This window comes from Mirounga leonina, unplaced genomic scaffold (genome assembly GCF_011800145.1).
Source record: "Mirounga leonina isolate KUSES-001 unplaced genomic scaffold, KU_Mleo_1.0 Mir_176, whole genome shotgun sequence".
Lineage (NCBI taxonomy): Eukaryota > Metazoa > Chordata > Mammalia > Carnivora > Phocidae > Mirounga > Mirounga leonina.
In genome coordinates, this window is record NW_023270454.1 from 2,380,258 (window position 1) to 2,521,426 (window position 141,169).

Genomic DNA, 141,169 nt, shown 5'->3' on the forward strand with positions numbered 1-141,169 from the left:
ACTTAGGGCATGGGCCTTGGCAGAGGATGGAGCCAGCAGCCTCAGAGGCCCGGGGCTAGGAATGTTCCCTGCCCCTTCCTTGTGACAGAGAGAGATCTGGAGCGGTTCCCCCTGTGGACACCTAAAGAGTGGACTATTTGTGGGGCAGATCCTGGGTCATCCATTACCAGGTACACATAAGCCTGGTGCTTGTTCAGACTGGAATTTGCCAACTTAATTCTGCTAAGAGGGTTTGCAGGACCCCTAAGTAGGGGTCAGGTTCCCAGGCTAAGTGGGGGCTCAGGATGAGCAAATGGGATTATTATTATTATTACTTACTGACTGTCCTTCGACCTATCATGGATAAACAAAGTGTGGTCTATACATACAACGGGGTATTATTGAGCCTTAAAAAGGAAGGACATTCTGACACATGCTCAACATGGATGAACCTTGAGGACATGATGCCGAGTGAAATAACGGAACTAATGCTCCAGTCACAGAAGGACAAATGCTGCGTGATCCCCCTCGCAGGAGCTACCGAGAGGAGTCAAAGTTACAGAGACACAAGTGAAATGGTGGTTGCCAGGGGCTGAAGTGAGGAGGAGAGCTGTCGTGCAGTGGGTGTAGAGTTTCAGTTTGGGAAGATGACAAAGTTCTGGAGATTGGTTGCACAACCACTGTGAACGTACTTAATACTACTGACCCATACGCTTAACTGGTTAAAACGGGAAACTTTGTGTTATGCATATTTTACCACAATTCAAAACAGCATGCTTGCCCCGAGCCCGAAAAGGAAGTGCATCCCTGTTCCGAAGCGGTGTTGGCAGCCCAACTAGCAGTGATGACGTCTGCCTCCCCCCCTCTCCATGTCAGACTGTGGGCTTGGCGGGGGGCGGGGGCGGATCTCATTGGGGTGCCTCCCTGATGGCCGAAGCATGGTGCCCGCGTTCAGCAGGTGCTCATAGCGTCTGCTGGGTTAAGACGCAGCCCCCTCCCGACCCTAACTAAGACCGATGTGTCAGGGCGCCTGGGTGGCTCAGTTGGTTAAGCGACTGCCTTCGGCTCGGGTCATGATCCTGGAGTCCCGGGATCGAGTCCCGCATCGGGCTCCCTGCTCAGCGGGGGGTCTGCTTCTCCCTCTGACCCTCTTCCCTCTCGTGCTCTCTGTCACTCATTCTCTCTCAAATAAATAAATAAAATCTTTAAAAAAAAATAAAAAGACCGATGTGTCAAAGCAGCGAGACAGCACGGCCTCACCCCCGGTGCAGAACTCCACCGTCTCGCTCCAGCCGGACACGAGGTACTCCCCGTCACTCTGCTTCACGGCCGTCTGCACAGCCACGCTGTACTCCGTGCGGGGGCTCAGGAACCAGTGGCCTCTTACTGTCATGGGCAGTGGCACGGCTTTGGCCACAAGCTTGGTGGGGACATCCTGAGAAATGGGATGCAGAAGAGCCGAGAGTCAAACTGGGGGTCGCGCCCAATCTTGGCATTCCTCCAGACCTCACGCTCCCCAGATGGCCCCTAGGCTGCCCGAGGAGGGCCAAAATCTCAGAGATTCAATGGCTCGGCGCCCTGGCCACCATTTTCCTGCGGAAGCAAGCAGTGGCCATTGGGAAGGCCATACAGATACCCCCCAGCCCTCCACCCCTCAGTAATGCCCCCTGATGCCCGTTCTCTTGGGAACTAAGGAGAAAGGCCACGGGGGTGGAGGCCGAAAAGTTGAGGGCGGCGAGACCTCCGTTTTTGAGGGAGACTTCGAGAGCTCTGCACACTGCAGTGCCGTCTCCACGGCAACGGCAAATGCTGAGAGCCAGGGAGGAAGGGAAAATATGCCTTATTCTTTGGGGGGGGAGGGTTAAGGGGGTGGTGTTGAACATTCACGTCACCGTGGCAACTGGCCTGCCAAAAGACACCCAGATCGAGAGAGCCAGTTCCAAAGAGAGAGAGGGTGAGTAACCCACATGATGCAGTCGTCGTGGGAACCAGCTCCTTCCCACCTCACTCTTCCCCCTTCCTCTCTGCCAGCTTGAGGAGATGGGAGCCTTCTTCCCACCCACCCCCATCCCGGCTTTAACCCAGGGAAAGGACACCCCAGCCAGCAGAGGACTCTCCCATGCTGCTTTCTTAAACCCAGCCACCAGTAGGCCGGAGGGCCAGGGGCAGAGAGGATCACGGCGGCCCAAGAGGGAGGGGTCAATGAGGACCAAGCAAAGGGCCCCAGCCCTCCCATGGCCTATGTTGCCCACACAGTCAACAACAAAGCTGCTTCCTGAGTCGGGGGCTTTGTCATACCCTGAGACTCCAGCCCCCGGTGTGATGTCTGTGGCCCCCCTCAGGTTTTCCTGCCCTGTCTGAAGCCCAAGTCGTGATGCTGATAATGGCGTTCACGGGGGCTGGGCCCCAAGCCAGACACCACGCAAACATTACCTCACTGAAGCCTCTCACAAGCCTGCGGGGGCTGGCATTATTATTCCCTTTTTACCAGTGAGGGAACTTGGGCTCAGTGAGGCTAAATAACTTTCCTAAGATTACACTGGGAGAAGAGCCTGGGTTTGAACCAGGCCTGTCGGACTCCCAACCATCACCCACCAGCAAGCGCTCCATTACCCTGCCTCCTTCAAGGAGGGGTATGAGCAAGAGGCCCTCTGCGCACCCTTCACTCACCCGGTGCTTGAACTTGTTGGAGTTCTTGTTCTCCTTCTTGTTAAGGTCAATGAAGTAATGGGTGACCCTCTCCAGGTCACTGTTCTCCATGGCCCAGGAGATGCGGAAGGAGTCACAGGTGATGTTGTTGACCTCGATGCTGTGGGGCGTGGACAGCAGCTCCATGCTCCCCTCTGGCTTGGCTCCTGTGGGGACTGAGGGGAGAGGAAGCAGTAGCCCCTTCCTCCCCACCAGAGTTTTCTGGAATGTCGTGTTCCCAGCATCCCTTGCAAATTGGAACCTTGGAAATCCACTGATTGCACCTGCCTCATCAAATCAGATGGGAAGAGTGCATGGGAAGATGGAGGGGTAGGACCAAGGGTGAGATGGGGTATCCCCCCTAGGGGGGCTCTTGGCTCTCCTCAGAGGGGTCTGCAGAGCAGACGGCACCTGACAGGTGGCAGAGGCAGTGGGAATGCTGCAAACACGGGGCAGGACAGATTCACAGCAGATGGAGCCGAGGAGGGGGGCCCTCAGCCAGCAGGCGTGAAAAGAGGAAGGGGTGGGGGTGGAGAGAACTGTATGAGGCTGGGTAGGAGAGATAGGAAGCGCCCACTGAGGAGACCCGTGTGAGGGTTGAGGCGGGCAGAGGGCCCTGGCAGCCAAGAGGCCAAGGGTGCCAGGTCGCTCAGGCTCAGGCCTCCCTTCTCCCTCGGGGTGACTCAGGGAGGGTCACCAAGACCAAGCTGGGAGTCCAAGCGCCACGGAGATGCACGTGGATACGCCAGTGGTGGGAGGAGGCAGCATGGGCCACAGCTCTTCTCCCGCCCCTAACTTTGCAACTATCACTCTTCCCTTTCAGCTGATCCTCTGTTGCTTGACTCGTTTGAATAATTCGTTTTGCCTTTGACATCTACGACAGGCTGATATGTGGCGATAATCGCCCAAGCATCATCTCATGCAAGCCTCGCCATAGGTAGGTACTTTTATTATCCCCATTTTACAGATGAGTTCACTGAGGTTGGGGCGATACCGAGATGCTAGAGGTCATGCAGCTATAAAGTGATTTGAACTCACATCTGACTCCAGAGCCCAAATTCTTTTTTTTTTTTTTTTCAGATCTTTTTTATTTATTTGACAGAAAGACACAGTGAGAGAGGGAACACAAGCAGGGAGAGCGGGAGAGGGAGAAGCAGGCTTCCCGCGGAGCCCGACGCGGGGCTCGATCCCAGCACCCCGGGATCCTGACCTGAGCCGAAGGCAGACGCTTAACGACCGAGCCACCCAGGGGCCCCCAGAGCCCAAACTCTCTATCATTAAGCAAAGGCTGTATGCGCACATGTGAGTGTGTGTGTGATACATGCCATGTGTATATGCGTAGCTACACATGGTTTCACTGTTATTTATCTTTCTTCCTTCTATCCTTCCCTTTCCAGTAGCTACATTTTCTCTCACCTTTCCTCTTTTCTCACCCCTTCGCTTCCACCTGGGCTGCTAGTCCACACCCTGGCACTCACCTGGGCTTTAGCTAGGAAGAGCCAACTCTGGCCCTGATTGTGGCCTGGCTCTGGAACAGGGTGGGAAGAGAGATGGGGAGGGAGCGGGGCGGGACTGTCTCTGGGACAAGAACACGAACGTGGGTTGGACTAGCTCCCGGGCGTTTGCTTAGTGCCCAGTGGAGCTCGTGGTTTCCCGGTTCATTCCCAAGCCCCGTCCCAGCACACCTCAGCTTTCTGGAATGTTGTTTCCTTTCCTCCCCTTTCTGCTTCTTCTCTCTTTGCCCAGGCGGGAGGGGTGAGGGTACCTTGTGCCTTCGAAAGCAGGGACTTCTATTTATAGCTTCCAGAAGATCCAACCCACACTTGCCTGTCAGTTAATCTGTTGTGGAGCCTGGTATCTCTAAATTCATCCGTGGGCTGCCTGAGTGGCAGGCATAGGGGGAAGGATATGGGTGATGCCTTTCACCCGTTCCAGGGTGCTCCCTGAGCCCATGTTTCCTTTTGGCTTCCTACCCTAAATTATGAGCCTGCCTGTCGTGAAATTTAGCCAAATGTCAGTGGCTTGTGCGCAGGGAATCCTGTGGTAAACAAGCATGGGGGTGCTACCAGGTCCATCCCCGAGAAAAGCAGAATAGGATTGGGAAACAGCTGTATGATAATAAACCAGTTTATAATTCATGGGGACAGATGTGGAGACTGGGGGAGTTGCCATCCTCTGGGCTCCCAGTGAGGAGCTCCCCAGGGAGATACACGCATGCACCCACATGCACACACACACACATGCACCAACACAACACACCAACGCAGACACACTCCCACCCCACAGAGGACCTGAGGGACCACCTCCCACCCACAGCAGATTCAATCTATGCCCACCCCACAGGTGGGCACCTATTTCTGCCTCAATACTCCTCTCCTCAGACTCTCCCCCAGAGACAGGGCCAGCCACGGGGCGGGGGGCTCCGCAGGACCTGGCTCATCCTTTCCTTTCTACAGTTCTAGAAGAGCTAAGATTACTCCCTCGTGCTAGCTTGGGAGAGTGGCCGTGAGTGACACTTGGGAGAACAGCAATGCCAGGGTGGACCAAGGGTGGGTGTGAGCCCCAGTTCTCCAAGCCCATGACTGGGGAAGGTCGGGGTGTGAGGGACAGGTTGAGACAGCACCTGAGGAACAGCCGCACTGCCAAGACAAGCATTACACACCCACACGCAGACGCACACACGCACACATGCACCAAGTGTGCCCACCCACACCTGCCACACAAGACCTGCGCACACCTCCTCGGACCTTCTCGGTCCCACGCACTCACCTACGCACTCAGGTGCCTCCACCCCCTTCCACATTCTAAGAATGTCCCACAGTTTGCCCTCTACAAGCTGTCACCTCCACACAGACCCACACGTGTTGAAGTCCAGAGGCTCACGCACACACATATACGCACACCTTCTCGCAAGCCATATTTGGGGGAAGAAAAAGAAAGCCACAGGCGCCAACATGCACGTGTGCTACCTCCACAGAAGGCATGCGCCCCGTATGCCGGCTTGCACACGCATGTACACTCACACGCACGTCAACCCCTCCCCAGATTCTGGTATTCTCTCTCCAATCTTCTCCAGGCTCGAAGACCCAGACTTTGAAAACGTGGTTTGTCCCTAGCCACACTCTGCCAGCCCTGATCCTCCACACGCCGACAGGTCTGCACACCTACGTGGGTCTGCGCACGGCCAGCGGCTTCTGCCCACGCTCTCCACCTACCTACCCCTTTCTGCTCTGGAGCTGCCCCTCCCCACACAGAAACCCTTGGGTTACATGCACTCCCTCCCTCAACATGTCCTCCCACACCCATGACAAGTGGTATGTCCACCCCATAAATATACTGCCTCACTCTGCCCCCACCCACACAACCCAGAGGCTACTCGGATAAGTGATCCCCCCACACACGTAGCTCACGTGTACAAGAAACATATGTCCCTAAACATGCCAGCCAGCAGTGGAAACCCACACAAGAGCCTAAGTGTGTGCATACAGAACTATCTACGCAAGCAAACCTCCAGTGGCCTCGCAAGCATGCATACATGCTGTACACACCGATACCCCTTGCCCATGCCCCTCCAGAAAAGCCACCCACAAGCCGGGGGGGAATCTTCCCCCACCCCACTCTCCCTGTTGGCATCGCTGACTGCAGCAGAATGGTCACGGGGTGACTAACTGTGGTGCCCCTGGGGACGGGACCCAGCTGTTAATCCCTTTGCCAAGGCCCTGGGGGACAGGGGACAAGGTCGTTGGCCCTGGCAATCCAGGTGGGCACCGTGGGCAGTGGCTGGCCCCTGGTGCCCCCAGCTCCTAGCCCCTTACCCCCTCAGTCCCTCTCAGAATTGACAGTGGGATGCTCTGGGAGGAAGGGCACTCACCTGGCTCCACGGGGCTCTGCAGAGGAAGACCTGGAAGGGAGGGAAGGGAGAGCCCTCTGTGCGGACGTGCTCTCCCCAGGGAGAGGGGCAGCGGCGATGCCGGGGTCACAGGCAGCGGCGCTCGCTCGCTCCTCCCGCTCCTCTCGAGGCTGCCAAAGAGGCTTCTTCCATGCCCCGCAGGCAGCTCCTGCCTGGCTCTGCAGCGCACGGCTACTGCCCCCAGACAGGCGATCTTCCCAGCCGAGCGCAAGGGGAGGCAAGAGCGAAATCACAGCAGCGTGGAGGAGAGTGAGAGGCAGAGAAGGCGAGAAAGAACGGGAGAGCCAGACCGAATCTGGCTCCACCAATGGGATCAGAGGCTGCCCAGCGTCAGGTGACAATAAGCAAGCTTGGTCCCTGCTCGCCTGGGCTGGTGGGAGGGGAAAGGGCAGAGGGTCTCCCAGGAAGCTCCGCTGATGTCCTCAGAGACAGCGGCGGTGGCTGCCACTTTTACCCCAGTTCTTCCAGAACAAGCTGCCCTCAGAAGTCCCTCCAACACACCTCGACTTGGAAATCTCTCGCTTGAATGCAGCCCCCGAACTTTAGGATGCTGGGAGAGGGGTGGGGCTGAGCCCAGAGGCTTGGGAGCCCCCAAACAAGGATTCTGACTGGGGGAAGGGAAGGTGAGCTGTGACGGGAAAGGAGTACGGGGGTTCGTCTTCAGTCCGGATTCTCTCTGCGGGGACTTTGGCTGATCCATGGCTCCATTTTCTTACCAACTCTATCAAAAGATATTACACCCGTAGAAGATCCCCGATCATCTAGGGAGAGTCCTCTGGCTGCTCAGGTGTCCCCAGGGAAAGGAATGAGAGAGAGAGAGAGAGAGAGAGAGAGAGAGAGAGAGGTTGTGGGGCAGCGAAGGGTGTGCAGAGGCAAGAAAGTGGGGGTGGGAAGAACACACAGGGAGCTTGGAGTGTTCTCATCCCAACCAACCATCTGGGCTACGGAGAATACTATCTGCTCTCTTATTGACAGGCGGCTTTTCTACCACCCGATGAAAACCTCAGAGACGCCACTGTGAAGAGCACTCAAGGAAATCTGAATCAAACAACCAACAGTGACAAGAGTATGCACAGTGTGGAAAAGCATGGGCTTTACAGTCAGACAGATTTGGTTAAAATTCCAGTTCTATCACTTTCTAGCTGGGTGATCTTGGACAAGTTACTCAACCTCTCAGAGCTTCGATTTCTTCATCTGTCAAATGAGACAATAAATACTGAATGAGAAATTATGTAAATCACTCAGCTGTGGGCCTGGTACACAAGAAGGGCCCAGTGACCCATCAGAACTGTTGTCATTGCCATCATTATTAATAGTGTCTGCCTGCAAGGAGCCCGTGGTCTTTTAGGGGGAGGAAAGGTGGACATAAAGAACAAGAAATATACAACCAAATTGCAGGGTACAGATAAGGATTCAGAGAAGGAGGAGTCAGAACCAGCTGGAGTCCAGCCAGAGCACAGCCAAGAGGGGACTGTGGAAGCAGGAACATGGTGGGGGGTGGGGAGGGCTTGGTGCAGGGGCAGCGGGCGGACCTGTCAGGTTCTGGCTGAGGGCTCAGAGTGCCATAGAAGGCATGAGCTGAGTGCAAGGGACACTCACCGAGAGGGACTTGGGGGCTGCAGACATCAGCAAGCAGCAAAGGTTAGAGGAGGTGACAGTGGAGCAAACGTGAATATTTTACAGAAAGCAAAGACAAGCAGAAGCCAATCCTTCCCTAAATGGGTGTGGAGAACCCAAGCAAGTTTGGTCAGATCCTGAACCACAGAATGCAGCATGGTGCATTACACTGAGACAGGATTAAGCACTCCCTTGGCCAAACATAAGTAGGTCCTGCCCCTCACACACCTACACTGAAATGTTGCAATTTTGAAGGGATGCAAAACGTAGTCTCATGGTTATGGCCAGCACCAGACATCTGGACCAAAACTTGGCCCTACAACTAACCTGAGGGTTGGTGTGAGCAAAAGTCAGGTTCTCTGAGACTCGGTTCCCCCCTTAAAAGGAAGACGTGTCCTAGCACAGCTCTGCCTCCCACCTTCCCAGGATGGCACGCGGAGTGCGCATGAGATCATGTGTCCCAAGGGTGAACAGTAGCCAACTGAATGCGCTTTTGTGGAGCTGTGTGATAGCCTCAGGGGAAGGCACAGACCCTATCAGGGCTTCTGCTGCTTCCTACCTCTGAGAACTGCTCTTCAAATCACATGAGAAAACACATGGGGAGAAGAGAGCTTAACAACTCAAATAGAACGAACGCTATGTGAAACCAGACAACCGTCCAGATGCCCTTCTGCTGCAGTTTTATTTTTAATAGCTTTTTATTACACAAGGAATACATGATCACAATAGAAAGATGAGAAATTTTGATTCTAAAATTGAAGAGAGAAAATCATTCATTTCCCCCACCATTCAGATATATATTTTATTAACAAAAATAGAAAGTGTAAATACTGTTTTATAACCTGCCTTTTTCACTTACCAATACCTTTTCTGTTCATTACATAGTCTTTCTACAGTATTGTTTTAAATTGCTGTGTATGGTTCTATTGTCAGGTCATACTCCAATCCCCTAATCTACAATGAATATTTTGCTTTTTCTCCATTCTAGACAACACTGCAATGGACAATCTTACAGCAAAACTCTGCCCACACCTTAATTATATCTCCAATAAGGGCGCCTGGGTGGCTCAGTTGGTTAAGCGACTGCCTTCGGCTCAGGTCATGATCCTGGAGTCCCGGGATCGAGTCCCGCATTGGGCTCCCTGCTCGGCAGGGAGTCTGCTTCTCCCTCTGACCCTCCTCCTTCTCATGCTCTCTGTCTCTCATTCTCTCTCTCGCAAATAAATACAATCTTGAAAAAAAAATTGTATCTCCAATAAAATATTCAAGGGTATAGACCTTATTTGGATACTGACCTAAACTGTTAAAAAAAGAAAACCCTATGTGACAATTGGGCAATTTGAATACTAAGGGGGTATTTGATAGTATTTAAGAATGATACTCTGATAATGATATTTTATGGTTATTTTTAAAAAGAATATCCTTCAGAGATACATACTATAATATTTATGAGTGAATGACATGATATCTGTGACCTATTTAAAAATAATCTGGAGGGGCGCCTGGGTGGCTCAGTCGTTAAGTGTCTGCCTTCGGCTCAGGTCATGATCCCAGGGTCCTGGGATCCAGCCCGGCATTGGGCTCCCTGCTCCGCGGGAAACCTGCTTCTCCCTCTCCCTCTCCCCCTGCTTGTGTTCCCTCTCTCTCTGTGTCTCTCTCTGTCAAATAAATAAATAAAATCTTTAGCATGGATAGGTGAAACAAGATTGGCATGGCCACAGATAACTGTTGAAGCTGGGTACTTGGAGATCCAATAAGCTAATCTCTGCACTTTTGTGCATGCCTGGAAGTTTCCATATTTAATATTATATCTAGAGTATGATTACAATAATAACAAAAGCAATTTTACCATTATTATTAATTTTATTATTTTATTGTTAAACACCAAGACCCTATGAATGGGATTCTCACCACAGCCTTGAGAGGTGGAACTATCAACCTTATCTTAAAAGAGTTGGCGGTGGGAAATGAGACTCAGCCCATAAGAGGCAAAACTATGTTCAAAATCATGTCTGAGTACAAGGGCTGGGTTCTTCATGGTAGAAGGACATAGAGCAAATAGAGTGTGAGGCAATAGATAGAAGCTGTAAGTGAAAAAGACCTACAGTCTTAATACTGTTTGTGAATTTTATAGACTCAAAATGTTTACCTGTATTTCCTCATGGTTGAGCTAAGTGCGGGGATTTCCAGGGCCAATGAATGCAGACACATCCAGACAGCTCATAAAAACCACTTTGTTCATTTACATGTGTTGGCAATGACAGGAGTGGGCAGTGATTGTGTATAAGAACTGTATGGATTTCTCAGTGCTTATTTGATTTATCGTTTTGAAATTATATTTAGACCTCTTACAACCCTCACTACTTTGAACTTTTTAAGTTTTTTTAGCTGTTTTTTACTTAAATATTTAACAAATTTAAGATGGGAAAAATGCTGAATTATATTTAAGCACACTGAAAAGCTATAGAAGAGACACTAATGAAATGTTGGAGGGGCAAAAAGAAACTTCAAGGGACAAAGACCAAGAACAATGAAGAAAGAATCACAAGCCCAATAAGAAGTGGAAGGACTGATAGGATGAATCCACGGTACTGGAATAGTCACCGAGCTATACCCAGAGGGGAAGAGCACAATGTAGAAGCTATGGAATACCACTGGGCACTTCTTGGCAAGATACCAGGGACAAGACTTAAACGTAACAGATACACAAACTGCCACCAGGACACAAAGCCTTCCCTCCACTCGCTCAGTATTTGCTTACTTATTTACTTACTGCATTAAGCAACCTGCATACAGAGAACCTATAGAGAAGACATATGGACATGTGCAATGCAAGGATGGCTTTTACATCAGTGGTGCTAAAGTTAAATCACTTGTACAATCCACCTGGAAACAATACACCCTTTTATTTCTCTAATGCACATCTGGATTTGCTACTTGGTCTCAACACAAACTGGAATTTATTTGTTCATTCAACAAAAATTTATTGGGTGCTTACTCTGTGTCGGGTATTGTTTCAGGCAGTGAGGATACTGTAGTGAAGGAGGAAAATAAGTCCCTGCTCCTTTGGGGCTTTCTTTCTGGTCAGGGGGAAGACGGAGAGACAAACAAATTCTAGAGTCTATTAGGTGATAGTGTCATAGAGAAAAAGAAGTCAGTAAATAGGAATACGGAATGTCATGGGGGAGGTTACAATTTTTAATAATGCCATCAAAGAAGGCCTCCTTGAAAAAGTGACTTTGGGATAAAGAAAAAAAAATTATTGAAGAGAGGAGGACAGCCACGCAGAATTACATGGGGGAAGGGCATTCCAGGTAGCAGGTGCAGAGGCCCTGAAGAGGGAGCATGCCAGATTGTTCTGGATAGAGCAAGGGACAGGTGCAGCTGGAGCAGAGTGAGTGAGGGGTGTGTGGTAGGAGTTAAGGACAGATAGATGGTGGGTGGAGGGACAGATTAGGTAGGGCTTGTATAGGCCAGTCTAAATTCTCTGGTTTCTACTCTGAAATGGGAAGCCTCTGGGAAGTCGAGAGCAGAGATGTCACCTGATGTGAAATATGTTAATTATGCTATGTTACAACTAAACTGACAGGACCCAGGTGGAAGCAGGGAGGTCAGTTAGGAGGCTATTAAAATAATCGTAGCAGCAGCAGCAGAAGAAGAAGAAGAAGAAGAAGAAGAAGAAGAAGAAGAAGAAGAAGAAGAAGAAGAAGAAGAAGAAGAAGAGGAAGAAGAGGAAGAAGAGGAAGAAGAAGAAGAAGAAGGAGAAGAAGAGGAAGAAGGAGAAGAAGGAGGAGAAAGAAGAAGAAGAAGAAGAAGGAGGAGGAGGAGGAGGAGGAGGAGGAGGAGGCAGAGAAAGAGGAGGAGAAGAAAAGAAGAAGAGATGATGGCCAGGCCCAGGGTGGCATGTCAGTGAATGTGGTGAGAAGTGGTAAGATTCTGGAAAAGCTGATGTACTGGATGTGTCACATGAGAAAAAGACAGGAGTGAAGAATAACTGCAAAATTTTGACTTGAATGGCTAGAAGGATGGGGTTGCCACGTACTGAGATGGGGAACATTTCGAAGTAGGTTGAGGAGGGAATCAAAAGTTTGAATGTGGATGTAGGTTTGAGATGCCTTGTAGAAATCCAAGTGGAAGGGTGGGATAGGCATTGGTGTTCAGAGAGGTCCATATTGAGATAAGCACTGAGGAGTCATCAGCATTCAGCACAGGGTTTGAAGCTGAGAAACTTGAAACAGAGCCAAAGGAGTAAGTATAAAGAAAAAAGGGAAGAGTTCTGAGGACTGAATCCTAGGGTTCTTCAGTGTTCCGAGGTCAAGGAGATGAGAAGGAACCAGCAAATAATGGCCTGCAAAATGATGCAAACAAATCAGGAGAAATTACTCATAGAGAACATGTAATGGCTTGAGCTTGGATAGCATTTTCATACCACACATTCCTTTTCTTCTACTGACACATATTCAAAACAGTTTCTTATTCATTTAGTATTCCCAATGCCCAACAAGATTTCACAGAAACAGTCTTGACAGAATCTGTTTACACCTTCTGAATTCTGCATTTAGAACAAAAAAACTATATTTGCTCTTAAGAGTTTAATTATTAATTTCATTAAGTTATCAGACAACAATAAGATTATCACCTTTACTATGAAATATGTAGAAATAAAATGTTATTAATAACAATTAAGATCTGCTAGAATCACAGATGCGATGACATGGGGTTCAGCTGGTAAGGATTTACTAGTTTCTTTTGAGGCTAGATAAAAGAATATACACCCTTTGGAAGAAAACAGAGGGGGAGGTGTTAGAGCAAATAAAGAAAGGAGAATGGTGTGGGGCATCTGGGTGGCTCAGTCGGATAAGCCTCTGACTCTTGATTTCAGCTCAGGTCATGATCTCAGGGTCGTGAGATTGAGCCCTGTGCCAAGCCTGCAGCTCTGCCCTTAGCAGGGAGTTTGCTGGAGATTCTCTCTCTCCCTCCCCCACCCCACCTCCCCACCCCCGTGTGGGTGCACACTCTCTCTCTCTTAAAAAAAAAAAGAGAGAGAGAGAGAGAGAAAAGAAAGGAGAATGGTGCCAAAAGTATATTAGCCTAATTAGAGGGAACACTGGAGAATATTCTTAATGGGAAATTATAGTAACTGTTGTTAGGAAGCAAGCCCCCAAATGTTAAAGATAGAAGTCTTGATTTTTAAGTCTTCTCTCCTCTTGTCTTGTTGGGGTGAAAAATTTTGCAGAAATCCAATCAGGATTGCAGGAAGGAAACTGCTTTCCTGGTTAACAGGAAACTGGTTAAAGGAATTATGGTGCAAGACAACAATGTGGAGTACTATTTAGGCATTAAAAATTATAATTTAGAAGTATATTCAATAACTCCAAAAATGTTTATAGGATATTAAGAGAAACAAAAGCAGATTATAGAACCATATGTAAAGCACCTCAATTTTTAAAAAGCCACATGCATAGAAAAACAACTTCAAGTATGTAATGGGTGACTTTCATTTCCTTCTGGGTGTTTATTAAATTTTTCCAAATTTTCTAGAGTGAATAAGTATCTTCGTAAAAAACAAAACTGGTACATGTGTGTTCATAGCAGCTTTATTCATAATAGCCAAAAACTGGAAACAACCCCAACTTCCTTCAAAGAACAAATGGTTAAACAAACCATGGATACTTAGTAATAAAAAGGAACGAACTAGTGATACATGCAACAATTTGGATTATCTCCAGGGAATTATGCTGAGTGAAAAAAGTCATCCCAAGAAGTCACATACTGTATGATTCCATTCTTGAATGAGTTCCACCTTTGAAATAACAGAAGTATGAAAGTGAAGAATAGATTAGTTGTTGCCAGGGGTGGGCCGAAGAGAGAGAGGTGTGGCTATTAAAAGGCAACTAAAAGGGGGGCACCTGGGTGGCTCAGTCGGTTAAGCAGCTGCCTTCGGCTCAGGTCATGATCCCAGGGTCCTGGGATCGAGCCCCACGTCAGGCTCCCTGCTTGGTGGAGAGTCTGCTTCTCCCTCTCCCTCTGCCTGGCTCTCTGCCTACTTGTGCTCTCTATCTCTCTGTCAAATAAATAAATAAAATCTTAAAAAAAAAAAAAGGCAACTAAAAGGGATCCTTGCATTGATGGAAATGTTTTATATTTCTACTGTATCAATGTCAATATTCTGGTTGTGATATTGTACCATAGTTTTAGGACATGTTTCTATTGGGGAAAACTTGAGATCTCTGTATTATTTCTTAAAACTACATGTGTATCTGGGGCACCTGGCTGGCTCAGTCTGTTAAGCATCTGACTCTTGGTTTCCGCTCAGGTCACGATCTCAGGATCAAGAGATAAAGCCCAGCGTGGGGGTCAATGGGCTCAGCGTGGAGTCTGCTTGTGATTCTCTCTCCCTCTGCCTCCCTGCTCATTCTCTCTCTCCCTCTCTTTCTCTCTTAAATAAATAAATAAATAAATAAATAAATAAATAAATAAATAAATCATCAATCAATCTTTAAAAAACCTGCATGTGTATCTATTATGTCAAAAATTTTACTTAAAAAACAAAGTACATCTTCTTTTGGCCCCTACACAAGTCTGAAAGGTTGTCCTAGGTATATAATCCAGAAGAAGAAAAAAATGTTAAATGCACCAGATGTTCACTACAGCGTTATTTACAGCAGCGGGGGCGGGGGGGGAGACAATCTAAGTGTCCAAATAGGAAAATAGGCAAATCATGACATAGACCCAAGAATTACACATTTGATACAGCAACAAAGAAATGTTATTTCAAAAGGGAGGATTCAAAATTGTGGTACAACGACAGCTCTACAAGGGGATGGCATTGCAAAAGTTTTAATAGTAGTGAGTGGCAGAAATGTTTTCCTCCCCTCAAACTTTCCGCAATGTTAAGTGGTTTTTAAATGGTTTGGGGGTGGGGAGAACAGTAAAGGCATTTTTTTATGTTAAATTACAAATGAAGGAATCACCATAAAAGTTCTTTAAATTCGTCCCTCCCAATCGAGCAAACTTCGTTTTTCGGTTCCGGGCTTGGAACGAGAGCGCACACAGGGGTCCGCAGTCAAGAACCCTGAGAGCGCACACGAGGGTCCGCAGCAAGGAGCCCAGGGCGGGTGCCCTTAGGCACCCCCAATTAGTCCGCTGTTGCTGCCCTAGCGCTGCGCCCACAGCCCCACCCCAGGATCCCACCAGCAGTCCAGGGAAGGGACCCCCAAGCGAGGACGAGGCCGCAGCCCAGAGTACAGTGACCACTCCAAGGTCATCACCGAGCCCACAGCCGCGGCTCGGCCCGGCCCAGGACTTCCCAACTCTGAGTCCGGGTCTCGCTCTCCGCCCCGCGCCCCTCGCCCCGTCCCGAGCCACGACCCCACCGCTCCCAGAGGCTCCACCACGGCGAATCCCCATGCTGGGTCGCGGCGGCCGCCACGGCCCCCGGACCCAGAGCTGGGCGCCTCTACCCCCTCGGCCCGGGCCAAGACCCCCGAACGCTGCAGCGCAGCGTAACCTAGACCAGACCCCTCTTCCATTTTCGCCCTCTCAACCCAGCTTTTCCCGACTCCGGGAAGAACCGGGAAGAGAAGGCGGAGGGGAGCGAGGCGCCGCCGCTTAAATACTGTGGCCCGGCCCCGCCCCCCGACCTCACTTCCGCCCCGCGGCAAGATGGCGGCCCCCGGGCCCTGCCACGCAGACTTCCGCCGGGCGCAGAGACCCGGGACAATCTGCGGGCCGCGGCGGAGGTGAAGTCGGGAGGCGCGTGGTGTGGAGCCACAGCCCGAGTACGCTGGGGTGCGTCTCTGCCTCGTGCCTGGCCGGGGGCCTGGGCAGAGAGCGAGCCAAGTGCTCTACCTGGGTGGTCCGGGGAGTCTTGCCACGTGGAAAGGAAGGGACGCACTGCCTGGGGGGCGGGAGGCCACGTGGGTGGTGTTCCGCCCAGGGTCCGTGTGTCCGCCCCCTCGAGTGACTTTGTTGCCCCTTTCCTTCTTTTCTGCCAGGCAAAATGTCGCAAGGAAACGCCGCGGGCGAGCCGAGTGCTCCGGGAGGTCCCCGCCCCCTCCTCTCTGGGGGACGGGGGCTTATCGGGCGGCGGCCGGCGCCTCCACTCACTCCAGGTCGCCTTCCCTCCATCCGCTCCAGGGATCTCACCCTCGGAGGAGTCAAGAAGGTACCAGACGGCACCTTTCTAAAGAAACCCTACTGCCTTGAATTCCAGGACCCCGGGGTTCAGCTGATGTTCACGTAGGGCCTACCGTGTGCCAGGCTTGGTATTGGGCCTAACAAAACTCGCCCCCAGACTTTGCTGACAAATTCTGGGGAGTCTGCCTACCTTCAGGTCTAGATACTGGTTACAAGATGTTGACTGGTTCTCAGAGATGGCTGAAGGGCAGAGAAGCCTAATTACTCCCCAAGCAACTTGAGCAGTGCTTATTTACCTTTTTTATGTGTTTTGGACACCTTTAAGAAACCCATGAAAGCCAGCAAGCATAAACTTTGCCTGCAGTTTTAGAGAGTTCTGTATTCGCCATGGATTAAAGTGGCAGGCTGTGATCTAGAGTATAATGAATTCTAGGCAGGACACTGGAGGCTCTGTGTCCTTTTCTGTTGTGTTTATGACTGTAGATGTAAGGACAGCCTTGAAATTTAGTGGGGGGAGGGGGGCCTGTAATAGAAGCATAAAACAGCCAGTTTTCAAGACTTGTTTGCCTTGGGAAATGCTGGTGGCAGCCTAGCTGTATCATCTGTTTGTGAGTGCTGGCCGACTTCCTACTTGAGCCTTGCTGCTAGAGCTCTTTCCTGTGATACTCATGGTTTCTATAGCAGTTTGATGACAGGAAGTGAGATTAGACAAATAAATTTTCAAACTTATTTGAAAAGGGCAGAAGCTGAGGCTGCTAGCTTAAATAGGTTTTGGTGCCCTGTTCTGTGTGTAAGTCCACTGCTATCATGACAGGATGTTTGTCCCTTTTAAGTACACGTCTGTCTCTGTAAATCATTGACAACAGTGGGTAATATAGAATGGTGGTCTTGGTCCATACAAGATGCCCTCTGAGAGTTTTCATTTTTCTCTGTACTTTGGGATCAGAACTTACCAAATCAGTGACTCCCATATTTTACTTTCAGAAAACCTTCACCCCAAATATCATCAGTCGGAAAATCAAGGAAGAGTAAGTAACTGGGCCTTCTAAAAACTTTCCCCTTATTGTTCTGAATTTGGGTCTTTTGGGAAATAACTGGGTATGTGGCTCAGAAATCTAAATTTGTGTATTAATTTTTTTCACTAGTGATTTTGGACCCTGGCTCCCAGGTGATTCTAATGTGCAAGGTAAAAAATACTGATGCCTGGAAGTCCATCTCTAGACAGTGGTGATTTAACTTTTTTGCAATGAAACAGAATGATTATCTTTTACAGCCGGAGTTGAGACCCACTAGGTTAGACAAAAACGTGTCAGATTTTCACTTACGTTCTTTTGTATTACAACCCTCTTGCTTTCAAGCAACACTAAAAGGTCCACATTTTGGGATAGTCTCTGTAATTCAACTTTTGAGTTGTAGTTCTAATATATACTCTCAAGAAGAAGGTAAAGTAAAGCAAACTGAAGGGACACTGCCCCATCAAGGAAATAGAAAAGGTGCTAGACTTAAGATTGGGTTCTGCTTCTTCTGATACAGTTATTGTCTCATTAATTCTCCACTCAGGTGGAGTAGCGTGGTATGGAAGAGTAAGACCAGTTCTCTGAGGCAGAGTGAGTGAGTGTTTCCCTTACTCCATTCTCTTTTCCAGGCCCAAGGAAGAAGTAACCATCAAGAAGGAGAAGCGTGACAGGGATAGAGACCGACAACGAGAGGGGCATGGACGGGGCCGGGGCCGCCCAGAAGTGATCCAGTCCCACTCCATCTTTGAGCAGGGTCCAGCTGAAATGATGAAGAAAAAGGGTACAAAGCTTCTGGGGTTCTGGGAGGAAGGAATCAGTGGATTTCAGTCCAGACTGCCCAAGAGAAGGGCAAGGGCAGTAAAATCCCCCTGCTCCCAGTTTAGTTTTCCTTGCTGTTGGCCTCTTCCGTACCTCTGGTGAACTGAGTGATTTCCCACAGGGAACTGGGATAAGACAGTGGATGTGTCAGACATGGGGCCTTCTCATATCATCAACATCAAAAAAGAGAAGAGGGAGACAGATGAAGAAACAAAACAGATCCTGCGCATGCTGGAGAAGGATGATGTAGGTACCACTAGGCCGGGAGGAATGGGCTTCTGGGGAGGCAGGCTTGGGGGGAAGAAGAGCTCTCTGATGTCCTGGAAGCCTGTAAACAGCAGGAATCTTCAGTTAGAAAAGGGTGAGGTGGGCTGCAGTCCAGGTATGTGTGCATGCTAGCCAGACCATGTGACCCGCTGACTCTTCCCTGGTAGTTCATCGATGACCCTGGGCTGAGGAATGACACTCGAAACATGCCTGTGCAGCTGCCGCTGGCTCACTCAGGGTGGCTTTTTAAGGAAGAGAATGAAGAGCCAGATGTTAAACCTTGGCTGGCTGGCCCCAAGGAAGAGGACATGGAGGTGGATGTACCTGTTGTGAAAGGTACTCTGTGTCCATTAACGTCTCCTCTCCTTCCCTGTGGCTGCCCTCCAGGAATCCTCCCTAGGAATGAGCCTCCCAGATTCAGAAGCAGGTCCTCCCCCATTCCAGCTGTAAAATACATGACCCGAACAGGGACACCGAACTCTCACTCTCAGGAGGTTCGTACTGACATGGATCCGTGGGCCTAGCCTTTTAGATAAGTCACACAACTCCTGGATCCTTCATAACCAGTGATTCCCTTCCACTTCGTGGCTGAGTGACAGTGAAGCAGAGGGGGATGAAGGGCTGCGTACAACGACATGGCCACTTCATAGCTCTTCCATTTGTGTTACCTTGGGCAGTGAAAGAGGAGCCCCGAGATGAGGAGGAGGAGGCCAAGATGAAGGCTCCTCCTAGGACAGCCAGAAAGACCCCGGGCCTCCCAAAGGACGTATCTGTGGCAGAGCTGCTCAGGGAGCTGAGCCTCATCCAGGAAGAAGAGCTGCTGTTCCTTCAGCTGCCAGACACGCTCCCTGGCCAGCCGCCTACTCAGGACATCAAGCCTATCAAGACAGAGGTGCAGAGCGAGGATGGACAGATGGTGGTTATAAAGCAGGAGAAAGACCGGGTATGCTTAGGAATGAGTTCTGTGAAAATGCCGGGGAGACCAGGAAGGGAAACGGTGAGCTGTTGGGGAAGCAGAGGTGTGCCACCCAAGCTGAATTGTCAGAGTAATACCCATTTGTTCTCTCTACCCACAAGGGACGTGGGGCTTTGTACTTCAGCCCCTATTACATTTTTCCAGTGAAATATTTTGAACATACACAAATGAGAGAACATAAATTCTCAGGTACCATCACTCATCTGCGGCCGTTAGCAGTATTTTATCCATTTGTTCATTCGTTTGCTTTGGGTTTTGTCGTTCAGCCAATAGCAGGGAGCCCTGGGGAAAGGCCCTCTGGAGGAGCGCATTCTAACCTCTGCTGCTGCTGCCTTCCTTTGGAAAAGGGTGTCATTCGTGAAGGATGGAGGAAGCAGCTCCTTACCCAGTTTCCATCTTCTGATTCTCTCCACAGGAAGCCAGGCTGGCAGAGAATGCTTGTACCCTGGCTGACCTGACAGAGGGTCAGGTTGGCAAGCTGCTCATCCGCAAGTCAGGAAAGGTGCAGCTCCTCCTGGGCAAGGTGACCCTAGATGTGACCATGGGAACCGCCTGTTCCTTTCTGCAGGTGAGAGCCTGTAGGGTCACAGTAGGGGCTCCTTAAGAGGTAAGGAGTGTTGAGGAGTCCGTGCTAACTAAGGGAGAAGCATTCTTGGGATTATCACGTGAAAATCATAGGACCGAGTAGTGGGCTGTGTGGTTTTGGTTCTCATCGCTGTCTCTGTTGATTGGCAGGAGCTGGTGTCCGTGGGCCTTGGGGACAGTCGGACCGGTGAGATGACCGTCCTGGGACATATAAAGCACAAACTTGTCTGTTCCCCCGATTTTGAGTCCCTCTTGGATCACAAACACCGGTAAAATGAGCAGATGGAGGATGATGGTGACTGTGCCCACGGCTGCTGCCTGCTCCAGACGTTTTGTTCTCAAATCTGTGCGACCCAGAAAGGGCCTGTTTAGCCCACCCACTCCAGCCTTTGGCAGCCATTGTCCCAGTTTTCCCCACAGGGCCCACGTGGCTGCCTCCCACGGCAGCTGGGAACGGCACAGTGGCCTACCCACGGCATGGATCCTGCACATCCTCGCTGCTGGGGGACTTGTCCCTTCTATTTATTTTTATATTTATGTCTTATCTCTTCAAGTGACTGTACCCTCCCCAGGTAGAGAGGGGAGGGTCTGTGGGAAAGTCCAGGCTCCTCCTCTTGCTGACTGTCTTGTTCTCAGGGTAGGAAGCATAAGGACGGTTGCTGCTTTTGCTCCCTTCTCCTTCCCAAGAAGCAGCGTTGGAGAGAGAGCAGGGAATTTTTCAGTCTGGGACTCAGTGCTCAATCCCAGCTTCGTCAGTTACTAGCTGTATGACCTTGGACAAACTACCTAACCTTTCTGAGCCTCATATTCCTCATGGGACAAAAATGAGGATAATACCTACCTCACAGGGTTGGTGTGAGGATGAAATGGAATGTTGTAGATGAAAACTCCTTGCACAAGGCCAGATAAACACGGTGGGCACTCAATAAATGTTAGTTCCCCTTCCCTTTGCCTGAGTCTGTTTTCAAACAAAATAGAGATGCCAAGAATCTCTCGGAAGACGTGACTGGAGCTGCTCTCTCCCTGCCTCCTGACTGCATGTGCCGTTCCCCGGGGCCGGAAGCTCTGAAGGTGCAGGTCTGGGCCCTTCTCTGCCCGTTTTCTCCTGAGTGCTGCTAGCCAAGTGCTGCCTGTTCGCTGCGGTGAGGCGCTGGCGGTAGGTTCTACCAGAGGGGAACTCAGAGACTCCTCCTAGCACCCTACACTTGCCTTTGGGTGATATCGGGGTCCCAGGACTCATCCCCCACCCCTAAGCCCTGCAATGACTAGCAGTACTCTTGGCTTCCATTTAAATATTTCCCGACAGAAGCCTGTGCGCGCTCAGAATTATAACCACACTCAAATACTGCTGAAAAGCAACCCTGTAGGACGGCAACTAAGGTTTTATTGCGCAGCGGCTTCTTTGACACTTGACGGATGACCTCCTCCTTCAAAAGCTTTGAATTTGAGAGGCCCCCCTGTACGTCCTGTCCTACCATCACCAGCTCTATATCCCAGTCCCTGCTGGCCACAGTGGCCTTTAGTCCATAGGTCTGTCACCTTGTTCCTTTTACCAGATCATCATGCTCTTGATCCTTCCAGTGTGTCATTCCTGGAGGAGCAGCTTCTCTTCCCTCATCCCCTGTCCACAGGGCTGGGTTTTTTCCCTGGTTTGGCGGTAGGGGACATCTTAGAGGTTAGGGAAGGCTGCCTGCAGCAGTGTCTGGTCGTTAGAGACCAATGTCACAGCCCCTTTTGCTGTGAGCTTAGCCAGCTGCCTGTGCACCAGCAGTGGACCACACAGGCTCAGTAAGAGTGCCTCCTCCTGACTTTGAGGTGGCCCCGGAGGTTTGGGATGGATATGCCTTCCTTTAGTCTCACCTTTCTGTCCCATGAGTCTGTTTTTCGTTCATGACGACTGGGGTTTTCCTATGCCGAGCCCCTCAAACTGCCTAGCCAGCAGCAGTGAGGGGGGCTTGAACATTGGCCTTTCTGAAGCTAAGAGCTCTCCTGAGCTCCATTGGTAGTGTTGTTCTGGTGTCTTCTTGTAAGAGACAGAAGGCTTCTGTGGAGACATGAACCATGGAAGTTCTATTTGGTCGAAGGCTGAGCTTTGTTCTCCGGGCTCCAGTGCTTTCTTCTTTTAGATAGCCGGTGCACTGCCACTGAGCCTCTATTGTAATCCTCTTTCTCTTCTGTGTCTTTGGTTCAGAAACAATCTTGGGCTTTTCTGGGCTAACTCAAAGGCTCTGCCTCGTTAGCTCTTGGGTATTTTGCGGTCTTCAGCTCTCCCAAGAAGCTCGAGGAAGAGCACATACCACCTTCACATTCTCCATTTCAGGTATCTTGGGGATTGACTATTAGGACCCTGCATCAGAGTCCCCATGACCGGTCTTTCTGTCCCTGATACACGGAATGGATGTCATCAGTGAAAGTGTGGAAAAAAGATGAAACAAGTCTGCTTTCTTGACCAAGCCTCTGAAGCATACATTTCTACCAACAAATAAACGCAAATAATGGGAGGAAAAAGCCTAAAGTCAAAATTCATTATGTGTGAGTGCAAATGTTTGCAAATTTATTACTACCTGCATCTACATGTAGGCATTTTGGTACGATTCTAAGAGAGAACTACAGACTTGTTCGTTTTTCTCACTGTGCGAGTGGAGTGACCCGTGTGGGTTCTAGAGCCAGGGTTGGGTTTGACTCCACCTCCACCAGTAACTTTGGGGAAAATTACTTACCCTCCCTAAGCTTGGTTTCATTTGTTTTCTATAAAAATGAGGTCATAGTAGCCATTTAATAGGGTGTTTGTAGATTAGAGTGAACATAAAGCATTCATTTGGTGCCAGACAGAAAAGTGCTTCTGCGGAGAGTGAGCAGCCGCACAAGGGAAACAGGAAGCTTGGCTGACCGTGGCATAAGCAGTAAGCATGTTTCGTTCTCCTGTAACAAGAAGTCTAGAGAGAAATGGCTCCGGAGTTGGGTGGCAGCCAAAACGTCATCAAGATTTCCTTAGGTTCGTTTGTTCTGCTGGCCTCCGTGTTGCAAGGTGGCTGCTTACAGCCCAGCATCATTTCTTCAAATGAGTGTCCAAAGCCACAGCAGGAAGCAAAGTAGACAGCGGTAAAGGAACTTTCTCCTCATTGTGCTCTTCGGAACCCTTCAGAAGCCCAAAGACACTTGCCCCCTACGTCTCTCTTGGACAGAGCTGGGTCACCCTTGGATGCGGTGCTGCCAAAGAGATGGGTGGAGCAGTTTGTCCCCCGGCCTTTGGCAACCTATTGCTACCTGAGACAGAGTTTTGTTAGTAGGGAAGAAGCAGGAATGACAAGAAAGTCGAGGTATATCTAGGTGGAATTTTTTTAAATCTTCAATTGCCTTTTCTTCTAAATACACCAGTTTTAACATTTTGGTACATATTCTTTTTCAGACTCTAAAATTGTATATATTGTACATGATGATATAAATATTATATTGTCTCATCATGTGCTTTATCTTAAAAACACATACAGTTCTTTGTTGATGAACATCTTGTACTTCAGATATGTCTGAGCTAGCTGAACGAATTAAAGACGGGGTCTTTTAATCCTAGACCTACCCCCATGGTCCAATTAAATTGACCACTTAACACTTGGCTCTTTAAAGGAAAAGAGGCTTATTTCTTAGGTATTATGTGAAAAATGACATCCACTGCGTGTTCGCCCTGTGTTCCCACCCCCAGCCTAGTGCAGGACATTCACAGCTGGGGCATTTCCCCTCTTCAGATGGCTGCAGCTAGTGACAGATGTGGTATTTACAGCTCCTCTTGGATATGGTTCAGCTGCCAAAGTTCTACCAATAGAGGGTAGGGACTGGAGTGTGGTTGGGTCTCAGGGGTATCCTCCGAAAAAAATGGAGAGAGAATGCCAACTCTAGTAACTCCCTCCCTGTGTAGCCAACTTCTGACTCAGTTCTTCTGAAACATTTCTTTTGTTCCCTTGTATTGGAGCGGTCACTGATCCAACTCCCCAAGGACTGAGGTAGGGGCTAGGCTTTCTTCTAGTTGGCTCATTTACATCTAAAACCCAGTCAGTCAGGAAAAAAATGCAGTCTTGATCACCATTGGCCCAACAACTATCTTGTGTATTCTTCAGGGTTCCGTGGAAAAATAAAAGCCATTCCAGTTATTCAAGCAGAAGAGTTTAATACAGGAAAATAAGTGTTAACAGACTCTTTGGAAAGCTGGAGGAGTAATAGGTTGAGCCTCCATGAATCAGAACGCCAGAGAACTCCCACCAGGGGTGCAACGACCTCTACCATAGTCGGGAGAGTGGAGAATCCGGCTACGGAGCTATTGAGTTACAGAACACCGCAAAGCTGCAGTCTGGTGATCACGAAATCCCCAGTCTCAGCTGCCTCTGGAGAACCACAGAGCTGAAGACTGGACGCTGGGACACCTGAAGAAAAAAACGCCCCAGACAGAGGGCCTCCTGGGGGCTAGGCCATTGCAGCGTAGGATAGATACATCAGTGACAAAAGAGGAAGATGTCTGTCCTGACAGCTTTCATTTTAGTGAGGGGGACAGACAATAAGCATAAATAAGTAAGTTTTGTGGTATTTAGAAGGCGACAAGCGCTTGGGAATTGTTTTTAAAGGGTAGGGGGAGTCTACAGGTGGTAGCTCAGCATGTCAGAGTTGAAGAAGTGAGCTGGCAGGATCCATAGGGGTGAAGACAGCCAGAATCAGGAGCAGCAGAGGAGACTGGCTGGAGCTGAAAGCAGGAAGGAGAAGGGCAGCAGAGGAGGTGTGGGGTGGGTGGTCCAGGTCAGCCAGGGCTTTAGGCCACTGAGAGGAGTTGGGCTGTCTTCTAAGTGAAATGGTTCACTGTCACAAGTGTTATCTGGGTTTTAAAAGGCTCACTTGAGCTGCCAGGTCGAGGCAAAGATAGAAGCAGAGATACCGGGTTAAAGGCTGCTGTAGTCATCCCGGCGACAGATGGCTGTGCTGTGGACCGGGGTGGGAAGAGCGGAGGTGATGGGAAGTGCATGGATCCTGAGTAGTTACTTCAAAGGTAGAGCCAGCGTGGTCTGCCGATAGAGTCGAGGTGGGCTGTGAGGGAAAGAGAAGAATCAGACTGCACAGCTTTAGCAGCAGAAAACAGCTAAAGTGGTAGGAAGACGGCCTGCCTTCCACCTTTCAGATCTCAACTGGTGGAACCTAATTCACATCCAAACCCTGACACAAGAGATTAGGGGAAATGTGGTATTCCCTTTCTTTTTTTAAATTTGTTTTATTATTTTTTATTTACTATTATTATTATCATTATTGTTGTTATATTATTGTTATTATTGTTATTATAATTATTATTTTGGTGGTATTCCCTTTCTAGCCTCAGTAATCAAGTGGCACTTGAGTGCCCATAAGCTGTATTAGCCACAGTCGGCTTAAGGATCCAAAATTTTTTTTTTTTTTAAAGATTTTATTTATTTATTTGACAGAGAGAGAGATAGCGAGAGCAGGAACACAAGCAGGGGGAGTGGGAGAGGGAGAAGCAGGCTTCCCCGCCGAGCAGGGAGCCTGATGTGGGACTCGATCCCAGGACCCTGGGATCATGACCTGAGTCGAAGACAGACGCTTAACGACTGAGCCACCCAGGCGCCCAAGGATCCAAAATTTTAATAAAAGCTTTCTGTGACCATGTCATGCTGCCAATCCAAAGTTAAAGTTCTCTCTGATTCATTCCTTCAAAACAGTATATTCCAAATGAAAACACAGTCAGTACGTAAAACTAGCCATACTCAATGGGGCTTTTAAACCTTTCCCCCAGGCAAGATAATCGTAGGAATTCTTTTGGAAATGTCTCAATTATTTTCTTAGGATTCTTTATTTAAAAAGGCTTTGCCAAGTCAGTTCTATGATGTTTTTAAGGCTTTGATAGATACTGTCCTCCAGAATGCTCATACCTATTCACACGCCCATCAGCAGTGTGCAAGAGTCGCTTGTGCATTTGTAAAGATCGTGGATCACCACATCAAAAACCAGTGATGTATTGCATGGTGACTAACATAATAAAATTTAAAAAAATAAAAAATAAATGTATAATCAAGATTCTTTTAAATTATATAAATGTAAAGAGATGCTGGGTAGCAGATCTGACCCGTACTCCAGTGGAGAGATAACTAATGTTCCCTCTCTCCTTCCGTCAAACATCAGAGAGGGTTGATGTGGGAAGAACGCGCTGCTTCCTCAGTTGGGTTATATATGCTTTCCAAAGGTCAGTGCTCATTTCTGCCAGTTGTCTTCACTGGTGTAATTGTGGAACTCAATTAAACATTGCATCAACTGGGGCGCCTGGGTGGCTCAGTCGTTAAGCGTCTGCCTTCGACTCAGGTCATGATCCCAGGTCCTGGGATCGAGCCCCGCATCGGGCTCCCTGCTCAGCAGGAAGCCTGCTTCTCCCTCTCCCACTCCCCCTGCTTGTGTTCCCTCTCTCACTGTGTCTCTCTCTGTCAAATAAATAAACTCTTAAAAAAAAAAAAAAAAACATTGCATCAACTAATAAAGTATGAGGCTAAGAGAAAGTATTTCTGATGAAAATAAGGTAAATATGTAATTAAATATTACATAAATTGATGAACAGTAAGTGCTAAAACAAAGTTCTCCTAAACCAAAGCAAATGCTGTGGAAAGACTTGATAAAAGTGAGTCAATAAAAAATACTGTTGAATTAAGTGTAGGCAAGGAAGACTTTGTAAAGATTGGGGTAATTGTAAACATCCAGGGTATTGCATTCACATGGCTTCACAACTTCCCTAAGGCTTTGCCTTTGCATTCTGCTTTTGAAGAAATCGAAACTGGTGATCTTGGTGCATTATGGGCATGTGTAGTTTCCGTGGAATGCTAATTAGTGGAACCCCACTCAAAGAATAGGACTTGTCCCTACACGAAAAGACCAGTGGATCAATGTCCATTAATAAGTGTCAAGTTAAAATATTTAAAATAGCTATGTTTCTTTCATTAAAAATGTTCCCCAAAATATGAGTTAAAATTAGATTCAGCTGTGAACAATGGAGCCCTCCAAAAACAGTGGTTTAAACAAATAGAATTTTATTTCTCTCTTGTAAAACTCTAAAGATGCACGGTCTGAGTTGGTGTGGCAGCTCTGCACCACAAAGACCCAAGGGCCTCAGGTTCCTCCAGCTTATCTCCCTATGGTATCTAGGGAATGGACCTCATCCTCGTGTTCTAAGTGGAAGACCAGAGCTCTGGTCATTTCATCCCCACCTCAGGCAGCCAGATAAATGAAAGGTTCATAGCCCTCCCCCTTGCCAAAGGACAGGGTGTGTATCATATCTCCTTTTAGGGAGGTTCCTGGGAGCTGTCTCATAATATTGATTATATATCTTTGTTCAGAGAGTAGAGACATAGTCACCCCTGGCCTTGAAGGAGGCCGAGAAATGTGGTCTTTGTCTTGAATGAACATATACCTTCCTAAGAGTCAAGGTTCATGACCATGGAAGAAGGAAACAGGATATTGTGGAACAATGAGCAGCCTCTGTCACATCTATTCAACTTACTTTAACAATAACTGAACAGGAGCGCCTGGGTGGCTTGGTCTGTTAGGCACTGATTCTTGATCTCAGCTCAGGTCTTGATCTCATGGTTGTGAGTTCAAGCCCTGCACTAGGTTCCATGCTGGGGGTGGGGAGCCTACTTAAAAAAATAAAAAAATAACTGAACAACTGCTGGTCCCAGTCGTGACAGGGAAGAGTTTCCAAGGCACATCACTTACCTGAGCAAACCCACAATTTCCTCTATAGATACCATGCGTGGTCATTATAACCACTTCCTGCACACACTCTCAGCACCCTTGCCCTTCTCTCCTGCGTTATTTATTGGAAAAACTCCCACTTTTAGGTAAATCTAAATCTCTGCTAACTCTGCATTTCCTCTGAGAGCTTAAACTTGGCTGAAGAAACACCCGGCCAAGGTGATGGTCTCACTTTAAGACCAATAATCCACATTTTCTTTGTCTATTTGTTTTCCTCACTCCCCAGAGAGTACAGCTAACCCCTATTCCTGTGTCCTCAAACCTCCAGCACCTCTCCACTTCTCAGTCCTAGGTGACAACCCTGCTTCTCACTAAGAAAACAGAAGCACTTAGAACACGTGTTCCCTCCATGACATCGACGGGTCGGTTTGCATCTGTGTCCAGGTACGCAGCCTCACCTCCCATTACCGTGGATGAACTGACTTGCTCCGCCCTGAGACCAGACCCTTCCCTGGGGCACTAGATTCCATCCCCTCTTCCCTATTCCAAGGATATTACTCCCAACAACTCCCTATACAATACCCCAATTTCCCCCTCTATTAGATCAGTTTCACAGGTTACAAATAGGCTCTTATGGACCCATCCGGAAAACAACAAATTTTCCTTCAAGGTTGAGTTGGCCTCCAGTTAACCTTTTTCCTCTGCTTCCCTTTGCAGTAAAACTTCTTGAAAGAGTTGTCTTTACATGTCTCCATGTGCTCTCATTCATTCCCTCTTGAGCCCATTCCAAACAGCTCTTCTCAAGGTCACCCGTGACGTCTTTACCGAACAATAGAAATTTGCAATCCTTACTTGATGGAATCTGTTACCACATTTGACACAGTTGAGCACTCATTCCTTCTTTAAGTACCTTCTTTTATTGGCTTCGGGGTCACTGCCCTCACATTGGATGTGCTCCTCATCCTTCCTGGTATCGCCCCATCTCCACACCTCTAAACTCTTAGAGGGTTTCTCTTGTCCTCTCATTCCCTCAGCAATCACATCTGGAATTGGCTTTAAACTCTCTATGCCCATGACTTCCAATTTATTGTTGCCAGTTGGATTTCTCCTGTCTCCCATCCTTATATCCAACTGCCTATCCTCCCATCTCTTTTTGTATGTCTACTAGGCAATTTGACCCTAAGTACCAATTTGGGGGAAATATAGGGACCAAGAAACATGTTAAAATAAGCCATGAGAGTCCAGTCAGCAAAATCTTGATTTTGTCTGCAGGACAAATGACTCCATTTCTTCAACAAACAAGTTGTAAGGGATAAAAATGAAGAATCAGGAGGACCCTATGTTAAAAGAAATTTAAGACAGAATGTCAATCAGTTACAATATATGGACCTTACATGATATAGATTCTGAGAACTGCAAAAACTTCTCAACATGAAGACTCCCTTCAAACCCCTGCCCTAAGAAGCTTGACCAAACTTCAACATGGCTTCTAGCAGCTTACGGCCCTGTCCCTGGGACAACCCAGCCCCTTTTGAGTTCCTGTTTGGAAAAGCTCAGAGGTGTCAAAAAAAAAAGTTGCTGTTTGTTGTAACAGGTCTCTGACATCGGCCCCATCTCGTTTTCTTTTCTTTTTTTTAAGATTTTATTTATTTGACAGAGAGAGATACAGCGAGAGAGGGAACACAAGCAGGGGGAGTGGGAGAGGGAGAAGCAGGCTTCCCGTGGAGCAGGGAGCCCGATGCGGGGCTCGATCCCAGGACCCTGAGATCATGACCTGAGCCGAAGGCAGACGCTTAACGACTGAGCCACCCAGGCGCCCCCCCATCTCGTTTTCTTAGAGCACTCACTAAAAAGGGCTTGCGATGGTGAATCCTTCCTCTGTTCCTTGAGATGTATGTGTATCTTCTGTAACTCCGAATGTCTGTCTCAAGGACCTGAAAGCCATTCCTCTGAAGTATAATCAGAAAGGAGAGGTCTTTGGTCTCCCTGTCTCTGGGAGGATAGATTCCTAACTTCCCATAATTGCCAGCTAGCAGACATTGCTGGCCTAATCACATTTACAGTGACCAACCCTTTATAATTTTTAGCATGAGGCCCTGCTCTTCATTCTCCGTTTAAAATGCTCTGTTGCCTCTTCACAAATCCGAATGGAGCTCAGCTCTTTTCCCTACTGGCAGTGGTTACTGAATAAAATCTGTTTTCACTGCTTTAACTAATATCCAGCTTTATCTTTGACATTTCTAACAAATTAAAAAAAAAACTCATGAGGTAATCTTGTATATCTGTATATTGACTAGATATTTGATAATATTAAATATTTATTGTTAGTTTTTTTTAAGTAATGGTGTTGTTCTATTTTTCAAAATCATAATTAAAAAGTATTTATCTGGAATGCTGTCACTTCTCACCACACTTTCAGCATTATCACTCTTGACCAAACCAGCATCCTCTCTTGTGGGACTTATGACTGCCTATTAAACAATCTGCCTGCCTCTGTGATGCCAACCCCCAACCCCCCCACCTCCCCCCACCCGGCCACCAGTCTGTTCTCAACACACAGCCAGAGAGATCTTGGTGAAATGTGCCATATCATGCCACTTACCACCTCACTCAGAGTAAAAGCCAAGTCTGTTCAATCTACCAAGACCTCATGGATCCTCACGTGTCCTCTGTGATCTCATGTCCTACCCTCCTGGGTCACTCAACTCCAGCCACACAGGCCTTGCTACTTTTGAAACAAAACAGGCAGATGCCAGCTTTAGGGTCTCGGCATTATTTCCCCCCTACCTAGAATCCACTTCCCCAGGGGCTCCCCCTTGCCTAGAATCGACTTCACGTCTTGTTTCCTCACTCCTTCAGGTTTCTGAGACTACAGAACCTGACCGCACTACATAAATTAGTGAGGCCCCATCCCCCACACTCCTAGTGCCCCTTTTCCTGCTCCCTTTTTTCCATAGCATCTACCACCATCTGACATATTTTTATTTCCTTTTTTTTTTTTTTTTTGCCTGATATTCCCCTTAGAACATAAGCTATGTGACAGTAGGGACTGTTTTGTTCGTTACTGTTTCCCCAGAACTTGAAATAGTTCCTTGCACATAATAGGCACCAAATGAATATTTGTTGAAAGAATGAAGGAATGGCTATTCTTACGTAGGTTGTAGGTGTGTGCTAAAGAATTGTTCCACATTTCTGAGCAATTGCAAAAAAGGACTTTGCAAGTCTCCTCGCTTCCTCCCAAGGGAAGACTGTCCCTCACTTTTCCAGAGAGAAGAAAGGATCTCATTGACCTTGTGAGCAGGGCTTTGGGCCAAGTCAATGTACTGTTCTAGTGGCTTTCATTGCTGAGTATGTAATTGGCATTGGTGTTTTCCATGAACGCACTGTGAATGCTCATAAATGCCTGAAGAGATTAGATCAATCTGGAATTCTGCATCAGGAAAGTGCTAGTGATTTGGGGACTGTGCAACCTTATGACCCCTTGAAGCTAAAAATCTCTCTGATTCATCATTTTCCTGATTGATCATTTTCCAGGGAGGCTGCCTCCACCAGGAGGCACCCCTTTTTGTGGGGGGGGGGGAGGGGGGGTTGCCTCCCTCATGTGGCTGAGGTATACCTCTTTTGAAAAGCAGCTTTTAGGGGTGCCTGGGTGGCTCTGTTGTTAAGCATCTGCCTTCGGCTCAGGTCATGATCCCAGGGTCCTGGGATTGAGCCCTGCATCGGGCTCCCTGCTCAGCGGGAGGCCTGCTTCTCCCTCTCCCACTCCCCCTGCTTGTGTTCCTGCTGTCGCTGTGTCTCTCTCTGTCAAATAAATAAAATCTTTTAAAAAAAAGAAAAGCAACTTTTAGCTTCTATTGGGTTCTTGTCAAAGCTGAACACCTGATGGGGCTGAAAAACATGCCCGTAGAGACCCTGTGACGGTTATCTTGGGGGCGGGCGGGGGGTAGGTTAATTCAGACCCAACAACACATAATGTGGGAAAGGGCCTGAGAAGCCTCACTTATCTGATGGAGATGGTATATTTAAGTCTACAGCTACCTGGCCTCGGTGGCATTTTCAGCTTTACGTGAAGAAAAGGCAGCTTTCCCTTTGGGGGAAAGGTTATCCTCCACTGCAGAGCTGAAGCAAAGCCACTTGCTCAGTGGGATTCTCGATCCACACAGGTTGCCCTAAATGCCTGGGCCGGGCTCTCTGACGGTCTGGCTCTGCTGAAACCCCTGATGTCCCCCGGGGCCTCTGTGGCTGGTCAGCGTTGGTGCCAGCTACGTGGAATGGAAAACAGATGTGCTCACTCCTCTCAGTGGGCAGAACTCAAAGCCATCCTCACAGCTCCAGCCAGTACTCCCTGATGAAGCTTGTTACATTTTTACTGCTTCTTGGGCTGTTGACAATGGCCTAGCTGTTTCGTCTGCCACTTGGAAAACTACAGACTGGCAGATTCTTCCCTCTTTGGGGTCATGAACCATGGAAACAAATCACGGCTGCTGACGGAGCTATTTGGGTCTCTCGGGTAGGTGCTCATGGTGAGGGTCCATCCTCTGAGACTGACCAGGACCAAGCTGCAGATGAAGCTTGCACTGTCCACACAGCCACATCCGCTGCCTGGACCCGTGACTGAAGCAGACACGCAGCACAGCCCCCAGCATAGACTGGGCCCTGAGTAAAGACTCTGTATTTCAGATGCACCAGCCGTTACTGCATGCCAGGCCAGCGACTCATAATAAAAGTTGAACTGTTTGTCTCTTGGAGAGGGAGGCCCATTGCACAGGGCGAGGCAGTTGAGTCCATCGAACATTTGATCCCCTCCTGGGGCTACTGGTGGTGGCTCACCACTGTTGATCATTTTTCGGGTTGCAATCTTGCTGCAGTGTTGACTCTGGCTAGCTCCTTGTAGCCCTTGAAACTGATATTTGTTATATTTCTGGCTTTTCAGACATTTGCAGTCTGACCACGATGCACCTTTGATCGCAGTGGGCTCTCAAGCTACTCAAGGTGTTTGACGGCCCTCTGTATTATCCACATCCACAGGCGTCTGGGATTGTGGAGCATTGGAATTGATTCTTCAAAAATCAACTCAAAATGATTTCTGATCCTACCTCCATCACCTCCTCCTGGTTGGGGCATATTAGTAAGGCAGTGTGGTCACTAAATTTGACTGTTTTAGAAAGCAATCATTTCTTCTTGGCCACTCCCTGGTACTAATCAGGTGAAAGGTGGGATGTTCTACAGACCTATTTTAAGAATTTGAGATTCCCTGATGCACATGATGTTTCTTTCTTCTGAAGGCAATCCCAGCAGACCTGGTAGCTTCACCCTCTGGTGGCTGCCCAGCCAAAACAGGCCCAGGGGAAGGGGATTCAAGTTTAATGCTGATAATCAAGATTTTGGAATATTGTTATACAGTTTGTTAACATTCACACTATAAAGGAATATCAAGTGTGACAATCTGATTTTGAATTCCCCTCCAAGAATTTTTGCCCCAAACTAAACAATTTTGTGTGAGACCCCCAGTTCCCAAACCGTACCATGCACGCCAGGGTGCTGCAGCAGTAAGCCCATGGACCACCAGAGAATATTTTAAATGTTCAAGGGAGGGGCGCCTGAGTGGCTCAGTCAGTTAAGCAACTGCCTTTGGCTCCTATCATGATCCCAGGGTCCTGGGATCGAGTCCCACATCAGGCTCCCTGCTTACTGGGGAGCCTGCTTCTTCTTCTGCCTGCCGCTCCCCCTGTTTGTGTGCACGCACATACACACTCTCTCTCTCTCGACAAATAAATAAATAAAATCTTTTTTAAAAATTTATAAAAATAAATGTTCAAGGGAAGCACAGTGATACTCAACATCCGTGGGAAACTGTGTGAACCACTAGTATAAGGTAGATCGTGGTTCCAACATTGGATTATTATCCAATTAACAATGTCATATCTTTGCACAGTTGGGTTTCCTACAGTTGCTGTGATAAAAAGCACGTATTGTGTGAATATCAGTGTGGAACAGGCAATGAGCATCCAATCTGATGCCAAGGTTTGAAAACTCGTACAGCTCCCAGCACATCCCATTAGCACGTAATTATGGTTACTTAAAAATAGAATAAAAGTATTATTTTTCTTTCAATTTATATGTATTATTTTTTCAAATGGCTACAAAGTGGTGACAACATAAATATATATTAAGATATATGCCTGGGTGGCTCAGTCAGTTAAGCGTCTGCCTTCAGCTCAGGTCATGATCCCAGGGTCCTGGGATCAAGCCCCACATCGGGCTCCCTGCTCCGCGGGAAGCCTGCTTCTCCCTCTCCCACTCCTCCTGCTTGTGTTCCCTCTCTCACTGTGTCTCTATCTGTCAAATAAATAAATAAATAAATCTTAAAAAAAAAAAAAAGATATATGGACCTGGGGCGCCTGGGTGGCTCAGTCATTAAGCGTCTGCCTTCGGCTCAGGTCATGATCCCACGGTCCTGGGATCGAGCCCCGCATCGAGCTCCTTGCTCGGTGGGAAGCCTGCTTCTCCCTCTCCCGCTCCCCTTGCTTGTGTTCCTGCTCTTGCTCTCTCTCTCTCTGTCAAATAAATAAATAAAATCTTTAAAAAAAAAAGATATTTGGACCTGACAAATTAATAATGGGATTTTTAGGTGTTTCTTTTGTCCTGAGTTGCTGTGAAAGAAATTACTCAGACACTAGGAACACAACTGATTAAATTTTATAAAAATACCCTTGTCCCTCTTGTATCTGATCCTTCTGGACAAATGGTCTGGGTGTGACAAATAGTAAGTTTGTAGTTACTGGAATGGAACACAGTGGGAGGAGAATAATGAATTAGGCACCAGGGAGGAACCACTTCGGTCCCCTGGAAGGGGTGGGAGAGGGTAGGACGTTAATAAGTCTTCCAGAACTGCCTCTAGAGCTTCCCCACAAAGGAAAGCACCCTGCTCCTCTCCACCTGTTGCAAGCCCTTGACACTGAACTGACTGCTCACCTGGCCTTCTGTTCGATCACCATTCTCTTTAATCTTAGCCAGGGTCTATCAGAAAAAGCAGAAGCCAGTCCTATCTCTGCCCCTTCCACACAAAACACCCATCAGCACCTCTGGATCTCATCATCACTCCCCTATCCATTGATCAGTCATTCCATGGGTGGATGGATGAATGCCACTTGGCTGGTAGTATGGACAGGTAGAGGACAGTGAACTGACTGCCCCCTAGCAGTCCCTCAAAAAAAAAAAGGGCTAAGCTCTTTGAACACCACTAAGAACCCTAAGGATTACAATCCTTCTGGGAGGCCACATTGGAGATGTTGTCAGGCTGTACCCCTGACTGATGTAGGGTCCTACTTGGGGGACCCAGCAGTTGTAAATCTTCTTTTTTTTTTTTTTCCAGGAGCACCGTGAACACCTTTGGTACATGGAAGCCAAGTGTTAACTTGTCTGCTTCCCCAAATCATGGTGACTTGCACTTAATGGTGAGTAATGAGAGACCATAAGAACACCACCAATAGGGGTGCCTGGGTGGCTCAGTCATTAAGCATCTGTCTTTGGCTCAGGTCATGATCCCAGGGTCCTGGGATCGAGCCCCACATCGGGCTCCCTGCTCAGGCAGGAAGCCTGCTTCTCCCTCTCCCACTCCCCCTGCTTGTGTTCCTGCTCTTGCTATCTCTCTCTCTGTCAAATAAATAAATAAAATCTTAAAAAAAAAAAAAAAAGAGCACCATCGGTAGATCACATAGCTCTTAGACAACTGCAGAGATCTCTTCAAAATGAGGCTGTCCTTTATGACTTGGAGATAACTAGCTTGTTATTCATGTGCAGTCTGTGGGGAGTTCTCTTCATGATAGGAGTTGTCCTATTAGAAAAAGTACTATGAAATTTGTCCCTGAATTTAGCTGAAGTGATCAATGACAGCACCTTGACTCTGGAAGGTATTCAGATCAGAACCCTTTCTTTCCAGTTCTTGACAAAAATTCTTTTAGAAGAGCACATGCTACATAATAAACTCTATATGAATATTTGTTAAACAACAAGCACATAAAACCAATAAAGCCTGTGATCTGTGTTATTCAAATCTTCCCTAACCTTACTGATTTTTTTGGTTTGCTTGATTAATCAATTACTAGGAGGTGTATGTTGTCAACTTCCAGTTTGTCAGTGGATTTTTCCATTTCTCTTTGTATTCATCATTTTTTGTTTTACATATCTTGATGCTATGTTATTAGATGCATATAACTTTAGAATGGTTAAAATTTCTTGAATCCTCCATTATTTTTTTTTGCCCATAATCAAAACTTTATTGAAAAAATGACAGCAAAATAGATCACTGTTGTAAACCATACAAAATTAAACATAATTACATTATCTTGGTAGATTAACTGGAATTACTAAACTCATAAGGCTTTCTGTGATATAACACAAATTCAAGAGGTCGTGTGGATCATTAGCGTTGCTTTCTTCTAAATAAACACCCCTCTGTGAGTCTGGCCTTTCCTCCTGTTGGCTGGCACAACACTGTTGAACAGCCTACACAAAGAACCGCCGTCTGAGCATGGCTGAAAACCGTGGTAACCTTGTAACAACCTGGACATTTTACATCCAAAAAATAGGAATTTGGGCTCTGAACTAGCTGTTTCTTTTTGTGTTTTTTCTTTTCCTCTTCCAAGGATGGGTGTAGTAAATCTCTAGCCAAAGGCATATTGATCCTTTCGCAATCCCAGCCAGTCCCGATCTCTGAATCCTCCATCATTATTAATTGACCCATTTTTTCCTTAATAATACTTTTACTTTAAAGTTATTTTGTCAGGGCGCCTGGGTGGCTCAGTTGGTTAAGCGACTGCCTTCGGCTCAGGTCATGATCCTGGAGTCCCGGGATCGAGTCCCGCATCAGGCTCCCTGCTCGGCAGGGGGTCTGCTTCTCCCTCTGACCCTCCCCCCTCTCATGTGCTCTCTCTCATTCTCTCTCTCTCAAATAAATATAAATAAATAAATAAATAAAGTTATTTTGTCAGAAATTGATACAGCAGCACGAGCTTCTTTTTTCTTTTCTTTTCTTAGCATTTGACTTTCAACCTTTCTCTATTATTATGTTTTACGTCTATCTCTATCTAATTAAATGTCATATCATTGGATTTTGTTTTTAAAATCTAGTCTGACAATTCTTGCCTTTTACTTGGAAAGTTTGGTCCATTTATATTTATCATAATTACTAATACTGTTCGATTTATTTCTACCACTTAATTCGTGCTTTCTCTTTGTCCAGATTTTTCTGTGATTTATTGTTCTTCTTTCTTGACTTTTTGTTTGGATTGATTGACTTTTTTCTAATTTTTCCTCGTACTGATTGAAAATATATGCATTTTATTTCTTTAAATGTTTCTTAAAATAGGACTACCACATGATCCATATGATCCAGCAATTCCATATACATACATATATATGATTCAGCCATAAAAAAGAAGTAAGTCCTGCCATTTGCGACGACATGGATGGAACTGGAAGGTATTATGCTAAGTGAAATAAGTCAGACAGAGAAAGACAAATACCATATGATCTCACTTACATGTATAATCTAAAAAACAAACAAAGGGTGCCTGGGTGGCTCAGTTGGTTAAGTGTCTGCCTTCAGGTCATGGCTCAGGTCATGATACCAGGGTCCTGGATCCCACGTTGGGCTCCCCACTCAGTGGGAAGGCTGCTTCTCCTTCTGCCTGCTGCTACCCCTGCTTGTGTTCAGTCTCTCTCTCTCTCTCTCTCTCAAATAAATAAATAAAATCTTTTTTTTTAAAGATCTTATTTATTTATTTGATAGAGAGAAACACAGCGAGAGAGGGAACACAAGCAGGGGGAGTGGGAGAGGGAGAAGCAAAGCAGGCTCCCCACTGAGCAGGGATCCCGATGTGGGGCTTGATCCCAGGACCCTGGGATTCTGACCTGAGCTGAAGGCAGACACTTAATGACTGAGCCACCCAGGCGTCCCTAAATAAATAAAATCTTATTAAAAAAAAAAAGGGCTCATAGATATAGAGAACAGACTGGTGATTGCCAGAGGCGGGGAAGGTGGTGGTGGTTGGGAGAAATGGATGAAGGGCATCAAAATGTACAAACTTCCAATTATCAAATAAATAAGTCATGGGATATAATGTACAGCATGCTGATTATAGTTAATAATACTGTATTGCGTATTTGAAAGTTGCTGAGAGAGTAAATTTAAGTTCTCATCACAAGAAAAAGAAATTATTTTTTGTGACTATGTAAGGTGACAAATGTTAACTAGACATATTGTGTGATCATTTCACAATGTATACAAATATCAAATCATTACATTGTACACCTGAAACTAATATAAAGTTTTATTTCAATTATACCTTAGTTTTTAATTAAAAATTTAAATTGTATGTTAATTATACTTCGATAAAAAATATTATTGTATCTTTTTAGAGAGAGGGAAAGAGCATGAGCCAGGGTGGGAGGGGGGCAGAAGGAAGAGAGAGAATCTTTTTTTTTTTCTTTTTTTAAGATTTTATTTATTTATTTGACTGAGAGAGAGAGCATAAGCAGGGGAGTGGCAGGCAGAGGGAGAGGGAGAAGTAGGCTCCCCGCTGAGCAGGGAGCCCAATGCAGGGCTCAATCCCAGGAGCCTGGGATCATGACCTGAGCCAAAGGCAGGTGCTTAACCAGCTGAGCCACCCAGGAGCCCCAGAGAGAGTGAATCTTAAGTAGGCTCCATGCAAGGCTCAGTCTCACGACCCTGAGGTCATGACCTGAGCCAAAATCAAGAGTCAGTTGCTTAACTGACTGAGTCACCCAGGCACCCCCAATACAAATTATTATTATTTTTTAAAAAATATATTTATTTATTTGAGAGAGAGAGAGCACAGAGGGAGAGGTAGAGGGAGAGAAAGAATTTTCAGCAGACTCCCCACTGAGCATAGAGCCCTACACAGGGCTCGATCTCATGACCCTGAGCCGAAATCAAGAGTCAGGCACTTAACTGACTGAACCACCCAGGCACACCCCCCATAAAAATTATTTTTAAAAATTTTAATATGCAAACTTTATAATGTTTTAATTCTAATTACTCTAATTACTAATTAAAATGTTATTTTTCTTTTTTAAAAAAATATTTTATTTATTTATTTACTTATTTATTTATTTGAGAGAGAGAGCAGGGGGTGGGCAGAGGGAGAAGCAAACTCCCCACTGAGAAAGGAGCCTGATGCGCACGGCTCAATCCCAGGACCCTGGGAACATGACCTGAGCCAAAGGCTTAACCAACTGAGTCACCCAGGCACCCTTAAATGTTATTTTTCTTAACCTTCTGGCTCTACCTTTTTTTTTTTAACTTCACTGTGTTGGATACCTCTATGCCTCATTACAGATCCTCTCAGCCTTACCTTTCTTTATATAGCCAGCTCTGTGGTGAACATCTCTGTGGGCACTCACCAGGTCTACACAGGTAGAATCTGATAATGCCTAGCCTCAGACTTGCCCTGTGCATCTCCTGCCTTCTATCCTGAGGCATCTATGTTCATGTCAATGCATAGAAGAGCACTGGGAAACCATGGTGCACCTAGAAAATATAAGGAGTTAACACACCTTGAGGTGAGCCTTTGACCAAGGGAAAGGAGAGAATCAATGGATACACTCATCCCACTTACTCTCACTGGGAACATCCCCCAGGATGAGTAGTCTTGATATGTGCTTCATATGGTTTCTCAAATGATCCTGAGTGATGGAGCAACCAGACCTTTGTAGCAGTGGCCAAATTAATCATGTATCCTTGAATGAGCACTCCTGCCCTCCATCATTCCTCCATCCCTCACTCTTGTTCCCTGGCATCACACACAGACCAATAAAATCCTTGCACTTAAACTTCTATCTCAGACTCTGCCTTCTGAGGAATCCCTGCTAAGCTACCCACCTATCAGACATTATTATTACTACTTTATTCAGCAAACTACTTTCTTTTTTTTTTAATTTTATTTTATTTTTTTAAATTTTTAAAAGATTTTATTTATTTATTTGACAGATAGAGACACAGCGAGAGAGGGAACACAAGCAGGGAGAGTGGGAGAGGGAGAAGCAGGCTTCCCGCGGAGCAAGGAGTCCAATGTGGGGCTTGATCCCAGGACCCCGGGATCATGACCTGAGCCGAAGGCAGACGCTTAATGACTGAGCCACCCAGGCACCCCAGCAAACTACTTTCTTATGACTCCTTTTTTCATCTCAGATTTTTCATTTTTCTTCATTTTAGTGTTTAGAAATTCTTTTAGACAGGGTTTGTTGGAGGTAAATTTCTCTTTTGTGATCTCTCTTTCTCTCAAAATGTTTTATTTTTCTCTTGTTGAAAGAAAATTTCACTAGATATGCAATCTCTAGGTTCACAGCAATTTGTTGTTGTTTTTTCCTTAACCTTTCAGGTCTGTGGATATATTATACCACGGTCTTCCAGGCTTTTTCTATTGAGCCAATTTTCTTTCATTTGTAGAGAATGTGTTTCTTCTTAGATCTTCTCTTTGGCTTTGATATTCTGTAGTACAACTATGATGCTAAGTGTAGATTTATTTTTACTTTTCTGTTTGAGATTCCTTGGGCTTTCTGATTCTAGAGATTTGTATCCTTCATCAATTCTGAAGAATTCTCAGCCATTAACTCTTTCAAATATTGTCTTTTCTCTTTTCTCTATATTATCTCCTTCTCAAACTCTGTTGGATCTTCTGTTTTAACTTTGTTCTCCATGTGTTTCAACCTTTCATATTTTCCATTGATGCTACATTCTGGGTAATTACTTCAGATTACTCTCGTAATTCATGATGGGCCCCCCTCAGCCATGTCTGCTCTGTTGTGTAATTTTTTCCCCTAGGTATTTCATTTCAATTTTTATATTCTTCATTTTTAGAAGCTCTATTTTGGTTCTTTTCAAGTCTGCCTAGTCAATTTTGGTAGCCTTTGCTCTTTACTCATGATTTTAATTGCCATTTTTATTTTTTAAAACATATTATGGATTCATTTACATTGTGTTCAGTGATCCTTGTTTTGAGATGTTTGTGGGTCTGATTCTGTTCATTGCAGTTTCTGTTTGTTTCCTAATGTGTATTTTAAAATAGCTTTATTAAGGTCTATGTTACAAATCATAAAATTGACCCTATTCAAGTGTTTAATAATTTTTTGTAAATTTATCGAGTGGTACAGACATCGCCATAAATCAATTTTAGAACATTTTCATCACCTTAATAAGATCCTTTTAGGTTCATTAATAGTTCATCCTCATTATTCCTCCCAGCCCCCAGCAACTGCTCTTCTACACTCTGTTTCTACCCATTTGTCTTTTCTAGACTTTTCATATAAGTGGAATCATATAACATGTGGTCTGTGCCTGGCTTCATTCACTTAACATAATGTTTTTGAAGTTCATCCATGGCATGTGGCATAGTTTGTTCCTTTTTACTGCTGAATTTATCCATTGTTTAGATATACCACATTTTGTTTATCCATTCACCAGTTAATGGACAGTTAGGTTGTTTTTAAGCTCTGGCTCTAATCAGTAATACTGCTATAAACATTTGCATGCATGCTTTGTGTGGACGAATGTTTTCATTTCTCTTAGGTAGTTACCAAAAAGTGGAATTTTTGGTTCCTACAGTAATTTTTTGTAAACTTTTTGAGAAACTGCCAAATGTTTTCCAAACTGGCTGCACCATTTTACATTCCCAGCAGCAATGTATTAAGGTTCTGGTTTTGCCACATCTGTTTTGTGTCAGTCTTAGCCTATTGATAGTGATGCTATCAGCTAGGAATGCCTGGGGGCACTCACCTGACATTCACATACTTCTTGTGGCAAGCCCCCACAGGTATTCCCCTGACCAGAGCCAATGTTGTGCTGGACCAACCCTTGTGGTTCTTAGGATTCCAAGACCCATCTCAGCACCAACCATTAGGGGACTTTGGAAAAAAACCAAAGTTTATTACCCACAAGTCCTGGAGGGTACACAGTATGCCTGAGGGCCACACAACAAGGTCTAGGGGAGAGAGAGGAAGAAGAGAGATGGAGTGTGTGGGGGGGGACCTGGGGTTCTGCCTTTATTAGGATCAAGGGTGGGGTTTTTGTGGGTTTACTCTTTATCTGGTGAATTTAAAACACAAGAGCATGGGGTGCCTGACTGGCTCAGATGGTGGAGCATGTGACTCTTGATCTCAGGGTTTTGAGTATGAGCCTCACATTGGATGTAGAGATTACTTAAAAATAAAATCTTAGAGGGACGCCTGGGTGGCTCAATTGGTTAAGCGACTGCCTTCAGCTCAGGTCATGATCTCGGGGTCCTGGGATCGAGTCCCACATGGGGATCCCCCTGCTCAGTGGGGAGTCTGCTTCTCCCTTTCCCTCTCCCTCTGTGCGTGCGCTCTCTCTCTCTCTCTTTCATTGAGAGAGCGAGAGAGACCACGCGCGTGCACACGCATGAGTTGGGGGAGGGGCAGAGGGAGAGGGAGAATCTCCAGCAGCCTCCCTGTTGAGTGCAGAGCTGGCTCAGGGCTCAATCCCAGAACCCTGAAATCATGACCTGAGCAGAAATCAAGGGCCAGCTGCTTAACCAACTGAGCCACCCAGGCGCCCCTTGATCGCAGACTTCTCTGCCTCCAAAACTGTGAGAAATAAATGTCAGTTGTTTAAGCCCAACATGGGGCTTGATCCCAGGACTCCAATATCACAACCTGACCTGAAGGCAGATGCTTAACAGACTGAGCCACCCAGGTGCCCCTCAAATAAATAAATCTTAAAAAAAGAAGAAGAAGAAGAAGTCCATGATCAAGGTGCTGGCAAAGACCCTTCCTTGGCTTGTAGACAGCCACTTTCTTTCTGTGTCCTCAAAGGCCCTTTCCTCTTTGCTCACCTGGAGAGGAAAAGAGATCTCTGGTGTCTCTTCTTCTTCTTAATCCTATCAGAATAGGGCCCCTACACTTACGACTTCATTTAACCTTAAGTACCTCTGTCCTGTCTCCAAATGCAGTGACATTGGGAGTCAGGCTTCAACATATGAATTTAGGGAGGGCAAAATTCAGTCCATAACTTCCTGCCCTATGGCTTCCCAAAATTCATGTCCTTCTCACATGCAAAACACATTCACCCCATCCCAATACCCCCCCCAAAGTTTTAACCCACTCCAGCATTAACCCCAGTACAAAGTCTCATCTGGATATTATCTAAATCGGGTATGGATGACAACTGAGGTTCAGATTCATCCTGAGCTAATATTCCTCTCTGGCTGCAAACCTGTGCAGAAGAAACAGCTTTGCCTCCCAGGCTCGGGGTGGGAGTGCCAGCCCTGATGATCTCTGAGTCACCTTTGGGGTTATTCTTCCGTCTTAAAGGATAAAACATGCTGAATAGTTCTATTGTCCTGTCCTCGAGAGTCCCAGAAGTCCAAAAGCCTTCCTTTCTTTCATCCGGTCTCTGCTTCTTTTGGTCCAAACTGGCAGTGTCTCTGCCAGCATAATCCCGTCTTTACTCCTTGTTCTGCTGAGATAGCTGATTATCTCCACAATTAATCATGGATAATCTCCTAATGGGGTGGATTGTCTAGCCATACCCTTGGTGTTCTCTCCAGAACAATTTTTCTCATTTTTGCAATATGGATGGGTTGAGAACTTTTCAAATCTTCAAGTTCCTTTTTGCTTAATTTTTCCTTCAATTTACTCTCTCTCCTCTCACATTTTACTAGAAGCAGGAAGGAGAAGCCAGGTCTCACTTTCAACATTTTGCTTAGAAAACTAAATATCCAAGTTCATAGCTTATGAGTTCAACCTTCTACAAAACACTAGACCACAATTTAGCCAGGTTCTTTGCCACTTTCTAACAAGGATCACTTTTCCTCCAGTTTCCAATAACATCCTCATTTCAGGCTGAGATCTCACCAGAAGCACCTTTAACATCCATAATTCTACCAGTAGTTTTTTCAGGACAATCTAGGTTTTTTCTAGCATGCACCTCAAAACTCTTCCAGTCTATATCAACCACCCAGTTCCAAAACCACTTAAATACATTTTTATGTATTTGTTACATCAGCATCCCACTTCGTGTTTCCAAAATCTGTTATTAGGGTTCTCTAGAGAAACAGAACCATTAAGATACATATATAGTGTTGTTCCAGTCTGAAGGCTAACAGGCTCAAGACCCTGAAAGAATCAATGTCTTAGTTTGAGTCTGAAGGTGGGGGAAAAGCAGCTGTCTCAGTTCAAAAGCAGTCAGGTAAGAGGAATTTTCTTTTTTTCTTTTCTTTTCTTTTTTTAAGGTTTTATTTATTTGACAGAGAGAGACACAGTGAGAGAGGGAACACAAGCAGGGGGAGTGGGAGAGGGAGAAGCAGGCTTCCTGCGGAGCAGAGAGCCCGATGCGGGGCTTGATCCCAGGACCCTGGGATCATGACCTGAGCCGAAGGCAGACGCTTAACGACTGAGCCACCCAGGCGCCCCAAGAGGAATTTTCTTATTCCAGAGAGAATCAGCCTTCTTGTCCTAATCAGGCCCTCACCTGATTGGATGAGGCCCACTTATATTACAGAGGGCAGTCTGCCTTATTCAGTACCTCAGTTCAAATGTTAAGCCCATCCAAAACACAGAATAATGTTTGATCAAATCTTTAGGCACTCCAGAGATGGCGCAGTCAAATTGATTCATAAAATTAACCATGACAGGGGGCGCCTGGGTGGCTCAGATGGTTAAGCCTCTGCCTTCGGCTCAGGTCATGATCCCGGGGTCCTGGGATCGAGCCCCGCATCGGGCTCCCTGTTCCGCGGGAAGCCTGCTTCTCCCCCTCCTTCCTGCTCGAGCTCTCTCTCACTGTCTCTGTCTCTCTCAAATAAATAAATAAAATATTAAAAAAAAAATTAACCATGACAGGTATTATCTGTTTTACTTATTATAGCTATTCTAGTGGGTATGAAAAGATACCTCATTGTGGTTTTAGTTTGCATATCCCTAATGACTAATGATATTGAGCATATTTTCATGTGCTTATTAGCCATTTATATATCTTCTTTGGTGAAAGATCAATTCAATCACTTACCCCCACCACTTTTTTTTTTTTTAAAGATTTTATTTATTTGAGCGAGAGAGAGCAGAAGCTGGGGGTGGGGCAGAGGGAGAAGCAGACTCCCCGCTGAGCCTGGGATCATGACACTTAACTGACTGAGCCACCCAGGCACCCCACCCCCCACTTTTTTATTGGGGTGTTTTGTCTCCTAATTGAGCCTAGTGTATGTGTATTTAAATGTGCACTCGTGTGTATTTTACATTTAAATTACAAATAACAAAAGAACAGTTCACCCATTTTATTGATCCTACTGTGTTTTGTGATTTATTTACTTTTCTTGTGAGCTTGTATCTATTGACACTTTTTATGGGAGCTTTGGGGCCAGGTTGAAGCTGCATTTCTCCTAATGTATTTACTTCTACCTGGAACCCAGAGGTACTACAGACATGGGTCTATCTCCAATTAAATCCTCCTTGTAGTTCCTAGGCCAAACAGGCAATGTAATTTTCTGCCCTTGATCTTACTGTGGCTGTGGTGACTTTATTTTCTGAATCAAAATAATCTGGAAATGTGGTCAGAATGGAAGTAGTGATGGGACAAAGGGCCAGAGTGTTTGAAGTCATGATTGCCTGGGAAAATCCAGATTGCATACAGAGGGTCACCCTCACCCTGAGTTTTAGAGCCTGGCAGGGCCAAGTGGACAAAATTTTGCATTATGAAAATATCATCGGTAATTTAATTTTAAATACTTAAAACAGTATGATGTATGTGTGCTGTTTTTAATCAATATCCTAGGGATGGTTAATTAACAATTGAAGTACACTGGTGGGGAATATAAACTCCAGGAGAGGTTGATTAGTTTTTGAAACATTCTAAGCAGATGTCCACACTTTAGAGAACTTCAACCATCTTTATCTCCACTCAACAATGAGACCATATGGATTTTTCTTTGGTGAAATAAATAGTATTTATAATGTATGGATTGGCTAGAAACACTGTACAGAGGCCACCTACTCTTGCATGACAAGATATAGAAAACTAGGGAACCCTAGATATTCCTTTTGTACTGCATATTACCATTACTCTTTGTAATGGTGCTCTTGATTTATATTCCAAAACTGACAGCTTCAGAATATTATCTGAGAATTACTGTTGTGAAGATCTTTTAAATCCTCCCCCTAAGATGTTGTTTCCTGGGCATGGAATGAATCATTCATGCAAAGTTGGTCAAAGTACCTAAAGGACAGGAAGCTGGGACTTTACCAAGGTTACAAAACGATTTGTTTTATTGTTTTTGAGCCCACTTGCTACTAATATTTGCATGGGCAACAAAATTCTGCCTACTATATATGTTAATAGAACATAACATTATAACATTGAAAGGTAGGAAGGTTGTAGAGTAGAAGAACTTAAAATGTTACAATGTTAAACAAATAACATCTACAAAGAGTAAAGGAGTATCCTGCCAATTAGATCCCTGCTTTGTAAATCCTCTTGCTCCAATACTTTTCAAATTCTATTCTGATTTGAGTAGAGGAGAGTCCTTGAACGTATGGATTAAAACAAGGTATGAGATACCTGAGGTTTGGAAAAGCCTCTAGTGCTATTCCATGCAGAGCATTTGCCTGTCTCTATAGCATCAGCCAAGGTTTCTTGAAGCCTGACCCCAACCACCTCCTAAAACCTGGGGTTGGCAAGGGGTGTAGTTATTTGCCAAAATGTTTGGAGAAGGTGAGAAATCTGTATTTCTTTGGGTGAAAATATTCTGTAATTACAAAATTAACCACCAATATTTTTATATAGTTTGGAGGAAGTTTTTCTTGGCTTACAGATTCAGACATCAAATAATAACAGTAGGCAACATTAATTGCAGGCAATCTTCTCATTGTGCTAAGTAATTTATATACATCATCTCATTAATGTATGTACATTTCCATACATTTCCATACACCCTATGAATGGATGCTTTTATTTCTATCTTATAAAGAAAGTGAGGTGCAGAGATCACATAATTAGGTGTTTTAATGTAAACTCAAGCTTACCCTTGCCTATATCCCTATATCCTCTAACTGGGAAGGATGGGGCACATCAACTTCATTATGAGCAATTTTTTTTTTTTTTTTTTTTTTTAAGATTGAGGGTTGTTGGAGTGGTAGGGGGTGGGAGGGATGGGTTGGCTGGGTGATACACACTGGGGAGGGTATGTGCTATGGCGAGTGCTGTCAATTGTGTAAGACTATTGAATCACAGACCTGTACCTCTGAAACAAATAATACATTATATGTTAAAAAAAAAAAAAAAGAAGAAGATAGCAGGAAGGGAAGAATGAAGGGGGGTGGAAATCGGAGGAGGCGACAAACCATGAGAGACTATGGACTCAGAAACAAACAGGGTTCTAGAGGGGAGGGGGAGGGGTTAGCCCGGTGATGGGTATTAAAGAGGGCACATATTGAATGGAGCACTGGGTGTTATACCCAAACAATGGATCATGGAACACTACATCAAAAACTAATGATGTAGGGACGCCTGGGTGGCTCAGTCGTTAAGTGTCTGCCTTCGGCTCAGGTCAAGATCTCAGGGTCCTGGGATCAAGTCCTGCATCGGGCTCCCTGCTCAGTGGGGAGCCTGCTTCTCCCTCTCCCTCTACTTGTGCTCTGTCAAATAAGTAAAATCTTAAAAACAAAAAAAAACCCCAAACAAACAAAAAAACAAATGATGTCATGTATGGTGATTAACATAATAAAATAAAACTAAAAAAAAATTTTATTTATTTGTCAGAGAGACAGACAGAGAGCACACAGAAGTAGGAGGAGCAGCAGGCAGAGAGAGAAGCGGACTCCCTGCTGAGCAAGGAGCCCGATAGGGGACTCGATCCCAGGGTCCCGGAATCATGACCTGAGCAGAAGGCAAACACTTAACGGACTGAGCCACACGGGCATCCCTGAGCAAATTTTTTTATGGGAGTTGCCCACAGAACAGAGTCCAGATCTTAAAAACATAATACATTTAATGCTTAGGCTTACTCCTAACTTCCGGATGCCCATTTCAAACACCCTTTTGGGGATGAATCTTCTGTAGAACGAAGCTGCTAGAAAGGGAGAGGTTCTTTTCACAGACGAGCCAATGAGATGGATGCATCTGTGAGTGGCGTATCGTTTGGCCAATGGGGCCAGCCCCTGAGGCCCCGCGAGAGGACCGGAAATTGGACTGGAGCATATGGGCCTTTCGGCGTGTCGGTGCGTCGAGTGCGGTATTCTGCTGACGCTCAGCGGAACCTGGCGACGGCTTGAGCCTCCTGTGTGGACAGAACGGAGGTTTGGAAGGCCAGGGAGGCCCAAGTAGCCCCCGTGCAGGCCGGGTGGGCTCTCGCTCAAGCCTGCGATAGCGAGCGGGGATCCTTCCGGCCCAGCGCGGACCCTCCGCCCTCCACCCCCCCACCCCAGCCTCCACCCCCCCCAGCCCCCCCCACCCCCACCCCAGGCACGAGAGACTGTGGGCCCTGGGTGGGGCCGGGCCAGGGGCGGGAAGTCGTTATTTGACGCCGGGTGTGTAGGAGGAACGCAGGACCTGGAGAAGGTATAAAGGTTGTGGCCTAAGGAGAGAGGGGACTCCTGCTGGGTCTGAGTGTTATTTGGATGGCAACAGTGGGTGGGAACCCCAGCAAAGCTATTGGTTTTCGGACTTTCCTTTGGGATGGAGGGGGGTAGGATTTGCCCTCCGGGGCTTTCCTTCTGGTTAGGCCCCCAGTCATAGTGCCTCAGCCCAGAGCTGGCACCTGGAGAAGTGGGGAAGGCAGGCCTGGCCTAGCAGAGAGTCAGCCAGCTCTCTGCTAACTAATCAAAGGAGGAAGTCCACATTAAGGGAGGGCCTTCTGGAAGAGGGGCCAGAATCCATAGCAGTGATGATGGAGGTGAGGGAGGAGTGGAGAAGGGAGGATGCCAGAGATCTTGTAATTGGTAGGTGTCACAGCGCCCCTCAGTGTGTACCAGTTAGGCAACTGATTCTTTGGGTGGTGCTGGGAAGATGTGAGCAAAGAGGCCAGGCTAACTGAAAAGGAGTTTAAGCACTAGAGTTACTGTAGCCTTTAGGGAAGGGTGGCATATCCTGCCATTTTTGTGTAAAAGAGGATGGTCTAGTTAAAAATTGAAAAAATTTTTTTGCCAGATCCTGAACTACTTCCACCTGTAGTATTGACTTAGGATTTCTGTCAGTCCTGTCTTTACATAGATGGCCTGATTTTTTGTAGCTAATGCTTAAGGCAGGTTTGCAAAAGTTAAGAAGAGGTTTATTTGTCAGTTAAGGATTCTTTGGGGACCACGAGTGGGTCAGGGCAATGAAGGGAGCTCTTTAAAGAAGGACTCCTGAATTCTATAGGTTATAAAGTGATTTTGAAGAGGCTTAGTGGTCCTGAGATTTGAGGAGCAGGAAGAGCCTCATCCCTAGTTACCTGGGTGCGCAAAGGGTGTTAAATGTCACCCGTGAGACTCAGCAGGTATTGCAAGCTCAAAGCGTAAGGGTCTACATCCTAGAGACCTCAGTTCTGATAGAGTTTGAAAGAAGTGTTTTATAGAGAGGAATTGGATAAAGATTCAGAGAAGCAACTACGGAGATCAAGGGGAAGATGGAATAGTGTAAATTGAAAATAGATTAGGAAAAAAAAATTAGGACTCTAGTAGAGGAAAGATGGGCCAAAAACAAAGCAAAATCCATAAATATTTACTGACAGAATAATTTTGTAATACGGCTATGGTAACTGTGAACTTGCTCATAAACCAAAATCATGTTCATACATAAAAAGTGTTTACTGTACAACAGGCAGTTAACTTACAGGACCAAGTTCTCTGAGAGGCTGTTTGGGTAGAAAATATAAGTAACTTTGATGAGAGCTTGGCTTTTAAGGGCTTGCTGATGGAGAGTATTTAGAATATTCCAGGCTAAGTAGAGCTTTAGAAGTGAATATGATATAGGAGGTTGGTCGTATTACTGGTCTGACCTAAGGAAACTATGTTTTTAATGCTTTGTGAGTCTGTCTTGAAGGAAAAGGAAAACAATTAGGAATCTTTAATCTTTATAAAATGCCGGCAGGTAATTGATCAGAACAGGATCGACACCCGTATCCCCTGCAGCCTTTCAATGGATCCTATCCGACCACCCTTCAGGGGCTCTTCTGTGCACCTGTCTCAGTGTGTACGAATGCCAGGCTCTTGGCCGCAAGCTCCTAAACCTTTGGACTCAGCTCTGGGCAGGGCAGGACCTGCAAGCAGAGGCCATGTGTTTGGAAAGCCAGGGGAACCAAGCCCACGGAGTGGGCCAGCACAAAGGGTAAGACCATGTCTGGATGCACAGTAGCAGCATTCAGCTTATCATCAGAGAAAATAACAGATTTCAAATAACTGTGAAGCCCTATATGAAAAAAAAAAAGATTTGGGCTTTTTTGGTTGGTTGATTGGTTGGGTTTTGTTTTTGTTTTTCTTAGTTGCATTCTGGGCATATGTTTCAAATCCTAGAGTTGTGAGTTTAGAAAAAATGCCTCATAACGAATGCTAGATAGACTTGGGTATAGACCTCAGTCCTCTAGCTTCTATAGATATAAATAAACATACATACATAAATGGCAGGTTTGAAGATACGGCTTTTAAGTGTTTAGATTTTTGCATTGGGTTTGGCTCTATGGTATTAGCAGCCACTCCTGCTTCTGAGGTAATAATTCTTAAGAAGTTTCCTTTTAGAGGGCTCTTTGCCCAAATCTTAAAGAAAAAGATCCTCAGCTATTGCTTCTAATGTGTGTACAATTGCATGTATGTGCATTCTTAATCTTCTAATTATGTAGTAATTTTAAGAATCGTATTTGTCTATAATTAAGAAATCTCAAAGAATAAAGAGTTAACAAATATAGGAAGAACTGGATAATGCAGTTATGGCAATTTTAAGTAGAGTAGACAGTGTCAAATGTAATGTTATGTAGGCAGAAGAAAAGATGACATTATGTTGTATTTTTTCTCCGATGACTTGCTTGAGTCTATATGTGACAGCCCTAATTGGTGTAATAACATTAAACTTTCAAGACTGCCATAGGAAAACAGTAGCCAGTTTTGTTGGAGGTTATTTTAAAAAACCCAACCTCAGGTACTTTTAAATGGTCCGTTTTTTTTTTTCTGAAAATTTATTAACTGGTACAGTGTTCCCTCTTACCTTGGATGTATAGGAAACAAACTAGAAAAATTGCACTTTGTTATTCTGTACATCAAATCATGGACTGTACCTGTATTTACCTGTATTTACGCTTAAAAACCTAAGATGACATTGTTATAAGTATTAAGAGTGTTTATTGAAAGTGTTTATGAAAACTACTTAAGGGGGCACCTGGGTGGCTCAGTTGGTTAAGCTCCAACTCTTGATTTCGGCTCAGGTCATGATCTCAGGGTTGTGAGATGGAGCCCAGTGTTGGGCTCTATGCTGGGTGTGGAATCTGCTTGAGATTCTCATTCTCTCTCCCTCTCTCCATCTGCCCCTCCCCCCTCTAAAAAAACTGCTTAAATAATTTTTATGAGGTATTTTTGTCCTTTATTCTTATAACATGTGTAGAATTCAGATGATTTTTATCACTCACAAAGACTTTAAGAAAACCATCAGTGTTTCTGGGTGTCTTGTTAGAAACATTGTTCTTATGTCTTCTTAAACACTTCACTACGTGTGTTACAGAATGTGTGTCACTTGCAGTCATTGAAATAACACTGTTATTTCATCTTAGAAATGAAAAGCATTCTACATCTTAGAATAACTGTCGAAATATTTTTTTAATAACTCTACTCATTAACTTTCCATAGGAATCTGTAGGTTTGGTCTCTATGTTCCGAGGACTGGGCCTTGAGACAGTGTCCCAGACCCCTTTGAAACGGGAAGTGCCTCCATTAGGTATGTGGAAAACTAATTTGTAAAAAGGTGTGGGAGTATGTATGTATGATTTCTTTGTTCTTAAATTCATACAATTTATCTTCATAAAAATAACTACTTTACAACACCTTCAACTCACAGTTACAGTTGGGTTTTGGCCCTTCCATTCAGGTAGAGGCATTTTAGGTCGAGGCTTGTCTACCAGTATGGTGCGCAAGGACAAAGAAGAACCCCATCCCGCATTTCCGGATCCTTCCATGTTGGCAGCTGGGGATAGCAAGATAGCAGAGGCCTGCGTTGGTTGGAATAGGTGGGTAAAGTTGCCTTCAAGGGTAAGTGTCAAATTCAGATGAAATATCTCTATAAGCCCAAACGGAAACTCGGAAAAGGGTCGTATTATCTTATAAACAATACATGGTTTTATATTAAAGAATGGCTGTTTTCTAAGAATAATCAGCAGCCACTGCTCCCGTCAGTCATTGGAAAAGGGTAAAAAGTAGTTCTCTGCTGGGCAGTTTACAAGTCCATTTGCCCTGTTAAGTTAACCTGATTGTGGTGGTTCTTTAACCTGGCTGATTCACTCTTCCATCTCAATTCTGCCATGGAAATTGGCCTTGAGAGTCAGTATGAATAGCAATTAGCAAGTGAGTCGTGTAGGCATATTTGGATCTGAAGAGAATCCCAAGGTTTGGGTCCCTTTTTCCTTCAGGAAAAGAATGTAGACTTGGAGGAATCATTTAGATAGGAACATGGTTGAAAAAGTCCTGATTTGCTTTTCTTTTCAATATTTCAGAATGCTTGGAAGAGGGAATTTGGATACATCTTTATTACCTTTGGGAAGAGCAACTGGCGGTATAGGCAGAGGAGTATACAAGGCTCCTCGTGCTCTCGGCCTAACTTCTCGGGATCCTACCCAGCTATCATCACCACCACCTCGACCCCCATCCTCACGTCACCCTCTGGATCACCCTCTACTTGGGACTGTAGAACACAAGGACAAGTAAGTCTGGAGCACTGCCTTCTCTGCTTGATAATGATGTGGGAGGAGGCCTTATAATATTGTAAACACTGTTTCTGTTGTGTCTAAAAGCCTTTGTGGGTGATAGGTACTGCAGGGTTGTTTATTTTGTTTTTTGGGTTTTTGCCAGTGGGGAGAATGACAAAGAGGTGGGACAATTCCTAACGAAGTGAAATGGGGTTGATGGTTTAGATAGTATGTACCAGAGAGTAGACTCAAATGATTTTTCATTTCATTTTTCATTTCCTTCTCAATTCAGACATAGCCAGTTTTTTGTCACATCGAAGATTAGGAAATTATCTAGGAAAGATATTGCAGCAGTTCATCTTTCTTGGTGGAACTAATTTTTGTGTTCTTAGTTAGCTGGCCTCAATTATTCCATTGATATTACCAGGGCAAAGAGGGTGATCTTACTTCTCCAATTAGAGATTGCTAAGAACTTAGCTTCTAGCTTTCAAAGCTTGCTTTTGTGTAACTTGTGAAAGCTAAGTGTAAAATATTACTTCTCTCAGTGTGCTTTTTCTCTTAATTTTTTTGTGGCGTGAGTTGTTTGCATTTTTGTTTTTGGTATATATGCGTGCTTTTGTTTATTTTCCAGAGAGCTTTTTGTAAAGCAAGGCTCAAAAGGAACACCTCAGTCTTTGGGATTGAACCTTATCAAAATACAGTGTCATAATGAAGCAGTTTATCAGTATCATGTGACTTTCAGGTATTCACAACTTTTTTTCTCTGTATTCACTTCTTAGAGAACAGTAATGAAATCGTTTCCCTGGAATAACTGGGTATTTTTCTGTGTGATTCCTGATGAACGTCCCTCCACAATAATGCACAAACTCAGATCCTTGTGATAAATTTAAGGTTAGCATTATTTGTGTTTAGCTATATTACCATTTCCAATTTTAACTTAATAGGTGCCATTTTATACACCTGTAAGGTGGATTTACTGTGAAGTTGATGAAGCTTAAGGTCAGGGCCTTTTACTTGCATAGACCCCTTCCATAACCTTTTAACTTATTTTGTATCTGTAATTTTGTATTTTTCTTCTTAAAGAGAGACCCCCACACACACTGGTATAAGACCCACATCCCACAAAACCTGGATCCTCCTTGCATAAGTCTCATACCATGATGGCTCTCGAGTGACCGTCTAGGGTGAAATTTAAGGGTGAGAAAATCAGAGAGAATAACTGTAATCTTATATCAATAATTTCAGGGTTTCTCATACGTCTTAAAAATTAAGAATTCATGTTAGTTTGTGTTCTCTTTTCAAATCTCAGGAAGGGAGCACTTGGGTGGCTCAGCTGGTTAAGTGTCCAACTCTAGATCTCAGCTTAGGTCGTGATCTCAGGGTTGTGGGTTCAAGCCCTGCGTTGGGCTCCATGCCTGCTTAAAATCTCAGGAGAGTCATTAGCTGGAGGATATTAGCTGGAAGTGTGAAAATGAATGAGTGATTTGGAGTATCTGTGGAGAGAAAATAGGAAGATGGAAGACTGAATTTTTGAAGCACAGATGCATAAGAGGAGTGAGAGGAGTGAAAGAGAAAAGAAGGAACAGTTAGGGGGAAATACCTTGAAAACAGATGATAAAGACCAAAGGAAGGGCTCCTTTGAATGAGGAAGAGGTGGTTGACTTTGGCCACAGGAAAAAAAGTTACTGAATTTACCCTGAAGAACACCCTTGTTGATTTTCCACTAGATTTGTTAGCGTTAGGGAGAAAAAAACTAGACTAAAAGGAGAGCACAGGCGATTGGAAATACCCAGTGAACTGGCCACTTATTTAAAAAGTATGTAAGAGAAATGAGAAATGGAACGATAAAGAGAGTAATTGCTTTAAAGCTGAGCACATGTGACAGGTGAAGAGAAGGAGCTAAAAAAGAGGGTGAAATTGAACCCCTGAGAAGGGAGCGTAGTGGAAATGAGCCTGCTCTGGAATGTAAAGGAAACAGATAAGCATTAGTGAGAGGGAAGAACCCTTTCTCTGGAAATGGACTGACAAATGTTAATGAGGCAGAAAGGAGTGTGAGTCTTTACAGGCCTCTGCATTGACTGGACAGTGGAGAAGACATGGATTCTGTAAGTTTCAAGATGGTAGATCTGGACCGTTGAAGCCACAATGTAAAGAGCATGCCAGACCATTGCGAGGATACTGAGAAGATGTATTAGAGTGGACTGGTTATCCTGTGGCTTCCTTGTATCATGTGAAGGAAGTCCAGAGAGACACTTTTAAATACTGTGTTCAGGGCATAGTGCCATTCGTGTAGATGAATTTTTGGAGAAGCATTTTGAAATGTTATACTAGCATATGAGTGTTTAGTTTTGGGGACAGCTGTATTGGATTACCACTTGATTTTTTAATCTTTCATCATGTACTTGAACATACTTAACCCTTTTTAGCCTTAGATTTGTTTAAACTTTCCAGTTGTACAACAGGGGTGTGTGTTACTGATATGTAATGGGACAGCCATTGTACCAAGTAGCTACTGGGGCTTTTTAAAGCTGTAAGATTTGTGACAATCAATAAAAAGTAGAAATTGCCACAAGTGAAAAATATTTGGAGTAAAATCCTGTTTTTAAGAAGTTATTTTTAAAATATGTATTTTTGCAGACTCTAGATCAGGGATTGGCGAAATATGGCTGGCCTGCAGGGCAAATCTGCCTGTTCTGTAATAAAACTTTACTGGAACATAACCAGGTTCATTGGTTTACATATTGTCCATGATGCTTTCGTGAATGTTGGCCAAGTTGAGTGGAGACTCTATGGCCTATAAAGCCTAAAATACTTGCTATCAGGCCCTTTACTGAGAAAGTTTTCTGATCTCTTGTCTAAAATCGGGAAGAACATACGCTGAAATGTTAAGGCAGTTGTCTTTGGGTGGTGGAATTATGGTTCCTTTTTTTTTTTGCTTGTGGGCAGGTATTCTTGGGTTGAAATTCCTTTTGTAGTCAGATATATTTGAATTTTAATATGACCACTAGATGGGGCAGTAGTTACAAGTGACTGGTTCTCTACCAAACCTATTAAACAGGGGTAATAAAGACTGCCTGCCATTTGAGCAAATTGAAGTAAAATTCTCTTTATTGTTTTCTAGCCCTAATGTGGAGTGCAAAAGCATGAGATTTGGCATGTTGAAGGACCATCAAGCTGTCACTGGAAACGTTACTGCTTTTGATGGATCCATTCTCTATCTGCCTATTAAGCTTCAACAAGTAAGACTAAATAGGAAATATATTTTGGAATGAAACCTAAGAGCGTTCTGGTGCTTTGAGTGGTAGGAAATCATAGGCATCCTGATATTTGAGTTGTACTTTCCTATTCCTTAAAGAAAGACAGGCTTTTCCATAACAAAGAAATGTCAGACTAAGAAACTTTTTCATTTGAATTCTTCAAGAAGTTCCTTCTCACATAAGAGGAGTGGTTGGAAGCCTTTGACCTCAGTGACAGAGAATGGTTTAAGATTTCAAATGGGAAGGGATCTATTGCTAGTCAGTCCTCTTACTAAATCTTTTCTTAAATCCTAGTTGTCATGCTATGATTTGGCCCAGTGTGAACAGCAAAATGAGGGGAAAGTAGAAAATATATGTAAGACATTTTAGTGTTTTCTAGAACACAGTTGGATTAGATTAGGGCTTGGTAGTTTTGTCATTTTTTTTTTACCTGCATATATTTATTTGTTAGGTTCTTGAGCTAAAAAGTCAAAGGAAAACTGATGGCACAGATATCAGCATTAAGATTCAGTTGACAAAGATCCTGGAGCCCTGTTCTGACTTGTGCATTCCCTTCTACAATGTTGTTTTCCGTCGGTGAGAAAACAGCTTTTCTTTAATCTCAGTCTTATATTAGTAACAGTGCTCTTCAAGAAGCTTGGATGGTATTATACCACGCACATATAAATAGGAGTTTAGAAACATTTAATAAATAAATAGATGGTATTGAGGCTAACTTATGGAAAAATTATGTCAAGTGATTAGCCAGATTTGGGGATAATGAAGGTAGATTTGAGGTGGCTGGTTGGGTTCCTTTGGAATCATTCGGATTCCATCAAGCAGATGTTTATATTGCATAATTTCATGGTGTTACTGATGGGGCTACTCAAAGTGGTAGGGTGCAAAAATTTATGCTGGAAGGATTTTTTTCCACATCCCTTGATTTTTGGATTCAGACAGCTCATAATTTTTTTTTACTTTTTATAAGACCCAAATTTTCATAAAACTTATTCCTACACCACCTCTTTTTAAATGAAACACAGAACGTAATTTCTACCTAGTAAGTTGAACTGCCAGGAACGAACACAGCTTCTTATGTCAGACTGATCTTTACAAACAGAAATTGACTCTCTTGCATTCTTTTTAGTTAATGGTGAAAAATACTGTAAATTGAACCTGGGAAATCAGCTCGGTTTTTGGTCACCTGGTACGTAGGACAAGCTATTGTCAGTTGTATATACCTCAAGATAAATGATAATTTTTCTTTTTCTTCTGGCAATGGTGTTCTCAGCATAAAAGCTATATTGTGCAAAGGGCACCAATAATTTTGACCCTAGGCTTCAAAAGGAAAATATAGTTAAGAGTAGTAGAGCTTGAATTTTTTTAATTATTCTCTAGAAGACCCATTTTTGCTCTTCATTTCAGGGTAATGAAACTTTTAGATATGAAGCTTGTGGGGAGAAACTTTTATGACCCTACAAGTGCTATGGTACTACAGCAACACAGGTCAGTGGTGTTCTTCTTTTCCTCACTTTGGAATGTTCTGGAAAGAAATTTTTCATTGTGATTACCATATGTAGTACAGAAATCTCAACAGTTATTTTATGATTGTGAATATAATTTATCAGTTAAATCTGTTCCATAGTTTAGTTTTTTAGTAAGTTCACAATGATGTTTATTTACTTTGTTTCATGGTGCTTTCTCACTATTACTGGGGAGGGGGGTGGTATTAGCTCAGCTGTTTCAAATGGGGGCATGGAAGTATCTGTGGGTTTTTTAGAACCCTGAGGTAAAGCTCACTTGTCTCTTCAGGTTGCAGATCTGGCCAGGCTATGCAGCTAGCATCCGAAGGACAGATGGAGGTCTTTTTCTCCTAGCTGATGTCTCGCATAAAGTCGTTCGGAATGATTCGGTACTGGATGTCATGTGAGTGAATGGTGGGATTTACTTTTAACAAGCTAACAATTTTCTGAAAGTTCAGTAATAGCTGAATACAGATTGGCCATTGTTCTGTTTAGGTTTTAAATTGTAGAACAGGGACACCTGGGTGGCTCCGTCATTGAGCGTCTGCCTTCGGCTCAGGTCATGATCCCAGGGTTCTGGGATCGAGCCCCGCATCAGGCTCCCTGCTCCGCGGGAATCCTGCTTCTCCCTCTCCCACTGCCCCTGCTTGTGTTCCTGCTCTCACTATCTCTCTCTCTGTCAAATAAATAAATATTTTTTAAAAATTGTAGAACAGATTAAGGGTACTAAATGTATGTAAGTCTTGCAGAGATAGGCATTTGAATAGAGACCTGTTATATTTGAGGAGGAATTGTATTTTTTTTTAAGATTTATTTATTTCGCTGAAAGAGTGAGCTTACAAGCAGGAGGGGCAGAGGGTGAGGGAGAGAGAGAAATCCTCAAGCAGACTCCACAATGAGCGTGAAGACCAACTCGGGGCTCAATCTCACGACCCTGAGATCACAACCTGAGCTGAAACCAACAGTCAGACGTTTAACGAACTGTACCACCAAGGTGCCCTAAGGAGGAATTGTATTTAACTCTCTGGTTCAGAAGGCTTGGTTTAATACACACACACCCTGAATTTTTGTTTAAATGCGTTACTATAGGGGCACCTGGGTGACTCAGTCGGTTAAGCATCCAACTCTTGGTTTCAGCTCAGGTCATGATCTCAGGGTTGTGGACTTGAGCCCCATTTCAGGCTTTGTGCTCAGAGGGGAGTCTGCTTGAGGATTTCTCTCCCTCCCTCTCTCTCTGGAATAAATAAATAAATGTAAAAAAAAGTGTTATTTTAGTAAATCACTTACTATAGTAAATATAGATGTGATTAATTTGTAATGGCTTCATGAAATCCCATTTTATAGATAAATCTGTGTCCCATCACTGATTCTTTTTTTAAGGCTATGTACTTAGAAGTGGAATTACTTAATGAAAAGGCTTAACATTTTAAAGACTTCAAGAAAATATTTGCTTTAATAAGATACTTAAATAAAAGGGTGCCTGGGTGTTTCAGTCAGTTAAGCGTTAGGTGTCTGCTTTTGGCTCAGATCATGGTCCCGGGATCTTGGGATCGAGCCCCACATTGGGCTCCCTGCTCAGTGGGGAATCTGTGTCTCCCTCTTCCTGTGCCCCTCCCCCTGCTCGTGCACTCTCTCTGTCTCACATGCTCTGTCTCTCGAATAAAGTCTTTTTAAAAAAAGATACTTAAATATACATTGACAGATTACCCTCTAGAACACTTACTTAGTTCATTTTTCCACCAGCTGTGTACAACTACTAGGTGTTATCAGGCTTATAAATCTTTGCTTATCTGATGAATTGATTCATTCCTTCAAATGCATTTATTGAGCTCCCGTTGTATACCAGAGTCTTGGGACATATCAGTTAACATAACAAAGATCTCTCTCCTCATGGAGTTTACGTTGTAGTCGGGTACATAAACAATAAATAATAAACAAGATAAGTGAATTGTATAGTATACTAGAAGTGTTGAGAGCTTTGGAAGGAAGAAAAAGTGGAACACAGAGTAGGAGAGATCAGGAGTACCAGGAGTGGGGTGGGGGAGGGTGGAGAGCTGTAATTTTAAGTAGAGTGACCAAGTTCATTCGAGCCAACACTTGAAGAAGTTGAGTTAGCCAGGTGAATACATGGGCGAAGGAAGTTTTTGACAGAGGGACAGCCGGAGTAAAGGCCTTTAAAAGACAGAAATATGCCTGGCTCATTCAAGGAGTGGCAGGGAAGCCAGGGTGACTAGGCAAGAGCAGTGGAAGTATGGAGAAGGTGGAGGAGATGACAGTATCGAGCTTTGAAAGGCTATTGTAAGGATTTTAGCTTTTACTTTGAGTGAAGCATAGGATTTATGGCCAAGGAGTAACATGATGTGGCTTAAATTGTAAAAGGATCCCTCCCATTGCTGCATGGGGGAGAGAGTTGGAAGGGTGGGAATAGAAGTGGGGAGACCTACCAGGAATCCAGGGGAGGCATGAAGATGGCAGCAGTGGAGGTGGCGAGAAGTGGTTGGCTCCTGGATAAATTGTGAAAGTAGTGCTCAGTCAGTGTCCTGGCTGGATATGGGGTGTGAGATAAAGAGAGAGGTTGAGAATAGCTCACATTTTTTGAGTGAATTTGTAATTATTCTATCTTTCCTAGAGTGTCTCTCCTTGATGGTGGGGGCCATGTCTCTTTTTCTCACAGTACATCCAGCTCTAGTTGATTCCTAGCATCTAGTAAGTGTTCAAGAATATTTGCTAAATAAGAGTAGATGTCTTCAAATGCACTATTTCTTTCTTTATGGTCTCTGCTTTGCTTTTCTTCTTAGATAGATCTAACTTATTTTATGTTTTATTTTTTCCGATGTTTTACATCTTCTGGAATTTATCTTGATGTGATGTTGGGATCATCATGATTGCCTTGGGACTATCTCACAGTTTATTGGAAAACATTTTTTTTTAGATTTAAATCACTATCTTTATCATTTGTTAAAGTACTTTGATTTACTTCTGAATATTTCATTTTGATCCAGTGGTTAAAATCAATGTGATGCTGTGTTTTAGTTATTGTAATTTTATTAGCTTTTAATATTTATCAAGGAATCCTGTTTTCAGAATTTTCATAGTAAATGCCACCCATGTATTCTTGCATGTGATTCTTTGAATAATTTAATGAAAACAAGAAAAAAAGTCAATTGGCATCAATTGGGGAGACTGTTCAGTGAATCTTCCTATTCACAAATATGGCATATTTTTCCATTTATTGAAATTTATTTTTATTAAAGTTTTACTTTCATGAAAGTTATTGTCATATTTTATTATAACTACACAAAAGCTATTTATGGGTGAGTTATGTAGTATATGTAGGATTGGTTTTGTTTTCTGCACAGTTGCTTATTTTGGATATAAAATTATCTTTTCATTTTCTAAGTACATAATTTTATATGTACTTACCACTAATTCAACAGTGTTTTGTAGATTTCAGAGTATAAGTTTTGCAATTATTCCTAAGTATTTTATTCTTTTGATGCATTTGTAAATGGATTTTTTTTAAATTTCATTTTTGGTTTGTCGCAAGTATAGAGAAAAACAACTGATTTTTTTTTATATCAATCTTGTATCCCATAACCCCTTTGAAGTCATTTATTAGTTAAAACAGTTTATTCATGGATTCTGTGGGATTTTCTATATGGGAGATCATGTCATCTGCAAATAAAGATATTTTTTACTTCTTCTTTTCCAATTTGGATCTCTTTTATTTCTTTTTCTTGCTGAATTATTCTGCTAGGACCTCTAGTACAATGTTGAATGGGCATGGTGAAAGTGAGGGGAAAAAAAAAGCCTTGACCCCGCCGTTCCTCAGTGTAGTGGCCTTGGATATTCCCTTTGTTAATAAAGACAATTCAAGGGGGGGTCGTGGGGAGTGGTGAGAGTGCACATCCTTGTCCTTTTCCTGATCTTAGGGAAAAAATACCCATCCAATCTTTCACCATTAAGTATATTAGCTGTGAGTTTTCTGTAGATGCCCTTTTTCAGATTGAGGAAATTCCGTTTTATTCCTAGTTTATTGAGTGTTCTTATCATGAAAGGAAATTGGGTTTTGATCATTAAAAAAAAAATCCTGCTTTTTAAATTGATTTTTCAATATTGAATCAACCTTGCATTCCTGGGATAAATCCCACTTGTTTGTGGCGTATAATTTTTTTCTATATGTTGCTGGTTTGGGTTTGCTTATATTTTGTTGAGGATTTTTTTCTATATTCCTAAGTGATATCTGTATTTTTCTTGTGATACCTTTGTCTCGTGTTGATATCTGGGTAATATTGGCTTTATAGAAAGAGTTGGGAAGTATTCCCTTCTTCTTCTGTTTTTTTGAGAGAGTTTATGAAGGATTGGAATTCATTTTCCTTCGGATGCCTGGTAGAGAAATTTGACAGAGAAGCCATCTGGGTTTTGGTTTTTCTTTGTGTACAGTTTTTAAATTACTAATTTAATTTTTGTATTGTTAGATATTTATTCTGATTTTCTATTTATTTTTGGGTCAGTTTTGGTGATCTGTGTTTTTCTAGGAGTTTGTCCAGTTCATTTAGGTTATCTAATTTGTTGGCATACTAACGTTCAAAGGGTTCCTCTACAGTTCTTTTTATTTCGTGAGCCCACCCCCTCTTTCATCCCAGATTTTAGAAATCTGAGTCTCCTTTTATCATAGATGGTCTAGCTAAAGGTTTATCAGTGTTGGACCTTTTCAAAAAGTCACTGTTTGGTTTTGTTGACTGTATTTTCCTGTTTTCTATTAATTCCCACTCTTATACTCATTATTTCCTTCCTTTTGCATACTTAAGGTTTAGTTTGCTCTTCTTCTCTTTCCAGTGTCATAAGGTGAAAGGTTAGTTTATTTGGGATATTTTTTCTTTTTAATATAGGCTTTTACAGCTATAAATTTCCCTGTAAGTAATGCTGTAGCTGTATCCCATATGTTCTGGTATGTTGTGTTTTCATTTACATCTAACTCGGAGTATTTTCTAATTTCCCTTGTGATTTCTTATTTGACCCCTTGATGATTTAAGGGAGTGTGTTGTTTACTTTCCACATGTATGTGATGAGTTTCCTGAATTTCTTCTGTTGTGAACAGAGAACTTACTTTGTATTATTCTATCCTTTTATATTCATTGAGGTTTGTTTAATGATCCAACATATGGTCTCTACTGGAGAATGTTCTGTGTGCACTTTGGATGTTGTAATTTTAACTTAAAATATTTTTTGCCTTTTACTAAGGAAAGTGCCAGAATTAGGACTATGGTACACCTTTATATTGGAAGTAGAAATTCTCCCAGGGAGTTTGAGAGCTTGGCATAGGCAAACATATGACAAACAAGAAGGAGAAGCACTAAAGTTGTCTAAGGATGTGTGTTTGTGAACTGTATTTCAGGTTCCAAACACAGATAGGAAGGGCCATGAGATCAGTGACCCAACTATCCCTGACCCTGGAATTTGAACTAAATAAACACAGTGATCTTCTTTCACAAATTGAAAAGACAAGAAGAGCCTTCCTAACGTTTGACCACTTGCTTTTTTACCAATTGGTCTCTGATCAAATGGACCTTCAACTATGATGTGTTAGGAATAGATTGGCTTGGTTTGGAGGCTTATCTGGCTTATGCCTCCATGCATTCCCTATAGAACACTCTTTTGTACATTTAACAGAAAGAAGGAAATGCAGGGCAAAACAAAAACACATGAAAAAATCTTATGAATATAGACAAATAACCGCAAAAGCAAAGTAAGCCGATGGAGAGAAATCAAGTTAAGGGCAAAAATAATTTTCAAGTGGTATTCCTTCAAAACAAAAAGCCCAGAGACCTCATACAAAGACCTAGGTCCAAACAATGACTTCTAACCTGAAAGCTCATTAGATAAGCAGCTAAAGCCTAATGAAACTAGTTTGAGCTCAACTAGTTGTTGGGATTGACTCACTGGCAGCAGATCTGAAGGACAAATGGGGTTAAGCACAAGGGGCCCAGTGAGTGCATCTGTGGGTCTGAAACTCCTGGAGTGTTGCCAAGGAAGAGCTTCCACAGTTACCGTGGTGAGACCTCCAGAATTGTCAAAGGATGATGAGACCTCTGTTCTCTCTGAAATAAAGAGAAGGCTGCTGATTTAAAGCTTCCTGCAGTGAGAAGAGACTGCTGATCTTATAGAGAATACTGGAGAGGTATGGAGTTCAGGACAGCAGTCTTGCAGCGGGGCAAGCAGCACAAACACGGTTGCTCAGGTAGTCTGTTGTTGATTGAGTAGTACTCCTCTCTGGGATGCTTGTTGGATTAAGTTCTTCCCTGATTGGCCAATTTACAGAAACAAGGGGACAACTCTGGTTGGATAGCTTACAAAGGTTTGCTGAGGTGAGTTGATACAGACATATTAAGCAGGTTTAAAACTGGATTTTAGGGGCGCCTGGGTGGCTCAGTCGTTAAGCATCTGCCTTCGGCTCAGGTCATGGTCCCAGTGTCTTGGGATCGAGCCCCACATCAGGCTCCCTGCTTTGCGGGAAGCCTGCTTCTCCCTCTCCTACTCCCCCTGCTTGTGTTCCCTCTCTCACTGTCCCTCTCTGTCAAATAAATAAATAATCTTTAAAAAAATAAATAAATAGGGCGCCTGGGTGGCTCAGTCGTTGGGCGTCTGCCTTCGGCTCAGGTCATGATCCCAGGGTCCTGGGATCGAGTCCCACATCGGGCTCTCCCTGCTCAGCGGGAAGCCTGCTTCTCCCTCTCCCACTCCCCCTGCTTGTGTTCCTGTTCTCGCTGTCTCTGTCATATAAATAAATAAAATCTTTAAAAATAAATAAATAAGTAAGTAAATAAATAAATAAATAAATAAATAAATAAATAAATAAATAAAACTGGATTTTATGGGGGCGCCTGGGTGGCTCAGTCGGTTAAGCATCTGCCTTTGGCTCAGGTCTTGTGCCCGGGCTCCTGGGATGGAGCCCCGTGTTGGGCTCCCTGCTCAGCAGGGAGTCTGCTTCTTCCTCTCCCCCTGAACCTCCCCCTGCTTGCTCTCTCTCTCAAATGAATAATAAAATCTTAAGAAAAACCTCTGGATTTTATGGCTACTTGTTACCATGGCTACAAAACAATATATCTTTTACAAAGTTTGTCATTTTTTAATTGCCAGGAACACATGAATGTTTATATTTTCACCTGATTTTATTGTTTAATTTCTTACACGTATATGTTAAATTGATGAAGAATTTATTTTTTATTTTTAAAAAAATTTTTAAGAGGTTTTATTTATTTATTTGTCAGAGAGAGAGAGACAGAGCACAAGCAGGGAGAGTGGCAGGCAGAGGGAGGAGAAGCAGGCTCCCCGCTGAGCAAGGAGCCCGATGTGGGACTCAATCCCAGGACCCTGGGATCATGACCTGAGCTGAAGGCAGCTGCTTAACCGACTGAGCCACCCAGGCGTCCCCCAAGAATTTTTTTTTTTTTTTAAAGATTGTATTTATTTGAGAGAGAGAGAGAGCACATGAGAGGGGGGAGGGTCAGAGGGAGAAGCAGACTCCCTGCTGAGCAGGGAGCCCGATGCGGGACTCGATCCCGGGATTCCAGGATCATGACCTGAGCCGAAGGCAGTTGCTCAACCAACTGAGCCACCCAGGCGCCCCAAGAATTTATTTTTTAAATGGATAGCAAGTTTTCTTACCCATTTTTTAAAACTTTTTTTTTTTTAAGATTTTATTTATTTGAGAGAACATGAGCAGGGTGAGGAGCAGTGGGAGAAGTAGACTCCCCGCTGAGCAGGGAGCTCGACGCGGGGCTCGATCCCGGGACTCCAGGATCATGACCTGAGCCAAAGGCAGACATTTTACCGACTGAGCCACCCAAGCACCCCTAAACATGTGGGTTTTTTTAAAGATTTATTTATTTGAGAGAGAGAGCATGCGAGCGCATGTGAAGGGGGGTAAGGGCAGAGGGAGAGAGAATCTTAAGGAGACTGTGCACTGAGCACAGAGCCTGATGCAGTGCTCAATCCCATGACCCTGAGATCACAACCTGAGCTGAAACCAAGAGTTGGACACTTACCTGACTATGCCACCTGGGTGCCCCAATTCTTATACTTTTTTTTTTTAAGATTATTTATTTATTTATTTGACAGAGAGATAGAGCCAGAGAGCACAAGTTGGGGGGAATGGCAGAGGGAGAGGGAGAAGCAGGCTCCCTGGTGAGCAGGGGGCTCAATGTGAAACTTGATCCCAGGACCCTCATATCATGACCTGAGCCTAAGGCAGATGCTTAACCGACTGAGCCACCCAGACACCCCTCTTACCCGGTTTTTAATGATCCTTTTCCCCCACTAACTTGAAATGCCACTAGTAATTATTGGACACTCAATCTAATCTGTCTTTCAGTCTCACTGAGATCTTTTATTCCATTAATTTCTTTTCTTTTTTCAGATTTAGTAAGGCACAATTGACAAAATAAACCTCATACATTTAAAGTATACAATTTGACGAGTTTTAACTTACTTGTATACCAACGTAACATCACAGTGAAGATAATGAGCATATCCATTGCCCATGTAAAATTTACTCATGTCTCTTTCAGACCTCTTTCTTTGTTCTCCTCTGTCCACCATAGGCAGCAAACACTGTTCCGCTTTCTGCCACTAGAGATTAGTGTCCATCTTTTAGAATTTTCTATATGTGGAATCATATGGTATATACTCATTTTTTTGTTTTTTTGTTGTTCAGTCTGGCTTTTTTCAGCATGAGTTTTTTTAATTTTAATTTTTTATTTCAATCCCAGTATAGAAGTCAAAGTAAGGGGCACCTGAGTGGCTCAGTCGGTTGAGCGTCTGCCTTTGGCTCAGGTCATGATCCCGGGGTCCTGGGATCGAGTTCCACGTCGCTCCCCGCTCAGCAGCGAGTCTGCTTCTCCCTCTCCCTCTGCTCCCACTGGTTCTCTCTCTCTCTCTCTCTCAAGTAAATAAATTAAAATCTTTTTTAAAAAAGTAAAGTGAAATAAATGCAGTTAAAAATCATTGATTTTTATCTTCTTTTCAATGTTGAATATTGGAGTAACAAGACATAGGCCTATATTGTTTATCTCCTGTGTCCCTCAGTCAGTTTTTAGCTTTTTTCTTGATTGTGCCTTCCTCCTCCATGTCAACCTCCTACCTTTTCTGATGCAAGACAGTGATTTAGGGGGAAAGGATTTGATGAGAGAATATTAAAAACTGTCATTAAGAGTTCTGAAAATAAATTACAAGTTAAAAGGTGTTTGAATATGGATTTTATACTAGTGGTTGCTTTTGACTTCCACAACTACATATATATAGTTATCCTACATTTTTTTGAGACAGAGAGAGAGCGCACAAGTGACAGGGGCAGAGGGAGAGGGAGAGAGAGAATCTTAAGCAGGGTCCATGCCCAGCACAGAGCCTGACACCAGGCTCGATCTCACGACCCTGAGATCATGACCTGAGCCAAAATCAAGAGTCAGAGTCTTAACCAACTGAGCCACCGAGGCGCCCTTGTAGTGAACTATCTTTATAGCCATCTCTCTGTATTTAACCTGCCGACAGAGTAAAGTGCCACACACACACACTACATCTGGCATGTAGCAGGCACTGATGACAGTGATGGAGGTGATGTTTGCAAACACACAGTTCTGTTCTCTGCGCTAGGGACAGTTCTCAGTGCTTCATGTATATAAAGTCATTGCGTTCTCTCAACACTAAGTTAGGTGCTTCCCTGACCCCACTGTGACGTGAGGAAACCAAAGCACAAAGAGCCGTAACTCAAAGTCTCACAGGCTAGTAAGTGGAAGACACAAGATTTGAACCCAGGCATTGGCTCTGTCGTCAGTGTTGAACTGCTTAAACTCTCTGATGGTTTTTCACCACTTACTGCAGTCTTTCTTAAGACAAGTTCTGCAGGATACTAATTGCCCAGGATGGCAATAAATGTTCATTCAGTGAGGTTAAAAGGAGAAGAGTGGGAGGAATCCGTGGTTAAATACATGGGAGGTAAATAAAGGTAAATATGTTTCTTCAGCAGCCTGAGGTGCTCAGGTATGTTGTGAGTCTCTAAACAGGGTTATAATTTGCAGAATGGACTCCACTTTTTTGATTGTGGAACCTTTTTCACACCTTCTCACAACCTCTCAAGGGACCACCAGTGTTCCTGAAGAATCTACCCTGGGTGACACTGACCTGCAGAAAAAAGTCCAAGCTCTGATCCTTGACTTAACAAGGACATTCACATCTGTCCCTGCTTACCTGCAGCCTGTACCTCTTCAACCTCCTTGCCCTCCCCATCCCCAGATCCCTGCTTATCCCCTGCATACTGCTGCCTCTGCCTGGAATGTCACTAATTCCTCTGCCCTGGCGTTTCTGCTTGGCAGATTGCTCCTTGAAGCATCATTCTGTAAACGTTCCTTGACTCTCTGGGCATATTCAGACATGCTTTCTGCAAGTTTCCTGTGTTGGCTTGTTCACAGCACTGTTTAGAGGTTACCGCGAGGGTACATTTATCTATGGTGAGTCTGTCATCTGCATCTTTAGCATCTTCACCAGCGCTGTCTAATGATAGGTATTTGTAATCCCTTCCATTAGCTAAAAAGGGCAAATATAGTTTAAAGAATGTTTTGTTGTCCCTCCGTAGACTCTCCTAATAATGATACAAGATAATTGTTTTGATGATTAAAGTACCTAATTCGAAGGCAAACTGTGAATGTTATTAATTTGTAGTTGCTGTTTTTAATTTCCCTTTTATTTTTTCCACAATTTTTAAAAAAGATTTTATTTATTTATGGGAGAGAGAGAGAGCAGGGGAGAGGCAGAGAGGGGGACAGGGAGAATCAGACTCCCTGTTGAGCGGGGACCCCGGCACGGGGCTCAATCCCAGGACCCTGGAATCATAACCTGAGCTGAAGACAGATGCTTAACCAACTGAGCCACTCAGGCGCCCCTCTTTTCACTATTTTTAGTGATTTTGGTTTTTTTGGTTTTTTTTTTTGGTAATGTCAAAAAGAAAAGAGATGAGAGTCCTAACTCTTTTTTTTTTTTTAAGATTTTATTTATTTATTTGAGAGAGAGAATGAGAGAGAGAGAGCATGAGAGGGGGGAGGGTCAGAGAGAGAAGCAGACTCCCTACTGAGGGCAGGGAGCCCAATGTGGGATTCGATCCTGAGACTCCAGATCATGACCTGATTCAAAGGCAGTCGCTTAACCTGCTGAGCCACCCAGGTGCCCCGAGAGTCCTAACTCTTAAAAGAGACAGTTGGAGCCTTCTGGTGCTGTATAGCTGTGATCATACCCCTGAAGTACTTTTTTTTTTAAAGATTTTATTTATTTGACAGAGAGATAGAGAGAGCACAAGTAGGCAGAGTGGCAGGCAGAGGGAGAGGGAGAAGCAGACTCCCCACTGAGCGGGGAGTCGAATGCAGGACTCGATCCCAGGACCCTGGGATCATGACCTGAGCGGAAGGCAGACGCTTAACGACTGAGCCACCCAGGCGCCCCCTGAAGTACTTATTTGCATCCCCCACCCTTTTCAGTGTGCTCTCTGTATACAGATATGATTCAGAAGTCTTTTGTCTCTTTCCAAAGGCATGCCATGTATCAGCAGAACAAAGAAAACTTCCAGGATGAGTGCACTAAGCTTCTGGTTGGCAATATTGTTATAACCCGATACAACAATCGTACCTATCGTATTGATGATGTGGATTGGAATAAGACACCAAAAGATAGCTTCACAATGTCTGATGGGAAGGAGATCACATTCTTGGAATACTACAGGTGGAAAGAAGAGACTGGGCTTGGGTCTTTGGGTGGCTGTGGGATATAGGCTACCATTCTGTAGTGGGAGATTGAGTTCCATAGTAGCATGCTTTTAAAATAATTGGATTGGTAACTCACCTAAGATTGAATGAGCTTGTTTGTGGGATTTGACCTGAATATGCTACCATTACAGTTTCATTTCTTTTAGTAATTTTGGAAGTTACTTTATAAATTAATACCAGGATTTTGAATTATATTTCTTTTGTTGGTTTAGGTAGAAGTCTGGCTGGAGGGGTGAAATTCAGGTCTTTAATCATTTGACTGTCATTTTGTCTTTCCAGTTGCCCAAGGCTTTCAACCTGATGGAGTTTTTTTTTTTTTTAAGATTTATTTATTTGAGGCTGGGGGGAGTGCACACGGGCAGGGGGAGGGGCAGAGAGAGAGGGAGAGCGAGAGAATCCCAAGCAGAGTCTGTGTGGAACCTGACATGGGTGGGGCTTGATTCCACACCCCAAGATCATGACTCAAGCCAAAACCAAGAATTGGATGCTTAACTGACTGAACCACTCAGGCACCCCCAACCTGATGCAGATTTAAGCATATTTTTCCCTGGACGTTAGACTCTTTCTCCTCCATTTAATTGCGGTGTTAACTTGAGGCTGCCTTTTCCAGTTATAAATATGCTATAATGAGTTTCTGGTGGATCCTTGACAAAGGTATTATGCAAATTATGTACCCCAGTACTGGTTAAGACACCCAGACTATGTTGCCATACAGTAGTGATGCTGCTTCTGAAATGTTTTCCTGCCTCTGCCCTGCTCTAGCAAAAACTATGGGATCACAATTAAGGAAGAGGACCAGCCACTGCTGATCCACAGGCCCAGTGAGAGACAGAATAACCAAGGGATGGTGAGTGGGGGGGTGTCAGATTTGCACTTCTAGCTTAAGCTCTTCATCCATGGTGCTGAGAGCCGTGGAGCAGGGTTACAGTGTGGTTGGGGAAGACTCTGTAGGGCTGTCTCATCTAGCCAGTGGTGTCACTTCATGCGGTAGGATTTGCTTTTGAAGTCCCCATAATGAGGAGCTAAGTATCCATATGAGCAAGTTAGGTTAAGGAATAAGGAGAATTTTCTGCTAAAGATTAAAACACTGGATCCATTAGGGAAGTTGTAGACATTTAACAGGGACTGGAACCAGGGAAAGTACCTTGACACTGACTGTTCTGTCTTAAGTGAGAAGGCTGAAGATCAACCAGCTAAGATAAGAGCTGGAGGCCCCAGCTGGATGGGATGTATCACCTTAGCTTGTCTGGAGGCCCAAGAGGGACAGTTTTGGGGGGGGGGGGTTCTAGTTTTTCCACTTTTTTTGACCATTTCAACATTTTTCTCTTTACCTAATACAGCAGGCTATAAGTATTATCACTAAGGGGAAAAGGGTAAAATACTTGCAGTGTTTCACTGCCCTCTTTTCTGGGGTTTTATGTTCCTTATTGTGCCAGTTATGTCCCTGCAGGCCCAGCCCTGGGCATGGCATGTCCTGTGAGGTCAGAGGAACAAGACCGTCTTTACTGCCTTATTTTTCCTCTCCATTCTCTCCTCAAAGCTGCTAAAAGGCGAAATCCTGCTGCTACCTGAGCTTTCGTTCATGACTGGAATCCCTGAGAAGATGAAGAAGGACTTCAGAGCCATGAAGGTGAGAAATGCCCGTGTTGATTGGAAGGCCTTTTTGAGAACAGCTTGAGCTAGATCTGGGCAGGCCTGTGTCATCACCTGGGCAGGTCTGTTCTTCCAGGCTCCAGTTCTCTCTGTAAAACATGCTCCATGTCCCTTCCCACACACTAAGATAGCTGACCGGAGCTCCTTTTTGAAGATTGTTGAAAACAAAACAGTGGAGTGACTGGATTATCAGGTAGAAGGAAAGAAGTAATTATGTCTTCACCCCCACCAATCAGATGACTGTAAACTGGTCATATGATCATAAGTGAGGTTCTTTGATAGCACTGCGTTTTTCTAGTGCTACAAGCCTTCCTACAAGCCTTCCGTTTATTTAAAGGGGTGGGGGAGATAATGTAGCAAAAAGTAATCAACAAGTCAGAGGCTGAGGTAAAAGGATAGAAGTTTATCTTGTGGGGTGTAGAGTGTCCAGGAGGTGTTGGGCTGAATCTCCATATGAAGTAGCTGAGAAGCACAGACGTGGGCAGCAGCATGAGTCTAGAGCCCAAGCACTTCACCTCCACTCTGTCTGCAGCGCCTGGGGCTTTCCACACCCCAGCTCCTGTGCTGCCTCACTCTCCCAGCGCTTGTCTGTTACCCTTGGACCCATGTCTGTCTCCGATGCCACAGACTATTTTCAATAACATCATAAAGAGCCCGAAGTGAAGCTTAGCATATCTTTAAGAGATTTCTTTCATGTCTACCTTCGTTCCTTCTCTGTTTAGCATGTAGGTCAAGGCTCCTTCCTTACAACACTCAGTCACCTAATGACTTTATGATCACAGAGCTATCTGTGCCGCCCCGCAGACTGGCAGTAATGACTGCCTCATAGGGAACAACAACTGGACAGTTCTTTGGTCCCAGAAGAGTAAAGAACTCACATATGTGATTCAGAATCTTTATGTGTACCTTTGGGTCTTCATTTAACAATAACATTTAGTGGGGCGCCTGGGTGGCTCAGTCATTGAGCGTCTGCCTTCGGCTCAGGTCATGGTCCCAGGGTCCTGGGATCGAGCCCCGCGTCGGGCTCCCTGCTCGGCGGGGAACCTGCTTCTCCCTCTCCCTCTCCCCCTGCTTGTGTTCCCTCTCTCGCTGTGTCTCTCTCTGTCAAATAAATGAATAAAATCTTTAAAAAAACCCAACATTTAGAAAACACGAATTATGGACCAAACACTGGACCAAAAACTTGTCTTATGATGACATTAAATACAGTAGTAGTATGACATGAAGTATAAAACTGGATCTGGTTTTCCGTTCTGTTATGTTTGGCTCTGCCTGGCACAGGACATTTTTCCCCCTATTTTTCCCAAATATTAAATAGGTGTAATCAAGCCCCTTTTGCTCCTGTTTCATAGAATTTCTAAGTAAGATTTTAATTATTCATTTGAGAGAGAGTGCACAAACTGGGGGGGCAGAGGAAGAGGGAGAAGGTGAAGCAAACTCCCCACTGAATAGGGAGCCCCGATGCAGGGCTGGATCCCAGGATCCTGGGATCACGACCTGAGCCGAAGGCAGATGCTTAACTGACTGAGTCACCCAGGCGTCCCTGAATTTCTTAGGAATTTTAAATTCAGAACATGGTTTTGAGAAAGAGGTAAGATTTAGCTGTCATGTGGGAGAAAGAAACAATAACATTTCAAATTCTTACTTTTATGATTAAAATTTTAACCGTATACTTCATTTACATTCCTGAGAGATGTTTATTAAAATTTTTGGAGTATTTAAAAATGTCTACAGATTTCAGTGGAAAGGAGGTTTTCTTTTGGAAAGGTTTTAGACATATTGGGGTTTAACTTCATATTGGAGAAACTAATACTCATAACTTATTATCTCCATTTTAAATCTATTTAGGATTTGACCCAGCAGATCAACCTGAGCCCCAAACAGCACCATAATGCTTTGGAATGCTTGCTCCAGAGAATTTCAAAGAATGAGACAGCCAGCAATGAATTGGCACGCTGGGGACTCTGTCTGCAGAAGGATGTACATAAGGTAAAGTGAATGTAGCCAAGTAGGAAACAGCATTGAACAGTGATTTTAAGAGCTTAGTGAAGTAGGTGATAGCTTCCTCTCTTATCTTTATTTTGGAGTTTTGCTCTATTATTACACTTTTTTGGGGGGGTCCTAGTCATAATATTTGAATTTTCTTCTCTTAATTTGTTAGTATCTCTTAGAGATTTTTCTTCTGTATTTCACAGAGATCTGAGCTGTTAATTTTCAGTCAAACAGATAGTAAAAGGAATATTGACTTAAATTTTATCTCATTTTTGGGGTGCCTGGGTCGCTCATTTGGTTAAGCGTCTGACTCTTGATTTTGGCTCAGGTCATGATCTCAGGGTTGTGAGATCATGCTGCATTGTTGGGCTCTGCGCTCAGCAGGAATTCTGCTTGACATTCTCTTTCTCCCTCTCCCCACCCCCCTAAAAAAAATAAGTCTTTATAAAAAAAATGACCTCATTTTCAGTTTTCTAATCTAGATAATTCTTAAGGTTCTATATGTCCTTTTTTTTTCCAAGTTTTTTTTTTCTTTCCCAGTAATTAACTTGTGATTCTTGAATATACTATTGTCATTCTTTCAGTAGGCATAGAGAGTTTTGGATTTACACCATCTGATTCTTATGGCCCTTTCTGCCTGCATCTTGCCTGCGTCTGCTATGTTGTATTTTGTGCGGCATGATCCATACATAGGGCAGAGGCAGTGTGAGATAGTGTGCAGTCCTTGCCCTTCTCTATCCATTTATTTGGCTTTGAATCTCAGTTTTACCACTTGCCATCGTAGTTACTTTGAGCAAATTGCCTAGTATCTCTTAGTATTTTTATCTGTAAAATGAGGATAATGATTGACTTATAAGAATTTAAATGGTAACATCTTCAGCATAATATGTGACACATAGCAAGTGCTAAATAAACATTAGCTATTATTACTTTTCACCTTTCTTTTGAGGTTATACCAAAATAATTAATTCTACCTTTTCTCTAGTTCTCTTGTACTCTGAATTGACTCCTTGTTAAAAAAAATTTTTTTAAATAAAAGTAATGGATAGTCAATAAGGAAAATGTCGAAACCTCACAAAAAGTAAAGAAAGAGGTAAAAACATCAGTAATTTCATCATCCAAAGATGATATCTCAGTGATTTATTTTATTTTTTTTTTAAGATTTTATTTGTCAGAGAAAGAAAGGACAAGCAGGGGGAGTGGCAGGCAGAGGGAGAGGGAGAAGCAGGCTCCCTGCTGAGCAAGGAGCCTGATGTGGGACTTGATCCCAGGACTCTGGGATCATGACCTGAGCTGAAGGCAGACGCTTAACCCACTGAGCCACCCAGGCATCCCTCAGTGTTTTATTTTAGATATGTACAAAAGATACTTCAGTGTATATCCTTCCTCCACATTTTTCTGTGAAAATAAATCTTTTTTTTTTTCACAAAGCTGTAATTATATTGTATATGGTTTTACATTTTCTTTTTCATTTAATATTATATTTTGAACATGTTTTCGTGTTATTAAATATTAATTTGAAAATGTAGAAAATATAAGCCAAAGAAGAAAAAAGTTCATCTTTCTATTTGAGAATAACCACTGTTAACATTTTTGTACATACCCTTCAGTGGATTTTTGTGTGTGTGTACATGTGCATGCTTGCGTGCTTATGCATACTCACACACGGCATGTGTTCATATAGTTTCTTTTCTTCCCCTCAGTATATTTAGAATGTTTTTCCATGTCATTTAATATTTTTCTAAACATTTTAATTGCTGCTAGATAGTTTATTAACAATTTTCTATTCTTTTACATTCAAATTGAATTTAATATTTCTAAATTAGAAATAGTTATTCAGGGGTGCCTGGGTGGCTCAGTCATTAAGCATCTGCCTTTGGCTCAGGTCATGATCCTGCATCGGGCTCCCTGCTCAGTGGGGAGCCTGTTTATCCCTTTGCATGCTGCTCCCCCTGTGCGTGCGCTTGCTGTCTCACTCGCTCTCTCTTTCTGCCAAATAAATAAATAAAATCTTAAAAAAGAAATAGTTACTCAGTAAACAGCCTTGTAACTAAGTCTTTGTAATGTTGTTTATTTTCATAGATTTATGGAAGTGGAATTATTAGGTCAGGGGACATTTATGTTTTTAGTACGTATTACATATTGCCAATTGCCTTCTAGAAAAGTTCAAAAGTTTTTTACTTTCACATCATGAGTTTGATTCCTTACTCTTGCTATTGTTATTTATGTTAATAAACTCATTAATTTTTTTTTGGTTATAGATAAAGTAAGTATTTTTCTAAAGATTGATTTTTTGAGAGAGCAAGAGCGAGAGAGAAAGAGAGCGCACATGAGAGTGCCTGTGCAAGAGCATGGGGAGAGGACGAAGGGAGAGGGAGAGAATCTCAAGCAGACCACCCGCTGAGCACAGAACCTGACATAGGGCTCCATCTCACAACCCCAAGATCATGACCTGAGCCAAAATCAAGAGTTGGGGACTTAACCGACTGAGCCACCCAGGAGCCCCCAGTATTTGTTATTTTTAAATAAGCAAATGGTAGAGATCATAGTAAAAAATACGCATCCCCAGAGATAATCACCACTAAGTATAGACTCATCCAGTTTTTATTATGCGTACATTACAATTTTTTTTTAAAACAAGATCATATTCATTAGAGAGTAGTTTTAATGATTGCAGAATAGTCCATCATGTTGTTATATCATCAGCTTAATTATCTTCTTATTTTTGGATATTTAGATTTGATTGACTTATTCCTAACTTTAATTTGTTCTTTTATTATATTTATATCTTTCCTTCCTGTTTTTCTTTTTAAAGTGTAGTAGTTTATGTTCAGCCTTATTAAGAAATTTTACTTTTAATTTTCTTTCAATTTGTCCCTTAAAATATTTTTAAAAATTATTTTCCTATTTATCTTGAAATTATAGTTCTTTTACATGCATTCTCTACTTCTGAAGAGGCAATGCTTTCTAATCCCTTTCTTGGGAGACCATGTTAGAAGCTTCAATAATTGAAGAGCCATGTCTATAAAAATTTTACCTGTATTTGTCCAGAGTTTTTTTGGCCTAGACTCACTCACTGCTAGCAGTTTCATTTTTGTGCCGTTCTTGGAAGTTATTACAGGGACAGGTTTACACAGTGGAGTTGACCAGGCCTGAGAGAGAACAGTATCAGTAGTGTTTGCAGATGGCTCATGTCATGGGTGCTTTGTTTTGTATTTAGATTGAAGGACGTGTTCTGCCAATGGAAAGAATTAACTTAAGAAATACTTCATTTATCACATCTCAGGAACTAAACTGGATTAAGGAAGTAACCAGAGACCTTTCCATCTTGACTGTAAGTGACTTTTGAGGTGGTGAAGAGAGGACCTGTATTCCTATAAGTATGGAAATTAAGAAGCAGGAATGATTCAGTGTCTTCTTTTTGAGGGAGAGTACCAACTGAATTCCCATCCTGAATTATCTATTAAACTGGGGTCCTCCAAATAGAGCAAATTGATGAGTTGTTAGAGATAAGCACTTTGGTTGGCCATAAACTTAGGAAAAGGAAATAGATTGCTATGGTAATTCATATAGTGCCAGCCTCTTAGCCACTCTCCCTTTTATCTTCCCCCACTTTTCCCTGGGGGTTCCTGAAAGATGTTCTTATCCATGAAAGAAGTATAATTAAAACAGCCCCCACCAAAGGAACTAAAGGACAAAATGGTATATAATTATTTTTAAATGTTTTTGGCTAACCTGGTCTTTTTGGCCATGCATAAAGTACTCACATCTGTTTCTAAAACTTTTTATTGAAGTATGTTTAAAGAAAAAGTATACTTACAATTTTAAGTTTGATGAATTTTCAAAGGTTCAAAAATCTATGTAATCCACACCAAGGGTTAAGAAAGAGAACTTTATCAGTGCCCCAGCCATCCCTCCAGTTCCTCGTTACTACCTACCTCTCCCTTACAAACTATAAGAGTAGTCACTATCCTGACTTTTAACAGCACAGATTCATTTCAGTTGGTTTTTGTACTTGATGTATACATGAAACCATATGGTATATATTCTTTTATGTCTGGCTTAATTTCTTCAGCCTTGCATTGGTGGGTTTCATCCATATTGTTAGATATGGTTGTAGGTCTTTCATTCTCATTGCTGCATAGTATTCCACTGTGAAAGTATCCCCCAATTTACTTACCACGTATATCTGTTAGTTACAGGAATTAGATCAGAAAGGACTCAAGCAGAGTTATAAGCAATTTGTTCTCTAGAGTAATAACCTCCTGGGTGTGACTTCAGAGTGTCTAAGTTGTGGGAAGTGCTAAAAATAGCTTGTGGTTATTCCTAGATCCCCATGCATTTCTGGGCACTGTTTTACCCAAAGAGAGCAATGGATCAGGCCCGAGAACTGGTTAACATGTTGGAGAAGATAGCTGGCCCCATTGGTATGCGTATGAGCCCACCAGCCTGGGTTGAACTAAAGGATGATCGAATAGAAACCTATGTCAGAACCATTCAATCCATGCTAGGAGTTGAGGTAATAAATTAATTTGAGTATATTTATAGGATGCCTGTTTTAAAATACTTGAATACTTGATCTTAAATTATCTTGGTCATCAGTCTGCTGTTTATGATGCCCAGAAACTTGTGTGTGACTCATGTACACATGAAATACTGAACTAAGTGTAAGTAATCTTTATGCTCTTTGGTTAATTCTGCTTCTCTCATTATGTGTTGGCAGCCTCACTCTTATGTTCTTTTTTCACATAATTGACAGAATAGCTGACTTAACTTTAGTTCCTTATCTATATAGAACATGTTGTGCTCCTAAAGCAACTTTTTGGGCCCGGTGCCATTTTGCACAGTTCTGTACTGAGCTGTCACAGTCTGGTCTGGCTTAAGATTTGAATTGCTCTGGCGATGAACTTGGCACCTGGCCCATCGGCTCGGTCCTGACAGCCAGTCAGGACCATTGGAGGTGAGCAGGTCATAGCACTCGTAACTCAGTAGTACAGGCCTGCAGTTCTTATCTGTTCGTACACAAAACAGGAAGAAGCTTAAGGAGGGAACAAAAGCAGAGGAAAAGTTTTTGGAAGTAACTAGTCTTTGACTTGAAGAGTCCTTTCTTGTGAGAGCAGTACTAGAATGAGATTATCTTGGGATCTCTCTGATCCCCGACTCTGGGTTATCACCCACAACAGCACCCTTGTGTTCTTTCTTTGTAATTTCTTCCTGGTTTCCCAGGCTTGTAGTCTGCGGTGGCCTCCCCCTAGGCCTGATCATGGATAATTCTGCTCTGCTTTCAAAAGAATAACCCAGTGTAGTACATCAGCTCCTGCATCTCACCACTTGCCACATTCTCTTTAGGAGGGTGTACTGCTATTAGTTCTCATGCAGCGTGGATATGAGGTTCATTCATCATGTTTACCAAACTTAACTCATATTGGTCTTGTCTCTGTCATCTTTGGGGCATGCTGTTTTATTATTTGTTAGGGGTCAAACTCAGAATATCTGCAGGAGCCAGATGAATAACACAAACAAGTGAAGTGGGCTAGGAGGGGGCTATAGTGAACTAAAGAGAGTAAACCCTATAACTGCAGATAGAAGCACAGCATTATCAAATTAATTTTTAATTTATTTATTTCTTAGTAGAAGCAAAAGATCTGGATTTGTGTGTATGTTCCCCTCCTTATGTTTAAATGTTAATTAAAAAAGGCGGGTACCTGGCTGGCTCAGTCTCTTGATCTCAGGGTCATGAGTTCAGGCCCCATGTTGGGCATGGAGCCTACTTAAAAATAATAATAATAATAATAAAAATTAAAAAGTGTTAATAAAAACAACAACAACACATGTAAGTTACTATAGGGACTAAAAAGCTACATGTGTTTGATAGGTCCAGCCCATAGGCTCCCAATGTGCAGCCTGTGTTCTCCATGACTTTGGAAGTTCTTTGATGTGATAACTAGAATGTGTGTTCTCAGCTCTTCTTTTTTTTTTTTTTTTTTTTTTTAAGACTTTATTTATTTGTCAGAGAGAGAGAGAAGAGCGCATGCAAGCACAAGCAGGGGGAGTGGCAGGCAGAGGGAGAAGCAGGCTCCCCACTGAGCAGGGAGCTAGATGTGGGACTTGATCCCAGGACCCTAAGATCATGACCTGAGCCAAAGCAGACGCTTAACCGACTGAGCCACCCAGGCGTCCCTCGGAGAGATCTTAATCTAACACTAATCTTGATTTGGAATAATATACTATTGATTTACCATTAATATCTGTTTCTGGCATAAAGAATTGGCACCTTCATTTCAGTTGAGTGCTACTTTTCTTTATTCAGACTTTGAAAGACCCTATGTTTCCAATGTTGGAACTCTTAATTAAACAGTGAGGGGTCAAGGATGCTTATATGAGATACTCTGCAGGCAATATCATTCTATCTCCTAACCAGAGAGTTAGGAAGAGCCACTTACGGATTTGACAATAGCTTCATTTATTTGTGTTTGGCTCTGAATGCTTTCTTGTGGTATCGTATTCCATGTTTCCTCAGTTTTGTGGTATGAATGTAATAAGGTACTTAGTTTACTGAAGAGAGTGGTAAAAAGCATTATAAGGAATTGAAAGCAGCAACTAAGTAACCCTTGCAAATTTTCAAGCCTGCCTTTTCCAGGCATCTTAAGTCTCCTAAGAAAGATGTCAGGTAGTCAGGACCAGCTCTAGATAATTTACAGTATCATATTCCGTATCTGTGCAAAGAAGCCCTGAACCCAACAAAGGTTCAAAGACCTATTTGGTGTTGGAATGCCTACCCTCTTTGTTTCAATCCCCCTCTGCCTTAAGGGTCCCATGACTTTGCAGGCTTTTAGACTGCCCCCAACTGGAGCCCCATCAGGGTCCCCTGAGAGTTCCAAAGCCTGATTTATATGTACTTTATCTCCTCAAGGGGAAGATACAGATGGTTGTTTGCATCATCGTGGGCACACGTGACGATCTCTATGGGGCCATTAAAAAGCTGTGCTGTGTGCAAGCTCCTGTGCCCTCACAGGTGAGTGGGAGCTGGGCAGGAAGCACAGATGGAAACTATAGCCTCCCTTGAGGCTTTGAAAAGAGGTATACAGGTGTTCAAAAAGACTGCGGTAACTATTAGAAGCCGGCACGTGTAATCTTTCTGGTGGAACAGTCCCCTTATTAGAGTAACCTGGTTAAAAGCAGATGCTCTTTGTAAATGCTGCCTTCATGTTCTCAAATGACTTTCTTTTGCTGGTTCAGTGGGTGAGCTGCTGGGTGTTTTCACATGACTGGGTTCTGAGAGGATAGGCTTCACTCTGAAAGGGAAAGCTGTTTTTCCTAAGTAGGTTTAAAAAAAAAAAATTCTCTATGAGATTCCTTTGAAAGTTTTTGTTTTTTGGTGGTTTGTTTTGTTTTGTTTTGATTTGTGTGTGTGGGGGGGGGTATGTATGTGTGTGTGCATGCCTGCCTAGAAATCCTAGAATTAGAACTAGTCAGGCAAAGTATATTATCTGCTAACTGGGGTTTCTTAATAAACAAATGTAGTGTTTACTTCAGGCTTGTTTACATCGTCTGACAGGCTGATAAGTGTCCTCTTTCCCCATGCCCCTTTGTTATAGGTCATCAATGTCCGAACCATTGGTCAGCCGACCAGGCTTCGGAGTGTGGCCCAGAAAATTTTACTTCAGATTAATTGTAAATTGGGTGGTGAGCTCTGGGGAGTGGATATTCCTCTGGTGAGTGATGCTGAGATGTGTCTTCATTCAATTTAGCTCTCCAGAGACTCCTACCTAGTTGTTTTCCTGGTTTTCCTCATAGAGTTATCTTTATTGTCCATGCTTAGTGGTCTAAATGGTTCATAGCGTGATTTTGTATAGCCCAAGTGCTAAGAATGGTTTTTATAACTTTAAATAGTTGAAACCAATCAAAATAAGACTAGTATTTCCTGACACATGAAAATTATATGAAATTCCATTTTCCATGTCTTTAAATGAAGTTTTATTGGAATACAGCCATACTTCTTTACAGACTAGCTATGGCTGTTCTTGTGCTATAATTGAATAGTTCCTGCAGATACTGCGTGGCTCATAGAGCCCAACGTTATTTACTGTTTAGTCCTTTACAGAAGTGTGCTGGTCCTGTTCTAGATCTCAGACTTGTTCATAGTGTTTAAAAAAATGTCAAGTTGATGTCAGTCTTTCTCTTCCTTTCCCAGAACTTATTTTCATATGTTGCTTTTGGGGTGCAGATAACAAAAAGATGGGGTGATGGATTGCTTGTTGTTTTGGGTTTTTTGTTTTTTGTTTTCTAACCCAGAAACAATTAATGGTGATTGGGATGGATGTTTACCATGATCCTAGCCGAGGCATGCGCTCTGTGGTTGGCTTCGTTGCGAGCATCAATCTGTAAGTACTACTCATAGTGCCGTTTTGTTTGGTTATCTCATTTTGATGCCTAATCTTACTGTAAATCCAGCAAATACTTTTTTAATATTTTGTATTATGGTAAAAGTGTACTTTACAAAAGTATACTAAACTTTTTCCTCCTTTATCTTCCTATTATTCAGTCTATTTACCAGACTTGTCAGATCTATAAATTTGTTCCCCTGGCTGTGGTGTAATCTTCTTCAGAATGGGGGCTGTGTCTTAAGTAGTTTTTCCCCCTCCAGGAATGAGGGATTTTTTTGTTTGTTCTGATTGTAAAAACAAGGCATGCTCATGCAGATACCTGCAGAAATTTAGAAAGTGAAACTTCCTCATGGGCAGTCTTTTATTAACTACCACCAAAGGTTTGATTTTAGATCAGACTTTTAGATTCTCATTTATGCACATAGTAACACGTATATAGGTGGTGTATATATGTAAACAAAATGGCATATTACTATGTATACTATTCCTTAGTTTGTTTTATGTACTTAAATTGTATATTGCTGATATTTTTTCATATCCATACAAATAAATCTCAACCAATTCTTCTCAACTGCTGCATGGAATTTATTGTATGATAGAGCACTATTTAGCTTTCTGTTGGATATCTAGGTGGTTAAATTTTTTCAGTTGGAAGCAGTTTTGTAGCAAATACCACAATTATGCCTTTATTTTTACATTCTATGTGTGGCGCATATATATGTCTTTCTCCATATATATGTATATCTTTCCCCATATCGCCATGTGTTTTTACCTGTAAGATAAATGCATTTACTAGGTACTTGTTGTATTGGTGCATAGAGGAGCCTGTGTGTAATGACATTCAGACCGTGGGCCTTCCTCTGTGAGTGTGTCTTCATCTTTCTGTCTTTTCTCTCTCTTACTCCCTCCTCCCCAGCACTCTCACAAAATGGTATTCACGAGTGGTATTCCAGATGCCTCATCAGGAGATTGTGGATAGCCTGAAGCTGTGCCTGGTGGGCTCCTTAAAAAAGTTTTATGAGGTGAGGAGAACAGAAATTTTATTTTATTTATTTTTTTTGAAGATTTTATTTATTTATTAGAGAGAGCGTGCAAGCACAAGCAAGGGGAGTGATAGGCAGAGGGAGAGGGAGAAGCAGGTCCCTCGCTGAGCAGGACCCTGGGATCATGACCTGAGCCAAAGGCAGATGTTTACCGACTGAGCCACACAGGCACCCCAGAACAGAAATTTTAAAGTTTCAGGGTGTTTAAGGACTGCCTATCTGACCACTTTAGGAGGAACTCTGATTTAGTGGGAGGGGTCCCAAATTGAAGGTGTCTCCTAAACAGATCGAAAAGTTAGTCATTGCTGAACAGGCAGCTCAGAGGGACTGCTTTCAGGCTTCTACTTGTACAAGAGATAAATACTTTGATTTTGTTTGTTAAGTAATGATTATTCCCAGGTTGTCAGCCTGATACCTGTAGACATAATCTTCATGCCCTTATCAGGGAAGTGGGGGTAAATTTCAGCAATTAAAGAAGCTTATGAATTTACTCAGCTTTTTATGGCTATTATTAAGCACTTTTCATTTTGGTTCAAGACAAAGACCTCCCTGTAAATCACCCCTAGAACTCCCAGGAATGCTAACCATGGAGAACTGCTGTCATTAAACTGATACTGGGTCTGGCACAATGAGCAAGCAAAGTATTGGGTTTTACCTTGGCCAGTACATCAAAGAAAGTGCTGATAAGTGGCTTTCATTTCTCAGGGTTAGAGTTAGCCCTTCACATAGAGATTAACAGCAAAAAATTTAATAATTTCATATGATTACAGTTAGTCACTAGAACTCCACCTTATTTCTTTTTAGATTAATGTTTCCTACACTGTCCTTCAATTAGTTTAATATTCTTTCAGTATTTGAGGTCATGTAAAAAAAAAAAAGTTGAATTTTGTCTAAGGAGACCTATATATATGCTCTTTTGTCACCAAGTCCTACCACACCTTCCTTTTTCTTGTTGATGCTATTTTTTCCCTTCAAGCTCTTCTGTAGGCCCTACCTTTTCAAAGATTGCTTCTTTGAAGCCTTTTCCGTTTTCCCCCCACTGCTCCATTCCCTTAGACTTATTTATGTTCCTTCCTCTCCCAAGGCCCCTTGTTTATTTATTAATTTTTTCCAAGGCCCCTTGTTTATATTCTGTGTAGTGGCTATTACATTTTGCCTTGTATTAGTTAGTTGTATACTTATTTATCTTTCTATGGGTTGTGAATTACTTGAGCACTGCTTGGTTCTTGATGGCCGTGTAACAAATTTACCCTAAAACTTTGTGACATGCAGTGAGCATTTATGATTCTGAAGTCAAGGAGTCAAGAAGTTGAGCAGGGTGCAGTGGGCTCTGGTGCCTCTTCATGTGGTCTTTCCGCATGAGCTAGTTTGGGCTTCCTCACAGCATGGTGGCACACGGTTCAAGGTGTGAGCATTCCAAGAAACTAGAGCCAGGTGGAAATCATGTTGCCTTTATACCATAGTCTTGAAAGTCATGCAGTATCACTTTCACTGCATTCCATTTGTACAGTAGTCTCATTATGAATATGCCTAATATTTGGAGGAGCCAGTGTGGGGATGGGATAGATTTAAATAATGGATCTGCTCTATAAAGCCGTTACATACATTTTCATATGTTTGTATTAATTTAATTATATTTCCCCCCTCAATTTGCCACTGTTTGTTCCTTACAATAAATTTGTGCAGAACTCTTGAGTGTAGAATTTAGCTGGTGGTTAACTAATCCAGTTCTTTCTCAGGCCATTCATTCTTCCATCAGTATTATATCCTGAAGAAGCATTAACCCAATTTCCCAGTATATTTGACTGTCAACATCAGTATTATTAGAAGACTTGTTAAAGTAATATAACTGATTTTTAACCAACGAGGTTAGTGTCCCATCACATTGCAGTATGGTGGTAAATATAATCTGAAATGTGAGTCAAAGGATACTGAGGCATTACTAGAGTTCAACTCAGTTATGAGTAATTACTCCAGTTCATTGTCATATTACATGACCAAAATATCTCCCAGAGCTTTGCCACTTACGTTTGCAGGCTTTCATTTGACATTGTCAGGTTCTAAAAGCAAGAATAGTCTCAGCAACATGGCTCTACTTTTTCAGGCATGGGGTACACTTAAGCTACAGGCAATGATATTATCTCTTGTTCTAAGCCTGTTTTGAGATACCGATGAATGTAATACTGGATTTCCCTCATTGCATAACCATTGATTCATTCCTTTATCCTCAGCTACCATTCTTCCTTCCCTCCATTCATACCCTAACTTTTCTACCTTTGGAAGGAATGTTAGGTTTGGCTCCTATGCTGGTGTAGGTTGCTGATAGCAATGCTGGTCTGGCAGGTGCTTCCACCTTAGTCCACTCCCATTCATATAGGGAAGGGCTACACAGGTACAGAATTAGTGAGCTCTCTTGCCCACTAGGCGGTTTAGCTGCATTTCCTGTGAACCTCAATTTTGCTAGAGGGGTGAACGCACGATCTATCCCATCAGGCCGTTAGGAATTTCATCATAAAGGTTTAAAAATACAGTTACAGTTTTTTGCTTAGAGATTGTTATAGATTGAATTATATACCCCCCCACACACACACACACAAAAAGGTATTGACATCCTAACCCTCAGTACTAGTGAATGTGACTATATTTGGAAATAGGGCCTTTGCAGATGATGGAGTTAAGATGAGGTCATGAGAGTGTGCCCTAATCCAGCATGACTGTGTCCTTATGAAAGGAGGAGATTTGAACACAGAGGCAGATACACTTAGAGGAAAGACGATGTGAAGACACAAGGAGATCACCAGCTACAAGCCAAGGAACACCTGAGGCCACCAGAGGCTAGGAGGGAGTCATGGAACAGATTATCCCTCATACCCTCAGGAGGAACCAACCCTGCCAACACCCTGATCTCAGACTTCTAGCCTCCAGCCCTGTGAAACAATACATATCTGCTGTTGAAGCCACTCAGTTAGTGGTTCTTTGTTATGGCAGCCCTAGTGAATGGATACACAGTTCATCCCAGCTCTGGCACCTGCAGTTGCAGCTCTGGTCTGAGATCCAGTAGGAAAAAAGAGTGTTGAGGTCACATGGGAAAAACAAAAAAACGTATTGTTATACCAGCATCTTTCTCCACCCCCTCTTCTCTGGATCCCCCACAGAAGGGTCTGAGAGACATCCTCTGGGCCCTGCTCATGTTGACTGTCAGTACATATTCATGAAAGCATGCAAGTCAATCCTTCACGCCTTTATTCCCTCCATTTTAGACAAAAAAGTGTTTCAATTTTCCATTCTATTCTCTGTCAAACTGTTACTTTGAGGATGAAAATGTGTTCCTTGGGCGCCTGGGTGGCTCAGTTGGTTAAGCGACTGCCTTCGGCTCAGGTCATGATCCTGGAGTCCCTGGATCGAGTCCCACATCAGGCTCCCTGCTTGGCGGGGAGTCTGCTTCTCCCTCTGACCCTCCCAACCCTCCCCCCTCTCATGTGCTCTCTCTCTTAGTCTCTCTCTCTCAAATAAATAAATAAAATCTTTAAAAAAAAAAAAAAAAGAAAGAAAATGTGTTCCTTGGTCACAAGGAAATGTGAGTTGTCCAAATTGGTGCAGTATCTTCTGTTTTAGACCTTTTTTTTTTAGTATTTTGAGCATTTATGTATACCAGCAGGTATGCATAGCCCAGTCCACAATAGATGTCTCTTTATGTCAGGAACTATTTCTTGCCTCCTGGAGCTACCAGGGTCAGTCTAACTTGCCACCTATGTGCAGGGCTTTCCCCTCAGGGAATCTACCCCAGAACCATCTGCATTCTCTGTATCTCCTCTTGTCAGAACAATTCTTGTAGGCATTTTGCACTTCAGAGGGTGCAAGAGAAATGTCTAGATTCAACCCATTGCTGCAGCCTCCAATGTCCATTCATTTCATGGACCCAGGTGTCACCTCAAGCAAGCACACCAAAATATCTGCTTGCTAGTTCCAACCTCTTTTTGATTCTGGAAGGAGATAATTATTCCCCATTCACCCTTCACTCTACTTACTGGTAATGTCTACTCTGCTTTTCTGTCTCTGGATTTACTGATTTGGGATGCATTATATAGAAGTAATCATTTTTGTGACCTTTTGTGTCTGGCTTCTTTTGTTGAGCATGTTTTTAGGGTTCATGCAAGTTGTAGCATATATCACTACTTTGTTCTTTTTTATGGATGAGTAATATTCCATTGTGTGTTTATCCATCCATTATTGATAGACATTTGCACTTGTTCCTACCTTTTAACTATTGTGAATGCTGCTGTAAATATGCCTGTGTATTCATTTGAGTACCCATTTGCATTTCTTTTGGGTATATACCTAGGAGAAATTGATGGGCCATAAGGTAATTCTCTGTTTAACTTTTTGAGGAACTAGCAAACTTTTCCACAGTGGCTACACCATTTTCATTCCTACCAGCAATGTACAGAGGTTCCAATTTCCCCAATCCTTGCCAACGCTTTGTTTTCCATTTTTAATTATAGCCACTGTGAAGTGGTATTTCATTGTTGTTTTAACTTGCATTTCCTTAATAACCAACAACGTTGAACATCTTTTCATGTGCTTATTGTCCATATTTTCTTTGAAGAAGTCCTTTCAGATCTTTTCCCCTTTTTTTAACTGAGTTATGTGTCTTTTTGTTGTTGAATTGTAAAGTTTTTCTTACATATTTTGGATACAGAATGCTTGTCTGATAAATGATTTGCAAATATTTTGTCCCATTCTGTAGAATGTCTTCACTTTTTTGATAATGTTAATTTGATGCATAAAAATTTAAAATTTTTATGAAGTCTGGCTATCGTTTTCCTTTTGTCCATATATGTTTGTTATTCTTAATGTCAGTACAAGACTGTTTTGATTACTGTTTCTTTTTAGTTTTGAAATCTGAAAGTGTGAGTCTTCCAGGTTTGTTTTCTTTTTCGAGTATTATTTTAGCTGTTCAGGGCCCCTTAGAATTTCATATGAAATTTCCATTTCTAAAAGAAAAAAGCCATTGGAATTTTGATAAGGATTGCACTGAATTTGTAGATTGCTTTGCAGGTGTTGCCATCTTAATAATATTTAGTCGTGTAATGTATAGACAGGATATTTTTTCTATTTATTTAGGTCTTCTTTAATTGCTTTCAGCAACATTTTATAGTTTCCATGTACAAATATTTTACCTCCCTGATTAAATTTATTCCTAGGAATTTTATTGTTTTAGATACTATTGTAAATGTAATTCTCTTAATTTCATTTTTTAATTGTCCATTGCTGGTGTACAGAAACATAGCTGGTTTTTATGTATTAATCTTTAACCTTAACCACTTTTTTGAATTTATTAGGTTTAGGGCTTTTTCTTTTTTCAAAAATTCTTGGAATTTTCTATTTATGGAATCAGGTCATCTCCAAATAGAGATAGTTATAATTCTTTCTTTCCAATTTGGATACAAAGATTTTATTTATTTATTTATTTATTTATTTATTTATTTATTTATTTATTAGAGAGAGAGAGAGACCACCTACGTGAGCAGGGGGAGGGACAGAGGGGGGAGAGGGAGCAAAAGGGGGAGAATCCCAAGCAGACTCCAAGCCGAGCACAGAGCTCAGTGCAGGGCTCCATTCCACGACCCTGAGATCATGACCTGAGCCAAAACCAAGAGTCACATGCTTAACTAACTGAGCCACTCAGGCGCCCCTCCAATCTGGATGTCTTTTATTTCTTTTTCTCGCACAGTTGCTCTGGTTGGAATTTCCAGTACAGCGTTGATAGCAATGGTGAAAACAGGCATCCTATTTTATTCCTGATGTTTGTAGGGGAATAATTTCAAGTTTTTCACTATTGAGTATGGTAGCTCTCAGTTTTCCATAAGCTTGCTTTCTCATGTAAAGGAAGTTTTCTTCTATTCCTAATTTAATGAGCATTTTTCTTTCTTTTTTTTTTTTTTCTGACAGGTAATGAGCATTTTTATGTTGAAAGGTGTTGGATTTTATCAAATGTATTTTCTGCATATTAATTTATAAAAATCTTATTCACAGTAATACCAAATTAATTTCAGTAATGTACAAAAACTTTGTCCTCATATAGTTATATTCTCTTCCTCTTTTTGTATGCTAATTCCATATTAGGGTTCTCTAGAGAAATAGAATCAGGAGTGTTTGGTGTGTGTACACGCAGAGAGAGATTTATTTAAGGAATTGGCTCACATAATTTATGGAGCCTGGCAAGTCCAAAATCTTCAGAGTGGGCCAGCAGGCTGAAGACCCAGAAAATAGCTGATGTTGCAGATCAAATTTGAGTTTATCCTACTTTGTATTCCTTAGGCTTCTTGGATGTTCAGTTGAATTTTTCACCAGGTTTGGTAATTTGGGGTCCACTATTTCTTCAGATAGTCTTTTTGACCCTTTCTCTCTCACCTGTCAGTACTACTGAGATACTGAGACTCCAATTATTTGTGTTTGGTATGTTTGATGGCATCTTACTGTCTCAGAGGCTCCATTCATTTTTCTCCTTTTTTCTTCCTCTTTCTCATACTGGATAATCTCAGTGGGCCTATCTCCTAGTTCATGGATTATTTCTTCTGCCTGATCTGATCTGCTGTTGAGCCCATCTAGTGGAATTTGTTGTTTCAGTTATTATACTTTCTAACTCCAAAATTTCTCTTTGGTTCTTGCTTATAACTTGTCTCTTTATTGATGGTCTTTTTGGTGAGACATTTCCTATACTTAAGGTCTTTAGATAGGGTTTTCTTTACTTCTTTGAACAGTATTTAAAATATTGGCTTAAAGTCCTTCTCCAGTAAAGTCATCAACTGGGTTTATCCCAGGCAGTTTCTACTGACTACTTTTTTTTTTCATGTGAATGGGCCATATTTTACTCTCTCTTGATGTGTCTCATAATTTTTTGTTGAAAATGAGACATTTTTAATATGATGTGGCAGCTCTGCAAATTAAATCTCCACTCCCAAGAATTGTTGTTGTTGTTCTTTGATGACTTTTCTGGCCTGATTCTATAATCTCTGTAATCTAGATTATGTGTAGCATTGAAAATTTCCCCTTGGTTAGCTTAGTGATCAGTTAATGACTGAACAAATACTTCTTTAAATGTCTTGAACGTGTTCTGCCTCCTCCAGTGACTGCTACATTATTTTCACAATTACCATAGTAGTGGAGGCTACAAATGTGACAGCTACTGCAGAGAAAGGGGGATGTGAGTAGAGCAAGTTAAAACACTGTGAAGCTTGTGAGATTCAGCTGGTTTTATTGAGTAAATGCTCCTCAGATTGTTGCAAACCTCTGGTTAGTATCCACAATTCCAGAAAGTTTGATTTTGACCATTTTTGCTTTTATGGAGGAGCAGATTTTTCAAGGTCCTTTCTTTCCCATTCAGTTTCCTGAGGAGTACTTTTGACAGTCTTGCAGTTTTCCAGGTGGACAGTGATTAGAGTCTAGAACTCACTAAGTTTATTTATTTTTTCTTAAGATTTTATTTATTTGACAGAGAGAGACACAGCGAGAGAGGGAACACAAGCAGGGGGAGTGGGAGAGGGAGAAGCAAGCTTCCCGCTGAGCAGGGAGCCTGATGCAGGGCTCGATTCCAGGACCCTAGGATCATGACCTGAGCCGAAGGCAGACACTTAACGACTGAGCCACCCAGGCGCCCCTAGGACTCACTAAGTTTAGATGACACTAGGAAACCTCCAACATTTTGGTTTGGTGCCCTAAAGAGCTACATTGTAGGAATAAGGGTGAGTCAGTGGTATATAAACCCTTAGAGCAAACTACGGTTCATCTTTGAATTATTCTATTCCTGAAACCAGATACAATGACCCAGAATGCTAGTGTTCCCAAGTTTCTCATAGTGCTAATACCCCAGACTCCTGGAAGAAACATACTTAAATCTTCTCTGTATTAAAACATCATTCCAGGCTTAACCTCATTTCTATTAACACTATTTATAAATGCTATGTTTGGCATATAATTTTTAGAAAGGAATATATGTGTAATATATACATACATGTACATGTCTACACATATGTGTGTATGGGTAGGTATAATTACATACATACACATATGCATATACATATATACAAGGACATACATATATGCATATACATATATATATACGTGTATATATAAAATCTACTTGCGTTTAATTGAAGACTTAATGAAGAAAAAAGAATAAGAAAGCCAAGATACAAAAGGACAGAAACCCTAGGGGCATATGCTAATTCTGAAAGCAGCAGCTAAAATGTTGAAAAGCTTTAGCACATTTGTCTCTAAGGATCAAAAACAGGAGGCCAGGGCCCCTAAATCAGTGGTGGTCCTGAGTATACTTTCCCATTCTTTGGGTTGTGAATCTAAAAGGCTGCAGACTAGGAGTAAAGAAGAACTATAGGTAGACTGACTCTGAATCATGTCAGTCCCTGAATATGAATTTAGGTGAACTTGACTGCTAGTTTCACTACCCACTTGCCAGAGCAAATACAAATCCTCTGAAGAAAGGTAACATTATCTTAGGCATCAAAATGTTTCCACAATGCCTACCAATAAAATAATAACTAATAACACAAGGAGAGAAAATGAAGTGACTAAAAACAAACAAATAAAAAACAGATAATTGATTCTGATCCACATAGGATTCAGATATTTGAGTAATCAGACACTTTTTAAAATTGCTACACTTGGGGCACCTAGGTGGCGTAGTCACTTAAGCATCAGACTCTTGATTTCAGCTCAGGTCATGATCTCATGGTTGTGAGATCAAGCCCTGTATCAGGCTCTGTGCTGGGCATGGAGCCTGGTTAAGATTCTCTCTCTCCCTCTGCCCACATCTCTCTCTACCCCCCTCTAAAAAAAAAAAAAAAAAAAATAGCTACACTTAATGTGTTTAAAAAGATAAAAGACAACATTAAGAATTTTAGCAAAGGGCGCCTGGGTGGCTCAGTTGGTTAAGCAACTGCCTTCAGCTCAGGTCATGGTCCTGGAGTCCCGGGATTGAGTCCCGCATCGGGCTCCCTGCTCAGCAGGGAGTCTGCTTCTCCCTCTGACCCTCCTCTCTCTCGTGCTCTCTCTCATTCTCTCTCTCGCAAATAAATAAAATCTTAAAAAAAAAAAAAAAGGAATTTTAGCAAAGGTTTGGGAGCTATGAGGAAAAAGTTGGAATTTCTTGAACTGAAATTTATGCTAACCAAAATTAAATACTCAGTGGATGGGTTATTAGTTTGCTAGGACTGCCATAACAACATACCATAGACCGGGTGGCTTAAACAGCAAAGATCTATTTCTTCACAGTTCTGGAGGACGGGAAGTCCAAGATTACAGTGTTGGCAGGGCTGGATTCTCCTGAGGTCTTTCTTCTTGTCTTGTAGATGACTGTCTTTTCTCTGTCACATAGTCTTCATCCTGTGTGTTATCTGTGTCCTAATAACCTCTTCTTAAAAAGACACAGTCATATTTAATTAGACCCTACCCTGGTGACCTCATTTCAACTTGATAACCTCTTTTTAAAAGCTCTGTCTCCAAATAACAGTCCCATTCTGGGATACTAGGGGTTAGGACTTCAACATACAAATTTTGGGGAAACACAACTCTATGCATAAAAATGGGTAACAATAGCTTAGACTTAGTTGAGGAAGGAAAAAGTCAACTGAAAGAGATAAAAAACTGAAGCATTGAGATACAAAGACATGGGAGATAGGGTTAAAATACAATATATGCATAATTGGCCCAGAAGGAATTTAAAGAGGGTATAGAACAGAAGAAATATCTGAAAAGACAATGGTAAAGAATAATCCAAAAGTGATTGAAAAACAACAAAGCACAGATAATCTGAAAAGTCCCAAGTAGGATGTATAAAAAGATAAGTACACTTAGGTGTACATTATAATAAAACTGTTGAACACACACACAAACCTTAAGATCAGTCAAAAGAAAATAAAAGAAATGTTACCTTAAAGGAGCAACAAATGGACTAATAGCTAACTTCTCCGAAGAAAAAGTGTAAGCACAGGTAATAAAATGATAGCTACGAAGTGCTTAAAGGGTCATCTGGCTCGCTCAGTCAGTGGAGAATGGGACTCTTAATCTCGGGGTTGTGAGTTTGAGCCCCATATTGGGTGCAGAGATTACTTAAAAAAATAAAATCTTTAAAAGAAAAAGAAGAACTGCCAATGTAGAATCTAGTATCCATGAAATATAACTTATAATAAGGTGAAATAAAGATACTCTATGACAAACAAAAAGTTGACAGACTTTGTCACTGGCAAACTTGCATTGAAGGAAGATACTAAATGGCATTCATCACCTGAAGGCAAATTATCCTAAAGAGAAACATAGAAGTGGTTTCAGGAATAAAAGTGGCAAATACGGGATAAATTTGAATGAATACATACCATCTTCAATAATATAATTCCTGAAAAGATATATATTCATGTGTGTGTATAAATTTCAAATTAATGACAATAGTACATATATTAGGAAGAAATAAATGAAATTCTGATGCTGTTCCTTGAATTGTTGAGTAAAAGATGAAAGTAATAATATGTATTACACTTTGATTTGCTAAAGATCTCTGTTGGTGTCATTTCTAGATTAGACACTAAATAATAAAAGTATGTAACTATCAAGAGAAAATAAGACAATAAAATTTTTTAAAAAGAAAGAAAAAAAACAATGTGGAACAGCTGAGACAAAATAGCATGCAATACTTAAATCTTGAAAATGTTACACCATGTGAAAGAAGCCTGTCACGGAAGACCACAGATCCTATAAAAAAATGTATAGGAGAGGGAAATCTAGAGAGACAGAAGGTAGACCAATGTTTGCTTAGGGCTGAGGTGGGGAGAGGATGGAAAGTTGGTATCTGTGAATACACTAAATGTGTTGTACATATTTATGAATATACTCAAAATCATTGAATTTTACACTTTAAGTTGGTGAATTATATGGTATATGAATTATATCTCAATAAAAAGATGTTTTAAAATTTAAGAACCATACAGAAATTCTGGAGTTGTAAAATATATTAAATCAAAATTTCACTGGAGGAGGTTAATATCAGATTTGACTAGGCAGAAGAAATAACCAGCAATCTTGAAGATAGGTCAATTGAGATTATCCAGTGTGAGGAAAAGGAAGAAAAAGGAATGAAGAAAATGAATAGAGACTCAAGAGATCTGTGGCACACCATTAATCATATCAATATAAACATAATGTGATTCTCAGAAGGGGAGTAAAGAGAGAAAATGGAGAAGAAAGAACATTGGAAGGAACAATAGCCGCAAATTCTCAAATTTGATGAAAATCAGTAGCAAAGAAGCCAAATGAATACTAAGTAGTAAAAACTCAAAGATATCCACACCTAGACACGTCACAGTAAAAGTACTGAAAGACAAAGAGAGCATCTTGAAAGCACCAAGAGAAAGCAGCTTACTATGTTCAAGCCATCTTCAGTAAGATTAAGACCTGATCTCTCATCAGAAATCATGGAGGCCAGAAGGCAGTGGGAGGACATATTCAAAATAATGAAAGAAAAAGGTTGAATAAGAATTCAGTATCCAGAAAAACTGTTTAAAAATGAGTGACATCGGGCGCCTGGGTGGCTCAGTTGGTTAAGCGACTGCCTTTGGCTCAGGTCATGATCCTGGAGTCCCGGGATCGAGTCCCGCATCGGGCTCCCTGCTCGGCAGGGAGTCTGCTTCTCCCTCTGACGTTCCCCCCTCTCATGTGCTCTCTCTCTCTCTCTCATTCTCTCTCTCAAATAAATAAATAAAATCTTTAAAAATAAATAAATAAATAAAAAATAAAAATGAGTGACATCTTGACAATATTAAGCTCAGTGAAAGCAGCTAGATGTAAAAAAGCTATATTTTATATTCTTCCATTTCAATGAACTATCCAGAATAGGCAAATCATAAAGACCGAAAAGAGATTACTAGTTTCCAGAGAGTGGAGATGTGGACAGGAATGGGGAGTAAGTGCTAATGAGTGCAGGGTTCTTTTGGGGTGATGAAAATATTACAGGATTAGTGCATAGCTTGGTGAATATATTAAAAACCACTGAATTATACACTTCGAAATGGAGAATTTTATGGTATGTGATATATGTCAATTTTTTTTAAAATGAAGGAGAATGAATCACTGACCTCTACCTCTGAAACTAATTAATACACTATATATTAATTAATTGAATTTAAATTTAAAAAATAAGAAAAGGAATAAACAAAAATAAAATGTGAGTAATCCAATCAAAAAATGAAGGAGAAATTAAGACCTATTTAGATAAAAACTGGAAGAATTTATCACTGACACACCTGTCCTATGAGAAATACTAAACGGAGTCGTTTATGTGGAAATGAAATGACACTAGATAGTAATTTGTGTCCATATGAAGAAATAAGTAGCACCAGAAAAGGTAACCATACAGATAAATATAAAAGAGAGCAAAAATGTATTTTTGTCACTTTTTTTGTACTCCATGATTTAAGAAACAACTTCATAAAGCAATAGATGTTAATCTGAGTAGATGTGCATACAATATGTAAAGATTGAATTTGTGTGACAATAAAGGCACAAAGGAGGGAGGAGGGAATGAAATCATAGATAAAATTTTTAATATTACTGAAAGTAACTTTATATTAACCAAATGGCATTGTTCCAAGTTAATATGTTAGTTGTAATTTCCCAGAAAAACACTAAGAAAAGAACTCTGAGGGGCACTTCGGTGGCTCAGTCGGTTAAGCGTCTGCCTTCGGCTCAGGTTATGATCTCAGGGTCCTGGGATCGAGTCCTGCGTCAGGCTCCCTGCTCGGTGGGAAGCCTGCTTCTCCCTCTCCCTCTGCCCCTCCCCCTGCTTGTTCTCATTTTTTTTCTCTCTCTAATAAGTAAAATCTTAAAAAAAAAAAAAACTCTGAAAAATATAACAAGGGAACAACAAGGAAATTAAAATGGTAACTAGAAAATATCTATTTAATAGAAAGTAAGGCATTTGTGGAAGAATAGAGGGACAAAAAAAGATATAAAGCATGTGTAAAGCAGTGAAATGGCACATGTAAATCTTACCGTATTAGTAATTACCTTAATTGTAAATGGACTAAACATCCCATTCAAAAGATAGAAATTAGAGAATGGATTAAGTGAAAAATACATGGTTATAATTTCTGCAAGAGACACATTTTAGTGTCAAAGACACAGTGGGTTGAAAGTAAAAGGATAGAACAAGATATATACAAGTAGTAACCAAAACAGAGCTGGAGTGGCTATACTATCAGACAGAATGACTTTAAGATAACAATTGTTACTAGAGACAAGGAGGGACATTTTATAATGGCAAAAGTGTCAATCCATGAGGAAGACCTAGAATATAAATATATGTGAACCTAGCCCCAAATAGACCCCTCAAAATACATGAAACTAAAACTAATTAAAGGCAGAAATAGAAAATTCAACAGTAATAGTTGGAGACTTCAAAACTCCACTTTGAATAATGGATGAAACAATTAGAAATAAGATTAACAAGGAAACAGAATACTTGAACAGCACTATGATCCAACTAAACATAACAGGTATCTATAGAACACCCCACCAACAGAATACATATTCTTCTCAAATGTATATGGCACATTATCTCAAGATAGACCACTTTGTTGGGATGTAAAACAAGACCAAATAAATTTAGAAGGATTAAAATCATATAAAATATGTTCTCAAACCACAATGGAATGAAATTAGAAATTTTTTTTTAAAGATTTATTTATTTATTTATTTGAGAGAGAGAATGAGAGAGAGAGCACATGAGAGGGGGGAGGGTCAGAGGGAGAAGCAGACTCCCTGCTGAGCAGGGAGCCCGACGTGGGACTCGATCCCGGGACTCCAGGATCATGACCTGAGCCGAAGGCAGTCGCTTAACCAACTGAGCCACCCAGGCGCCCTGAAATTAGAAATTTTAATAAGAGAGATAAATTCAGGAAATTCATGAATACTCACGAATAACCAAAGCATCAAAGAAGAGATTAAAAGGTAAGTTAGAAAATACTTTGAAATAAATAAAAACAAAGATGCAACATACCAAAACTTGTGGATGTAGGTAAACAGTGCTTGGAGGGAAATTTACAGCTGTAAACGCCTATATTAAAAATGAAGATCTCGGGGCGGCTGGGTGGCTCAGTCGTTAAGCGTCTGCCTTCGGCTCAGGTCATGATCCCAGGGTCCTGGGATCAAGCCCCGCATCGGGCTCTCTGCTCAGTTGGAAGCCTGCTTCTTCCTCTCCCACTCCCCTGGCTTGTGTTCCCTCTCTCGCTGTGCCTCTATCAAATAAATAAATAAAATCTTTAAAAAAAAAAAAAATGAAGATCTCAAAACAACCCAATTTCCACCTTGAGAAATAAGGAAAAGAAGAGCAAACTTAAAGCAAGGAAATAATAGAGATAAGAGCATAAATAAATGGAGAATTGAAAAACGATAGAGAAAATCAATGAAACCAAAAGTTGGTTATTTGAAAAGATCAACAAAATTGACAAACCTTTAGCTAAAACACCCATGAAATATAGAATAAGATTACTAAAATCAGGAATGAAAAAGACCTCAGTACTGACCAAACAGGGGGAAAAAAGGATTATAAAACATACTGTAAACAACTGTATCCCAAGAAAATAGGTTAAATGAAATGGACAGACCCCAAGAAAGACACCAACCACTGAATCTTTTTGGTTATACCAAACATTTAAAGAGGAATTAACACCAATTTTTCATAAATTCTTCCATCAAATTGGAATGGAGGGGACACTTCCCAATTCAGACTATGAGGCTAATATCATGATACTAAAGCTAAACAAAAATATCACAAGAAAGTTGCAGCAGACATCTAGATGGGAAATAAAGAAAACTGTCTTTCTAGATGATGTTAACTTACATATAAGAAACCTTAAAGATCACACACACAAACTATTATAGCTAATAAATTAGTTCAGCCAGATTGAGGATATAAGATTAATATACATTAATCAGTTGTACTTCTGTACACTAGCAGTGATCAAAAATGAAATGAAACATAGGAAAAGTTTTAACAAAAGAAGGGCAAGGCGCATACTGAAAACTGCAGAATGTCTTGAAAGAAATTGAAGAAAATGTAAAAGGAAATACATCACTTGTTCATGGATTGGAAGACCCATGTGCCTATGGTAAACTAATTTTTCACAAGGTTGCCATTCAGGGGTGGAAAGAATGGTCTTTTCAAGAAATGATGCAGGGCCTAATGGATATCCACATGCAAAAGAATGAAGTTGGATCCTTGCCGCACACAAGGTACAAAAATTAACTCCAAAGGATCAAGCACCCAAATGTAGGAACTAAAACTTTAAAATTCTGGATAACATAGGTGTAAATCTTTATGACCACAGATTGGACTTCATCAAAATTAAATCTTACTTACTTCAAAGGACACCATCAAAGTAAAAAGACAAACCACAGAATGGGACAGAATCATTCATCTGATATATCTGGTAAAGGTCTACTTTCCAGAACATATAAAGAACTCTTACAGCTCAACAACAGAGAGACAAATTACCCAATTTAAAACCAGGGAACATTTGATTAGATATTTCTCCAAAGAGCATATACAAATAGATAAGAAACACATGAGGGGCGCCTGGGTGGCTCAGCTGCTTAACTTGGGTCTGACTCTTGATTTTGGCACAGGTCATGATCTCAGGGTTGTGAGATTGAGTCCCACATTGGGTTATGTGCTGGGCATGGAGCCTGCTTAAGATTTTCCCTCTCTGCCCCTTCCCCCTAAAAAAAAAAAAAAAAAAAAACCACATGAAAAGAACTTAATATAATTAATAATTAGGGAAATGGGAATCAAAATCACAATGAGATACCACTTCACACCAAAATCAGATAAAGGCATTACAGTAAAGCCACAGACCAGTATCTCTCATGAACATAGATGATGCAGAAATCCTCAACAAAGTATCAGCAAAGCAAATCTAACTATTTAAAAAATTATATACCTTAACTGCACTGAGTTCAGTATTACCCTTCCAAATTTATGTCCACCTGGAACTTGTGAATGTGACCTTATTTGGAAATAGGGTCTTTGCAGATGTAGCCAAGTTAATATGCAGTGAATGAATTAGGATGGGTTGTAATCCAATAAGTGATATTCTTATAAGGGGGAAATTTGATCACAGACTCATAGGGTGAAAGCCATGTGACGAAGCAAAGACACAGACAACACAGGGGAGGAGAGGTGTTGTGAAGGTGTAGGCAGAGATTGGAGTGATGTATACAGAGGCCAGGAAACACCAAGGGTTGCCAGCAACCACCAGAAGCTACAAGAGGCAAGGAAGGATTCTTTCCTAGAGCCTTTGGAGGAAGCATGATCCTGCTAATACCTTAATTTTGGACTTGCATCCTCTAGGACTGAGAGAATAAATTTCTGTTGTTCTAAGCTATTCAATTTGTGGTTGGTTGGTATAGCAACCCTTGGAAAAGAATACAACAACCATGTGTATTCCAGTTACACAAGGATGGTTCAACAGTTAAAGATCTATTAATCCATCTCATCAACAAGCTAAAGAATAAAAATCATATCACATCAATAGATGCAGAAAAAGCATTTGACAAAATTCAGTTCCCAATTGTGATTAAAAAAACAAAAACTCCCAGAAAATTAGCAGTAGAGGAAGAACTTCATAAATTTAATACAGAACGTCTACAAAAACCCTGCAGCTAACATTATCCTTAATTGTGAGACACTGTATACTTTCCCCTAAGATTGGGCACAGTATTTCCCCTCTCACTATTCCTATTCAGTATCATACTGAAGTCCTAACTAATGCAAAAAGACAAGAAAAGGAAATAAAATATATAAATATTGGAAATGAGGAAAGAAAAGTGTTTGCAGATAGAATGATTGTCTATGTAGAAAATCTCATGGAATCAACAACTAAAAAACCTGGAATAAGCAAGAATTATAAGGTTGCAGGATAAAAGGTTAATACACAAAAATCCGTTTCTTTCCTATATACCAGCAGTGAACAATTGGAATTTGAATTTTAAAAATACCATCTATATCGGCACCAAAAATGAAATATTAAAGTATAAATCTAACACAGCTGGTACACTACATGAGGAAAACTGCAAAACTCTGATAAAAAAGAATAAATAAATGGAGAGATGTTCCATGTTCATTGATAGAAAGACTCAATGTTATTGTCAGTTCTTCCCAGCTTGATCTGTAGAGCCAATGCAATTCCAATCAAAATCTCAGCAAGTTATTTTGTGGAGATCGACAAACTATAAAGTTTACATGTAAGGCAGAAGACACAGGAAACCCTGCACAATACTGAAGAACAAAGTCGAAGGACTGCCATTTCTCAACTTAAAGTGTTGCTTTAAAGCTACAATAATCCAGGTGGTGTGGTCTTAGCAAAAGAATAGATGTCAGTGAAACAGAATAAGAGAGCCCAGAAATAGAATTATACAAATAGTGTCCAGTGATCTTTGATAAAGGAGCACATACACACAATGGAAAAAGGATAGTCTTTTCAACAAATGGTGCTGGAACAACTGTTCACCTGCATGAAAAAAAATCGAATCACATACCTTTACTAAAATTAACTTAAAAGGTACTGCAAGTTTATATGTAAAATGCAAAATGGTAAACTGGAAGGTAAAAAAATCTAGGTGACCTTGAGTTTTGATGGTAACTTACTTAGATAAAAAAGCACAATCCAAAATAGAAAGGATAAGTTGGACTTAATTAAAATTAAAACTTCTCAGGGTGCCCAGCTGGCTCAGTTGGAAGAGCATGCGACTCTTGATTTTGGGGTTGTGGGTTTGAGCCCCCAAACTTATGGTTTGGGTGTAGGGATTTTATTTATTTATTTGACAGAGAGAGACACAGCGAGAGAGGGAACACAGCAGGGGGAGTGTGAGGGAGAAGCAGGCTTCCCGCTGAGCAGGGAGCCCAGTGCGGGGGCTTGATCCCAGGATCCTGGGATCATGACCTGAGCTGAAAGCAGAGGCTTAACCATCTGAGCCACCCAGGCGCCCGATAAACAAAACTTTTAAAAAAATTAAAAACTTCTCTGTGAAAGATACTAAGAGAATGGAAAACTACAGACTGGGAGAAAATATTTGCAAAGCACCTATTTGATAAAGCATCGTTATCCAGAATATACAAAGAACTCCTAAAACTCAAGAAGACAATCTCATTAAAAGAAGGGCAAAAGACTTGACAGACATCTCACCAAAAAAGATATAAAAATGGCAGATAACTATATGAAAATATAACAGGAAATTGTAAATTAAAACAATGAGATCCCATTACACTCCTATTAGAATGGCCAAAATCCAAAACACGGATGACACCAAATGCCAGTTGAGGATATGAAGAAATAAGAACTCTCATTCATCTTTGCTGGTAGGAATGAAAAGGGTGCAGATACTTCAAGGGAAGAAAATTTGGCAGTTTCTTTAGGCTCCACTCCCAGCACAGAGCCCAATGTGATTAAGCATCTGACTCTTGGTTTCAGGGCAGCTCAATCTCAGGGTTGTGGGATCCAGCCCCGCACTGGGCCCAATGCTCAGCATGGAGTCCACTTGAGATTTCTCTCTTGCTATCCCTCTACCCTTCCCTCAGTGCATGCGTGCGCGCGCGCTCTCTGTCTCAAATGAATATATCTTACTTATTACAAGATTATACATTATATATATTATTATATACTATAAATACATCTTATTTATTTGAGAGAGCATAAGCAGGGGGAGTGGGACAGGGAGAGGGAGAAGCAGACTCCCTGCTGAGCAAGGAACCTGACATGGGGCTTAATCCCAGGACCCTGGGATCATGACCTGAGCTGAAGCCAGATGCCTAACCAACTGAGCCACCCAGCACACCCCCCTCCCCCCAAAAAAAGACTCTTGAGGCACCTGACCGGCTCAGTCAGTAGAGCATGTGACTCTTGAACTCTGAGTCGTGAGTTCAGGCCCCACAATGGTCATGGAGCCTACTTAACTCTCACTATAGGATCCAGTAGTAGCACTTCTTAGTATTTACCCAAATGAGTTCAAAACTTATGTCAGTGCAAAAACTTCCACAGAGTTGTTCATTGCAGCTTTATCCACAATTGCCAAAACTTAGAAGCAACCAAGATCTCCCTTAGTAGGTGAATTGAAAAGTAAACTGTGATGCATCCAGACAATGAAGTATTATTCAGCAATAAAAAGAAGTGAGCTATCAATTCCTGAAAAGACATAGAGGAACTTTAAATACATATTACAAAGTGAAAAAAGCCAATCTGAAAGACTACATACTCCATGGTTCCAACTATAGCACATTCTGGAAAAGAAAAAAACTATGGAACCAGTAAAGAGATCAGTGGTTGCCAGAGGTTTGGGAGTGTAGGGAAAGGAAGGATAAATAGGGGGAGCACGGGATTTTTAGGGCTGTGAAACTATTATACATGATACTGTAATGATGGATACATGATGTCATGTATTTTTTCAAAGCCTAAAGAATATATAACACAGGGGCGCCTGGCTGGTTCAGTTGGTTAAGCAACTGCCTTCGGCTCAGGTCATGATCCTGGAGTCCCAGGATCAAGTCCCGCATCGGGCTCCCTGCTCAGCAGGGAGTCTGCTTCTCCCTCTCCCGCTCCCCCCTCTTGTGCTCTGTCTCTAAAATAAATAAATAAAATCTTTAAAAATATATATATATATATAACACAGTGTGAGCCCTAATATAAATTATGGATTTTAGGGCGCCTGGGTGGCTTGGTTGGGCGACTGCCTTTGGCTCAGGTCATGATCCCAGGGTCCTGGGATCGAGTCCCACATCAGGCTCCCCGCAGAGGGGAGACCCTGCTTCTACCTCTGCCTGCCACTTCCCCTGCTTGTGCATGCTCTTTATCTCTGTAAAATAAATAGATAAAATCTTTAATAAATAAATAAATGGCTGTCTAAAAGAAAAATTTATGGACTTTAATAACAATGTGTTAGTATTTGCTCATTTGTATTGTAACAAATTGTAACAAATATACCACCCTAATGTAATATGGTGATGGGGAAAAACTGTGTAGGTTGGGGAGGGGTTATGTGGGAACTCTGTATTGTCGCCCCAGTTTTTTTGGTGAACTTACAAGTGGTCTAAAAATAGTCTTTTTTTTTTTTTTTTTTAAGATTTTATTTCTTTGAGGGCTGCCTGGGTGGCTCAGCTGGTTAAGCGTCTGCCTTCAGCTCAGGTCATGATCTCAGGGTCCTGAGATGGAGCCCCGCATGGGGCTCCCTGTTCAGCAGAAAGTCTGCTGCTCCCTCTCTGGCTCTCCTCCTTGCTTGTATTCTCTCTCTGTCTCAAAGGAAAAAAAAAAGATTTTATTTATTTGAGAGAGAGAGAGCATGAGCGTGGGGGAGGGGCAGAGGGAGTACATCATGATCCATGTACAGGTCATGATCCTAGGGTCCTGGGATGGAGTGCCTCACCAGGCTCCCTGCTCGGTGCATGCGCACTCTCTCCCAAATAAAATCCTTAATGATTGAACGCAGGATTCTTTAACAGGGTTTAAGCAGGGTTCTTTAAAATCTTTTTAAAAAATTAGATAACTGCAAAATTCTATGAATATAAAACCTTTGAGTTTTATACCTTAGAAGAGTGACCTTATGGTATAGCAAACTAGAACCAAATAAAGCTGTTCAAAAAAGGTTTGGGAAAAAAAAAGCACTTCCAAACCTTCTAGCCTTGTAGGTACCCTCGTGGTATCAGCAAAACCAGCAACTGATGCCAGGGGAAAAACAGATACAGAAGCCTGGTTCATTTATCTAGGCCCCCATTCTTCCACTGATGTTGCCTGGATCTGAGGCCTTCACCTAAATGTTTATGTACTTTGTCCAGCTTTTCAGTTGTCAGGTTTCTCAGAATTCCTGGTCCACCACCTGAAGTCTCACAGGCAAGCTTTAAGTTCATCCATGGTTTTATTTGATGTCTGTATCCAGCCATTCTCAAATTTTTGGTCTAAGGAACCCTTTACATTTTTAAATATTAGTGAGTTTTTATTTAAGTGGTATATTTCTATCAGTATTTACCATATTCAGAGTTAAAACTGAGGAAATGTTTTATGGTTTTGAATTTAAAATAACTAAGAAAAGAAGTGCTAGTAAGGATGTGGAGAGAAGGTAACCCTCTTACACTGTTGGTGGGAATGTAAATTGGTGCAGCCACTATGGAAAACAGTATGGAGGTTCCTCAAAAAATTAGAACTACCATATGATTCAGAAAAATGAAAACACTAACTTAAAATGGTATCTGCTGCATTATTTGCAGTAGCCAAGATAAGGAAACAACCTAATTATCCATCAGTGGGTGAATATAGAAATTGTGGTATGTATATTACAATGGAATATTAGCCATTAAAAAAGAATGAAATCTTGCCATTTGCAACAACATGGATGAACCTTGAGGGCATTGTGCTAAGTGAAATAAGTCGGGGGAAGACAAATACCATATGAGTTTATTCACGTGTGTCATCTTTTTTTTTTAAGATATATTTATTTGAGAGACAGAGCATGCATGCACACAAGTGGGGGGAGGGGTGGAGGGGGAGAATCTTCAAGCAGACTCCCAGCTGAGCACAGAGCCCAACATGGGGCTTGAAGCTTAACCAACTGAGCCATCCAGGCTCCCCTATATGTGTCATCTTAAAAAAAATAAGTTCATAGAGAACAAATTGGTAGTTGTCAGAGGTAAGGAGTGAAGAGAGTGGACAAAATGGTTGAAAGGGGTCAAAAGGTACAAACTTCCAATTTTAAAATTATATAAGTCACGGGGATGTAATGTATACCATGGCAACTGTAGTTAATAATACCATATGTTGTATATTTCAAAGTTGCTAACAGTAGATCTTAAAAGGTCTCATCACAAGAAAAAATATTGTAATTATATGTGGTGATGGATGTTAATTAGGTGGATTTTGGTGATGATTTTGCAATATGTATAAATATGAAATAATTATGTTGTACAGCTGAAACTAATCTCCTCTGTCAACTGTAGTAAAAAATAGGATAAGAAAAGTATAAACTCAGTACATGTTAATAACAAAAAATTTTTGGTTTTATTTTATTTATTTTTTAAGTAAGCTTTACGCCCAGCATGGGGCTTTAACTCACGACCCTGAGATCAAGAGTTGCATGCTCTACTAACTGCGCCAACCAGATGCCCCAGTAACAACATTTTTAATTAAAGATAACTACTTCCAAAATGTTTAGTGAGAGGAGAACCATTGTTTTACATTTTTGCAAATGGCTTTAATGTTTGAGTTAGAAAAATGCAAGTAAATATTTTACATTTAGTCTTTTGTGATGTCACGTGTCATTTACTATCTGGAAAATTCTAGTGTATATTTATGAGAGAATTACAGAGAAAATAACAGGTAATGTAGTAGTGGTAGTACTAGTATAAAATTTTTTTTTTGCTTTATGGACTCCCTAGAATGTTCCAGAGACTGCTGGTAGGGAAAGATGGGACCCCAGAGGACACCCATTCAGTCAAGACTGTTCATCTGAGCTCCTAGACTTATCTCCAACTATCTGCTTGGCCTCTCTACTTTGGTGTCTCAGGGGCCACTGAAACCTAGTGTTTGAGTTTGAGTGCCAGTGTTTCCTTCTACTCAAGTGTGAAAATCAAAAACAAGCTACATTCTTGACACTTGCCTCAGCTTTATCTTTCATGATGAGTAATCACCACATGTTAAGTTCATCAGTTATGTGGCCTGAGCTTAAGAAGCTGGAACTCTGGGGCGCCTGGGTGGCTCAGTTGGTTAAGAAGCTAGAACTCTGCTCTGATCAACCCTTGTTGCTGCTGATGTGGTTCTTACTATGGCTATGACTACATAGGGCTAGACCAGTTTCGACTGGTATTTGACTTTTGCCTTTAGAATGAAGAGTTTCAGGCAACTGTAGAATATGTGAACATGGGTTCTTTCTGCTTTTCAGTTCCACCTTCACTTCTCTTTTCTCAGCAGAATTGGGAAGAGATTGGGGTGGAGTGCTAACTCCAGCAAGTGATTATTTGGAGGGATCTTCCAGACATTAGCCTGCCCTTCCTGCACCCACAATTGCCCATAGTTTGCCTGGCCTCTTCTTTTTTTTTTTTTTTTTCCAGTTTTTTTAATTGAGTAAAATACATATAACATAAAATTTACCATCTTAACCATTTTTGATTAATACAGTTCATGGTTTTAAATGCATTTATAATGTGCAGTTATCACTACCACAATCTCCATAATTCTTTTCATCTTGTAAAACTGAAACCCTGCACACATTAAACAATAAATCTCCATTCTCCTCTTTCCCCAGTCCCTGAGCAACCACCATTATACTCTCTATTGATTTTGACTAAATACCTCACGTAAGTGGAATCATATAGTATTTGTGTTTTTGTGACTGATTTATTTCACTTAGCATAATGTTCTTGAAGTTCGTCCATGTTGTATTGCAGAATTTTCTTCCTTTTTAAGACTGGATAATATTCCATTGTATATATATACTACATTATGATTATGCATTCATCTGTCTGTGGACACTTGGGTTGCTTCTGCACTTTAGCTATTGTGAATAATACTGCAGTGAACATGAGTGTACAAACATCTCTTCGAGACCCTGCATTCAATCTTTAGGGTATCTATCCAGAAATGGAATTGCTTGATCATATGGTGAGTCATACTTTTAATTTTTTGAAGAACTGCCATACTGTATTCCACAGCAGCTGTACCATTTAATAATCCTGCTGTGTGCAAGGATTCCAGTGTCTCCACAATCTTGCCAATACTTGTTTTCTGTGTGTGTGTGTGTATGTGTATGTATACTTATATTAGCCATCCTAGTGGATGTGAGGTAGTATATTATTGTACTTTTGATTTGCATTTCCCTAATTCTCCCTTCAATTCTGTCCTCATATATTTTGATGCTCTGTTATCAGCTGTATAAATGTTTGGAATTGTTACATCATCTTGCAGTTTTGGAACCTTTTTTAATGTATAATGTTCTTTGTCTCTTGTAACTTTCTGATTTCAAGTCTATTTTGTCTGATATTACTATAGACATCTCTAGTTTCTTTCTTTTTTGGGGGGTAGGGCAGCGAGGGACTGAGGGAGACGGAGAGAAAGAATCTTAAGTAGGTCCACACTCAACACAGCCTGATGCAGGACTTGATCTCACAACACTGAGATCATGACTTGAGCCTATATCAAGAATTGGATGCTTAACTGACTGAGCCACCCAGGTCTCCCCCACCCCCAGTTTCTTTTCATTACTATTTGCACAGAATATCATTTTCCATTCTTGCACATTCAATCTGTATGTGTTTTTGGATCTAAAGTGAGTCTCTTGTAGATAGCATATAGATGGATTAAGTGTTTTTAATCTATTCTGCCAGTCTCTATTTTTTGATTGGAAAGCTTAATCCATTTACATTTAAAGTAATTACTAATTAGGGGAGAAATTCTGTCCTGTTTGTTTTCTGTATATGCTACTTACAGCTTTTTTTGTCCTCCATATACTGTATTACTATCTTTTTGTTTAGTTCATTTTTTGTAGTAAAATGGTTAAATTCCTTTCTCATTTCCTTTTTTAAATTGTATAATTAACATATAATGATTCAACAATCCAATACATCATGCATTGTGCATCAAAGTAAGTATACTCTTAATCCCCTTTTTCTACTTCACTCATCTTCCCCACCCACCTTCCCTCTGGCAACCACCAATTTGTTCTGTGTATTTAAGTGTCTGTTTTTTTGTCTGTCTCCTTTTTGTTTTGTCCATTTGGTTTCTTAAATTCCACATATGAGTGAAATTAAAAGGTATTTGTCTTTCTCTGACTGACATTTCACTTAGCATAATACCATCTAGGTCTATCTCCATGTTGTTGCAAATGGCAAGATCTGTTTTTGTGGCTGAGTAATATTCTTGTGTGTGTGTGTGTGTGTGTGTGTACACACCACATTTTCTTTATTAATCTGTCAGGGGACACTTAGATTGCTTCTGTATCTTGGTTATTGTAAATAATGCTTCCATAAACATAAGGGTCCTTATATCTTTTCAAATTAGTGTTTTTGCTTTCTTTGTATAAATAGTAGTGCAGTTACTGGATCATATGGTAATTTTATTTTTAATTTTTTTGAGGAACCTCCATACTGTTTTCCACAGCAGCTGCACCACTTTGTATTCCCACCAATAGTGCATGAGGGTTCCTTTTTAGATGTGGAGAACATCTTTACCAACACTTGTTATTTCTTGTGTTTTTGATTTTAGCTATTCTGACTGGTGTAAGGTGATACCTCACTGTGGCTTTGATTTGCATTTCCTTGATGAAGAGTGATGTTGAGCATCATTTCATGTGTCTTTTGGCCATCTGTATGTCTTTCTTAGAAAAATGTCTATTCAGGTCCTCTGCCCATTTTCTTTTTTTTCTTTTTTTTTTCAAATTTTAAGTTGGTTCCATGCCTAATGTGGGGCTTGAACTCATGATCTTGAGATCAAGAGTTGCATGCTCTACCAGCTGAGCCAGCCAGGTGCCCCCATCTGCCCATTTTTTTTAACTGGATCTGTTTTTTGGTGGTTTTTTTTTTTTTTTTTTTAAGATTTTATTTATTTTTATTTGACAGAGACACAGTGAGAGAGGGAACACAAGCAGGGGGAGTGGGAGAGGGAGAAGCAGGCTCCCCGCTGAGCAGGGAGCCCCATGTGGGGCTCGATCCCAGGACCCTGGGATCATGACCTGAGCCGAAGGCAGACGCTTAACGATTGAGCCACCCAGGCGCCCCTGGTGTTGAGTTTTATGAATTCTTTATATATTTTGGATATTAACCCCTTATTGGATATATCATTTGCAAATACCTTCTCCCATCCAGTAGGTTGTCTTTTTGTTTTGTTGATGGTTTCCCTCGCTGTGCAAAGGCTTTTTATTTTGCTCTAGTTTCAGTAGTGTAATTGTGCTTTTGTTTCCCTTGCCTGAAGAGACCTATCAAGAAAAAATGTTTCTATGGCTGATGTTAAAGAATTTAATACAAATTTCTTTATCTCACGTCTTCTTTATCCATTCGTCAATTGATGGACACTTGGGCTGCTTCTGTATCTTGGCTATTGTAAATAATGTTGCTATAAACATAGGGGTGCATGTATTCCTTTGAATTAGTGTTTTTGTATTCTTTGGGTAAATACCCAGTAGTGCAATTGCTGGATTGTAGGGTAGTTCCATTTTTAACTCTTTGAGGACCCTCCATACTGTTTTCCACAGTGGCTGCACCAGTTTGCGTCCCCACCAAACAGTGTACAAGGGTTCCTTTTTCTCCACCTCTTCGCCAACACCTGTTTCTTGTGTTGTTGATTTTAGTCAGTCCGACAGGTGTGAGGTGATATTTCATTGTAGTTTTGATTTGCATTTCCCTGATGATGAGTGATGTTGAGCATCTTTTCATGGGTTTGTTAGCCATTTGTATGTCTTTTTTTTTTTTTAGGATTTTTTTTTTTTTTAAGATTTTTATTTATTTAAGAGAGAGAGAGTGAGAGAGAGCATGAGAGGAGAGAGGGTCAGAGGGAGAAGCAGACTTCCCGCTGAGCAGGGAGCCCGATGTGGGACTCAATCCTGGGACTCCAAGATCATGACCTGAGCTGAAGGCAGTCGCTTAACCAACTGAGCCACCCAGGCGCCCTAGGATTTTATTTATTTGAGAGAGACAGAGCACAAGCAGGGAGAGTGGCAGGCAGACAGCTGAGCAGGGAGCCCGACATGGGGCTCGATCCCACAACTCTGGGATCATGACCCAAGCCAAAGGCAGACACTTAAGCCAGCTGAGCCACCCAGGCACCCCAGCCATCTGGATGTCTTCTTTGGAAAAATGTCTGTTCATATATTCTGCCCATTTTTAATTGGATTATTTTGGGGTGTTAAGTTTTATAAGTTCTTTATATATTTGGATACTAACTCTTTATTGGATATGTCATTTGCAAATATTCCCTCCCATTTCATAGGTTGCTGTTTAGTTTTGTTGATTGTTCTTTCACCATGCAGAGCTTTTTATTTTGAAGTAGTCCCAATAGTTTATTTCTGCTTTTGTTTCCTTTGTGTCAAGAGACATATCTAGAAAAATGTTGCTATGGTTGATGTCGGAGATATTACTGTGTGTGTTCTCTTCTAGGATTTTTATGGTTTCAGATCTCCTATTTAGGTCTTTAATCCATTTTGAATTTATTTTTGTGTATGGTGTAAGAAAGTGGTCTAGTTTCTTTGTTTTGCATGTTGCTGTCTGGTTTTCCCAACAACATTTGTTGAAGAGACTGTCCTTTTCCCATTGGGTATTCTTTCCTGCTTTGTCAAGGATTAATTGACTATATAGTTGTGGGTTTATTTCTGGGTTTTCTATTCTGTTCTATTGATCTATGTGTCTGTTTTTGTGCCTGTACCATACTGTTCTGATTACTAGTTTGTAATAGTCCGGAATTGTGATGCCTCTAGCTTTGCTTTGCTTTTTCAAGGTTTCTTTGGCTATTCGGGGTCCATTGTGGTTCCATACAATTTTTCAGGATTATTATGGCTCTGTGAATAATGCTGTTGGTATTTTGATAGGGATTGTGCTAAATGTATAGATTTCTTTGGATAATTATAGACCTTTTAACCATATTTGTTCTTCCAACCATGAGCATGGAATGTCTTTCCAGTCCCCTACTATTACTGTATTACTGTCAACTTTTTCCTTTATGTCTGTTAATAGTTGCTTTATGTATTTAGGTGCTCCCATGTTGGGTGCATAACTATTTACAATTGTTATATCCTCGTGTTGGATTGTTCCCTTTATCATTATGTAGTGTCCTTTGTCTCTTGTTACAATCTTTCTTTCTTTTTGTCTAATAAGTATTGCTACTCTGTTTTTGTTTTTTTTTTTTAATTCTTTGCCTAATAAATGCTTCTCCATCCCTTCGTTTTCAGTCTGCATGTATCTTTGGGTCTGAAGTGATTCTCTTGTAGGCAGCATATACATAGGTCTTGCTTTTTTATCCATTCAGTAACCCTATGTCTTTATTAGAGCATTTAGTCCATTTAAATTTAAAGTAATTATTGATAGGTATATACTCCTAACATTTGTTACTTGTTTTATGGTTGTGTTTTAAAGATTTTATTTATTTATCTATTTATCTATTTATTTATTTATAAGAGGGTGTGCACACATGCGTGTGTGCAGATGGTGGGGAGAAGCAGAAGGGGGAAAGAGAGGGAGAGGAAGAGAATCTCAAGTGGACTCTGTGCCGAGTGTGGAGTCCGGCAGGGCCTGATCTCACCAACCTGAGCTCATGACCTCAGCTGAAACCAACTGAGCCACCCAGGTGCCCCTACTTGTTTTATGGTTGTTCGTATAGTTCTCTGTTCCTTCCTTCTCGAATGCTCTTTTGCCTTATGCTTTGATGGCCTTCTTCAGTGATATGCCTGGATTCCATTTTCTTTATTTTTTGTGTATCTATTACAGGTTTTTGATTTGTGGTTGTTCTTAGGTTTATATATAACATCTTACGGGTTGCTTAAGTTTGAACTCATTCTAAAAGCAATAAATTATTACTTCCCTCCACCAACCACAGTGTATGTATAGGATGTCTTACTTTACATTCTTTTATTTTGTGACTCCCTTGGCTGATTTTTATAGGTATAATTGATTTTATTGCTTTTGTGCTTTAACCTCCATACAGGTTTTATAAGTGATTAATCTACTACTTTTGTTATATTTTTGCATTTATCTTTGAAATTTTTTCCTTTCATAATTTTCTTAATCCTATTATGACCTTTTCTATTCACTCATAAAGGAAAGAATTTCCTTTATTATTTCTTTTTTTTTTTTAAAGATTTTATTTATTTATTTGAGAGAGAGAATGAGAGAGAGCATGAGAGGGGGGGAGGGTCAGAGGGAGAAGCAGGCTCCCCGCTGAGCAGGGAGCCCGATGCGGGACTCGATCCAGGGACTCCGGGATCATGACCTGAGCCGAAGGCAGTCACTTAACCAACTGAGCCACCCAGGCGCCCTCCTTTATTATTTCTTATAAGGCTGGTCTAATGGTGATGAACTTCTTTAAGTTTTGTTTGTCTGTGAAACTCTTTATCTCTCCTTCTATTTTGAAGGATAACCTTGCTGGGTAGAGTATTCTTGGATGGAGGTTTTTTCCTTTCAGTACTTTGAATATCTCATGTCACTCTTTTCTGATTTGCAATGTTTCTGCTGAAAAATCAGCTAATAGGTTTTTTAAGTGTCTTGGTGTGGACCTCCTTGGGTTGATTTTGTTGGGGGCACTCTCATTTCCTTTTGTGTGTGTTCAGTAGCTATTTTCTATGTGGTTAGCATGGGGATTACATGTAACATCCTAAAGTTCTAACACTCTAATTTGAATGTATTGTAGTTTAACTTCAATAACATTTATTTGCTCCTTTACAGGTCCATCTCTACCTCTTTATATCTATACATAAGTATAGATATATATAAAATATATCTAAAATTTATTATATATTTTGACATTTGATGTCAAAAAGTACATGTATCTTTATTTACAAATAAATATGTGCCCCAAAACTTAGACTGATAATCCTTTTAAATACATTTGTCTTTAAATTTTGAAAAAAAAACAAGATTTAGAGTTACAAACCAAAGGTAAACAATACTAGGTTTTAGACTAATACTTTTTTTTTAATTTACTGGTCTTTTAAATCATGTAGAAAAATTTAAAATGTAGTACCAACCATCGTTACAATAATACTTAATCTATATTGAAATCTTTATTTCTTCACACAACTACACATTACTGTAAGGTATTCTTTTATTGCATCCTATAGGACTCCCTTGAGCATTTCTTGCATCACATGTCTCTTGGCAAGAAACTCTTTCAGCTTTTGTTTATCTGGGAATGTCTTAATTTCTTTCATACTTTTGAAGAAATAATTTGCTGGTCTAAGTTTTGAGTGACAGTTTTTCTCTTTTAATACTTTGAATATATCAGCTCACTACATTCTGGTCTCCAGAGTTTCTGATGAACAGTCTGCTGATAATCTTACCGAGCATTTCTTTTGTGTGATGATTTGTTTCTATCTTGTTTTCAAGACTCTATCTTTCAGCTTTTGAAGATTTGATTATGTGTGTCAGTGTGGTTCTCTTTAAATTCGTCTTACTTGGAGGTCATTGAGCTTTTTGAATGTTTATATTCATGTCTTTCATCAGATTTAGGAAGTTTTCAGCCATTATTTCTTTTTTTTTTTTTTAATTCTTATTTATTTATTTGACAGAGAGAGAGACAGCAAGAGAGGGAACACAAGCAGGGGGAGTGGGAGAGGGAGAAGCAGGCTCCCGGCCGAGCAGGGAGCCCGATGTGGGGCTCGATCCCAGGACCCTGTGATCACGACCCGAGCCGAAGGCAGACGCCCAACGACTGAGCCACCCAGGCGCCCCTCAGCCATTATTTCTTCAGATATTCTCTGTGCCCTTTCTCTCTTCTCCTGGGAGCCCTATGATACATATGTTGGTCCACTGGATGGTGTCATATAGGTCCCTTAGGCACTGTTCTTTTCAGTCTTTTTTATTTCTGTTTCTCAGTCTCAATAATATCCATTATACAGTCTCCAAGTTTGCTGGTTTTCTTCTGCCTGTTCAGATCTGCATTTGAATCTGTCTAGGGAATTTTCATTTCACTTATTGTACTTTTCAACTCTAGAAGTTATTTTTGGTTATATTTTAGATGTTCTCTTCATTAATATTTCCACTTTTGTTTACGTTGTCCACACTGCCCTTTAGTTCTTTGAGCATCTTTAAAACAATTGTTTTAAGGTCTTTGGTCAGTATAACTGCCATGAGGTCTTTGTTAGCAACAGTTTCTGTTGATTTAATGTTTTCCTTTGGGCCATCTTCCCTGTTTCTTTGTTTTCCTTGTGAGTTTTATTAAAAACTGGGCATTTGAATCTAATAACATCGTAGCTTTGGAAATCAGATTCTTCCCCTTCTTAGGGCTTTGCTGTTTTTGGTTAGTTTTCTTTCTTTTTTTTATTGTTTTAGGTTAGGACTGTGCTGGGACTTAAGGTCTCCTAAGTTCCTTTGTGAGCTTTTCTCTGTCATGGCAGGCATTGTCACTTCCTGATTATTTACATATACTCAGTTGTTTTTGAATGTCTAGTTTCAGTGTCTGACCCCCAAAAGAGGAGAAAGAGCAAAATAAAGGGCAGGGGAGGATGGCACTTGCCCATTAAATCCTCTGGAAGTCACTTTTGCTAGAGAGGTCGATGTAGCAAGAATGGCTGCCTACCTGTTTGCACGCGTGTGATCAGAAGCAGCAATCAGAGCACAGATTCCCAGTATTTATAGGATAGTGCCCTGCATTGTGGGTGAGCATGGGGATAGGGCTCATTTTATACTGAGAGTAGAAATAACCTGCACTTCACTGTCCAAGTCTTCCCAGGAAGTTGCAAGACTTCAGTAAACTCTAGAGTTCAAAAATCATTTGTATCAGGTGGACTCTGCAAGTGCATTTGTTATCTGGGTGGGGGGACACAAATTCCTTGTTCTTCCTCCTCCACCGTCTCCCAAGAATTCTATCAGTCTGGTCTGTTTTTGATAAAAATTTCTCCAGCCTCAGGCCTCCTCTTCCTCCTACCCACCTCATTCTTTTAAGATTTTTTTAAATTAATTAATTAATTAGTTAATTTTAGAGGGAGAGAGTGCATGTACACGTGCAAGTAGGGGGAGGGGCAGAGGGAGAAAGAACCCAAAGGACTCCAAGCTGAGTACACAGCCCAGTGTGGGTCTCAATCCCACAACTGCAACATCATGACCTGACCCGAAACCACAAGTCAAACACTTAACTGACTGAGAGCCACCCAGGCACCCCTGGGAGTGTGATTTTTATATTTTGATGTTTTTGTGTGTTACCATAAGAATGAAGGTTTTTGGTGTCTTCTGACATTCTGAACTGGAAGTGTTCTAGTCCTAATACCCATTCTTAATCATCTTTGATCTTTTTTTTTGTTTTTAATTTCTTAAAATTTTAAAAAAGATTTTATTTATTAGAGAGAGAGAGAAATAGCAATAGATAACACGAGTGGGGGAGGAGTAGAGGGAGAGGTCAGAAGCAGGCTCCTTGCTGAGCACAGAGCCTAACACAGGGCTCAATCCCAGGACTCCAGGATCATGACCTGAGCCAAAGGCAGATGCTTAACCGACTGAGCCACCCAGGAGCCGCGATCTGTTTTTTAGATGGTTGCCAGAGTAGTTTTTCAAATGTGTGACTGATCATATAGTGGTCTCTAGTTGTTTTCTTACCCCAGCTGTAATCTAGGCCTTTGCTTGTGTTCTACTTGGAATCCTTTTACCCTTCTTTCCTGCATGAATTGTCTGCTGATCTTTCATTACACCTTTTCCTGAGGCATAACATTCATTTCTCCCTCCAGATGACAAATGTCTTACACTTTTCTGTTCTTACAGTGTTTTGCTTATAACTTTATAATGTTATTTATAATTTATCACTAGCATTTACTTTGTGTCTGTCTCCCCAGTTTTAATTTGGGTTCCATGAATATTTGGATTGTATCAAAGTAATTTTTTAATTTTCTGAGACTAGCACAATTGCTTGTATTTAGTGTCTTTGAGTGTTCTATGAATGAATGGAGACAGATCTAAAAGAACATTTCAAACTTTCAGCAGATACTGATTTTTCTACTTGATCCTTGTCATTATACTCAGCGCTAGCAATACCAAGTCAAACAAACATAGTCCTGCTTTCAGGGTACTCATTAATTTATTTAGTGTATTTACTCTTTTACTAGAGTGGTTTAATAATATACATTTAACATTTATGTTTCAATATTGTGATTTGTCAGTGTACCTGGGTGGCTCCATCGGTTAAGCATCTGCCTTTGGCTCAGGTCATGATCCCAGGGTCCTGGGATCGAGCCCCACTACGGACTCCCTGCTCAGCAGGAAGCCTGCTTCTCCACTCTCCCACTCCCCCTGCTTGTATTCCCTCTCTCTCGCTGTGTCTCTCTCTGTCAAATAAATAAAATCTTTTTTTAAAAAAAAGATTTTTAAGTTCCTTGTTAACAGGAATCATGTCTTTCGCTTCTACTGGCAGCTTATATAGAGCCAAGTATATAGTATCTCACACTCAGTGATTGGTTAGCAAATTTTTTTTTTTTAAAGAGTTTATTTATTTATTTGAGAGAGAGAGTGAGAGAGAGAGAGAGCACAAGAGGGGGGAGCGGGAGAGGGAGAAGCAGGCTCCCTGCCGAGCACGGAGCCCGATGCGGGACTCGATCCAGGGACTCCAGGATCATGACCTGAGCCGAAGGCAGTCGCTTAACCAACTGAGCCACCCAGGCGCCCTGGTTAGCAAATTTTAAAGAGGTGATATCAGTGAACACTTCAGATGAATTTGTTTCTATTTTTCACTCCATTGATCTCATTATGTCCCTTCTCTGTGCTTCAGAATATCTGTATTTCCTTGATCTAGCTCGTTCTCAACAGCTTTTAAAGATAAATGTAGTTGGCTATTGAAAAACACAAGGGTTAGGGGCACACCCCCCCCCCACGCAGTCAAAAACCAGTGTATAACTTTTGACTTCTCAAAAACTTAACTACTAGACGAACCATGAGACTATGGACTCTGAGAAACAAACTGAGGGTTCTAGAGGGGAGGGGTGGGGGGATGGGTTAGCCTGGTGATGGGTATTAAAGAGGGCACGTATTGAATGGAGCACTGGGTGTTACACGCAAACAATGAATCATGGAACACTACATCAAAAACTAATGATGTAATGTATGGTGATTAACATAATAATAATAATAAAAAAAACTTAACTACTAATAGCCTGCCATTGACCAGAAGCCTTACCAATAACATAAACAGTAGACTTAACACATCTTTTGTATGTTAAATGTATCACATATTGTATTCTTACAACAAGGTAAGCTAGGGAGAAGGAAATGTTAAAATCATAAGGAAGAGGGGGCGCCTGGGTGGCTCAGTTGGTTAAGCACCTGCCTTCGGCTCAGGTCATGATCCCGGAGTCCTGGGATCGAGTCCCACATCGGGCTCCTGGCTCGGCAGGGAGCCTGCTTCTCCTTCTGACCCTATCCCCTCTCATGCTGTTTCTCTCTCTCTCTCTCTCTCAAAAAAAAAAAAAAAAAAAAAATCATAAGGAAGAGAAAATGCACTTACAGTATTGTACTGAATTGAAAAAATTAATGTATTTAAGTGCACCCACACATTTCAAACTCATGTTGTTCAAGAGTCAACTGTATATATTTTTTACTTTATCTCTCTTAACAACCGTGACAAGAAGGTAAGGTGGTCGTTTATCTCCACTTTTCAACTGAGGAAACAGTGTTCAAGATCATAGCCAAGGAACAGCAGAGTCAGACTCAGTCCCAGATCTTCTGATCCCAATCCAGTGTCCTTCCTCTGTGTTTCCTTGTCTGTGAATTAAGAGTTTCTTCCTGATCTCAGTACCCTATGGTATCCACCTTTTAACACAGTGTATCAGTAAGAAGTCTTTGAGAAGTCACGGAAATGTGTTAACTTTAGCAAAATGGGAATTAATTGATAAAATTATGGAGAGTCTCAAGATTGGTGAGAAGGTTTAGCATCAAGCTGGGAAATGGACAGGAGTCAGGGTAGCTCCTAAAGTTCCAGAAGCAGGGACCTAAAGAGACACTACCAAAATCCAAGTGATTTTCATTCTCTGTTCAAGATTCAGAGCAAGGAGGAACATTATGTTGGCATGACTTGAGTCATCTTTATGTCCTTTGGTTAGTACAGTGGTTCTCAGCTGGGGGCAGTTATATCCTCCCAGTGGGCAATGTCTAGAGGCATTTTTAGTTATAACTAGGAGCAATTGCTGCTGGCATCTAGAGGGTAGAGGCCAGGAATGCTAAATATCCTATAGTGTCAGCCCCTGCAAAACAGAATTATCTAGCCCCATAGATCAAAAGTGCTGAAAAACCTTGGATGAGGGGAAGGCACCTGGATTAATAGTCCTACCAGACTTACCCTGTTGGAGGTAGAAGAAAACTAAATGTTCTTACCAAAAATGGTAGAATAGATGCTGGAGAGCCAAAGACAACACAAAAAAATGTAGTACAAATTGGAGTAATAATGTCAGTTTTGGACTGTGAAGATCAATACACATTTGTAAATGGAATACTTGAGGTGTTTTAGGAAAAAAGGGACATTTATAAAATATTTTAAGTTCTGAACTTAAACTCCAGAAATATTCTAAATGATTATGTTTGAAAAGTATTCTTTGAATTGAAACTTAAAAAGAATAATGTATAAAGAATGAATAGTGTAAAAAAAATGAATGTATAGTGTGTGTGTATTTAATTCAGTAATAATTTAGGTTTTTGAGGGGAATTGTGAATAACCTATGCCATGCAATTAGAATCAAACTGCCACTTAACTGTGAACCAAACTAAAGCACTTTTCAGGGAACTTCCAGTTCAAAATAGAACAGCTTATTCTCTTGAACCACCAAAATCATACCCAGCTAGAACATAATTATATTCTCTAAATGGGAAACACATTATTCTTCAAACTGATTCAGTCAGTTTTTTGCTATTTTTTTGCTAATTACTAGTTAAAAATGTTTCACATTATACTTTTTGCTAATTAACTACTTAGTTAAAGCAAAAATGTTTCACATTATACCTGATTGTAGGATAATATTTAGTAAAGGACCCTTTCACTAATTAGCAACTTTGGATGTTGCTTATACATAAAAAAAATGTGACTTTTTGCTCATTAATTAAAGCAAAATGTTTCACATTGTACCTGATTGTAGGATTATATTTAGTAAAGGACCCTTTCACTAATTAGCAACTTTGGATGTTGCTTATACATAAAAATATGAAGATGGTAGATCTGTAGAATGTGCAGTCATAGAATTTTTCGAACAGTTTACCTTGTTCTTTGCCTAGACAGTAATTCATGTTAAATCCAAATCATAGGAAGATTGATTCAGCCCCTAATTTTCCTACCATTCCTTTTAACTTCGAGTATGTGCCATAGTATGTGACTCATCACTGGTTTATTTTTGCTTTCATATTTTAGAACACCTTTGCTGTACCAGGTCTGTTTTACTACCCTGAGGAAGTCTAGAAATGACTAGAAGCTTTCCCCCCTTCCCTTCTGACATGGTGGGTTTGGTCCCCCCTGTCAGAAGGATCTGCTGCCACATCTCCAGGCTGTGTGCTGAGTGAGCCTCTCCCTGCTTGCGGTCATTAACCCCAGACCCCACAGTTCACCTCAGCGGGGTGTCCATTGCAGGTGAACCACTGTCTCCCAGAGAAGATCGTTGTGTACCGTGATGGAGTGTCTGATGGCCAACTAAAGACGGTTGCCAACTATGAGATTCCTCAGCTACAGAAGTGTTTTGAAGCTTTTGAGAATTATCAGCCCAAGATGGTAGTATTTGTAGTTCAGAAGAAAATCAGCACCAATCTGTACCTGGCTGCTACTGAGCACTTTGTGACTCCCTCCCCTGGGACTGTGGTAGATCATACCATAACAAGCTGTGAGTGGTAAGTGGGGAAAACATTATATTTCAACAAGAATAGGTTGGAGGAGTTAATCTGTTCCCTGGATATTGGAATGGGGAGGTTGCCTAGAGAGATGTGGAATGGAATCCTCAGAGATTTTGCTGTTATAAAATATTTTCTAAAGGATTAAAAAGAAAACAACAATAAAGCTTTTACCTCTTAAGTATAAAATATTGAATGCACATTCTTTTCCTAAGGTTGTGCATACTTTTTAAACCTTCTGCATACAGTTTTGGTAGTTCATACTACCACTCTCAAATAGCCTGTTGATTCTGGAAACCTGAGCTGTAATCATGGTGGTCTGTGTATGTCCTTGATCCAGTCATTTGACCTCTCTGAGCCTTAGGTGGAGGAGCCAAAATGATCACCAAGATCTTTTCCAGCTCTCTTTAGCCAGATCTGGCCATATCATTCCTTTGTACCTTTTCATTCCTAGGGTGGACTTTTACCTTCTTGCTCATCATGTACGGCAGGGTTGTGGCATTCCTACCCATTATGTCTGTGTTCTCAACACTGCAAACCTGAGCCCTGATCACATGCAGAGGTGAGCTGACTGATAGATAATTTACTCTTTCTGTCTTGTAATTCTGGCCAGCTAGCTAAGATGGGGTCAATCCCCCCCACCACCCAGAATATTTACCCTTTGAGTTTCTTCTTGTCTTTCATGATAATGGTATCATTTTGGAGAGTGATTGGTATTTCTTGTGAACATTAAAATTATTTGAAGAGCTTTTTGGGGGCGCCTGGGTGGCTCAGTCGTTAAGCGTCTGCTTTCGGCTCAGGTCATGATCCCAGGATCCTGGGATCGAGCCCCACATCAGGCTCCCTGCTCGGCGGGAAGCCTGCTTCTCCCTCTCCCACTTCCCCTGCTTGTGTTCCCTCTCTCGCTGTCTCTCTCTCTGTCCTATAAATAAATAAATAAAATCTTTAAAAAAATAAAATAAAATAAAATTACTTGAAGAGCTTTTATTTTTTTTTTAAGATTTTATTTATTTGACAGACAACAGCGAGAGAGGGAACACAAGCGGGGGGGGGGGGTAGGAGAGGGAGAAGCAGGCTTCCCGCTGAGCAGGGAGCCCGACATGGGGCTCCATCCCAGGACTCTGGGATCATGACCTGAGCCGAAGGCAAGACGCTTAACAACTGAGCCACCCAGGCGCCCCTATTTGAAGAGCTTTAAAAAAAATAGTGATGCCCAGGCTTTACCCCCAAGCAATGTAAGGCATTCTTATTTTAAAAACTACCGTGGGTGATTATGATACACAGTGAGTTTTGAGACCCAATGTCCTTGGGCTCAGATTATATCAGTACTTTGCTGGAGTACTTACCCTTCTGCAGCCTCTTCTTGAGAAAAAAAAAAATCTCTTGTTGTTTACCTTCTTTTTTTTTTAAGATTGATTTACTTATTTGTCAGGGTTGGGAGAGAGCACAAAGAGGGGGAGCAACAGGCAGAAGGAGAAGCTGGCTCCCTGCTGAGCAAGGAGCCTGATGCAGGACTTAGTCCCAGGACCCTGGGATCATGACTTGAGCTGAAGGCAGACGCTTAACTGACGGAGCCACCCAGGCGCCCCACCTTGTTTTGATCTAAAAACGGGGGCACCTGGGCGCCTGGGTGGCTCCGTCAGTTAAGCGACTGCCTTTGGCTCAGGTCATGATCCTGGAGTCCCGGGATCGAGTCCCGCATCGGGCTCCCTGCTCGGCAGGGAGTCTGCTTCTCCCTCTGACCCTCCCCCCTCTCATGTGCTCTCTCTCTCTAATAAATAAAATCTTTAAAAAATAAAAAATAAAAAGGGGGGCACCTAAAGTGAGGGGATTTATCCATGTTACCCATGTCTTCTTGACTTACAAATAGTGGAAAGGAAATCCACTTAAAAATAGTGATTCCCAAAAGTTGCATCATGTATTTCTCAGCCCCCAGTTTTTTTAAAAGTATGCTGTGTGTCATACACCCATTTGTACATACATAATCATGTCCCAGATTGAAGGTGGAGTCATACGGATCATATGTTCTTCTTGGCCTACAGGTTGACTTTCAAACTGTGCCACATGTACTGGAATTGGCCTGGCACCATCAGAGTTCCAGCTCCTTGCAAGTATGCCCACAAGCTCGCTTTCCTGTCAGGACAAATCTTGCATCATGAACCAGCCATCCAGCTGTGCGAGAACCTGTTCTTCCTGTGACTGGACCACCAGGATGTGGGCTGGTTAGGGAGGTTAGCGTTCTGAACTCAGCTGCGACTCCTGCGGGAGCAGCAGGGACGGAAGGGGTTTTTGTGTTGGTGGGTTTTTTCACTGACCCAGTAGAATAAGATATCTTTTCTGCTTTTTTTTTCTCTTTTATACCTGATAGCACCAAGAAATAAGTTCCATTCTAAATATCAGCTGGAAATTGCCTTCTGGTCTTTGTAGACCAAGTGGAGGCAGTACTGCTCCTGCATAGATGGAGAGGTGAATACGGGGGAACCTGGAAGAGCCTCCACAGCCCAATGTGCTGTGGAGACCGGCAGAAGCAGCAGTTACACCTCAGAAGTTCTGCTTACTAAGCAGTTCCCATTTCTGGCACCAGAGGTGATAATGAATGAAGTCATTCCACATTTCTTAAAGTAGAGGGTTACTTTATTTGGGCAACAGAGAAAGGTAATAAAAAGGCCTGTGAGGCAAAGTTTTTCAAGATACTGCTATTGCTGGCAAGTGTGAAAGGCACGTAGTAAAACCAGCTGGTGGCATAGTCAGGCCCTTCTGACCTAATCTTGTCTGCAGATTGAGTTTGTGACACCTGTGACATGAGTTGGCTTTGAAGCTTTTGAAAGGGGCCTTTAGCCATTCCTTGGTCTCCTGAGAGAGGCCAGATAAAGTTTTTTTCTGTATGTTTTAGTTGCCTTACAGTGTCCCATACTGATTTTTCTGTACCCCTCACCCGCAACACACATTTGCTCTGTTATTGATCTTTAATAAGTTTCAGATTTTAAATTAAGAATCAGAACATGGTGAAATTCAACAGCTAAGAAGGTTCATGACAGAGTGTGAGTCTTTCTTAAACCTTTCTCTCGGATGTGTGGCCTTCTTTCCGTTGATGTGTTTGTAAATGGAATCACTCATTTCCCTTGCTCAATAACCTATTCCTGGCTCTTGGCTCATTTTGTTAGGAATTTTTCTGAATCCAGCTTAAGATTTCCAGAAGTCAGCTTTGGAAAACATGACACTCCTGCCAAAGTCCAGATTTTCAGCTGAGAAAGTTGTCACTCTGCCTGTGGGTTTTTTGTGTTTATTTTCCCCTGTTTTAAAATCTTCTAACCCTTTTGGGGTTAATTCAGTTTTAACTTGCTTTAACTGGTTTTAAAAGCCAGTTTTATTTACCCTTTTCGAATTTGTATTTATTTATTTTTTGGTGTGATGGCATGGAGGGGACAAAGCGGAAATTCCCATTTTATAGGACAGTGTGTGAGAAGAGAAACTTTAGCTTAAAAAACTCCTTAGAAGAAGAAAACCAAGCAAGTTTTCAGTTTGTTGTAGTGCCCAGCCTCTGCTTCAAAGTTCTGTTGAAGAACTTTGAGCGTTGATAGTCCTTAAGTGCACTTCTGGTTTCATTTGGAGTGCAGGACATAGGGTAAGGCTAAGACCTGGAATTTAAAACCACTGAATCAAACAAATTGGATCACTGGTCTCTGGCTTAACTGATCAGCTTTCTGATTCTCTTTGGAAGCATTTTGAATTTTGAATTTCTCTTTTGAAGTTGGATTTCCTAATACTCATTTTCACTTATATAATCAGAAAAGACAAATGCTTGAATATAATACAAAAATTTCTTCACTTTTTATTCCTGTTTTCTTGCCTTGTTTTTCAGTTTTAATGTGAAATGATTGGGCTGTGGGGTAGGAAATAAATAAAAACAAATTTGTATAAATGTGAATTTGTGTTTGAAATAGTGCTGTTGATATATTGACATAGTTCTTTTCCTTCCTAGAGCTGCAACACTTGTTAGAATTATTAGTTTATTGGGGCGCCTGGGTGGCTCAGTCGTTAAGCGTCTGCCTTCGACTCAGGTCATGATCCCAGGGTCCTGGGATCAAGCCCCGCATCGGGCTCCCTGCTCCGCGGGAAGCCTGCTTCTCCCTCTCCCGCTCCCCCTGCTTGTGTTCCCTCTCTCGCTGTGTCTCTCTCTGTCAAATAAATAAATAAAAATCTTTAAAAAAAAGAATTATTAGTTTATTATTCAGTATGAAGATGCATCTCCAGTGTTAGTAGCAAGGTAATTTCACTGTGACCTACCTGCTAGTAAGATTTCTTGGTAAAGTCACTAACAGTCTTCTAGGGTCAATTGAGGGATGTGTCTGTGTGCATGTGTGTGTGTGTGTGTGTTGTTTTTCAAATCTCTTTTCCCATTTCCCATCAGCTTCTATTACCTATGTGAGAGCCAGCTCCAAGAGTGGCCTCTCCGTTCCCCTTTTTCTAATAATGCTTGCCCTTCTTTCTGTAACCCTCAAAAATGCCTTCCCAAAGCACAGTGGCTGCTTGCTTCACCACTACATCTCCTTGTATTTATTTAGAAACTCCATTTTGAAATGGTGCAGTGCTTCTTGAACTCATTCTTTTTTTTTTTTTTAGATTTTATTTATTTATTAGAGAGCACAAGCAGGGGGATAGGCAGAGGGAAAAGCAAACTCCCTGCTGAGCAGGGAGCTGATGTGGGGCTTGATTCCAGGATTCCAGGATCATGACCTGAGTTGAAAGCAGACGCTCAACTAACTGAGCCACCCAGGCGCACTCATTCTAGATAGAACCTAATTTTTCTTAAGTAGGCTCAAATAAATAAATAAATAAATAAAAGTGGGCTCTATGCCCAACGTGGGGCTTGAATTCATGACCCCGAGATCAAGATTCTCATGCTCTGCCGACTGAACCATCTAGGCGCCCCTAGACAGAGCCTAATTTCTGTACAATGTTACAGGGCAACATTTCGTTGAATGGTGTGTAAAAGGAAGCAGTTTTTTAAATAGACTACCTTTCTATATGCCTGAAATTTCTCAGTGATTTAAGACTACTGGAGAAGACCCGACTTTCACTTTGTGGCTCTATACCTAGCTTTACCTGAGTTTCTTAGTAAGTTGTCCTGTCTGAATTTATTTTCTTTCTTTAAAAACAAATGAGGAAAATCAAGAGAATGAGAAAACAAGCCATAGACTTAGGGAAAATATTTGCCAAAAACATATTTGATAAAAGACTTACCTGAAATAAAACAAAGAACTCTTAATAATAAGAAAACAAACAACCTGATTGAAAATCAGGCAAAAGACCTGAACAGACGTCTCACCAAAGATATGCAGTTGGCAAATAAGCATATTGAAAAGGTGTTCAACATCACGTGTCATTACAGAATTACAAATTAAAACAAGATACCACTACACACCTATTAGAATGGCCAAAATCCAGAACACTGACAAGATCAAATGCCGACAAGGATGTGGAGCAATAGAAACTTCTATCGCTCGCTGGTAAGAATGCAAAAATGGTACAGCCAATTTGTAAGACAGTTTGGCAGTTTTTTTCCAAACACTCCAAAAGAGGTAAGGTGACTGAATAAAAAAGCAAGACCCATCTATATGCTGCCTACAAGAGACTAACTTCAGACCTAAAGATACCTACAGACTGAAAATGAAAAGATGGAGAAGCATTTACCATGCAAATGGAAGTGAAAAGAAAGCTGGGGTAGCAATACTTGTATCAAACAATATAGACTTTAAAAGAACGAGCAAAAGATAAAGGAGGGGGCGCCTGGCTAGCTCAGTTGGTAGAGCATGGGACTCTTGATCTCAGGGTGGAGTTCAAGCCCAATGTTGGGGTAGAGATTACTTAAAATAATAAAATGGTTAAAGTGGCAAAGGTTATTATGTACTTTACTCCAATTAAAAAAAATTTTAGGGACCGCCTGGGTGGCTCAGTTGGTTGAGCATCCAACTGTTGGTTTCAGCTTGGGTCTTGATCTCGGGGATGTGAGTTGAAGCCCTATATTGGCTCCGTGTGAAGCCTACTAAAAAACAATTTATTTAAACAAAAAAGGACACTATATGATCATAAAGGGAACAATCTATCATGAAGATACAACAATTGTAAATATTTATGCACCCAACATGGAAGCACCCAAATACATAAAGCAGCTAATTATAAACATAAAGGAAGTAATCAATAATAATGGTAGCAGGGGACTTTAACACCCTACTTACATCGATGGATAGATCATCCAAACAGAAAACCAACAAGGAAACAGTGGCTTGAATGACACATGGGACCAGATGGACCTAACAGCTATATTCAAAACATTCCAGTGGGATAACACATTCTTTTCAAGGGCACGTGGAACATTCTCCGGAATAGATCACGTTAGTCCACAAAACAAGTCTCAACAAATTCAAAAAGATTATAAAGTCCTACCATGCATTTCTTCTGACCACGTTATGAAACTAGAAAAGAAAAAATCTGTAAAGAACAGAAATACATGGGGGCGCCTGAGTGGCTCAATCGGTTAAGACTTCTACTCTTGGTTTCTGCTCAGGTCATGATCTCAGGGTCATGAGATCAAGCCCCACAGTGGCCTCCTGCTCAGCGGGGAGTCTGCTGGGGGAGGGGGATTGTCTGCCTCTCCCTATGTCCCTTTCCCACACTGGCGCACATACACTCTCTCAAATAAATAAAATCTTAAAGAAGATTTTATTTATTTATTTGACCGAGGGAAACAGAGAGAGGGAACACAAGGAGGGGGAGTGGGAGAGGGAGAAGCAGGCTTCCCGCTAAGCAGAGAGCCTGATGCGGGGCTCGATCCCAGCACCCTAGGACCATGACCTGAACCGAAGGCGGATGCTTAACAACTGAGCCACCCAGGATCCCCAAATAATTTTTTTTTAAGATTTTATTTATTTGAGAGAGAGAGTGTGAGTGAGTGAGCAGGAGCGGGGGAGGAGTAGAGGGAGAGGGAGAAGCAGACTCCCCACTGAGCTGGGAGTCCAAAGCGGGGCTCTATCCCAGGACTCCAGGATCATGACCTGAGCTGAAGGCAGACGCTTAATCGACTGAGCCAACCAGGTGCCCCTAAATAAATAAAATTAAAAAAAAAAACTCCACAAATACTTGGAGGTTAAAGACATACTACTAAACAATGAATGGGTCAACCAAGAAATCAAAGAGGAAATTAAAAAATGCTTGGAGAGACATGAAAATGATAACACAGTAGTCTAAAATCTTTAGGATGCAGTGAAAGCTGTTTAAGATGGAAGATTATAGCAATACAGGCCTATCCCAAGAAACAAGAAAAATTCAAATAAACAACATAACTTTACACCTAAAGGACTAGAAGAAGAAAAACAAAACCCAAAACCAGTAGAAGGAAGGAGATAAGAAAGATTAGAGCAGAAATAAATGAAATAGAAACTAAAAAAAAAAAAAAAAAAAAAGGAAAAGATCAGTGAAACCAGGATCTTTTTTTGAAAATATCAACAAAATTGATAAACCTTTAGCCAGACTCATCAAAAACTAAACCTACTTTTACCATATTCTCTGAAAATCACATTCCTTGGTTTTTGCTCAAATGTGTTGAAAACTTAGGTCCACACAAAACCTTGCATGCAGATGTTTCTAGCAGCTTTATTCATAATTGCCAAAACTTGGAAGCAACCACGATGTCCTTCAGTAGGTGAATGCATAAATAAAATGCGGTGCATCCAGGTAATGGATTATTCAGAAAAAAAAAAAAAACTATCAAGCCACAAAAAGACATGGAGGAAACTTAAATGTTTATTACTAAGTGAAAAGCCAATCTGAAAAGGCTACATGCTGTATGATTCCAACTATCTGACATTCTGGAAAAGGCAAAAACTATGGAGACAGTGAAAAAATCAGGGGTTGGGGAGAGGGAGCAATGAACAGGCAGAGCACAGAGAATTTTTAGGGTAAGGAAACTATTCTGTATGATACTGTAATGGTGGATATATGTCATATATTTGTCCAAACCTGTAGAATGTGAAACACTAAGCATCAACCCTGATGTAAACTATGGACTGGGGGTGATTATGATGTGTCAGTGTGGGTTCATCAGTTATGACACATGTACCATTTCTGGTGGAAGATGTTGGTAGTGGGGGAAGCTCTGTGTAATGGGAAATCTCTACTTTCCACTCAGTTTTGCTGTGAACCTAAAATTACTCTAAAATATAAAATATGTTTTTAAGTGAGTAAACTAGGGAGACCTCTGGCAACAAGGCAGACTAAACTGACCATACTGACAAATGTTGGCCAAAATAGAAAAAAAACAATGTTGTTGTTGTTAGGTAGCTGAATTTGGGGGAATGGAACGAGGGAAGGGAGGGAAGGAAGGGAAGGAAGAAGGAAAGAAAATATCGAGGTACAAGAAAGAAAGGGAAGCAAGAGTGGTAATAGTTGATGCCAGCACAACTCCCAGGATTATGGACAAAAGGGCAAGGGCAGGAGCACTGAGGATTCTTGTTCCAGTTAAGGATAGAAGATGCCTATGAGGTGCTGGACTACAGGAGTAAAGTCTCCCTGATGAAGAGAGCTGGAGCCTGAAAGAGACCCTGCCAACCATCCTGGGGCAGCAACAAGGAACTTTGGGGTAAAAAGGCATCCATGAAAAATCCCAAAGCCTGGGCCACATGCAGATAAACATAGTCTGAATTTATATTACTAGCATGTGGAAGGACCACAAGCTGAAACATTACCATAAACATTGGCTCAGACTGGTGAGAGAAACAAGTGCAGTCAATTGGATTGCAGCACGGAGAGGTATAAATGGAACCGTGCAAGAAAAGAGATAGGAGAGAATGAGAAGCTCCAATATTTGTCTAAGAGGAGCTCCTGCAAGTTGAGAAAGAATGAGTGGCAAAATATGAAAGATATAAAGACGGAATTTTCCAGAATTGGAGACAAATATCAAACTTCTACCTGAAGAACCTGAGGCTAAAGAAAAGCACATCCACTTCTAAATGTACTGTAGTAAAACTATAGAACCCCAAAGACAGAATCTTAGCAATGGTTAGAGGTGAAAGATTGCTGACAAAGAAAGGTCATCAAACTAGCAGCTCACTTGTCATCAGCCACAACAGGTGCCTAATACAAAGGAATAATAACTTAAAAATGCACCATCAATTTGGAATTCTGTTGCCAGGTAAACATTCATTCGAAGGCAAGGACAAAAATAATGGTATTTTCTAATAAAGATCAGAGCAGAAATTAATGAAAGAGAATAGAAAAACTAGAGTTAGTTATTTAAAAAGATTAACGAAATGGGCAAACCTTGGGGTGCCTGGGTGGCTCAGTCGTTAAGCGTCTACCTTCGGCTCAGGTCATGGTCCCAGGGTCCTGGGATCAAGCCCCACATCGGGCTCTCTGCTCAGCGGGTAGCCTGCTTCTCCCTCTCCCCCTCCGCCTGCTTGTGTTCCCTCTCTGTCTCTCTGTTGGCATCAGCTTGTGTTCCCTCTCTGTCTCCCTCTCTGTCTCTCTGTCTTAAATAAATAAAATCTTTAAAAAAAAATGGGCAAAACTTTAGCTAGATTGGCCAAAAGAAAAAAAAAAGACTCAAAGTACAAAAATCGGGAATGAAATAAGGGATTACTGACCTGACAGAAATAAAAAGGATTGTAAAGGGAATACTATGAATGGTTAGAATTAGAGACAAATATCAATCCTCTATATGCCAAGAAGTTATCTTAGATGAAATGGGCAAATTCCTATGTTTGCTACTTAAATGTTATTTCTACCAATTGTCTTTTTTGTCTGCCAAAACCATTAGATGGGGCACCTGGGTGGCTCAGCCGTTAAGCACCTGCCTTCAGCTCAGGTCATGATCCCAGGGTCCTGGGATCCCATCCAGCATCTGGTTCCCTGCTCAGCAGGGAGCCTGCTTCTTTCTCTGCCTCTGCCACTCCCCCTGCTTGTGCTCTCTCTCTCTCTCTGTGTCAAATAAGTAAAAAAAAAAAAAAAAAAAAAAATTAGATAACAGAAGTGACTGAAGCTAAAGGCATTCTAAATCTTTTTATTATGTTATATCACCATACATCACATCATTAGTTTTTGATGTAGTGTTCCATGATTCATTGATTGCGTATAACACCCAGTGCTCCAGGCAGTACATGCCCTCATTAATACCCATCACCAGGCTAACCCATCCCCCCACCCCCCAAGGCATTCTAAATCTTTTGGCTAACAGAGTGTGAGGTTCTGGTCCTCTGACATGATTTTGGGGAAACGAGAGCCTTCACGTTCCCTCTGACCCTCTTAAATTCATTAAACCATGCCAAAACATGAAAAACTCATTTTTCCCCTTGAAAGTGTCTTAGAAACCTGGTCATTGATTTCTCTCTTCATTCTCTTTCAACTGACCTGTAGGCTGCAAATCAAAAAGAGGATCTTTGCCCCACCTGCTGATCAAGTTGCCTACCTTGTGAACACAAACCACAGAAGGGTGTTTGATTTTCTGAGTCCCCAGTCCCACCCTATACACACTCAGGGCTGGGGTCTCATTTCTCTGACTTCTTTCCCAAGCCTGTCCCATTCACTTCAGCTATGGGTAATCTGCATATCTTTTGGCTGGTAGCTGTGGTAACTTGTCAGAAGGGAAATAGTCATGAAAATGCCTGGTGTTTGTGCTTAGTTCCCTTAAATATCATCCAACAAACTTTTAGTGAGCTGGCCTATTCATTCATCCAAGAAATACTGAGAATCTATTACATGCAAGATGTTATGTTAGGAGATGCCGGTATATACAGAAATCTTTGGTAATCAAGACAGTTTAAAGTCTAATGAGGTTAGAGATAAAAATGAAATAATTTTTTTTTAAGATTTTTAAAATTTATTTGACAGAAAGAGCACAAGCAGGGGGAGTGGCAGGCAGAGGGAGACGGAGAAGCAGGATTCCCGCCGAGCAGGGAGCCCGACTGGGGCTCCGGTCTGAGCTGAAGGCTGAGCCACCCAGGCACCCCAAAATGAAATAAATTTTAAGGGGAAAATGCAAGTACCATAAGCCATATAAAATGTTTTAATTCAAGACCCAATAATGGGTCCTGAAATCAATTTAGTGGGCTTGTTACCACTTTTTAAAAGATTGAAATAGAGGGGTGCCTTGTTGGCTCAGTCATTAAGCGTCTGCTTAAGCGTCTGCCTTCGGCTCAGGTCATGATTCCAGGGTCCTGGGATAGAGCCCGCATCGGGCTCCCCGCTCCCTGCTCCGTGGGAAGCCTGCTTCTCCCTCTCCCACTCCCCCTGCTTATGTTCCCTTTCTCACTGAGTCTCTCTCTGTCAAATAAATAAATAAAATCTTTAAAAAAAGATTGAAGTAGAATATAAAATATCAGTACATTGCATATACTAATGAAGTTTTTAAAAACTTGTTTGCTGTATTGTTATTTATACTGGACTTGTTATTTATACTGGAGTGTAAAATGCATTTTAATGTGGGTTCCAGTCAAGAAAGTTTGAAGGGGTAGATCAAATGTGCTACAGAAGAATCAAGAAGCTTTCTGAAGGGAAGTGGCTTTGAAGAATTAGAATTTTAACAAGTGGAAATAGGGCTAATAGGAAGAAGGGCATATTATGTAAAAAGAAATATAGAATTGGGGACCTAAGCATGGCACTAGGCATAAAAAAATTGAGTACTACTCAGCAACAAGGAGAGACTTAGGGTTCAGGTACAGAATTTTGTGTGGGGGTGGATATGGAGAGTTAAAACCTTTTGATTTTAAGCTGTGTTAATAATTAATTGTATTCCCCTAATGGATTACTGATAGCTTATCAGCTTTGGTGGACTTTGGCAACTCTACCCTTCATCTGGTTGCAAACAAGTGAAATGCTGCCATAGGCCCTGTGGTGGTGTCTTGTCCTGCCTGCCCTCCTGTCTCTCTGAAAGGAGCCTGTCCCCCTGTGTGTAGTACTGACACCTTGCCTGGAAAAGTCATGGGATTGTTTTTGGACCTCAGGTTTAAGAAATTAACACCCCTATGTAATATGCCTTTATGGGCTTAATACTTTTCAGAGCTGTATGTGTTAGAAGCATGCTTGTTTTGTTTAATCTCTGGGTGAGTTTCTCATTCCTTTCCCAGTACTTTAAGGAAAGGAAGGAGTGGTATAGACTGGACCATTTCTGACAGTCCATTGGAGATGGGATTGAGTCCCAATGGATGACATAATGTCTGAAAAATACTGCCGAGCTTAACTAAGAAAGACAAATATAAAGGGTTATTACAAAGATGAAGGGGTTCTGAGGGGAATTCTGCAAGATACCATTACTTTGAAATCACTTGGAAAATGAGAGGAATATCACCCCACCCCTTACCCAACTGGAGCACTGTAATTGCAGTATGAGGATAATTGAACTGTAGAAAAACCCAGGGCCCAGCTAGTCTCTTCAAGAGTGGCATAAACACTCTTGCCTGCTCTGGCTTTGTTTCAATTCTTTCTTTTCCCCTCGCTACCCAGTACTTCGGAACAAGCTGCCGTTGAGCCCCGGATTCTTCCTGCTGCGTGCTCCAGGGATTGTCTGCTTTCCTTTTATCTTTAGCACTGCCAGCATGAGGCTTCCTCTCTCCAGAACTCTGCAGAATGGGCTATGGTCCCCCTTCCCTGGGCAAATTCACAGACACCCTAAGTGCCAGTGAGGCATCAGTCATTGGGGTAAAACTGGGACATGGGTAATAACTGGCTACAGTTCTGCTACAAGACCTTTTCCTTTGGGTACCCTAGACGCAGGTGGCAGCTGGTTTAGCTGTAGAGGAAATAATCGCGATGTCCAGCAGAATAGAACAATGGGAATTTAATGGGTGGCTTATTTTCTCAAGAAATTTGCATTTCCGAGGCCTGATATCCATCTCAATAGGACTATCCCACACCGGAAGAGATTCTTAGGACACGCCTCACCCCAAAATTAACATTCTCCCTGTTTGGGATTAAGAAATGTAGCTCCCGTAGAGAGCCTGATTATTTGGGGGGGTGCGATGCGACATATAGTTTGAGTATAGCATGGTTTATTTGGAACTCGAACAGGATATTTTTGTTGTTTTAATTTTTGTTCTTTTGGCTGGTTGAAATGTGTAGAAGAAACATCGTCTATGGGTGCGTCCCCTCCTAGGGTACATTTCAGAATTGAGCTGGGGGTGAGAAGGTTTTTACATCAATCAAAAGTGTTAAAATATATACATACATATCGGGTGAGTAGCAGTCTTACTGCTAAGGGATGGAGGCCAGGTGTTAAGAAAGGTCTTTATGGGAGTTTCCAGGGGAAGGAGGAGTCTATGGGGCCTCAGTGAATGAAGAATGGAATTCGCGGAAGGGCTAGAAGACGAAGCTGGTCGGGCTGGGATCCCGGCGAGCTAGGTCTAAGCCTGGGGCGGCAAGGCGCCAGCGCCCGGCCGGGTCTAGCTGGCGGCCGGCCGGCTGACAGCTCGCGCACGTCCCTTTGCCGCCGCGGGGTTCCCACGTGGCAGGCCCTGGGGAGAGCAGGGTGGGGCGAGGGCGGGGGCGGGGGCGGGGCCAAGGGCTGGGGGTGGGCCCTGCCGCTGACGCGCTGGCTTATAGCGGGGCATGCGCAACGGTGGCGAGGACGGACGCAGGCTGTGGGGCTAGGGCACGCGGGCTTCCTCCGCGGACACACCGACTGAGGTACCGCTGCCGTCACCGCTGCGGCCGCCCGAGGGCCTGGCTTGTGAGGTTGCGCGGAGCCCGGGTGGCGTCCGCCCGAGCTTCAGGTGAGGGCGGAGGGCGTACGTGCGTGCGGGACCGCGCAGTGCCGAGGAGTGGGGCATCGCGCGGAGAAGCGGCGCGCCTCCAAGTCTCGGGGTCACCGGGTGGGGGCGGGGGCCCGGCGGCGCCGAGGATCGGCAGCTCGGCTCCGGATTCCGAAGCCTCGGGCTAGACCAGGAAGGCGCCCCGGAGGACTCGCACATGGACCCGGACGCTGGATGGAGGGGACACCTGGCCGCGGTGCCACGATGGGGCTTACTTGGTGGCGAGGGAAGGGTTCGCAGCCGCTCTCCTTTCGGCTGGAGATCGAGGGATGTGGGAGCCAGAGAAGAGTGTCCATAACGTAGATAGCCGCACTAAAAGCCCGAAAGGCTTCCTGGAGCCCATAGATAACGAGGACAGAAAAAGCAGAGAGTAGATGGGCAAATCTGGTGGGCAGCTCTTGGGGCAGCTCCGATGGGACACTGGTCTCCGGACTTTGCTTTCCGGGAACTCTCCCCCAGCCCATCCCACCCCGGCCGGATCGACAGCCAGCAGAGGGAGAATGGCAAAGGAGGGACTATGCTAAACCCTGACCTGGCTTACCCCTTGGGCATGGTTTTTTAGCTATTTTTGGTCCTACTGACCAAGTTGGGCGATCTGGCTCAGGCTGCCCTCTCTTGGTGGGTTAGGGCAATGGGACAAAATAGCCGTCCAAGCAGTTTCACCATGTGATTCTGAGATTCAATTAAAGCCAAGAAAATTTTCTCAGCTCGGAGTTGTGGCTTCAGTTGTGAGGATCTAGTGTCTGCCAGGGTCTGGATGTCCAATAGGACCGTGTGGGCATGATTTGATGAGGGCAGAATGCTCACCTGGGGCGTAAGGAACGGTGGGGGCAGGAGCTGCTTTGAACCTGACTTTTCTTCCTTGAGCCACCCTGGATTTGGTTTTGACTTTAGAATCACTCTTCCCTAGGAACCACAGGCACACGTGGTTAGGCTGCTGGGAAGTGGTGGTGATAACATGTACTGGGGACTGGCCTGGTTATCCTGGTCCCTGTCCCAGCTCTGCTCTTAACTTGCCCTGTGACCTTGGGAAGGGGTCAGTGCTAAAGTCAGAATAGATCTCTTATCTACAGCATCTGTGATTAATCCTTAACTCTTAAAACAAGAGCCATAAAAACTGAGAGGAACTTGATGATGAAGCAAGAGAAAGGATGTCCAGAATTGTGATTTTTAGAAGCTGTAATTAAAAACTACCTATTCCATTTCTTGTTGGAGGCCCAGAGGTGGGCTTTTCATAAATTGTGCAGTAGCCAGGAGATAGACCAGTGGTACTCTTTATACTTTTGGTTTGCAGTTATGATTAAAGGGCATCAAACAGAATTAATGGCCTTGTCATTTAGGCAAGAAGAATAAGAACTGTAGGCTCAATGATTCTCCTAGTAGTCCTCTTCTCTCCAGTACGTCAATACACAGGGCCTGGTCTGTGTTCAGCTCTGCAGTGTCCACTGCCAGGTGCAAAGAGGGTATGAGGCCTGGCTCCTGCAGACTCTTGATGAGGAGAGAACATCCAGACACGAAGAATAAGGTAGCAACGCAAGAGAGGCCATGTTGTTGTGTTCAGTTAAGTTCAGAAAAGACAGCCCTCTACTAGAGATGTTGTGTAATGTGGTGGGAGATTGTGGACTTTTGAGCCAGATCAATCTGTCCAAATCCTGACCCTATTACTCTCTAGCAGGGCGGTTTCCTAATCTCTGTGGGTCTGTTCTCCCTGCCATGAAGCACGTTGTGATTGTTCCTGGAACATGGTAGAGGTCTCATCATCATCATCATCTCTGTGGGATGGGGTGTATTATTTAGGGGTCCTAGAAACTGATACGTAGGTTGGGTTGTAGGAGTGGTATGAGTGCAGACTTAGGGTTGATTGTTCTCCTCCTTGGGAACATGGATACAATTTCCCTGCCTCTTTGAGTAGGCCGCTTTTTTGTGCCCTGCCAGGGATTGTCCCCCAGAATCACTGGGCATAGGGAAAAGAGGGGTCCCCCCACCTTTAGTTTTGGGAGCTATTCTGATTTCAGGTAATAGAAGTACTCCTTTTCTGGATTGATAATAGGCTGGAAGGACTAACATTGTTGGGGTGGGGGGGCTGCAGGTATGTATCAGTCACTGCACTGGTTCTATTTTCAAACCCTTCCTACAGTCTTCCTTTTTCCTTACCTGCTCATATCCCACTCTATTCCAGGAGGAACCTGAATCCATGTCCAGTATTCACAGGATCTGGGATCTAAGTAGTAGTGCTGTGAATAGATTGTATATGTCTGAGAATTGGGACCCCCTTCTCCCCACTGTGCTAAAATAATTCAACCTGTTTGCATGAAAAAAGTAATGCTTAGGCATTTTGCAGAACTACAGACAATAGGATGTTGAACTGCGGGGATTTGGGGAATCTTTCAGTCTAGGCTCTTTGTTTTACAACTAAAGAAACTAGATCTGGAGAGGTTAATTGGTCACATTAACCAAGTCACATTGCTTGCTAGTGTGACCAAGAGGCTCAATGGCGAAGACCAAAGAAAGGTTCTCTTTTTATTTCTAAGTGTGATGATGAAATTGCTAATTCTAGTCTTTTCCTTGAAAACATGAAGAGGAAGGAGCCAGTTATCCCCTATGCTTATTTAGGGGGAAAGAAGTTCCTTTGCTTGTGTGGGTGGAAGTTTCTTCTGCAGGAGTCTTCTACTTCTCTTTCCAGAATGCCTTGAGACATGTGAGGGTAGGGAGTGGATGTGGAAAGGTCTTGCTGCTGGGGCCCCAGCCAGGACTCACTAGATGTCTACAGTGGGACTTTTATGATCTCGAGGCTGGCAGGTTGGCAGAATGCCAGCAGATAAGGAGTTCAGAGTCTGCTGCCAGCCAGGGGCCTCATGCCCTCCCAGGGAGCTAGCAGGGCAGGCTTGCCACTAGGTCTCTGAGACCCAACTACCTTGTCCCCACCCTTACTGTGGTCATTGAGCCTCCCAGAGGCAGAATACCCGGTGGGCCCTCTGGGACCCCCACAAACACAGGAGGGAGAGTGGCCACAGAATCAGCCTGGACAGAGCCTGGCATGCCCAGCTGTGGGAAACCGTATTCCCTGCCTTGGAAACTCAAGATCTGACTGCGTTTTCATGCTTCCTAACCACCTTCCTCCAGCATCTGGCTCAGGAGAGTGTTGGGGTTTGATGGAATGAAAAGGTGACGGTCCTGAATTTGTTACCATTGGATCCCTAGGGGCTCTTAGGCAAGGCACTTGGTGTTAGTGGTTAATAAAAAGTCAGCTTAAAGCAGGGAGTTTTAAAACAATCCATGTTTTATTATTTTTTTATTATTATTATTTTTTTTTATTTAATAGAGATACAGCGAGAGAGGGAACACAAGCAGGGGGAGTGGGAGAGGGAGAAGCAGGCTTACCTTGGAGCAGGGAGCCGGATGCAAGGCTCGATCCCAGGACTCTGGGATCATGACCTGAGCCGAAGGCAGACGCTTAACGACTGAGCCACCCAGGCGCCCCAAAACAATCCATGTTTTAAACAATTCATTTTACTTTAAAAACATATGCATGTATTTTTTTACTCACCAAAACTATGATTTAGGGCTGAGGCTTTTTCTTTGGGTTTCTGGGTACCCTAATTAAACTTGCAAATTGTGTATAAAAATCATACCTATACATAGCACCTGCAATTTTCACATTTTATTATTTTTTTTAAAGATTGTATTTATTTGTTTGAGAGACAGAGCACATGGGTGCACGGGCAGGGGCGAGGGAGAAGCAGGCTCCCTGCTGAGCAGGGAGCCAGCCCCACATGGGACTCCATCCCAGGACCCTGAGATCATGACCTGAGCCGAAGGCAGATGCTTAACCAACTGAGCCACCCAGGCACCCCCACATTTCCTTTTATTTTATTAGATTTTTTTCACCAAGCTCTATTCACATAGTTGAAAAATCAAAAGGTTAAAAAAAAAACAATGTATACATTCACACCCACACTTGGTATTCAGTGAAACATCTTACCCCTGCCCCTCTTTTTTACAGATGGTTCAAGTTAGCACTTTAGACGTTTTGTTTAGCCCCTTGCTCTTTTCACCTAGCAACTGTACTGGATCTTTCCATATGGGTACAGAGAACATTTAGGTCATTCTTTTATTGTAGCCACACAATATTCAGGATATGGAAGTACAGTGATATTTTAACCAATGTACGTAAGTCATCTCTCTCTGTCCCCGAACTTGGGTTGTTTCCATTGTTTTGTTTATTCTGTTATTACATACAATGCTGCAATGAATAACTTTGTACAAATGGTATTTCCTATGTGTTTAATTATGACTCTAGAAGAAATTCTCGGAAGTGGGATTGCTGGGTAAAAGGACATATACATCTGTTCATTAGTTTTTCTTAAAGAATTTAAAAGACTTATTTAAAAGAATTTAAAAACCTATCAGTCCACATGTAGAATCCTACTTTTTTTTTTTTTTAAGATTTTATTTATTTATTTGAGAGAGAGAGAGTGAGAGAGAGCAAGCACATGAGAGGGGGGAGGGTCAGAGGGAGAAGCAGACTCCCCGCCGAGCAGGGAGCCCGATGCGGGACTCGATCCAGGGACTCCAGGATCATGACCTGAGCCGAAGGCAGTCGCTTAACCAACTGAGCCACCCAGGCACCCCCTACTTTTTTTTTTTAAGATTTTATTTGAGAGAGAGAGCACAAGCAGGGGAAGTGGCAGGGAGAGGAAGAAGCAGGCTCCCTGCTGAGCAGGGAGCCCAATGCGGGGCTGGATCCCAGGACCCTGATACCATGACCTGAGCTGAAGTCAGATGCTTAACCAACTGAGCCATCCAGGTGCCCCTTTTCCCCCCTCATTTGTAACATGTCTTTCTAGATGAGCAGTTCTCAGACTTTTTGATCCTAGGGTACTTTAATATTATCTTTTTTTTTTTTAAGATTTTATTTATTTATTTGATAGAGCACAAACGATGGGAGTGGCAGAGAGAGAGGGAGAAGCAGGCTCATGGAGCAGGGAGCCCAATGCGGGGCTCAATCCCCGTGGGATCATTACCTGAGCCGAAGGCAGACACTTAACAACTGAGCCACCCAGGCACCCCTAATATTGTCTTTTGTTTATATGCCAAATCTTTTGATATTTGCTGTGTTAAAAATTAAAACAGATTTGGGGGCATCTGCGTGGCTCAGTCAGTTAAGCATCCGATTCTTGATTTCAGCTAGGGTCTTGATCTCAGGGTTTTGAGATCGAGCCCCATGTTGGGCTCCAAGCTGAATGTGGAGCCTGCTTGGGATTCTCTCTCCCTCTCCTCCTACCTTCCCTCCCCCCAAATTAAAACATATTTAAAAATAATAAATATGAGATCATTACATGTTAACATAAAAAGCATATATATTTATATTTTTTAAGATTTTATTTATTTGACAGAGATAGAGAGACAGCGAGAGGGAACACAAGCAGGGTGAGTGGGAGAGGGAGAAGCAGACTCCCTGCAGAGCAGGGAGCCTGACGCGGGGCTTGATCCCAGGACCCTGCGATCACGACCTGAGCCGAAAGCAGACGCCCAACAACTGAGCCACACAGGCGCCCCTAAAAGCATATTTTTATGAAAATGCCTGTTTTCCAAGATTAAAAAAGCAGAGAACAGGATGGCATTGCTTTTACATCTTTGTAGATCTACAGGATTTCAAAATAACGATTTATTAGATGATGAGCTAGCAGAGACTGTAATAGGTATAATGTAAGTTTGCTGGTAAAGACTCAGTTGAAGTCTTTTTTTTTTTTTAAGATTTTATTTATTTCTTTGAGAGATAGAGACCAAGTGGGGGAGCAGAAGAGGGAGAGGGAGAAGCAGGCTCCCTGCTGAGCAGGGAGCCCGATGTGGGACTTGCATCATGACCTGGGCTGAAGGCAGGTGCTCAATCCACTGAAGCACCCAGGCGCCCTCAGTTGAAGTCTTGAGAACAAACTGAGTTAATCTCCGAACACACATATTTATATCCTAAACTTCTACCTTAGAAATCTTTACAAAGCTCAAGACTACTGTATTCACCACACTTCATGTAGCCTCTGAAAAATGAGAGGGAAAAGGCTTTTAACATCTTAATATTACAATGAAAATAGTTTTTACCTGATAGACCTCCTGAAACAGTCTCAGTGACCCCAGGTGTCCTCTAAGACCAGAATTTCAGAATTGCTGTTCTAGAGCACTTAATTTTCATAGAAACCAAACCTTTTTCTTTCTGCACCTGCATTTCAGTTACTGTTTAATTAAATTATAACCACAAAAACAAATAGAACTAGTATAAAGAGGTCTGGGCATAGGCACAGCAGACTTGCTAAATGTGACCTCTGCTGGTGACAGCAGAGAGGTGATTTGCTGGAAGATGTACTGAGGTGGGGACCAAGCCAGTGGAGCTCAGCTGAGAGCTTCTGCCCAGTGAAGACAGACAAACCTGGTCTCTGGGCTGAAGATGCACTGAGGACATGTGGAAGGTTACACGCTATCTTGTGGGTTCGCTTAGCGGCAGTTGAGTGAAGCGGGTGAGATACTTAAGCAGGCTGGAAGAAGGTGAAGTGCTTAGGGCAGGAGTGGTCTGGGAAGGCTTCCTGGAGGTGGAATTAAGCCAAACTTTGAAAGCTATGAAGAAAGGAAAGCGGGAAGAGGAGTCCTGGTGAGGAAGCACAAGGATGGATGATCCTTGGGCAGGGATGATCAGCATAGGCTAGAGGCTGATAGCTGATACAGGGAAGGGCAGGTGACAGGCATGCCTGGAAATTTAGGTTGGACCCAGAGGTTTTGAAGGGCTCTGGGGCCTAAGGTACTGATACTCTGAGAACCTTAGCTGTTTCCATGTCAGACTTAACTGTTCTGTTTCAGCAGCCCTCTGTCTTGGGGTCCAGCTTGCTCTTATCTAGAACAACTCTGTGCCTCCAAATCTAGATCTTTTGCACCAGTCCGCTTAAACTGCTACCTCCTCCTGCCCCCTCTTAACCCTCAGAGGCAGGGAACACCTTTCTATCCCATCTTAACACCGCCCTCTCTACCTTAAAAGCCTTTTCCAGGAACTTCGTGAGTAATTCTATTCCACAGCATCCCCAAGCAACTGTTTGGTACTTTTGAAAATTTTATTTATTTTTTAAAAATTTTTTAATTTTGAAGATTTTATTTACTCATTTGAGGGAGAGACACACAGAGACAGCACAAGCAGGAGGAGGGGCCGAGGGAGAGGGAGAAGCAGACTCCCCAGCTGAGCAGGGAGCCTGATGCGGGGCTTGATCCCAGGACCCCCCAGGACCCGGAGATCACGACCCAAGCCGAAGGCAGCCGCTCAACTGACTGAGCAGCCCAGGTGCCCCTGAAGAGTTTATTTTTTTCTGATTATCAAAAGTATCGCATACTGGGCGCCTGGGTGGCTCAGATGGTTAAGCGTCTGCCTTCGGCTCAGGTCATGATCCCAGGGTCCTGGGATCGAGCCCCACATCAGGCTCCTGGCTCAGTGGGGAGCCTGCTTCTCCCTCTCCCTCTGCTTCTCTCCCTGCTCATGCTCTCTCTCTCTCTGTGTCTCAAATGAATAAATAAAATCTTTTAAAAAAAAAAAAGTAATGCATACTTAGTGTAAAGAAGAGAATAACGAAGTATTGGAGAAAAAGACTGTAATCCTGTGGCCCTGTTCACAAATTGCCTATTTCCTCGTAATTATTTTTCATGATACAATTGGGTATTTATTCCCCCTTATGCTGGCATCAAAATTTCTCCTGAAGCATTTTTTTTTTTTTTAAGATTTTATTTATTTGACAGAGAGAGACACAGTGAGAAAGGGAACACAAGCAAGGGGAGTGGGAGAGGGAGAAGCAGGCTTCCCGCAGAGCAGGGAGCCCGATGCGGGGCTCGATCCCAGCACCCTAGGACCATGACCTGAACCGAAGGCGGATGCTTAACCAACTGAGCCACCCAGGTGCCCCTCTTCTGAAGCATTTAGTCTGCCTTATGGCTCTATAATAACTTAGGCAGCCATTTCCTTTTAAACTTTTCATTTTGAACTAATTTTAGACTTAAGGAAAACTTGCAAAAAAATATAGCAGAGTTCCATCATATCCCTCACCTTGTGGTACAATTATCAAAAACAGGAAATCAACATTGGCAAATATTAACTAAACTGCAGGCCTTCTTGAAATTTGACCAGTATTTTCGCTAATGCCGTTTTTCTGTTCCAGGATCCCACGTTGCAGGGATCTCTAGTTTCTAACAGTTCCTCTGTCTTTCCTTCTTACAATGGGGTTGTGCATTTTGGGCGAGAATATCAAAAAAATCATGTTGCATCCTTTTCAGAGCATCCTATCAAGGCATTCATGATGTCAATATGTCTTATTACTGGTGGTGTTTTCTTGGATCATTTGGTCCAACTGGTGTCTGCTAGACTTCCACAGTGGAAAAATTACTCTTTCTCCCATGGTGAATCCTTTTATGCCTCAAATCCCTTTTGCCAGGAAGAGCCTGTCTCTTTCAAGGGCTCACCTGATTAGTTCTAGTCACATAAGGTAATTTCTCTATCTT

The 141,169-nt window shown here is 42.3% G+C and overlaps 5 protein-coding genes and 1 long non-coding RNA gene across 10 annotated transcripts in view; 4 read left to right on the forward strand and 2 right to left on the reverse strand.

Annotated features, from left to right (window-relative positions):
• The window catches only part of PHYHIP (phytanoyl-CoA 2-hydroxylase interacting protein), a 6,484-nt gene extending 3,452 nt beyond the window's left edge, over positions 1–3,032 (reverse strand). The window contains exons 1-2 of the mRNA XM_035022524.1: positions 2,650–3,032; positions 1,240–1,414 (exon numbers count right to left, since the gene is read on the reverse strand). Coding sequence (XP_034878415.1) covers positions 1,240–1,414; positions 2,650–2,814 — 340 coding nt within the window. The 5' untranslated portion in view covers positions 2,815–3,032. The remainder of the gene's footprint in view (positions 1–1,239; positions 1,415–2,649) is intronic.
• The window catches only part of LOC118022076, a 10,489-nt gene extending 3,132 nt beyond the window's left edge, over positions 1–7,357 (forward strand). Inside the window, exons 4-6 of the long non-coding RNA XR_004682373.1 lie at positions 3,491–3,604; positions 5,744–5,821; positions 6,719–7,357. This is a non-coding gene — a long non-coding RNA (uncharacterized LOC118022076). The remainder of the gene's footprint in view (positions 1–3,490; positions 3,605–5,743; positions 5,822–6,718) is intronic.
• An 8,493-nt stretch (positions 7,358–15,850) lies between these two features.
• Positions 15,851–20,941, forward strand: POLR3D (RNA polymerase III subunit D). Of its 3 annotated transcripts, none has more exons than XM_035022526.1 (9): positions 15,851–15,985; positions 16,192–16,361; positions 17,318–17,361; positions 17,979–18,130; positions 18,290–18,414; positions 18,603–18,771; positions 19,113–19,378; positions 19,827–20,018; positions 20,147–20,941. In XM_035022526.1, exons 2-8 carry the CDS (start codon positions 16,197–16,199, stop codon positions 20,013–20,015), a joined length of 1,110 nt encoding a protein of 369 aa, XP_034878417.1. In that variant the 5' UTR covers positions 15,851–15,985; positions 16,192–16,196; the 3' UTR covers positions 20,016–20,018; positions 20,147–20,941. The 3 variants fall into 3 exon arrangements, with proteins under 3 accessions (XP_034878417.1, XP_034878416.1, XP_034878418.1); XM_035022525.1 differs by having other exon boundaries at positions 19,827–19,979; XM_035022527.1 differs by having other exon boundaries at positions 15,851–15,975; positions 19,827–19,979.
• Positions 20,942–36,147: 15,206 nt separating this feature from the next.
• On the reverse strand, positions 36,148–36,404 carry LOC118022371 (40S ribosomal protein S27-like). Its single transcript, XM_035023152.1, has one exon. It carries the CDS (start codon positions 36,402–36,404, stop codon positions 36,150–36,152), a length of 255 nt encoding a protein of 84 aa, XP_034879043.1. The 3' UTR covers positions 36,148–36,149.
• A 13,464-nt stretch (positions 36,405–49,868) lies between these two features.
• PIWIL2 (piwi like RNA-mediated gene silencing 2) lies at positions 49,869–121,043 on the forward strand. 2 transcript variants are annotated; one of them, XM_035023153.1, is made up of 22 exons: positions 49,869–50,057; positions 51,563–51,650; positions 51,801–51,939; positions 52,423–52,629; positions 53,246–53,356; positions 55,736–55,853; positions 56,323–56,447; positions 57,276–57,356; positions 57,663–57,776; positions 68,951–69,139; positions 69,946–70,030; positions 70,724–70,813; positions 72,685–72,825; positions 76,049–76,162; positions 77,159–77,347; positions 79,742–79,843; positions 80,427–80,543; positions 81,124–81,212; positions 82,132–82,237; positions 118,591–118,844; positions 119,299–119,406; positions 120,887–121,043. In XM_035023153.1, the coding sequence occupies exons 1-22, from the start codon at positions 49,869–49,871 to the stop codon at positions 121,041–121,043; spliced, it is 2,913 nt and encodes a 970-aa protein (XP_034879044.1). The 2 variants fall into 2 exon arrangements, with proteins under 2 accessions (XP_034879044.1, XP_034879046.1); XM_035023155.1 differs by lacking the exon at positions 119,299–119,406.
• Positions 121,044–132,451: 11,408 nt separating this feature from the next.
• The window catches only part of SLC39A14 (solute carrier family 39 member 14), a 47,892-nt gene continuing 39,174 nt past the window's right edge, over positions 132,452–141,169 (forward strand). The window contains exon 1 of one of the 2 annotated variants that reach the window (XM_035022529.1): positions 132,452–132,604. The gene's annotated coding sequence lies outside the window, so the exon portion shown is untranslated. The remainder of the gene's footprint in view (positions 132,605–141,169) is intronic. The other variant, XM_035022528.1, reaches the window with a different exon arrangement.

What these genes read in the sequence shown, in the direction of transcription:
- POLR3D (XM_035022525.1), top strand. Translation starts at nt 16,197, where the DNA reads ATGTCGCAAGGAAACGCCGCGGGCGAGCCGAGTGCTCCGGGAGGTCCC. An exon ending in AGTCGGAAAATCAAGGAAGA is followed by an intron (nt 17,362 to 17,978) that starts GTAAGTAACTGG and finishes TCTCTTTTCCAG; the next exon opens with GCCCAAGGAAGAAGTAACCA. An exon ending in CCGCCTGTTCCTTTCTGCAG is followed by an intron (nt 19,980 to 20,146) that starts GTGAGAGCCTGT and finishes GTTGATTGGCAG; the next exon opens with GAGCTGGTGTCCGTGGGCCT.
- LOC118022371 (XM_035023152.1), bottom strand. Translation starts at nt 36,404, where the DNA reads ATGCCTTTGGCTAGAGATTTACTACACCCATCCTTGGAAGAGGAAAAG.
- PIWIL2 (XM_035023153.1), top strand. Translation starts at nt 49,869, where the DNA reads ATGGATCCTATCCGACCACCCTTCAGGGGCTCTTCTGTGCACCTGTCT. An exon ending in TGCCTATTAAGCTTCAACAA is followed by an intron (nt 55,854 to 56,322) that starts GTAAGACTAAAT and finishes TTTATTTGTTAG; the next exon opens with GTTCTTGAGCTAAAAAGTCA. An exon ending in GACAGAATAACCAAGGGATG is followed by an intron (nt 70,031 to 70,723) that starts GTGAGTGGGGGG and finishes CTCTCCTCAAAG; the next exon opens with CTGCTAAAAGGCGAAATCCT.